General features: G+C 40.0%; 2 long non-coding RNA genes and 1 pseudogene across 4 annotated transcripts, besides 2 other annotated features; 2 read left to right on the plus strand and 1 right to left on the minus strand.

The window, feature by feature from the left end:
* On the minus strand, positions 7445-7880 carry LOC124901821 (small integral membrane protein 14-like; annotated as a pseudogene).
* Positions 22878-22927: a silencer, noted in NCBI's record as "silent region_18075". NCBI's record gives its function as "represses an Ori minimal core promoter by ATAC-STARR-seq in GM12878 lymphoblastoid cells {active_cell/tissue: GM12878}" and the evidence as "EXISTENCE:reporter gene assay evidence [ECO:0000049][PMID:35858748]".
* Positions 22948-23047: a silencer, noted in NCBI's record as "silent region_18076". NCBI's record gives its function as "represses an Ori minimal core promoter by ATAC-STARR-seq in GM12878 lymphoblastoid cells {active_cell/tissue: GM12878}" and the evidence as "EXISTENCE:reporter gene assay evidence [ECO:0000049][PMID:35858748]".
* LOC107986781 (uncharacterized) lies at positions 22953-96734 on the plus strand. 3 transcript variants are annotated; one of them, XR_001745159.1, is made up of 3 exons: positions 22953-23153; positions 25945-25999; positions 96615-96734. It is a non-coding gene; the product is annotated as an uncharacterized LOC107986781 (long non-coding RNA). The 3 variants fall into 3 exon arrangements; XR_001745160.2 differs by lacking the exon at positions 96615-96734 and adding an exon at positions 83919-84021; XR_001745158.1 differs by lacking the exon at positions 96615-96734 and adding an exon at positions 49622-49742.
* A 23264-nt stretch (positions 96735-119998) lies between these two features.
* Positions 119999-125203, plus strand: LOC107986782 (uncharacterized). The gene is made up of 3 exons (XR_001745161.3): positions 119999-120238; positions 122732-122861; positions 123725-125203. It is a non-coding gene; the product is annotated as an uncharacterized LOC107986782 (long non-coding RNA).
* Positions 125204-144179: the final 18976 nt, after the last annotated feature.

A 144179-nucleotide genomic window follows, 5' to 3' on the forward strand; every position in this document is an offset into this window, starting at 1 on the left:
AGGGATCATGGAAACTGAGTGGAATCATGACCTTCCTATTGTACCTTGGGAGCACCTACCAGATATCCCAAAACATTGACTGCAGAGAGCATTTCATCCCAGGTAACTACAAGTATATCCTTGGCTTCCAGGATCCCATCCCCTAATACTTCTGGATATTCCAAACCATCAGTCCCAGCCAGACCAGATAACCAATTCAAGGTAACCCTCATGTCCTCGAGGTTCTGTTGATTGTCACAATCCCAGTGTCCATTTTCATATTGGTCATAATGTTAATTGCTATCAAAAGAAGATAATTCTTGCTAGGTCAGAAAATGAGTTTATGAAAAAGATGTTGAGCTGGTCATAGAATTCTTGTAAGGCTGGAGAAACTAGAAAAGGTATCTGAAGCCATAGCATGCTGCATGACTGATGATGAAACTGCTGCCACTGTTGCTGCTGCCACCCCAGTGATGTCTCTTCCATGCCAGGGACATGACTTCGCAATTATTGCCACCTCTGAAAGCAGAGAGCTTTGCTGCTGTTCTCACCATCAAATGAGATTCCACTTTCAGCCCTCTTCCTCAAGTTGCCCACTTCTGCATCAAAGTTTCAACACCATTGGATTGGCTGTGTCCTCGCTACAAGGAAGACTGGAAATTGGACTTTTCTGGATTCTACCTTGAGGTCAGGGTCACAAGCCTGAAGATTTTCTAAACATAACAATAAAATCCTGGGAATAATAAATGCCCGCTACAACAGGCCTGAGGTCTACAGCAAATGCAGGGCCAGCTTCCTCCAGCAATCAGGTGGGCCACTCTGAAGAAGTCAAGTCAATGAAAAGATGGATTTTAGCCTAATAGTGTGTGAGCCCTGCAATCAGCTAGGGCTGTGTGGATCACTCACCAGATGCCCCCAGGTGTTCAGGGGGGTGTTCCCAAGCTGGGACACTAGTTAGTTCTTCTTTCAGAGGCTGTGCCGCTCCTCTTTCTCCAGACCCACCTCTTCTTTTAGTCCTAAAGGAGATGACCAGGCTATGTTATATGACCCACTTAGCAGATATTTTGAGTTGCTTCCAAAATGGAACCTATGCTCAAGGCTGAAAATTAGTCTCCTTGTGTCAGTTTCTGCTGGCTGATCCTAAGGAAGACTTCCCTAGTGTTTAGAAAAATATTACTTTCACTGATGTGACCATAATGAATTGAGCTTCCATATGTTTCATCCTTTGAAAGAGGTCACGTCCAAAAAGCAAAGGTAAGAGCCAAAATTTAGTTGAAAGCCTTGAATTTCACATTAAGCTTGAATTTCTTGGCAACAGTGAAGATCATCAAACTCCTGGGTCCATGTGAGCATTTATTAAATCCTGTTTCCTCTGTCCACTTTCCAACATTGATAGACTAAGCCCTCATTTCTCCCAAGACCCTCTAAAAATGCCTTGAATCTTGGCTGTTCCTGATGGTGCTGTCTGTTTTACTGGTATTGTGTATAATTCCTCTTGGGAACCCAGTGGTTCTTAGACATTATCCTGCATCAGAGTCACCTGAGGGGCTGTGAAAACAGAGATTGTGGGACCCACCCCCAGAATTTCTGATTCAGCAGGTCTGAGGTAGGGCTGGACCATTTGCATTTGTAAAAGGTTCTCAGCTGTGGCTGTTCTGCTGGTCCTGAGACAGCACTTTGAGATCCACTGTTCTACAGGTTCTAAGTGAGGACACTGGAAGGGCAACATAGTCCCTATTTGTGAACCATGGGCCTGGGCAATGATTACCTTCCCAGGAGGCAGAGAACAAGCATAGACATTCACAACAGGAGCTTTAATTTCCTTTTCCTCTCAGGCCAGTGTCTTAGAACAGAAAGCAAAACGTTCCAAGAGGAAATCAGCCTGCAGATGTCCATTCAGTCTCAATCAGCGTAAGTATTAGACTGTCTCTGAAACAACTAGTATCAAGTTCAGTGGGATATGACAGCAAAAACTCCAATAAACAGTGGCTTAAAGCAGACAGAAGTTTACTTCTCTCATATGAAGTCCAGAGGTAGACAGTCCAGAACAGGTGTTGTGGCTTTGTGGTCTCTCTGAGGACTCAAGCTTCTATCTTTTTGCTCCTCTATCTTTAACAGGTGAGTTCTAGTCTCGAGGGCACCCTAAGCTCCAGGGCCCCTGGAGCTCTGGATGTCACTGGACTTAGAAGCAAATGGGAGAAGGCAAAAGAACTCTTCCCCTTCTTCAGTCATCTTCTTTTAAGAGGCCTATGTCTGCTTACATCTCATTATCCTGTGTGTAGTCACATGGCCACACCTCACTGCAAGGCAGGCAATGCAGTGCAACCTTAATAACATTGGAAGGGAAGAAGGGATATTGACTGGCAAAAAGTAGTTTGTGTCATAAAAATCTTTGGGCAGTCCTTAGTGGTGAGTTGGGTTCATTCAACACCTGTGGAAAACCAGAGTCATATGGCTCTATGTCCTATTTTACTATATTGGGAACAAACTCAGGAATACAGTCTCCAGCCTGGACCATAAAGCCCCCTGATCAGAAGTGGGGAGCTGTGTCTTCCCACACATTGAAACTAGTCTAGTTTCAAGGGGTGAGAGCATGTCTGCACCATTTCTGGTAGGCTCTCCCTCATGGATGCAGTTCCTGAGTGGATTCTGTGCCCTGGTGCTTTCTACATTAAGTAGTCTCTTTTTAATTTGGGGGATCCTCAGAGTAGTGATGGGGGTGTTGGGAGGGATGAAGGTCTTGTAATTTCTGACTGTCAGTTGCCCTAAAATGAACTAATGTAGATGCTCTGAGCCTCCCAATGTTGTTATACTGTGCCCTTGTGGGTAGCCTGTTGCAGTAGTTATTCTGGTGTGAACCTGGAAATTCCCTCTGCCACTGTCCTGGATGCAAAGTTGTAAATTCTGTGGGTGAAACCCAGTCATGAGGAGCTCTTCCATATGCTCTTTCTAGGCCAGAGAGGCAGTCTTTAGCAGATGGCAGACCTTTACAAAGACATCATATGTATCCATTCCAATTCATACAGGCTTTCAGCTGAATGGGGACTTTGCAGTGATATCTCAGCTTCAGTCAGCAAATCTTCCACCAACGCAGTGGGCAGGGCCTTTGTTCTGACCCTCAGGGCCCTCTCAGGACCACCCCTCTCAGTCACCCTCTTCTCCCTTCCCCTTTCAGAAGGCCCCCACCTGCAGTGTATTGTATTCTAGGTTCCTCTCCCTCACCCCAGGTCCCTCCTCCCCTCTGCCCCTGATGTAAACTCAGACATGGCTTGGGGTGAGTTCTCCTTGAGCTGATACTCTTGATGCCCTTATCTTTTGGGTGTCCCCAATACTTGAGAATCATCTGTAGTGTTCTCCTTAACCCTATTGAGACACTTTTTCCATGGACAAAAGCATCCATTCCTATGACATTAAGCCTCACTTCCATTAATAAACCCAACTATTCACCACCAGGAGCAGCTTTGGCTTGGGCAGTAAGTACCATGGAGAGAGCCAAGTGAACCTTGGGTCCAGCACCACAGACAGTTCCAAGACTGTACCTACTTGGCAGTCTGTGTGGCCTATTTTTATCTGATATGAACAAAGACAGATTTAGGTTTTATGAAGTTGGAAACTCATATAATTTGGGGAGTCCTCTTTAATACAAACTGAAAAATTTTTAATTAAAATTAGGTATAAAAATAAGGGTTTTTTTGAATGAGAAAAGTTGACAACTATGATAAACATTATGAAATCCAGAAAAACAACATCATCTTTGTATTAATTACTCTCTGATGCTTTTTGCCTACTTGTTTTGGTTGCTTACTCTTTGATAATCTCTTTATTAGCTGATAACATTTATATCATTTTCTGTTCATAAAATTTGAATATAATTTAGTCACATAGTTAATCAAAATGTGTGTTTTATTATTGAACATTTGGACTCAGCACCAATGAAAACAGAATCCTCCAATTACAGTGTTACACATATGATGATTGGCAGATTTTTTTCACAGACTGGCACCTGGCTCCATACACATCCAACTTTGTTTCTGCAGCACTGTGCACACTGCCAGGCACTGTATGACATTTTAATATGATGATATGATATGATCTCTGGCCCTCTCTCTGCCTTTGTACATAATGCTGAGTGAACAACAAGAGTATTCCTGGAAGGACAGTATAATATCACTGTATAATGAAGCAATGACACACACTCATGTGAAACCCACTGAACCAAACTGAGTGTCTCTCTAACTTAACCTCCCCTTCGTTGGATCCCCAAAGTGTTCCTGGCAGTTGAGTGCTACCCAACATGTAAGAAGGTGTGGTAGAGGAGATGTTAGGGTGGAGAGATGCTGTAGGCTTATCCAATTTGGGGCAAATAATTTACTTTTCCAAATTTTCCAAAAACATAAGATCTTGTGAACACACTTCTGAGATCCAAGTGAGAGAGAGGGGCTTGGAAAGTGCTGTATATGACCCACATTTATCTGTCATCACAGGAAGATATTTTTCAGTTTTACAAGACTGAAGCCCGTAATGCAGAGAACCAGAGATTTCTGAGGTCCCTGCTTTCAAATGATATCATGTGCTCTCTGGAGCATTCAGGTCACTCTTTAGATGGATGGCTGTTACCCCTCCATTCAAGAATCTCTTACTGGAAACTAACTATGTGGTAGAGGCATGGAGGGCACAGTTTGGCATCAAGAATGAACCAGAAACATTTTGTCTTCATAGTCAGGTGGTGAAGACTAGAATAAATAAACCAGGCATGGTGTGTGATAAGGTATAATTAAGGTATTAAGGGATCTGTGGGTTAATAAATATTTGTAATTGCTGCTTCAGCCTCCGTTGCCCTCGGCTCCCTCCAATAATTCCCTGATTTTGTTTTATGGAAACTGCCCACCTCATGATCAAACACAAGGTTTGGGTGCCTACACTCCTAGCCTCTGGGGTGGGTCCAGATAAACAAGCCAGGCCACATGGCCCTTATCACTCATTCCTCTGGCTGTAGTGACTGGCCCAGGGACAGACACACAGGCCATGTGAGGAGTCTATTTCTAGGGTTTCTGGGAAAGAGGGATTCCTCTTTTTTGTGAGGAAGCTTATTGGAGAGACACCCGCTTGTCCCCTGGAAAGCATGACACGAGAATGTGAGGCTTGCAGGTGCCACAGTCATTTGCAATTATGAGGGAAACAACTGGAGCTGTTCAGAGAACGTGGTAGGGATCCTCAAGATGAATCAGACAACAAGGGAGGCAGAGGGGAATAACAAAAGGAAATGGAGTCCTTGGCATTATCATCAGAACCACTTGATCAGGCCTCACCTGACTGATCTACTTATGGACTTTCCTAGGGACTGATGGGTAGGAGGGTTATTTGAATGGGCAAGATATAGAAAAGGCATCCTTTTATCATGAATTTTTAAAATAAATGCACTAAAGTACAGAGACCAATACAACAAATTCTGTGTCCACCCCAGAGCTAACAATATGCTATTATGCTTGATTCAGATATTTTAATTTTTTTAATGAAGGAACACATGACAGATGGAATTTGGTCTGCATTGTGGTATTTCTCAGTTTGATTTCCCTCCCTCTCCCCTTCCAGAGGCAGCCACTAACGAGAACTTAGTATGTATCCATACCATTTATGTTTTTGTACTTATAGTAAATATCCATCAACATTATTTAGCATGTGTGACTGTGTGCTTTTAAGTTCCATCAATGGCATCACACTAGATCTATCATTCTGCCTTTGTTTTCTAAGTAATTCTATGTGCTACTTATTTATTCATACTTGTACATTTAGATCTAGATGATTCCCTTTTAATTGTATAATATTACATCATAGAAACTTGCCAGGCATAGTCATTGTCCTCCCTGTGGAAACGTATGTACTTTACATTTTGAAGTTATTTCAAACAATGTCTTACGAAGATCTCATTATTTACATGTGCAGGAGTTTCTCTAGACTTAGAATTGAAAGAGCTGGATCCAAGGGTGTGAAATTTTCAACAATTCTCAGAGAAGAAGGAAGGAGAGGCAGATAGCATTTCATTTTTACTACTAAGGGATGCCTCACTGTGTTTCTATTAATGCTTATCTTTTTGCCTTAAATTCTATTTTGTTTGATAGTAATATAGTTGCAACAATTTTCTGGTTAATGTACACATGATGTTATCTGTTTCTACCCATTCACTTGCAATTTTTTCCCTCTTTATGTTTTTTAACTGTACAATGACATACAGAAGTTTATTCAGTTTATACAAGTAATTTCTCAGATTTATAAAGTAAAAAGCTAGACTGCCAGAGGAAAAATTCCTTACATTGATATCAAAATATCTTCTAGTCCCCATAAATCATCTGCAATCACTTGATAGAAAAAATATCCACAACCATATAGGTCATGCAGACTTTTAAAATGCTATTTGTATTCAGTTTGTTTCAAACTGAGCAAAACAGTGCAACTTTTACTTTTGTATACATTTCAAAATTATATTAATGTTCCTTCTCATTTCAACTCATCCCATTACCAATAAAACGGGAGTGAGATAAAAGGGGAGAAGATCCTTGACTGCTTCTCATTTTCCTTGAAATAAACTAATAATTCATTACAATTTTAATAAGTCATTATAAGGATAATAAAAGCCTCAAAGACTTTTTAAAATAAAATTATATAGTAAATAAGTAAATAAGCATTCAAATGTTAGTAACCCAACAGGCCCTAATACAGCTTTCAGATAGTTTCATATTAACAGGCAAATATTAGCACAGAAAAGAAGTTTCCCAAGAGGGACTCATTTTAAACATAAATCACAGCTTAAATTACTACTATACAGATTATACTGGGCAAAGACAGAAAGAATGAATGCTTTCCTCCGTTCATGAACTGTGTAAGGCTACGTTACAAAGTCAGATAATGGACTGTGAATCACCTACCATACCGATTAACCATGTTTATTTAAAGTTTTCTTAATATTAGACAATTTAATGGGGGTAGGAAAAAAGTAAACAACCATTTCGCTTCTTCTCTTCTTCTACTTTAGCCACATAAGCCAGTTGTAATGGATGATACAGGTTTCAGCTGCAATTTGTAAAATATTCCAAGAACTGCCATAGTCCCAAGAACTAGAGAAAACTGCCACCCACAAATAACCTACCAAAGTAAATATAAATACAGTATGATTCTAATTTTCTTTCATACAATCCCAGACAACCCCAAATAACTTTATAAAAAAGGAATTTACAAAGCTATCAAAACTATTTAAAATATTTAAAGGCAGAGTGGTCAAATTTCCTTCAATCAGACCAGAAATCATCACAAAAATTATGATCACAGTTACAAGCAGAATGAAAGGAATGTTTAAATTTAGGACAACCAACCCCATGTGACTTTTAAAAATGCAATAATTTACTCAAATATACTGTAACTAGAAATGGCAAGAATACAGGAAGCAAAAATAAGCTTGCGAGTGAAATTTCTAGAAGCTCATGGAAACCATCCCATCCCATATTGCAAATGCAAAAGGAAAAACAGTTCTCATAGAATTAAGAGTACTCTGGTCATTGTTGTTCATTTGGTCCTGCAAGGTGTTAACCACCTTCACTTCCCATGTCACAAAATTAGCCACAAGAGGAGCAGGTGGATCTTGTTCATTATGAGGACTGGTTGGCTTTTCAGGTACGTCGGATCCTCTTCAATCAGGAGGTCTCAGTAGGAACAAGACCACTGCAGTCACCAGCCAGGCCATCAAGATCATAGTAGCGCTGATGCCATTATCATCACAGGGTCCTGGTCATTCTTGCAAGCATCTGTCTCTGTGCAGCAGAGTTGGGGCTGCCACAACAGACTGGTCAGCCTTCTCATCGCATATTCATGAGAACATATTCATAGGGATCAAGCTCACTTTCTGCCATGATTATCCAGCTTGATTTTACTTGACTGTTTAAATACTTCTGGAGGCTGGGAAGTCCAGGATCAGGGAACTGGCAGATCTGGTGTCTGAAGAGGACTTGCTGTCTGGTTCATAGATGGTGCCTTCTCACCGTGTCCTCATAGAGTGGAAGGGGCTGTCTTTTTTATATTTTAGATATATCTTCTCTATGTAACATATTGATGAAAAATTTATTTTAATCCCAACTGATAGCCTGTGTTTAGATGGGCATAATTAGTCTATGGTTATTCACTGCGACTGAGGACATTTTGAGCTTATTTCATGACCTTACAGTCTATACGCCATGCCTTTGTTTCACCCCCTACCTGCTCATCTGCTCTCTCTTTTTTTTTTTTTTTGCCTTCCATTGCATTATCTTATTTCCCTTCCCTTTCTTTTACTGATATGGCAAATATACATTCTATTCTAATTGTGTTGTTTACATTTACAATTTTAACAAAATACCTAATTTTATGTTTTTCCATAAAACTTGAAAGTTGATCATCCTTCTTTCCTTCTCCAAAACAAGATACATACTTAAGCATGTGTAACTTTCTCCAAGATTTACATTTGCAGAATCTGTTATTGTTGTCTACTCTTTTAGACATACCTTATTTAAAATCCTAAATATAGTTCCTACAATTGTTTGTAGTTTGAGCTTATTGAGCTCTATCAATATACTTCTTTGCTTAAAATATTTGATTTCCAATCTTTCCTTCTTGTTGAAGTTAATCTTTTGAAGTAGTTCTGTGTAGGGGAGAGCACTCAGTCTTTATAAGATTGAGTTCAGAAAGTGGCTGTGTATTTTAGTTGGGCAGTTATTTTCTTTCAACACTTTTATACTGTGATTGCTACTGACATTTATTGTTTTTGAAGATAAAAATAGCCTGACACTTTTTTTCATTCTTTGGTTGCCTTTAAGCTTGGTCTTTATTATTGATGTACAGTTTCATTCTTACCCTGTTTGGCACATGTTATACTTTTGCCAGTCTGTTAATTCAAGTCTTTAGTTCTGGAAAATTCTTTACCAGAATATATTTGAACGATGCCAGTTGACAACAGAAATCCAGAGTGTGGATGTAGGAGGAAAGCCAGGGGAGTGTAGTGACAGGGAAGCCAAGAAAGGGTTTCTAGGAGAGGACAGTCATCTGGATCAAATGCTGCTAATGGTCTATGAAGAGTGGAATAGAAACCAGCAACTGGCTGAGAGGAAGGTGGCTGGGTCATCTCTTGCCCCAGGCTTGAGAGGGGAAGGCTTGAGGGCCTCCATCCTTGGCTTTGACTGGGCACCCCCAGGACTGTCTACAGCCCCATCCCTGTTTGGAACCTGACACTCAGCTTGGAGGAGAGGTCTGCATGCCCTGTAGCCTGTGTGAGACCCAGGCTGCACTGAGCCTCTTGGCAACACCAGGCCTGAGTTTGGGTCTGGCCCACAGGACAATGTTATAAAAAACAGAGTAGCTTTCCCCAGGAGGATCCGGGATTCATTCTGGCTCCCCAGGGCTTCTAGACCTAGAAGTCATCTGAAGTGGTGAGTCGGGGAGCTGGTTGGTCCTTTTGCAGTCCTCATTTATCTTTGCAGTTAGGGGCAGGCTTCACACCTTCAGGAACCAAGGGGCTACTCTCACCAAAGCCCAGACCTCATCCCAGCCTGCCCCATGGCTCCAGAGCTGGCTGAGAACCAGGCAGCGGAAATGACTGGGTGGGGAAGAGCTGGCAGCTGGCTCAGAGCTGGATAGCTTAGTTGGGAGTCTTCTGTTGCCCCTAGAATCCACTGGGACTGGCCCCAGGGTTGGTAGAAGCCATGGAGAGTTCTCCCATGAAAGCCCAATCCTCATCCTCATCCTCACTTCCTGGGAAAGGAGTAGGCAGGTTCCAGGCCTCACACTTAGGCCCTGGAAATGATGTAGTGGCAATGGAAAGGCCCCTCCCTGGGAAAGGGACCTGGCAGTTTGCAGTCCTTATTTGCTCCCAAGAAAGAATTTTGCTGGAAAGGAGTCCTCCCACCAGAGTGAAAGGGATACAGAGGAAAGGATTAGGTTGCGAAGGGCATGATTTATATCTTTGGGGGGAAATTTAAGGAAACACTGCTCTCTGTCGCCCACTCAAGCAATCAAAATATCAGACCCAGCCCTGGTCCTCAGAATGTCCCCATCTTCAGCTTTGACTGGCCCCCCAATGACTGGCTAGAGCCCCATCCCTGATTGGAACCACACACTCAGCTCTGAGGAGAGGTTTGCCTGCCCTGTGGCCTATGGGAGACCCAGGCTGCACTGAGCTTCTCAGCAACACCAGGCCTGAGATTGGGCCCAGCCCATGGGGCAGTGTGAAAGGAAAAGAAATCTCAGGATCAAATCAGTAGGCCAAAGAGAAAAGTGAAGTTGGGAACTGGGGGCAAACCTGTCTCTCATTTTATTGCTAAATGAGATAGCTACAAAGATTAAAAAAAAAAATCCTCCCTCCCTCCCTCGCTCACAATTTGCCCACTGGGAAATTCCTTCTGGGACCCAGTGTCTCAACCCTGAAACAGTTCTGTTGAATTTCACCCCGACAAAGTACACTGATAGCTTCTCTTCATAGGTACGGGACAAAGAACAGGACTCAAAGCCATCCCTCGGCTCCCCTGAGACAAATGCATATCTGATTGCTTCCTCTGCCCTATGTTTATTTTATCTTAGGTAAAAGTGCAGATCCACTGAGCTAGATGAATTCATAAGTGACTGTTCCTCTACCCCTTCTGGCATAGAGAAAAGCTGATCAAACTCAAAAGAATGCGACTGTTTGCCTCTTATGAACTCACACCTTTTAAAAATGTCTTCCTCTTCCCCCAGTAGCTACCCTTTCCCCTCTAAGTATTGAAGTCCTCAAAATCATCTTTGGAGAAAGGCACAGACCTGTCTCTCGGGCATGAATCCTTAACCTTGACAAAATAAACTTCTAAATTGAGACCTGTTGCAGGCACCTTTTGGTTTACAGTAGCAAACCTGGAAGCACAGAAAGGCAGATCCCAAGCAGAGGAACACTTACAGCGGGCCGTGACCCAACCACAGTCACTTAGCCTGAGTGGCGGGTGAGGCAGCAGACAACAGAATATGTCTGGAACTCAGAGCCACTCCTCCCCCAGCCAAGCTGCCCCTCAACAAGTTCCCCATCTTGGCTTCTTAGGGCAAAATTCAGCGTCTGGGTGTGCACTGCCCTCTTCTGGTCATTTGGTTGGTAACACGAGCAGCCAAGAGCTCCCCTTTGGAAATAGCAGGAGCTCTTTCCAGTTCCGATTTTTCTGCCAACCAGGCTTGTTTCCACACAATGACTCATAAGTGAGATAATGAAGGGCAAGAACAAGTTAAAATATTTACTATAATTTACATTTGGAGGAAAAACTTTAGTCTTACATTGCCTGTAGAAAGAATGTGTCCTACAGAGGATTTTGCAGTGGTTTAACCCTTTATATTTTTTTGATAAAGCACACATTTACTTTTTTTTTTCTGATCATACAGAAAACTTATTTATTGAGACCACATAAATATAAGAAGCATGGCTTTGGTGTCATTTAGAAAGTGAACATGTGTCTAAGAATTTTCACACTAGATTGTAAACACTAACATAACTGATCTATCCATCTTTGGATTTTCATTGAGATATTTACTAAGTCCATCATCCGATGCTTTTGAGGACATGAAAGTTAAAGAGATAAGAATCTTGATCTCAAGAAGCTTTATTATTTTTAAGAATGTTAATAAAGACTCTAAAAAGAAGGCAAACAGGGAAATGCATCCTCCCCAAAGCTGCTAGTGCCAGGACTAGGCGCCTTCCCCAGTCCAGCGGCTGCAGGTTGGGTTGCTAAGAGCTTACCCTGCCCTCTTCTGCAGACAATTGCTGGCAGATTTCTGAGGGGTAAGACTACCCCCTTCACCTTTCTCATCCAGGGTGGCCGGTAGCCAGTGACTGAGGGATGTAGGGGTAACCGCCCAGCCGCCTTGCCTCTGGTTGGGACCACCTCTGTGGTTGACATCAGTGGCTCCTGCTGGATCAGCATGAGGCTGATTCTGCTGAGGTCTGGCTCCTTCCTCCACCCATCCCCGCTTCCTCACTGCCCTTCAGTGTCTCCCCATGCACTCCTTCTGTAAGATCCCTGCTCAAGGATCTCTACTTCAGGCTCTACTGCTACAGAATCTAGACAAAAACATGTGCCATCAACAAGGCCCAGAAAAGATAAGGTCCAGTTTCAGGATTAGGGAAAACTTGCCTTGAAGGTCAGGTTAGATCTAGGCATGGAAGAACTGTTCATCTAGCCTACTGACACTTATTGACTGAGTGCCTTCAATGAGCTGGGCACTCTTCCAGGCCTTGGGGCATAGCAGCAGATATGACAATCTTGTTATCGCTGGCACAATAATTCTAGCAGAGAGGGAAAGAAACAGGAAACAAATAATGGAGAATAAGATGAATTCAGTTAAGTTCTTTTTTTTTTTTTTTGGAGACGGGGTCTTACTCTGTCTCCCAGGCTGAAGTGCAGGGACTGGACCACAGCTCACTGCAGCCTTGACCTCCTGGGCTCAATTGATCCTCCCACCACCTCCTGGGTAGCTGGGATACAGGTGTGCACCACACCACACCTGGCTAATTTTTTTGTTTTTTTTTTTTTTTTTTTTTTAGAAATGGGGTTTCTCCATATTGCCTAGCCTGGTCTTGAACTCCTGGGCTCAAGCGATCCACCCACCTCAGCCTACCAAAGTGCTGGGATCACAGATGTGGCCACCGTACCTAGACAACTTATGTTCAATAGTGAAAATAAAATATGGCAACCAGATACTGTCACCAGATCCATTTTCCTACAATTCTCCAAAAATTTACCCTTGAGAAATTAGGTGATTCATTTATCTAGTTATAACAATTGGAACCTTTCTCCTGTCATAATTCTTCATCTCTGATGGTACTGGCTCAGTCAACGTCAACTTCCATTGAGTTCCTGCTGAGGATACTCACTTTAAATCATGGCATTGACACCAAACTTATTCTATAGTCTGTATTTGGGGTCTGGCACAGTGGCTCACACCTGTAATCTCAGCACTTTGGGAGGCCCCAGCAGGAGGAGCCCTTGAGCTCAGGAGTTTGAGACCAACTTGGGCAACATAGTGAGACTTCGTCTTTACTAAAAATAAAAAAAAAAATTAGACAGGGGTGGTGGTGCATGCCTGTGGTCCCAGCTACTTGGGAGGCTGAGGTGGGAGGATCACTTGAACCTGGGAGACGGAGGCTGCAGTGAGCTGAGATCGCACCACTGCACTCCAGCCTAAGTGACAGAGTAAGAGTCTGTCTCAAAAACAAAACAAAATGAAACAAAGCAAAGCAAAATAAAACAAAAAACAAAACCCAAAATAAACCAAAGTCTGTAGTTGGGATCTTGAAACATTCTCTGGGCTTTCCATGTAACATTACAAGCACTGAAGCATGTTGTTTGGGTTCTGGACTCACCGCAGAGAGGCAGCCTTCTAAAGCAGCGGTTCCCAATCTTTTTGGCATCAGGGACTGGTTTCATGGAAGACAATTTTTCCAGGGACTGGGTGGCAGGAGGATGGTTTTGGGATGAAACTGTTCCACCTCAGATCATCAGGCATTAGATTCTTGTAAGGAGAATGCACCTAGATCCCTCCCTGTGCAGTTTACAATAGGCTTGAGCTCCTGTGAGAATCAAATGCAACTGCTGATCTGACAAGAAGCGGAGCTCAGGCGGTAATGCTTGCTCATCTGCCACTCCCTCCTGCTGCGCAGCCCAGGTCCTCTGGTCTAAAGGAAGGCAGCCAATACCTGTGACTACCCAAGAGATGCCCCTGGGACAAAGGAACTGTGCCTTTGAGAGAGCCCAGGGTTGACGCATCCTGCATAGCTGCTCTCTTGATTCCATTCTCCATGCCAATGTCCTGCAGCCACACTGTCCTTTGATCCCATAAGCCTTCCTAAGGCCTACAGCCTCAGGAGAGAAAATGTCCTTTTTTTTTTGACCTATAAGCCTGGTGGCAGGCATGTATTTTATTCATCTTCCTATGCCTCATGGGCACAGCAAAATCCCATTACACAGGAGTTAACCAGTGAAGTTGGTGGAAATAAGTGAACTTCAGGGTCCTCCATAATGCCCACTTGCCCTTTTCCTTCTTAGGATCCCAATAGCCAGGCCAGAATCCTGTCTCTATTAAACAAGCCTCTAGCTTTCCAGCCAGTGTGCCTTGGCTCAGCCTGTTCTCCCGCTCAGAGGCTGCCTGGTAGAACAGAAAGGAACCCCAAAGTGTGTAACTTAGGGCAAATGGCTTCTCCATAGAAATCTTGCATACAGTGTCCAGCTCCTGTCAGTATACAGTAGGTGTTCAAGATACTTCATTCTCTAGCTTTCCACATTACAACAGACCAAATGTTTGCGGCCCCCTCCCCACCCAAATTCGTATGTTGAAACTTAACCGCCGTTGGATGGTATTAGGAGGTGGGGCCTTTGGGAGGCAATTAGATCATGAGGGTGGAGACCTCATTAATAGAATCAGTGCCATTATAAGAGAGATCCGAAAGAGCTCCCTTCCTCCTTCTTGCCATGTGAGGACACAGAGAGAAGACGGCCATGGATGAGCCAGGAAGTGGGTCCCCACCAGACACCTTGATCTTGGACCTCTGCAGGCACCTTGATCTTGGGCTTCTCAGTTTCCAGAACTATAAGTGAAATTCTGTTGCTTATAAGCCACCTGTTCTCTGGTATTCTTTAAAGCACCCTGAATGATATCCATCTTCCACCCAGTAGACTTTTTTATTTTACTTTTAAGTTCTAGGATACATGTGCACAACCTGCAGGTTTGTTACATATGTATACATGTGCCGTGTTGGTGTGCTGCACCCATTAACTCGTCATTTATGTTAGGTATATCTCCTAATGCTATCCCTCCCCCACTCCCCCAACCCCACCACAGGCCCCGGTGTGTGATGTTCCCCACCCTGTGTCCAGGTGTTCTCATTGTTCAATTCCCCCCTATGAGTGAGAACATGCGGTGTTTGGTTTTCTGTCCTTGCGATAGTTTGCTCAGAATGATGGTTTCCAGCTTCATCCGTGTCCCTACAAAGGACATGAACTCATCCTTTTTTATAGCTGCATAGTATTCCATGGTGTATATGTGCCACATTTTCTTAATCCAGTCTGTCATTGATGGCCACCCAGTCCACTTTTGAAAAGTCTTCCTCTGTTCCCATAACCTAGCAGCCCACCTTGCAAATCTCACCTCCTCCAAAAAGGCTCCTATGATGACTCTGATGCAGACTCACCTTAGATTCGAAGTTATTTTTCTCTAATTTGTGTGGGATAGGATCTTCCTAATGTAAGACTTAACAACTCCACAAAATTGAACATTCCTTTTTTTAACACTTGGGTTGTCATTAGGGATTTTCCAAATATTCTGATCCTTTTCTTTCAGGGAACAGAGTTGGGTGACTTTGGCCCAAGGTCGCTGAAGTTGGGTGTGACCATGTGGCATACAGTGGTCAATGAACAGCAGGAAGCTGAGCCACTTTGTTGTTAAAACACTAAAAACCTGTATATTTGGCATGCTCTTGTTCCCTCTGCTGGAGCAAAGAACAATGTGCACATGTAATTTGAGCCAGAAATAACCCTTTTCAGCACAATGTAGCTCAATATGACTGTTGCACCCAGTTTACTCTCCTGAGATGAAATCTATAGTATCTATGTGTCTGTGTATGTGTCTGTATGAGTATGCATATATATTACTTATTTTTTTAAAGGGATTATAATGATCTGGCTGCAAACAAAGGAGAAAGAGGGGGCATTAAATTGTAATGCTTTATATCCAGTAAGTAAATGCTCTTATTGGACAACACTAGGAGACATAAGGAAGTAGATGCTTGTACCTACATATCTCATCACCTCAACGCAGCAGTTGCAAGTGCAGACTCTTGCCGATGTGCCAGTGACTCAAAGACCACTGTTGTCACTGACATGATTACCCAGAAATACCAACACATCTTAGGAAAGTTTTTGACAAGAGAGAGTTTAATCCTTCCTCGATTGGCAAAGCAGTTACATTCCTGGGAAAATGCAGTGGATTTGAAACTATGCCCCAAATACTTTGTGTTAGGGGACCCTAAGTAGTACAAACAGGAGTTGTATTCTCTTTTTTTTTTTTTTTTTTTTTTTTTTTTGCTGGAGTCTGGCTCTGTTGCCCAGGCTGGAGTGCAGTGGTGTAATCTCAGCTCACTGCAACCTCTGCCTCCCGGGTTCAAGCGATTCTCCTGCTTCAGCCTCCCGAGTAGCTGGGATTACAGGTGCCCGCCACCATGCCTGGCTAATTTTTGTATTTTTAGTAGAGACGGGGTTTCACCAGGCTGGTCTCAAACTCCTGATCTTAGGTGATCCACCTGCCTCGGCCTCCCGTAGTGCTGGGATTATAGGCTTGAACCACCGTGCTTGGCCCAGGAGTTGTATTCTTGATCTAGGTTTAAATGTAAACCTACACTTGGCCTAGGTTTTAAGTAAAACCCTACGTGTTTTTGCCTATGTAAAGGTCTGTTAGGACATTGGAAAGTTGTGCAGGATATGGGACAGTTCTTTCTAGTGTGACCTGCCCTGAATACTGCAGGACATCCACTATCCCTGACCCTGCCGGATAATGCAAGTAACACCCCAGCTCCAACTGTCATGATGATGAAAAATGCCCCCAGTATTGCCAAAGTGGCCCTTAGAAGCTGGTTTTTCCCTTCTTGAAGAGCACCGAAGCCTTTTTGAAGAAGGATGCCACCTATGTGTCATCTGGATGCCTAATAATAGCACCCGGCACTGAGTTGGGTTGGAGGTAGCTTCCTGACTCTGTTGAACCAAGTCTTTAAAGCCGATTCTGTTAAGCCAGGTTTGTCTCGCCAGCACATGATGAAGGGTTGTTGCTATGGACTGAGCCTCCAGGATTCTATCTGTGATGGTGTGACTGGGGCCCGTGACAGAGGACAGCACAGTGGCTACGCCAAGGGCTGGATAACACAGAGATGCCCTCTGGGCCAGCACCCCCAAGTGCCATGTATATTTCCAGAGCATCTCTAAGTTTCCCCCATTTGGCTGTGAGACCTCATCCACAAGGCCTTCTCCTACCTCCTGTGATGATCTCTGGGGTCGCCACCGCATCAGTGCCTTCACAGCATTCCTTGGATATGGCAGTGCATGGCTGGGCTGGCTCAGCTGAGAACAGCTGTCCACGCGGAACAGGAACCCATTGGAGGCAGCACGTATTCTCGGCTGCTCTGGTGAGAGTGGTGTTTCCAGATTCTGGTGGGCCTCCCTCTCCAACACAGCATACCTGGCTGACCTCCAGCTTGGCCCTGGAGGGGTTTCCCTCCTCCCTTTTTCTCCACAGCTTCATTTGAGAGTGGGATTCAGGAGGACTCTCCTCCACCAGCAGCTCACTTCCTGTTTGCATTGTTCGGAAAGCCAGGCAAGATCTGGGGATAAGTAACCCCTGTCCCCCACATTTACAGCTCTGAGGATTTTCTAAAAGGCTGATCAACAATCTGATTCCTGGGGACTCTGCTCTACTCTCTAATTTCAGAAAGCATGTTGCACTGTGGCCCTCAGCTGGGCATCCTGCCCTTAGAGTCCTGTCTCTTGGCATATCCTAGGTCTCAGCTAGGTGGCGGCTTTCCTCTGCTTCTGAAGGTAAACAATAGTAGCAGAGGGTAGAAGCCAGCTGTTCCTTGCCCCCAGGCCTCATTTCTAGGGTTGGCACTCCATGATGGCAAGAGACATTATCTCTGGCAGACAGCAGAGGGTGGCAGGGGACTGAAGATCTCATTTTGCCCATTTATGCGATTCCTCTCCGGCCCCAGTCTTATTTCCTGTCTTGTTCCCACCTTCTGCCTCTGTTCATGTATAGGCTTTAGCACACGGCAGACATTTAGCACACGGCAGACATTTGACATTCTGCAACTCTGCAAGATGTTCAGTTTCCTGATTATTGAATACCTAGACCTTCTTAATAAGCCTGAGCCTCATTTCCATTCTCATTTCCAGTAGGCCAGCTTGAACCAAACCATATTGCTATCATAAAGAAGCTTACTAGAAAAATAAAGAAATGGGAGAGGCTATAGTGTGTAGGGATTTATACTGCATAATAACACTTCAAAGAAATTAAGGAAGTGATTACTGTAAAAGTCAGAATCATTGTTAATTTGGGCGGCAGAGACTGGACTGTGGGTGGCCTGGAAAAGTTCTATTTCTTGATTTGCATGCTGGGCTCCAAGGGTATTTAGCTTATAATAATTCATCAAGCTATGCATTTTTGCATACTGTGTATATATGTATTTATTTTCCAGTAAAAAGTTAAACAATCCAATCAAAAGGCAGAGATTGTCAGGCTGGATTAAAAATCATGACCCAATTTTAGATTCTAAGAAACTAGTAGGTTGAATGTAAAATAATGGAAAAAAAGACGTAGCGGGTAAACAACAACCACAAGAAAGTAGAAGTGGCTATAGATATGCACCTAATACTGAAACGTCAAAACACACGAAGCAAAATGGACAGAAAGGCAAGAGAAAGATAATTCAACAATCGTTGGATACTTCAGTACCTCACTCTCAATAATAGATGGAACAACCGGACAGAAGATTGCTGAGGAAATAGAAGACTTTAATAATACTCTAAACCAACTAGACCTAGCAACATCTATAGAACATGTCACCTAACAACGGAATATATACTCCTCTCAAGTGCACATAAAACATTGTCCAGGAAAGATCATATGCTAGGGCATAAAATAAACATCAATACATTAAATAGGGTAGAATAATAAAAAGTGTGCTCTTCAGTCACAACGAATAAAATTAGAAATCAATAGCACAAAAAATCAGGAAACTCACAAATATGATATAATATTCCTAAATAATAAATGAGTCAAGGAGGAAATAAAAAAACTATTCAGAAAGTGGCTGGGCGCGGTGGCTCACACCTGTAATCCCTGCACTTTGGGACTCTGAGGCGGGTGGATCACCTGAGGTCAGAAGTTCGAGACCAGCCTGACCAATATGGTGAAACCCTGACTCTAGTAAAAATACAAAAATTAGCTGGGCATGGTGGCCTGTGCCTGTAGTCCCAGCTACTTTGGAGGCTGAGACAGTAGAATTGCTTGAACCCGGGAGGTGGAGGGTGCAGTGAGCCGAGATCACACCATTGTAATCCAGCCTGAGTGACAGGGCAAGATTCTGTCAAAAACAAAAACAAAAACAAAAACAAACAGAAAAAAGAATTCAGAAACTACTTTGTGGTAAATGAAAATAAAGATCAATATATCAAAAATTTATAGGATGCAGCTAAAGCAAAACTTATAGGAGAATTTATCATTGTAAATGTCTATATTCAGAAAGAAGAAAAATTAAAAAACTTGTATGTAAATGTTTCAAGCAGCATTCTTCATAATAGCCCAAAGTGGGAACAACCCAAATGCCATCAACTGACAGATGAACAAATGTGCTATATGGTACAATAGATTGTTAATTGGCCAGAAAAGGGAATGAAGTACTGATACCTTCAAAAGCATGGATGGATCTTGGAAATGCTATGCTAAGTGAAAGATGCCAGTCACAAAAGAATATACATTATATGATTCCATTCATGTGAAATTCCAGAACAGAGAAGTCTACAGAGACAGAAGGTGGAATAGTAATTACTTAGGGCTGAGGGAGGACGGGGAGGTGGATACAGGGATAATTGCTAAGGGTATGAGGTTGCATTTTGAGTTGATAAAATGCTCCTAAATTGACTGGGGTGATAAGTGCAAATATCTGTGAATATACTGAAACCATTGAAGTGTACACTTTAAGTGGGTGACTTGGTTGGTATCTGAATTACATATCAATAAAGTTGTTTTTTAAAAAGTTAAAAAGTGTTTAGAAACATTGCTGTAAGTACCTTTGAATACACATGAGTCAGACATATTTGGGAGGATCTGTAAATTCAGATTTAACCAATATAATAATATTAAACATTAAAAGTTTAGTTTTACTCATCTTTATCCAATGTAAACTGTATTTTATACTAATACTATAATAGAATAAGCTCCACTTTTTATATTTAACGTCTTCAGCATTTTCTAATATTTCAATTCAGTTTTTGTAATTAGCTATTTTAAAAGTCTGTCTACAATTTCAAGGAGTGAATTTGCTGAAGTTTATGTAGTAATTCTCCCTATCCCCTGTAAGAAATTGTCAAACCATTTTCCAAAGTGGTTGTACCATTTTGCATATCCACCTGAAATATAACAGAGTTCCAGCTGCTCTACATCCTCATCAGCGCTCTATGTTGTTAGCTTTTAAAAAGCTATTCTGGCCAGGCACGGTGGCTCATGCCTGTAATCCCAGCACTTTGGGAGGCCAAGGCAGGTTCGAGACCAGCCTAGCCAAACATGGTGAAACGCCGTCTCTACTAAAAATACAAAAAATTAGCTGGGTGTGGTGGCAGGCGCCTGTAATCCCAGCTACTCGTGAGGCTGAGGCAAAAGAATCCCTTGAACCACAGAGGCAGAGGTTACAGAGGCAAAAAAGTCACTTGAACCCCAGAGGCTGAGGTTGCAGTGAGCCAAAGTCACGCCATTGCACTCCAGTCTGGGCAACAAGAGTGAAACTCCGTCTCAAAAAAAAAAAAAAAAAAAAAAAGCTATTCAGCTATTCTAATAGGCGTGCAGCAAGATCTAATTATAGTTTTGATCTGCACTTCTCTAATTATGCTGATGAATATCTTTTTATGTGTTTATTTGCTACTCATATCTTTTTGGCTAAATATCTGTTCATGTCTTTTTCCAGTTTTTCTAAAAGTTGGCTAATTTGATTTCTTATTGAATTGTGAGAGTTTTTAAAATCCATATTATTTATACAAGACCTTCATCAGATATGTGATTTACAAATATCTTCCCCCAGTTTGTTGCTTGTCTTCATTGTCTTAACTGTATTTTTAGAAGAAAAGACTTTTAAAATTTTTGTCTAATTTATTAACTTTTAATTAATTAATTTTGCTAATTTTGTTTTCAGGGACTATTTTTGTGTGGCAGGAAATAGGGAGATATTGAAGAATTTTGAGCAGGGGATCAACATATTAAAAGAGACATTAGGATAAAAATTGGTTTGATTGTAGACAACAATTTAAATTGAAGTAGAAATAAATCTAGGGTAAGAGAAATTAGCTGTTACAATAAATTAGGCATGAAATAAATGAGGAATTTAGGTAAGTATGGTAACAACCAGAATTATACCTTATTAAAATTTCATCTATCTGCTTAACTAGAATCTGCTAATGATTGAATAGATTTTCTTATAGCCAGGGTTACTTCGGATGACTCCAAAGGGAAATCCAGAGACTTCCCTGATCAGCAACATGAGGAGGCCCCCAACCTCCTTAATCCTATTTGGCCAGTTCCTCCAATGCCCTTTTTAAGAAAATGTGTATCATGGTTTTCCATGCAGTCAGGAAACATAAACTTTCTAGGATGCAATTTAGTCATAATGCTTATATCTATTAGTTATTGCTATATCACAAACCACTTCAAAAGTTAGGGTCTTAAAACAACCATCAGCCGGGCGCCGTGGCTTGCTCCTGTAATCCTGGGCCGAGGCAAGCAGATCACTTGAGGTCAGGAGTTCGAGACCAGCTTGGCCAACGTGGTGAAACCACATCTCTACTAAAAGTATAAAAATTAGCCAGGCATGGTGGTGGGTGCCTGTAATGCCAGCTACTCGAGATGCTGAGGCAGGAGAATCACTGGAACCCAGGAGCGGAGGTTGCAGTGAGCTGAGATCGTGCCACAGCACTCCAGCCTCGGCGACAGAGCAAGGCTCTGTCTCAAAAAAAACAAAAACAACCAACCAACCAACCAACCAAACAAAAAACAAAACCGTTGTTTACTTAGCTCATGATTCTGAAGATTTGACCATTTGGGGTGGGAACAGCTGGGTTCTTCTGGTTCCTTCTGGGTCCTCTACTTGGCTACAGATGGCTTTGTTGATCTTGGCTGAGCTCTCTCAAATGTCCTGGTGCCTTGGCTAGCTTATTGAAGCCCAGGCTTAGCATTAACAAGTGCCTTCCATGGTATTTAATTGGACAAAGTAAGTCAAAGGCAGCCCAGATTCAAGGAGTGCATACAAGGAGGGGAATAATCGTAGGCATTTTTGCAAACAATCTGCTTCGGTGCTTATCTTCAGACCTGAGATATGGTCATGTTTGTGACATTCCTTGGAAAGAAAAGCATCCTAGAGACCTTTCTAGGAGTTACTGGTGAAGGAAGTATTTAGAAGATAAACTTTCATTAAATTCATTGTAGCAGGATCTGGGAATTAGGATCTCAAGGGGAAATCCCAACTCTTGTTGTTTGCTTCCCGTAAGAATAAGAAACAGCAGCATTATCAAGTGCTGTACTTTACTACAAATATTAACCGGCAACAATTGACCCTCTCTGGGACTTTCCATTTAGTTATTTACTGGAAGCTGTTCTGTAATTTTCAGCAGTGCTGTTATCTATGAGATTACTTTTCTTTTAGCTGTGCTGGGTTTTCAGACGCATTAATATAGCTTAATATCTCTTCCTGTTGCTTCTCTAATTAAAAGCTTGTTGGATTTCCAAATAAGAAATAACATACACAAGCACTGGTAATTCAGGCTGCTAATAATTGGGAGAAAAACTTCAGCAAGGAACAGCATCAACCAGGCATGAGGGATCTTATGATCCGGCAAAGAAAGAGGCCTAGGAGTCTGGGGAGGATTGCAGGGCAGTGATCTGGCTCTGAGCAGCTGGCCTCCCTGAGAGGGGCTGCTGCCGATGAAGGACCGCCAACAGACAGCCTGAGTATAGTGCATGTGCCCTGTCCCAAGATGGATGTTTGAATCCTGGATCCAAGAGAAGAGCTCATGTCTGTTTTTCCAATCACTGCTTGTATCCTTTCCTGCTTCCCCAAGTCCCTCATTCCTCTCCTCCCGGCGGCTTTTGCCCTCTTTGGTCCAGGCCGCAGGAAACCGTTCCTCTAGTTCTAACAATCGGCCACTAGATGGCACTAGATGTTCGGATTAAAGTGCCTTCCTGAGCTCCACGGGCCCAGGGCGAGGGCAGGCAGGGTCTGAAGACAGCTTCTCTCGGCCACCGTCATTCTCTCTCCCACTTCGCTCTTCACTTCTCATCCCTTCCTCATCCCATTTAAACATTAGATTCCTTCCAGCAGCGGTGTTTGCGTGATTTCAAAGGTAGGGAAACCGTGTGTTTCGTATGGTGGGGTGCCGGTGGAAGAAAGGGAGTTTGTGGGTTCCACAAGAACCTTAGGTGCCCGCTAAGGACACAGATCGAACTCCAGGCAAGAAAGGCACAGCGACTGCTTCCCTCTCTCGCGCCATGAGCACTGGCCTCTCTTAAGCAACCCCGCTGAGCTGTTGAATAGACCCCTCACACTGTTACTTCAAAAACTGAATTCTTGGTTGGGCGCGGTGGCTCATGCCACCCAGCACTTTGGGAGGCCGAAGCGGGTGGATCACTTGAGGTCAAGAGATCAAGATCAGCCTGGCCAACATGGCGAAACCCCGTCTCTACTAAAAATACAAAAGAAATTAGCTTGGCCTGGTAACAGGCACCTGTAATCCCAGCTACTCAGGAGGCTGAGGCAGGAGAATCGGTTGAATCTGGGAAGCAGAGGTTGCAGTGTGCCAAGATCGCGCTACTGCACTCCAGCCTGGGCGGCAGAGTGAGACTCCATTTCAAACATAAATAAAATAGGCCTGGCGCGGTGGATCACGCCTGTAATCACAGCACTTTGGGAGGCCGAGGCGGGCGGATCACGAGGTCAGGAGATCGAGAACATCCTGGCTAATACGGTGAAACCCCGTCTCTACTAAAAATACAAAAAATTACCTGGGCGTGGTGGCGGGCTCCTGTAGTCTCAGCTACTCGGGAGGGTGAGGCAGGAGAATGGTGTGAACCCGGGAGGCGGAGCTTGCAGTGAGCCGAGATGGCGCCACTGCACTCCAGCCTGGGCGACAGAGTGAGACTCCGTCTCAAATAAAATAAAAAATAAAAAAAAATAATAAAATCACATCAAATAAAACACAAAAATTGAACTCTTCCTTCTCTCCACCCTCTCTCATCCCAATCCATTCTTCTTTTTATAGTTCCATCCTCACTGATGTGAATTTTTTGTTTGTTTGTTTGTTTTCTGAGACAAAGTCTCTCTCCATCACCCAGGCTGGAGTGCAGTGGTGCGGTCTTGGCTCATTGCAAGCTTCGCCTCCCGTGTTCAAGCAATTCTCCTGCCTCAGCCTCCCGAGTAGCTGGGACAGGGCCCGCCACTACACCCAGCTAATTTTTGTGTTTTTAGTAGAGACGGGGTTTCATTATGTTGGCCAGGCTGGTCTCGAACTTCTGACCTCAGGCAATCCACCCACCTCGGCCTCCCAAATTGATGGGATTACAGGCGTGAGCCACCGGGCGGTCTCATGTCACCTTTTAACCTAATCATTTCTGGAAGCTAAAAGTCATCCTGTTTTCTTACATAAGTCTAGCGCCTTTTCCAATCTGCTACCATAATGCTCCCTAACTTCATGTCTGCCCCCACCCCTCCCTTTCCGTTTGTACTGAATAATGGCGCCGGTTTTGGGATCATCTATTTAATTACACAAGCCCTGGTATTCACACTGGGGATACAGCAGTGACTTCCAAGCTGAAACTTTAAGGATGAGTTGAAGTTAGCCAGGCAAATAGGGGTAACAGCATTCTTGATAGAGCAGATTTCAGCTGGGAGTGACTCTGCCTGGAAGGAGCCATTTGACAATATCCATAGACATTTTTGGTTGTTACGCTCTGGGGAAGGAGTGGGGTTTTCTCCTGACATCTAGTGGGGAAATCCAAGGATGCTCTAAACATCCGGCGATGCCCAGGACAGTCCCCCCACAACAAATATTAACTTCCAAATATTAGTAGTGCTAAGCTTGAGAAACCCTGTAATAGAGAAAGCTGCAGAGAGAACATGGCTTTTTTGAGAAACTGAAAGTTTTCTTAGAATGGGAATGAAGGTTGGGAGATGTGACTAGGGACCGTGGTGTGCAGAGCTGCACCTGGGAGTTTGTACTCTCTCCCCAGGCCAATGGAAGTAACTGGAGATATTGGAGCCACTGGAGACTCTATTCCAAGGGCCATTGAAAACCATTGATAGGAGGTATGGACCCTCACAAATATGTGAATGAATAGGCTCCATTTCTGTCATGGGTTTGAACCAGGCCTTCTTGTCCAGACCTCTGTAAATCAATATTGATATGCTATCAGCCTTCTGAAATAAACCATAAGTGTAATATTCACTTACTTCATAAACAAGCAAATACAGTAATTGAACTTGTGTGACAAAGCACTGTTCTATGCTTTTCAAAATGATTTTTACTTTTCATCATCCTGATGTGTCCAGAATCGGTTCCTTCCAGTGGGTTCTCGGTCTCGCTGACTTCAAGAATAACGTTGCGGACCCTCGCGCTGAGCATTACAGTTCTTAAAAATGGTGTGTCCAGACTTTGTTCCTTCAGATGTTTAGATGTGTCTGGAGTTTGTTTCTTCTGGCGGGTTCGTGGTCTCGCTGCCTTCAGGAGTAAAGCTGCAGACCTTCCCAGTGAGCCTTACAGCTCATAAAAGTGGCGCAGATCCAAAAAGCGAGCTGCAGCAACAATTATTGCAAGGAACAAAAAAACAAAGCTTCCACGCTGTGGAAGGGCATCCGAGCAGGTTGCAGCCGCTGGCTTGGGTGGCCTGCGTTTATTCCCTTACTTGGCCCCACCCACATCCTGCTGACTGGGCCATTTTACAGAGAGCTGATTGGTCCATTTTACAGGGAGCTGATTGGTCCGTTTTGACAGAGTGCTGATTGGTGCATTTACAATCCTTTAGCTAGACAGAAAAGTTCTCCAAGTCCCCACCCTACCCAAAAGCCCAGCCAGGTTCACCTCTTGCCACAGTCCTCTGTAATAAATATCTTTTTTGTTTTTTAAATCCTTATTTTTTCAGGTAAGGACACAGAAGCCCAGGGAATATAAGTAACCTCCCAAAAATCGCACAGCAGGTAAGTAATAAGGTCGAGAGTTTAATCCAGAGCTGCAAGATGGCAGAGTCCAAGTTCACAGCCATAAGCTATACTGTTATTATGCTGTTTTGCCATTATTTCCAAAGAGTAACAAAAGGAAATGATCACCCATCTTTTATATATTTCAAGGCTACTATTCATGTCTTTTATATATGTCGAGGCTACTATTTCAGTAGCCTTGAAAATAGAACATAGATTTAATGTACTTTCTTAGAAAACTTTGTTCTATGTGTATGCATTTTTTGAATAGTATAATCCAATAATAGTTGGAAAGAACTTGAAAAAAATACACTCCACATACTTATGGTCATAAAAAATAAGTATTGAATTAAAAAGTTAGGAGTAAAATAATCGAACCCAAGAAAAGCAGAAAAAATAAAAGCAGAAATGTATATGTTAGAAACTAGAAACATTTATAGAAACTAAATAAATGCATGAGTTTGTTTGAAAAATCAGAGAAATATATAAACTATTAGGTCATCTAATCGTTTTTTAAAAGGAATACCTAAAACCATGTATTAGAAATGACAATGTAGAACTAATTGCAAAACCAGAGGAAAGTAAATGAACCAGCATAACATGATTTTTGCTTAATATTTACAAATATACCTATATGAAATTGGTTGACATTATAGGAAAATATGAAGTAACAAAATGTATCTTTTTTTTTTGAAATGGAGTCTTGCTCTGTCTCTCAGGCTGGAGTGCAGTGGCGCCATCTCGGCTCACTGTAACGTCCGCCTCCCGGGTTCACGCCATTCTCCTACCTCAACCTGTATCTGGGACTACAGGCGCCCGCCACCACGCCCGGCTAATTTTTTGTATTTTTAGTAGAGACCTGGTTTCACCGTGTTAGCCAGGATGGTCTCGATCTCCTGACCTCGTGATCTGCCCGCCTCGGCCTCCCAAAGTGCTGAGATTACAGACGTGAGCACCGCGCTTGGCCTTTTTTTTTTTTTTTTTTTGAGACAGAGTCTTGATCTGTCGCCCAGGCTGGAGTGCAGTGGTGTGATCTCGGCTCACTGCAGGCTCCGCCTCCCGGGTTCAAGCAATTCTCCTGTCTCAGCCTCCCGAGTAGCTAGCACTAACAGGCACTGGCCACCACGCCCAGCTAATCTTTGTCTTTTTAGTAGAGACGGGTTTCGCCTTGTTGGTCAGGCTGGTCTCGAACTTCTGACCTCAGGTGATCCACCCGCCTCAGTCTCCGAAAATGCTGGGATTACAGGCGTGAGCCACCGCACCCGGCCCAAAATGTATCTTAAAAGAGTTAAAACATATATAGGCCAAAGACAGTAGAAGAAATAGAGAAATTTGCCAAAGAGTTACTGCTAGCCTCCACAAAATGCACCAGGCCCAGATGATTTCATGAAACTATATGACCATAACTTTGCTGAACATGGAACTTTAATGCACTTTAAATATCTGCAGAATAGAATGGAAAAAAAGAAAAATCCTTCACATTCATCTGATGATGTGAAAAACATGCTAATATCAAGCCTGTCAAAGAGGAAATAGAAAATGATAGATAAATCTTTATTTTGAATATTGATGTAAAAATTGTGAAAAGAATTCAGTAGCAGATCGATGCAAATAATATTCCATGAATTGTGTTTATTCTGATAATGTTAGAATTGTTCAGTATTAGGAAATGTGATGGTTAATTGTGTGTATCAACTTGGCTGGGCTCAGTTTCTAGATAGTTGGTTAAACATTATTCTGTGTATTTCTATGAGAATGTTTTTGGATGAGATTAACATTTATTTTATTTTATTTTTTTCTTTAAAAATTTTTTATTTTTAATTGTGAGTATGCAGTAGGAGTACATATTTCTGGGGTACATAAGATATTTTGATACAGGCATGCAATGTGTAATAATTACATTAGGGTAAATGGGGTATCTATCCCCTCATGCATTTATCCTTTGCAATACAAAAAGTCCAATTATACTCTTAGTTATCTTAAAATGTATCATTAAATTATTATTGACTATAGTCACTCTATTGTGCTATCAAATACTAGGTCTTATTCATTCTTTCTACTTTTTTGCACCCACTAACCATCCCCACATTCCCCTCCCCCTCCTGCCCACCCCTCAGTCCAATTAGCCTTCCCAGCCTCTGGTAACCTTCCTTCTACTCTCTAGCTCCATGAGTTTCATTGTTTTATTTTTTAGCTCTCACAAATAATTGAGAACATGTGAAATTTGTCTTTCTGTGCCTGGCTTATTTCACTTAACATAATGATCTCCATTTCCATCCATATTGTTGCAAATGACAGGCTCTTATTCTTTTTCTATGGCTGAATAGTCCACAATTGTGTATATGTACCACATTTTCTTTATCTGTTTGTGTGCTGGTGGAACTTGGGTTGCTTCCAAATCTTGGCTATTGTGAATAGTGCTGCTGTAAACATAAGAGTGCAGATATCTCTTTGATATACTGATTTCCTTTTTTGGGGGTATATACCAAGTAGTGGATCATATGGTAGCTCTAGTTTTAGTTTTTTGAGGAATCTCCAAACTGCTCTCCATAGTGGTGGTCTTAATTTACATTCCCACCAACAGCGTACGAGGTTTTCTCCACATCCTCGCCAGCATTTGTATTGCCTGTCTTTGGATAAAAGCCATTTTAACTGAAGTGAGATGATACGTCATTGTAGTTTTCATTTGCATTTCTCTGATGATCAGTGATGTTGAACACGTTTTTATATGCCTGTTGCCCATTTGTATGTCTTCTCTGAGAAATGTCTACTCAAATATTTTGCCCATCTTTTAATTGGCTTATTAGATTTTTTTCCTATAGAGTTGTCTGAGCTCCTTTTATATTTTGGTTATTAATCTCTTGTCAGATGGGTAGTTTGCAAATATTTTAGCCCATTCTGTGTGTTGTCTATTCTCTTTATTGATTGTTTTCTTTGCTGTGCAGAGGGATTTTTTTTTTAACTTGATGAGTTCCCATTTGTCCATTTTTTTCTTTGGTAGCCTATGCTTGTCTGGTATTACTCAAGAAATCTTTGTCTACTCCAATGTCCTGGAAAGTTTCCCTCATGTTTTGTTGTAGTAGTTTCATAGTTTCAGGTTTTAGATTTAAGTCTTTAATCAACTTTGATTTGATTTTTGTATGTGGTGAGAGTTAGGGGTCTAGTCTGATTCTTCTGCATATGGATAGCCAGTTTTCCTAGCACCATTTATTGAAGAGACTGTCTTTACCCCAGTGTATGTTCTTTTTAAAAATGAGTTTGCCGTAGGTGTGTGGATTTGTTTCTGGGTTCTTTATTCTGTTCCATTGGTCTATGTGTCTGTTTTTATGCCAGTACCATGCTGTTTTGGTTACTAAAGCTCTGTAGTATAACTTGAAGTCAGGTACTGTGATTCCTTCAGTTTTGTTCTTTTTTCTCCAGACAGCTTTGGCTATTCTGGGTCTTTTGCAGTTCTATATAAAATTTTTAAGATTTTTTTTCTATTTCTGTGAAGAATATCATTGGTATTTTGATAGGGATTGCACTAAATTTGTAAATTGCTTTGGGTAGTATGGACATTATAACAATATTCATTCTTCCAATCCATGAACATAGAATATATTTCCATTATTTTCGTGTCCTCTTCAATTTCTTTCATCAGGATTTTATAGTTTTCATTACAGAGATCTTTCACTTCTTTGGTTAAGTTAATTTTTAGGTATTTAACTTTATTTGTAGCTTTTGTTAATGAGATTACTTTCCTCATCTCTTTTTCAGATTGTTTGCTGTTGGCATATAGAAATGCTACTGATTTTTGTATGTTGATATTGTATCCTGCAAGTTTGCTGAGCTTGTCTATCAGTTCTAATAGTTTCTTTGTGGAGTCTTTAGGTTTTTCCAAATGTAAGATTATATCATCCTCAAACAGGGATAATTTGATTACTTTCTTTTCAGTTTGGATTTCCTTTATTTCTTTCTCTTCTGTGATTGCTCTAGCTAGGACTTTCAGTACTGTGTTAAGTGACAGTGGTGAAAGTGGGCATCTTTGTCATGTTCTACACCTTAGAGGAAAGGCTTTCAGTTTTTCCCCATTCAGTATTATACTAGGTGTGGGTCTGTTGTGTATGGCTTGTATTATGGTGAAGTATGTTCTCTCTATACCCAGTTTTTTGAGAGTTTTTATTATGAAGGGATGTTGAATTTTATCAAATGCTTTTTCAGCTTCAATGGGGATAATCACATAGATTTTTTTCTCCATTTTGTTGACACGATATATCACATTGATTGATTTGTGTATGTGGAATTATCCTTGCATCCCTGGGATAAATCCCACTTGGTCATGATGAACGATTTTTTTAGTATTTTGTTGAATTTTGTTTGCAAGTATTTTGTTGAGGTTTTTTGCATCAATATTCATCAGGGATATTGGCCTGTAGTTTTGTGGATTTTTTTAAAAATGTGTATTTGTCTGATTTTGGTATCAGGGTAATACTGACTTTGTAGAATGAGTTTGGAAGTATTCACTCTATCTTTTGAAGTAGTTTGAATAGGATTGGTATCAGTTTTTCTTTAAATGTTTGGTAGAATTAAATAGTGAAGTTGTCAGGTCCCAGGCATTTATTTGCTGGGACACTTTTTATTATGGCTTCAGTCTCATTACTTTTTATTGGGCTGTTCAGGTTTTGGATTTCTTCATGGCTTAATTTTGGTAGGTTGTGTGTGTCTAAGAATTTCATCCACTTCTTCTAGATTTTCCAATCTATTGGCATATAGTTGCTCCTAGTAGCCACTAAAGATCCTTTGAGTTTCTGCAGTATTGATTGTAATGTCTCCTTTCATCTCTGATTTTATTTATTTGGATCTTTTTACTTTCTTTCTTAGTCTGCCTGAAGGTTTGTCAATTTTGTTTATCTTTTCAAAAAACCAACTTTTTGTTTCATTGATGTTTTGTAATTCAATTTCATTTACTTCTGCTCCGATCTTGAATATCTCTTCTAGTAATTTTGGGTTTGGTTTGGTCTTGCTTTTCTAGTTCTTTAAGATGAATCATTAAGTTATTTATTTGAAGTTTTTCTTCCTTTTTGATGTAGGCACTCATAGCTATAAACTTCCCTCTTAGTACTGCTTTCATTTTATCCCATAGGTTTTCTTATGTTGTGTTTCCATTATCATTTGTTTCAAGACATTTTTCAGTCTCCTTAATTTCTTCATTGACCCACTGATCATTCAGGAGCATATTGCTTAATTTCCATGTGTTTGTATAGTTTCCAAAATTTCTCTAGTTATTGATTCTAGTTTTATTCTATTGTGGTCAGAGAAGATGCTAGATATTATTTCAGTTATTTTGAATGTTTTAAGACTTGTTTTATGACCTAACGTGGTCTATCCTTAAGAATGATCCATGTGCTGTGGAGAAGAATGTGTATTCTGCAGCCATTGGATGAAATGTTCTGTAAATATCTATTAAGTCCATTTGGTCTATAGTGCAGATTAAGTCTGATGTCTCTTTATTGACTTTCTGTCTGGGAGATCCATCCAATGAGGAAAGTGGGTGTTTAAGTCTCCAGCTATTATTGTATTGGGGTCTATCTCTGTCTTTAGCTCTAATAGTAGTTGCTCTATATATCTGGGTGCCCCAGTATTGGGTGCACATATTTTTACAGTTATTGTATCCTTTTGCTGAGTTGACTTCTTTATCATTATACAATGACCTTCTTTGTCTCTTCGTACAGTTTTTACTTGAAATCTATTTTGTCTGATGTAAGTATAGCTACTCCTACTCTTTTTTGGTTTCCATTGGCATGGAATATCTATTTCCATATCTTTATTTTCAGTCTATGTTTGTTTATAGGTGAAGGGTATTTCTCATAGGCAGCAGGCAATTGGGTCTTATTTTTTTTATTTTTTAATTTTCACTCAGCCACTCTGTGTCTTTTGATAGGAGAGTTTAGTCTATTTACATTCGGTGTTATTATTGATAAGTGAAGACTTACTGCTGCCATTTTGTTATTTGTTTTCTGGTTGTCGTGTGGTCTTCTCTTCCTTCTTTTCTTCCGTCCCATCTTACTTTTAGTGAAGGTGATTATTTCTGGTGGTATGATTTAATTTTTACTTTTTATTTTTTGTGTATCTGCTGTATGCTTTTTGATTTGAGATTATGATGAGGCTTGCAAATACTATATTATAATCCATTAATTTAAAGTGATGACAACTTAACACTGATTGCAGAAACAAATGAACAAAAAGGAGACATACTCTACAAAACTCCCCCACTTTTAATCTTTTTATTGCTTCTATTTATATCTTATTGTACTGTCTATATCTTTAAAGGTTGTTGTAGTTATTATTTTTGATTGGTTCATCTTTTAGTCTTTCTAACAGTAGTTTACACAGATTAATTACAGTGTTATAATATTCAGTGTTTTAGTGTTTTTCTGTGTCTTTGCTGTTACCAGGGAGTTTTGTACCTTCAGATGATTTCTTATTGCTCATTAATGCCCCTACCTTCCTTCCTTCCTTCCTTCCTTCCTTCTTTCCTTCCTTTTCTTTCTTTCTTTTCTTTTCTTCTCTTTTCTCTTTCTTTCTCTTTCTTTCTTTCTTTCTTTCTCTCTCTCTCCCTTTCTTCCTTCCTTTCTTTCTTTCTTTCTTTCTTTCTTTCTTTCTTTCTTTCGTTCTTTCGTTCTTTCGTTCTTTTGTTCTTTCGTTCTTTCTTTCTTTCTCTTTCTTTCTTTCCCTTCCTTCCTTCCTTCCTCCCTCCCTACCTCCCTCCCTCCCTTTCTTTCTTTCCCTCCCTCCCTCCCTTCCTTCTTTTGGCTTTCTTTCTCCCTTTAGCATTTCTTTTAGGACACGTCTGGTGTTGATAAAATCCTTCAGCTTTTTTTTGTCTAAGAAAGTCTTTATTTCTCCTTCATGTTTGAAGGATATTTTCACTGGATATAGTATTCCAGAATAAAAGTTTTTTCTTTCAGCACTTTAAATATGGCATGCCACACTCTCCTGGCCTGTAAGATTACACTGAAAAGTCTGCTGCCAGATGCATTAGAGCTCCATTGTATGGTATTTATTTCTTTTCTCTTGATGCTTTTAGGATACTTTCTTTATCCTTGATCTTTGGGAGTTAGATTATTAAATGCCTTGAGGTAGTTTTCTTTGGGTTAAATCTGCTTGGTGTTCTATAACCTTTTTGTACTTGAACACTGATCTTTTCCTAGGTTGAGAAGTTTTCTGTTACTATCCCTTTGAATAAACTTTCCATCCCTGTCTCTTTCTCAACCTCTTCTTTAAGGCCAATAACTCTTGGATTTGCCCTTTTGAGGCTATTTTCTAGATCTTGTGGGCATGCCTCATTCTTTTTTATTTTTTCTTTAGTCTCCTCTGACCGTGTATTTTCAAATGGCCTGTCTTCAAGATCACAGATTGTTTCTTCTCAATCAATTCTGCAATTAAGAGACTCTGATGCATTCTTCAGTATGTCAGTTGCATTTTTCAACTCCCGAATTTCTGTTCAATTCTAATTATTTTAATCTATTTGTTAAATTTATTGATAGAATTATGAGTTCCCTTTCTGTGCTATCTTGAATTTTATTTAGTTTCTTCAAAACAACTATTTTGAATTCTCTGTCTGAAAGGTTACATATGTCTGTTTCTCCAGGACTGGTCCTTGGTCCCCTATTTAATTCATTTGGTGAAGTCATGGTCTTGATGCTTGTGGATGTTTGTTGCTGTCTTGGCATTGAAGAGTTAGGTATTTATTATAGTCTTCACAGTCTGTGCTTGTTTGTACCCATCCTTCTTGGGAAGGTTTTCCATGTATCTGAAGGGACTTGGGAGTTGTAGCTAAGTTGTATGTGCATTAGGGGGCACTCCAAACCCAGTAATGCTGTGGTTCTTGCAGACTCATAGAGGTACTCATAGCAGCCTTGGTGGTCTTGGATACAACCTGGAAGAATTATCTGGATTACCAGGCAGAGATTCTTGTTCTCTTCCCTTACTTTCTCCCAAACAAACAGAATATCTCTTTCTGAGAGAGCTGAGCTAGGAGTGGGGTGACACAAGCACTCCTTTGGACACAAGTTCCAGGCACCACCACTGGGACTGCACTAGGTCAGACCTGAGGCCAGCACAGTGCTGCATCTCACCCAAGGCCCACTGTAACCACTAATTGGCTAACATCTATGCTCACTCAAGGTCCTAGGGCTGTACATTCAGCAGGTGGCAAAGCCAGCCAGGCTTGTGTCTTTCCCTTCAGGGTGGTAAGTTCCTTCAGTTTCTGGGCAGGTCCAGAGATGCCATTTGGGAGCCAAGGCCTGGAATCAGGGACCACAAGAGCCTGCTTGGTGTTCTACCCCACTGTGGCCAAGCTGGTACCTAAGGTACAAGACTAAGTCATTTTTTACTTTTCCCTCTGTTTTATTCAAGCAGAAGGAGTCTCTCACCATAGCCACCACAGCTGGGAATGTGCTGGGTCTCACTTGAAGCCAGCATATCTCAGAACTTCACATAAGGCCCTTGACATAGTACCTGGATATTGCTGCTGGTTCTTCAATGCCCAAGGGCTCTTTAGTCAGCAGATGATGAATCATCCAGGACTGAGCCCTTCCCTTCAAGGCAACGGATTCCCTTCTGGCCTTGGGTGTATCTAGAAATGTTGTCTGGGTGCTAGGGCCTGGAATGGGGGCCTCATGATTTCCTAGTGCCCTATGCTACTGTGGCTGAGCTGGTATCCAAGATGCAAGATGAAGTTCCCTTCACTCTTCCATCTCCTCTCCTCAAGCAGAAGGAAGGAGTCACTTTTGTTACTGTGAGCTGTGCTGCCTGGGGTTGGGGGAGGGGTGGTGTAAGCACTCCCTTAGCCACCCTAGCTGGTGTCTCAGTAGGTCATGTGCCCCCCATATTCACTAGCTCTGGGCTCAGCACAGCACTAGGATTTGCCTAGGAATTGCAGTCCTTATGGCCTAAATTGCCTTTCAAGTTTATTTGACACCCCAGAGCACTTTAGTTCACAGTGGAGAGGCTTGCGAAAACTCAGGTTCTGACCACTAGGAGTGGTGATTCCCCTCTGGGAAAGGCTGGTCTACATGCTTCCTCCATGGGCGGGCATCAGCTGAGTTTAGCCCAGTTTTGCTTTCTGCCGTGGCAGGGCAGCACTGAGTTCAATGCAGGCTCCCACAATCACTGTGCTCTCCCTTCCCCTACTGCACAGATTATCCGCACCACACAGCCACTGATGGGGGATGTGGGGAGGGTGGCACTGGGGAGTCAAGACTGTCTTTCCTACCCTCCATAGTGCCTCTTTCAGTGATATGAAGTTAAAACCAGGTGATGTGATTGCTCACCTGATTTTTGGATCTAATGAAGGGGCTTTTTTGTATAGATCGTTGTTAAATTGGTGTTCATGTGGGGTGGCGGGGAGAATGGTGGAGGCTTCTATTCAGCCATCTCGCTCTACCCTCTCTCTGAGATTAATGTTTAAATTGGTGGACTTTGAGGAAAGCAGATTACTTTTTACAATGTGGGTGAGTCTCATCCAATCAGATGAAGGTCTGAATAGAACACAAAGACCAACCCTTGCCCACGTAAGACAAAGAGGAGCTGGTACCATTCCTCCTGAAACTATTCCAAACAATTGAAAAAGAGGGACTCCTCCCTAACTCGTTTTATGAGGCCAGCATCATCCTGATACCAAAACCTGGCAGAGACATACAAAAAAAGAGCACTTCAGGCCAATATCCCTGATGAACATTTATGCAAAAATCCTCAGTAAAATACTGGCAAACTGAATCCAGCAGTACATCAAAAAGCTTATGAACCATGATCAAGTCAGCTTCATCCCTGGGATGCAAGGCTGGTTCAACATACACAAATCAATAAACATAATCCATCACATAAACAGAACCAATGACAAAAAACACATGATTATCTCAATAGATGCAGAAAAGGCCTTTGATAAAATTCAATATCCCTCCGTATTAAAAACTCTGAATAAACTAGGTATTGATGGAACATACCTCAAAATAACAAGAGCTGTTTGTGACAAACCCACAGCCAATATCATACTGAATGGGCAAAAGCTGGAAGCATTCCCTTTGAAAACTGGCACAAGACAAGGATGCCCTCTCTCACCATATTCCCTTTGAAGCATTCCCTTTGAAAACTGGCACAAGACAAGGATGCCCTCTCTCATCCTATTCAACATAGTATTGGAAGTTCTGGCCAGGGCAATCAGACAAAAGAAAGAAATAAATGGTATTCAAATAGGAAGAAAGGAAGTCAAATTCTCCCTGTTTGCAGACGACATGATTGTATATTTAGAAAACCCCATCGTCTCAGCCCAAAATCTCCTTAAGCTGATAAGCAACTTCAGGGAAGTCTCAGGATACAAAATCAATGTGCAAAAATCACAAGCATTCCTATATACCAATAATAGACAAGCGGAGAGCCAAATCATGAATGAACTCACATTCACAATGCCTACAAAGAGAATAAAATACCCAGGAACACAGCTAACAAGGGATGTAAATGACCTCTTCAAGGAGAACTATAAAATAATATAAATAAGAGAGAATACAAACAAATGGAAAAACATTCCATGCTTATGGATAGGAAAAATCAATATCGTGAAAATGACCATACTGCCCAAAGTAATTTATAGATTCAATGGTATTCCCATCAAGCTACCATTGACATTCTTCACAGAATTAGGAAAAACTACTTTAAAAGTCATATGGAACCAAAAAAGAGCCCGTATAGCCAAGTCAATCTTAAGCCAAAAGAACAAAGCTGGAGGCATCATGCTACCTGACTTCAAACTATACTACAAGGCTACAGTAACCAAAACAGCATGATACTGGTACCAAAACAGATATATAGACCAATGGAACAGAATAGAGACCTCAAAAATAAGACCACATGTCTACAATTATCTGATCTTGGACAAATCTGACCAAAACAAGCAATGGGAAAAGGATTCCTTATTTAATAAATGGTGTTGGAAAACTGGCTAACCATATGCAGAAAACTGAAACTGGACCCCTTCCTTACACCTTATACAAAAATTAACTCAAAATGGATTAAAGACTTAAAGGTAAAACCCCAAACCACAAAAACCCTAGAAGAAAATCTAGGCAATACCATTCAGGACATAGGCATAGGCAAAGATTTTATTACGAAATCACCAAAAACAATTGCAACAAAAGCTAAAATTCACAAATGGGATATAATTAAACTAAAGAGATTCTGCATAGAAAAATAAACTATCATCAGAGTTAACAGGCAGCCTACAAAATGGGAGAAAATTTTTGCAATTTACCCAACAAACAAAGTTCTAATATGCAGAATTTACAAGGAACTTAAACAAATTTACAAGAAAAAAACAACCCCAACAAAAAGTGAGCGTAGGACATAAACAGACATTTCTCAAAAGAAGACATTTTTGCAGCCAACAAACATATGCAAAAAAGCTCAACATTACTGATCATTAGAGAAATGCAAATCAAAAACACAATGAGATACCATCTCACACCAGTCAGAATGGCTATTATTAAAAAGTCAAGAAACAACAGATGCTGGCAAGGCTTTGGAGAAATAGGTGGGAGTGTAAATTAGTTCAACCATTGTGGAAGACAGTGTGGTGATTCCTCAAAAATCTAGAACCAGAAATACCATTTGACTCAGCAATCCCATTACTGGATATATACCCAAAGGAATATAAATCACTCTATTATAAAGATACATGTACACGTATGTTTATTGCAGCACTATTCACAATAGCAAAGATATGGAACCAACCCAAACGCCCATCAATGATAGACTGGATAAAGAAAATGTGGTACATATATGCCATGGAATACTATGCAGCCATAAAAAGGAATGAGATCATGTCCTTTGCAGGGAAATGGATGAAGCTGGAAGCCATCATCCTCAGCAAACTAACACAGGAACAGAAAACCAAACACCACATGTTCTCACTCATAAGTGGAAGCTGAACAATGAGAATGCATGGCCACAGGGAGGGGAACAACACACACTGAAGCCTGTTGGTGGGGAGCAAGGGGAGGGAGAGCATGAGGACAAATAGCCAATGCATGAGGGGCTTAATGTCTAGGTGATAGGTTGATAGGTGCAGCAAACTACCATGCACATAGTATCCTGGAACTTAAAGTGAAATTAAAAAAAATTATTTGCCATATGAAATCACTGCCAAGCTCACCTCTTTATAAATTATTTTTCTCAAGGATCTTGGTTTAAGTTCTCACTACCTTTTTAGCTCTCGAGTATTTTTAAATACCTATTTTAAAAATGGATTCTAAACATTTCTAGTTGTCTTTAGTAGGGAGAGTTAGTCTGAAACCAGCTATTCTGTCATTACCAGAAGCATAAATCTCTGATTACTAATCTTTGAAGTATATACAAATTTCTGACACCAATTGCTTATAAGAGGCTTGTGTAGAACAATCAGGGCTCTCTATCAAACTAGGTAAAATTTTCTGACCCAGGGTTTGGTGTATAAGTTCATCTAACTTAATTTATTTTCTATAAACTGGATAAACATTTGTGGAATTTTCCTTTTTACCCACTGCTACAAAGAAAGTGCTTATGATTCCTGTGTCTATTTTTCTAATTGTTTTTTTTTTAACCTTACAAAGACTTCCAGGAAGATGAATGGAGAAATTCTAACTTTATAATGCTATATTTAAATCAGAAGTCTGACCTCATTTATATTTTAAATGGATCTCTCTGGCTACTGTGTGATATATTAATTCAAATAGCAAATGACTGGAATGAACCTAAGTGTACATGAATACAAGATGGTTAAATAAATTATGATAAATTCATTTAATAAAACATAGCAATTAAAAATAATTAGGTAGCTTTCTATGTAATGACATGGAACTATTCCAAATATTACTGAGTGAAAAAAGCAAAGTGTAGAACAATGTGTGTGGTATTACTGCTACCATTTGTGTGAAAAAAGATTTTGTATACATATTTTTATAAGTGGATAGACTGTCTCTGGAATAAAATGCAAAGCTAGTAAAAGCTGCCAGTTTTTAGAAAAGCTGTTTCTAGGGAATGAAACAAGGTTATTGGGGACAGGTCCAAGATGAATATTAACTTTTTAATGCATATTCTTTTGTATTTTTTGGATGTTGTATTGTGGGCATGTTTTACCTATTCAAAATGTAAATAAAATTTTTACTTAAATAAAATGTATATTTTACTGCCCTCCAGTGATACAGTTTTCATTTGGGGATAGGTCTAGCCCATCTATTTTTTCATTTCTTTATTAAAATACATATTTGATATAATTAGAGAATTTTATGTCTTTTTTGATATAACATATTTCATTTTGTTTTATTACTTTCAAAATTATAATTTAAAAGTTTTGCATGATGTTTAGTTCAGGTATAACAACTTACTTACCTTTCCCCAATATTGGTCATTTACATATTTACATATTTCCTTATATATAATATGGTAATGAGCATCTTTGTTAAAATGTATGCATTTGGTTCCTATGAATTACTCTAATGCTTAATGGTTATTTGATAAGATTTGATGTAAATAAAGCAAGCACTATGAGGAGTTGATAAAAGGTCAGAAATGATTATAGATGATCCCTTGAGATACTCATAATAAGCATGGCAATTTTCATTCATTCTAACATTTGTCAATATGGGTAAACCAAACAGAGTTGTTGCTCTTTAAATGTAGGTACAGTAAAAATTGAACTCACAGGAAATAGTACACTTAAAGAATCATTAATTATTACCTAATTGCTTGCACCACTGTGGCAGGGACAGAAAAGTACTCTGCGATGATGAAGTTGTCAATTACAGTTGATAATTAAGGGGCCAGGTGCATATTTAACTTAACAAGATAAATATCTGCCCAGATGTTGTTTGTCTGCTGCTTCATTACCAGGTAGGTTAGAAGACTTTCATAAACTAGAAAGACTATTAAATACACAACCTTGCTACATCAAGAAACCTTTAGTAAATCTGTTACTATAGCCAATATTCATTTAAGAAGGCTTTTATCAGACTTCCTAGAGAGTTGAAGTAAGCATATCTATATAATACCATCTTTGCAGATTCTCAGTGAAATGGATTTTTCAAATATAAAACAGATAGAACATACAATAGTATTGGGAACTAGAGAGGTTGCCTCCTCATGTTAGGAACATAAAGGAATTTTATGCAAGATTTAAAATGCCAGATTAAATGAAGACAACAAAGAATCAATCTGTGTCTGGACCATTCCAAGGAACCCAAGATCCTTGGATGTAAGAGGTTAATATTCTGGCAAAGTTATAGTAAGGTATCCTAAACTGAAGGGCAGAGACTAGGAGAAAAGAACTGGCTGCATCAAAAAAGCAGCCAGATCATGTCATTGCTTGTATTCGTTTGCTAGGGCTGCCATAACAAAATGTCACAGACTAGGCGGCTTAAAAACAATGGACATTTATTTTCACACCATTCTGGAGGCTGTAAGCCCAAGATCAAGGTGCCAGCAGGGTTGGTTTCTCCTGTGGACTCTCTTTGGTTTGCATGTGATTGAGTCTCCCAACAACCATGTGTGGCCTTTTTTCTGTGTGTGCAAATCTCATGTGTGTCTTCCTCTTCTTGTAAGGACACTAGTCATATTGGATTAGAGTCCCACCCTTATGACCTCACTTACCCTTTACTAAGTTCCTATCTCCAAACGCAGTCGTATTTAGTTCTTAACATATGAATTCGGTGGGGAGAGGACACAATTCAGTCCGTAACACTCCTCTCCTTAAAACTCTCCAAAGTCTTTAAAATGGCCCGTAATCTTCAGTGCATTCAATGCTGCCTCTCTAACATTTTCTCCAGAACATTTCACCTTTGTATGCTTCACTCTATTCACATTGGCTTTCTTCCTGTGTTTCTGACAGAGAGGTTGACATAGGGAGAGTCAACCATTTGAAAACCAAAGAGAGATGCCACAGGAGAAATCGACCCTGCTGGCACCTTGATCTTGGGCTTCCAGCCTCCAGAATTGTGAAAAAAATAAATGTCCGTGGTTTAAACCACTCAGTCTGTGATAGTTCGTTATGGTAGCCCTAGCAAACTGATATAAGAAGTGACATTCCCCCCACATCAGGGCCTTTGCAATGGCTATTCTCTGTCCTTGGGACATTTTGCCTTTAGATAGCCACAGAGCTGGCTCCCCTCACTGCCCTAAGGTCCCTGTGCAACGAGATCTTTGCCAGTGAAATTTTTTTCTGATCATCGCATACAAAAGAGAATTCGCTGTCGCTTTCTTTGCCTTCTCATGCAGCTTTATTATCTTTTTTCAGAGCACTTAATTATTGATATAAATATAAATATATACAGCTCCCTCTCCCTCTCCCTCTCCCTCTCGGTCTTGCTCTCCGTCTCCCTCTTTCTACTGTCTCCCTCTCTTGCGGAGCCTGGACTGTACTGCCATGATCTCGGCTCGCTGCAACCTCCCTCCCTCGGGCTCTGGTGATTCTCCTGCCTCGGCCTGCCAAGTGCCTGGGATTCCAGGCACGCGCTGCCTCTCCTGACTGGTTTTTGTATTTTTGGTGGAGATGGGGTTTTGCCGTGTTGACCGGGCTGGTCTCCAGCTCCTGGCCTCGGGTGATCTGCCTGCCTCGGCCTCCCGAGGTGCTGGGATTGCAGACGGAGTCTCGCTCACTCAATGCTCAATGTTGCCCATTGAGTGCAGTGGTGTGATCTCGGCTTGCTACAACCTCCGCCTCCCAGCCGCCTGCCTTGTCCTCCCAAAGTGCTAAGATTACGGCCTCTGCCCGCCCACCACCCCGTCTAGGAAGTGAGCAGCGTCTCTGCCTAGCCGCCCATTGTCTGGGATGTGAGGAGCCCCTCTGCCCGGCCGCCCCGACTGGGAAGTGAGGAGCACCTCTGCCTGGCTGCCCCCGTCTGGGAAGTGAGGAGTGCCTCTGCCCAGCCACCCCCTCTGGGAAGTGAGGAGCGCCTCTGCCCGGCCGCCCCATCTGGGAAGTGAGGAGCGCCTCTGCCAGGCCACCCCGTCTGGGAAGTGTACCCAACAGCTCCGAAGAGACAGCGACCATCGAGAACGGGCCATTGATGATGATGGTGGTTTTGTCAAAAAGAAAAGGGGGAAATGTCAGGAAAAGAAAGAGAGATCAGATTGTTCCTGTGTCTGTGTAGAAAGAAGTAGACATAGGAGACTCCATTTTGTTCTGTACTAAGAAAAATTCTTCTGCCTTGGGGTGCTGTTAATCTATAACCTTACCCCCAACCCCCTGCTCTCTGAAACATGTGCTGTGTCAACTCAGGGTTAAATGGATTAAGGGCGGTGCACGATGTGCTTTGTTAAACAGATGCTTGAAGACAGCATGCTCCTTAAGAGTCATCACCACTCCCTAATCTCAAGTACCTGGGGACACAAACAGGGCGGAAGGCCGCAGGGACCTCTGCCTAGGAAAACTGGAGACCTTTGTTCTCGTGTTTATCTGCTGACCTTCTCTCCACTATTATCCTATGACCCTGCCACATCCCCCTCTCTGAGAAACACCCCAGAATGATCAATAAATACTAAAAAATAAATAAATAAATATAAATATATATATGGCATATATATATGTATGTATGCTGGCTGCTTTCATGGGCTTGCGTTGAGTGTCTGCAGCTTTTCCAGGTTCACGGTGCAAGCTGTCAGTGGATCTACCATTCTGGGGTCTGGAGGATGGTGGCCCTCTTCATATATATATGTATATATATGTGTGTGTGTGTGTGTATACATGCATATATATGTATGTGTGTGTATATATATACATGCATATATATGTGTATGTGTATATATATATATACACACATATATATACACACACATATATGTATATATATACACACACACATACATATGTTTGCTTATCATCTATGTGTTCCTAGTAGATTTAGACAGTACCTGGTATGAAGTTAGAGGCTTGGGCTTTGTCTGTTTCTGTTACTGTTACAGCAGCTGGAAATAGAACACATGTCTTACAAAAGAAGGACAATTTGATTGACAGCAGATGTTAGCAGCAACAACAGAGGACAGTAGACAATGGAATAGTTCCAATTTGTTGATAGAAAATAATTGCCAACCTAGAAAATCATGTTGCAGGACATTTTCAGGTATACCAAAATAGAAGTCATTTGCCTTCAAGAAATATTCACTAAAGAAATTTTGATTCAGGCAGAAGGAAAATGATCTGAATTGTCTTTGGTCTAAGATGTAAGAAGAAAGATTAAGAAAATTAATAAAAATAAGTGTATAAATCTAAACATATATTATTTAAACAATGTCTAATTTATGGAGTTAAAAAAGACAGAATCAAAATATATATAAGGGTATAAAATTCTAAGCCAGTGGAATAGCAAAAATGGATTAAGAAAATGATGAATAAAGGCTTACCAACTATAAAAAGAAAAAGAAGAGAGAGAAAACAAGCATTAAAAAGAGATAGAAATATAGATTTGATAATTAAGATTGTTAAAACCAGACAAAGTATACCAGAAGTCATAATAAAAGTAGACTCAATCCACCAGTTATAAGATGAACTTTGTCAGGTTGGGTAAAAATTTTTAAAAATCTGTTTATTTTATTCATAAGTAAAAGAAGAAGAACATTGAAAAGGTGATGGTGAAAGAATAGAAAAATATATACCCTGCAACACTAACCAAAAGAAAACTACGGTAGCACTATTACGTTTAGACAAATACAAAATATAATTTAAGTGAAATAAAATAATTCAGGACAAGGCGGGTGTATTAGTCCGTTTTCTTGCTGCTGTTAAAGACATACCCGAGACTGGGAAGAAAAAGAGGTTTAACTGGACTTACAGTTCCACATGGCTCAGGAAACCTCAGAATCATGGCAGGAGGTGAAAGGCACTTCTTACATGGTGGTGGCAAGAGAAAATGAGAAAGAAGTAAAAGCAGAACCCCCTGATAAGCCCATCAGATCTTGTGAGACTTACTATCACAATAATGGCACAGGAAAGACTGGCTGCCATGATTCAATTACCTCCTCCTGGGTCCCTCACACTACCTGTGGGAATTCTGGGAGATACAATTCAAGTTGAATTTTGAGTGGGGACACAGCCAAACCATATCAGAGGGTCACTACATAATATAAAAATTTTAATTCACCAGGAAGACATAATCATTATAAACTCTATATGCCTATAAAATAATGTAGAGAAATAAAAATATATAAATGTCAATACATATGCCAGATTGATAAGATTGTAAGGATAAATTGACAGTCATCATCATAATGGGAGATTTCAACATAGCACATTCAATTACAAATAAGCCAACAAAAATTATTAAAGCTGGAGAATATTTGAACAATATAGTCTAACAACTTCGAACTAGTGAAGCTTATAAAAATTCTGCACTGACAAGTAGAATATACTTTCTTCTCAAAGAATAAAACTTGTATACAAATCTATAATAATTTCAACAACATTTTGTTCTCTGACCTCAGATGGACTAGAAATAAAAAATTAAATCCCACACATTTGAAATTAAAAAGCACACTTTAAAAAATTAATATATCAAAGAAGAAAACTTAATAGAAATAAAGAATACTTAGAACTATGTACAATGAAAATATACATTAAAATTTGTATAATACATTAAACTTTGTGGGATGTAGCACATGGTACTTAAAAAGAGATTTATTTATTTATGTTTTTTCCAACTTTTAAGTTCTGGGGTACATGTGCAGGATGTACAGGTTTGTTACATAGATAAGCATGTGTCATGGTGGTTTGCTGCACAGATCATCCCATTACATAGGTGTTAAGCTCAGCATCCATTAACTATTCTTCCTGATGCTCTCCCTCCTCCTGCACCCACCCTCTGACAGCCTCCAGTGTGTGTTGTTCCCCCCATGTGTCCATGTGTTCTCATCATTTATCTCCTACTTATATGTGAGAACATGCAGTATTTGGTTTTCTGTTCTGCATTAGTTTGCTGAGTATAATGGCTTTCCAGCTCCATTCATGTTCCTGCAAAGGACATGATCTCATTCCTTTTTATGGCTGCATAGTATTCCAGGGTGTATATGTACCACATTTTCTTTATCTAGTCTATCATTAATGGGCATGTAGGTTGATTCCATGTCTTTGCTCTTGTGAATGGTACTGCAGTGAACATATGTGTGCATGTATCTTTATAATAGAATGATTTATATTCCTTTGGGTATATACCCAGTAGTGGGATTGCTGGATCAAATGGTATTTCTGCCTCTTAAGTCTTTGAGGAATCACCACACTGTCTTCCACAATGGTTGAACTAATTTGTACCCCCACCAACAGTGTAAAAGTGTTCCTTTTTCTCCACAACCTCACCAGCATCTGTTGTTTTTTGACTTTTCAATAATTGCCATTCTGACTGGTGTGAGATGGTATCTCATTGTGGTTTTGATTTGCATTTCTCTAATGATCAGTGATGTTGAATATTTTTTCACGTTTGTTGGCCACATGTATGTCTTCTTTTGAGAAGTATCAATTCATGTCCATTGCCCACTTTTTAGTGGGTTTTTTTTTTTTTATTGTAAATGTAAGTTCCTTGTAGATGCCGGATGTTACATCTTTGTCAAATGGATAGACGGCAAAAATTTTCTCCCATTCTGTAGGTTGCCTATTCATTCTGATGATAGTTTCTCTTGCTGCGCAGAATCTCTTTAGTTTAATTAGATCCCATGTCTCAAGTTTTGCTTTTGTTGCAATTGCTTTTGGTGTCTTTGTCATGAAATCTTTGCATGTGCCTATGTCCTGAATGGTATTGCCTAGATTTTCTTCTAGGGTTTTTATAGATTTGGGTTTTACATTTAAGTCTTTAATCCATCTCAAGTTGATTTTTGTATATGGTGCAAGGAAGGGGTCCAGGTTCAATTTTCTGCATATGGCTAATGAGTTCTCCCATCACCATTTATTAAATAGGGAATCCTTTTCCCATTGCTTGTTTTTGTCAGGTTTGTCAAAGATCAGATAGTTGTAAGTGTGCAGTCTTATTTCTGAGTTCTGTATTCTGTTCCATTGGTCTATGTGTGTGTTCTTGTACCAGTACCATGCTGGTTTGATTACTGTAGCATTTTAGTACAGTTTGAAGTCAGGTAGCATGATGCCTCCAGCTTTGTTCTTTCTGCTTAGGCTCATCTTGGATATTCAAGCTCTTTTTTTGTTTCATTTGAATTTTAAAATAGTTTTTGCTATTTCTCTGAAGAATGTCAATAGTAATTTAATGGGAATATCACTGAAATCTATAAATTGCTTTTGGTAGTATGGCCATTTTCATGATATTGATTCTTCCTATCCATGAGCATGGAATGTCTTTTCATTTGTTTTTATCATCTCTGATTTCTTTGAGCAGTGGTTTTCAGTTCTCCTTAAATAGCTCTTCACTTCCTTTGTTATCTGTACTCCTAGGTATTTTATCCTTTTTGTGGCAATTGCAAATGGGAGTTCATTCATGATTTGGCTCTCTGCTTGCCTGTTGTTGGTGTATAGGAATGCTAGCAATTTCTGCACATTGATTTTGTATTCTGACACTTTGCTGAAGTTGCTTATCAGCTTAAGAAGTTTTTGGGCCAGGCACGGTGGCTCATGCCTGTAATCCCAGCACTTTGGGAGGCTGAGGCGGGCAGATCATCTGAAGTTGGGAGTTCGAGATCAGCCTGACCAACATGGAGAAACCCCATCTCTACTTAAAATACAAAATTAGCCAGGCATGGTGGCGCATGCCTGTAATCCCAGCTACTCAGGAGGCTGAGGCAGGAGAATCGCTTGAACCCGGGAGGTGGAGGTTGTAGTGAGCTGAGATCACGCCACTGCACTCCAGCCTGGGCAACAAGAGCAAAACCCCGTCTCAAAAAAAAAAAAATGCTTTTGGGCTGAGACAATGGGTTTTCTAGATAAAGGATCATGTCATCTGCAAAGATAGTTTGACTTCCTCTCTTCCTATTTGAATACCCTTTAATTTTTAAAGAGATATGTATAACCTTCAGTGCTTAATATTTAAAAAGCTTTAAAAAGTTAGTAGCATAAAAGATCAAAATCAAAGGAAACAACACAGAAATAAAAGAAAATTTCAAAACAGAATACTCAGTCGAATAACTAGAATATTAACTATTAACATAAACAAGTTAATCTCTTAACAATTACTTTCAGATTGGCTTTTAAAAAATGAGCAAGAAACCCACTTATATGCTATATACAAAGGAAACATTTAAACCCACGTAAACTTAAAGAAATGCATCAAAATACATCGGGCGACCCCAATCCAAAATAAAAACCATACACTGTTAAAGAACCCAATCACAATTAAAGTATATAATCATGATCATAAATATTTGTGTAGAGAATAACATAGTATCATATATAATAAATATAATGTTAAAATATGAAGACAAATTGGCAGACACACAATTGTCTCTGGACAGTTTAACAAGCCTTTTTTTTTTTTGATTAGGAGTCTTGCTCTGTTGCCCAGGCTGGAGTGCAGTGGTGTGATCTTGGCTCACTGCAACCTCTGCCTCCCAGATTCAAGCGATTCTCCTGCCTCAGCCTCCTGAGTAGCTGGGATTACAGTGCCCTCCACTGCACCCAGTTAATTTTTCTATTTTAGTGGAGATGGGGTTTCACCATGTTGCCCAGGCTGGTCTCAAACTCCTGACCTCAGGTGATCCACCCACCTCGGCCTCCCAAAGTGCTGGAATTTGCAGGCGTAAGCTACTGTTCCTGGCCTTAACAAGCCCCTTTAAGCCTCTGATAGATTCATAAGCCCAGAATAAGAATATAGGATATCTATTCATTCAAGATTAATGTTTTATTCTTATCTATTCAAGATAATTTTTATGTACTTAATATCTATTCAATATAATTTTTATGTACTTAATAGGTACATAAAAATTTTCATACACAACCAGAAACTCACTTTCTACCAAAATCTTAATTGGCATGTAAAAAAGGGGATTCAAAAATTTCTTGACTAAATTAGATTTTTTTATGTACAAAGACAAAAGAATGACTGTCAATGAATTAAGTGTTTTATTAGTACTAGGAAAAGACCTATAACAATCTCGACCACTTTATTCAGGATTCTTTGGTTGCAAAAGACAGAAATGCAGCACAAATTAGCTCAAGTCAAGAAGAAGGATTTATGGACACTTTCCCAGATTGTGGAAAGATGAGGTGGAGCTGGCTGTAGGGATAAGAGGGCTCTTACCTAAACCTATATCTAAAGCCATAAGACTTCCCCTCATTATTTTTCATTTCCACTCTCCTATCATTCCTTCCACATAGAGTTTCTCTATGGTGGGGGACTTGGCTGTCTTGGGAGCTCCTAGCTAAATTGAGATTTCAGTACCAAGTAGCTAGCAAACTTGCTCTCACAGGAAGTGAAAGGGAGCTGGACATGGGTGTTTAGAGTGTGCCTTTCCCAGGATACTTCTTTTACCTGGTGCACGGCCTTATGCCTCTGCCTGTGAGCAGAGGGTCCCTCACATGGGAAACTTGTTTATACTGGCAGATGCCCTTGTGGTTCTTGTCTGACCCTTGCCCAGTGTGTGCTTGCCTGAACATTGCTGTAGGCTAGGAACCTGCCCTTGTGTCCCATTCCCCACCTCCCACCCCTCCCACATCCCAGAAAATCCAGACCTGGGGCAGCCCCTGGTTCTTCAGATAGAAGGCAATCAATTCAATACACCATCATAATAGGAAACAAGTTCAACGATTTCTACTTACAGATCCTGGGCAGAGAGGCTGCAATGAATTGGGAGGGCAGCCCACCATCCTTGGGTCATGGAAAGCAGGAATAAACAGTCAGGTGGAGAGGGAGAGAGAGAGCGAGTGAGAGACAGAGAGAGATTGAGAGGGCATGCGCATGCACTTGGCAACTTGCGGGATATATAAGGGGATAGAGTGTGGCATACTTTAAGTTCATGAGCAGATGCCTGAATGGTCAGTTCAAAAGAAGCAGTGGGAAAAATGGAATGCCCAGTCTGCTGGACAGGAGAGGTGCCTCTAAGTTCTTATCTCTGGTCACTAGCTTGAAGCTTTTGGGTGTGGTATAGAACTCAAAAACTGTGTCATGTGTGACTGAGCCCTGCTACTGGTATGAGAAACTTAAATCTGTATTCCAAATGGATGCTGAGGTAACACAAAATTATAAGGATTCACTAGAGTGGCCTGTGACCCGTCCAGATGCATGCACTATCTATGATTGTAGTGGAGACAGTCACTATGGGTTCATTACCCTGCAGCTGCTTTCTGACACAAGGAATATGGCGTTTTCCAGCCTCTTTTGCAGTTAGTTTGGAGTCCTGTTGTCAGTGAGCTCCGTGGATGAGAAACGAGTCACTTCTGGTTGGAGGGACTTCAGAGCAGGCATGAGTTGTCATGCTCTCTCCTCCCTTACATGGTGACCCTGCAAGTCCTGTGTCGAGAAGCAAAGCTACAGGGATGCTTGAGTCATGACTTGTGAAGGGGTTGGTCTGGAATGCTGATGGACTTGCTGAGGACTTCATGTAGTGAGGAATGAATTTGGGACATTGTTTAGCATAACCGATGCTTGTCTAAATAAACTGATACTACAGTGACAAGGATATGTTCCCCAACAGCTTGAGAAAATCCTGAAGATGGATTCTGTTGGAACCATGTTGGCTTATCTGTCATCTCTGGACTAATCAATGGGGACAGCAGGATAAGGTAGTATGACTGGCTCAATCTGGATTATGTGTGCACTCCTATGGCTAGAGGATAGGTCTGTTATGGGAAGAGAGGATGGGATTGCACAGACGAGGCTACTGCTGGGAGTCGTGAAGTTGTCCCAATTTGTGGCTACTTTATTAAACCAAACAAGACAATGCTAGTAATCATAAAAACAGAAGTTATTGAAAATAAATAAAACCAATAAATAAGCTCAAAAATTCTTTTGTTGAAAGAGAAAATAAAATAGATAAGCCTCCAGCTTTGTCAAGAAAAGACAAACACAAACACAGATTTAGAAATGAGAAATCAGGAAAAGGATATTGGCCATATCAAATTTGAGCGGCAGCTTTATGCTAATTGTATTGAAAAACTTTGTAAAATATATGGGCCTTTTTCAGAATGTGGCGACATAATTTTGAAAGTCATTTATAATAATAAATGGAAGAAAATTACTAAGAATATTTTGAAAAAGAGATGGGGGATGACTTTCTTTACTCATTAAAACATAAAATCATAAGTAAATTATACTCACATAGGAATTACTAGGTTTTTCCTTACTGTAGAATATGTCAAATCTAATATATGATTTTTTTTACAATATATATCTTCTCTTTTAAGCACATCATTTGAATTTGGATTCTATTTTCCACCATACATATAATTTATAATTCACTAAACATATTTTTATTTTTAACTGATTTCAGGACTCACTGCTAATCTATTTTTCGATGTTTATAATCATTTTTAAAAGTTATTTTTTGATTTAATCTCAGTTTTCCACAACAGTTATCACCATTTGATATATTATGTGTATTTATTTGGTTTTTTGTTTAATGCTTTGTTTTCAAGATTCATCTACATTGTTGTGCAGAGTAATAGTTTATTCATTTTCATTAAATGTATACTATTCCATTAAGTAAAGATATTACAATTTATCCATTCTACATAAATGGATGTTTGGGTTATTTCCACTTTTTTGGTGGTTATTACAAATAATGCTTCTATGAACATCACTCTATATGTATATGGGCACACATAAGTATGCATTTCTGTAAGATATACACCTAGAAGTAGAATTGGCAGGTAATAGTTTACAGGTATGTTGAACTGTACTGAAGAATTCAGCTTGGCTTCCTGTGTGGTTGTATTTCATTTTAAAGCAAGCTAGCAGGTGTGTAGTGATATCTCCTTGTGGTTTTAATTTGCCCTGCTCTGATTCCTAATGAGGTTGAGCTCCTTTTCATTTGTTTATTGGCCATTCGAATTTCCTCCTTTGTGAAGTGCCTATTCAGATGTTTAGTCTTGGTCATCTGACTTTCTTACTGACTTAGGAGTCCTTTGCTTATTCTGGATATAATGTATAATACAAAAAAAGCTACTCTGGATATAATGTGTAATGCAAAAATCTACTACTCTGTAGCTCAATGATCTCTTTTGATGAATGTGTTTTTTTTTTCTTATTTTAATGATAAGTGCTTAAATCTTTTCTTTAAGGGTTAGTGATATTTATGTCTCTTTAAGAAGTCTTTTATCTAGGACCCCGAGCCAATCAGAAGGTGCTCCAAATATCCAAAACTAAAACAACTTGAGCAACAAAATAAATAATGATAGTATTGGTAGAACAATATATATATATGAACCAATACAAATAAATAATTGAATAAATAAAAGGGAGGAAAGGACAGTTCTTCCTTATAGAAGAATATTAATTTTAAAATGAAGAAGATATTAGAAAATAAAAAATCACTGTTAGGCAAACACTGCAATAATATTTGTTGTAAGCAGGGTCCCCTAGTGGATGCTAAAATCAGTAGAGGAAAAACAGGATATTTCCTTTGTCGAAGTATTTTCCCCAAATATTTATTAATTGCGAAGGGAAAAATAGTTAACTTTATAGTGGAGGAAGCTGGTAGACACCATCTTAGCCAGATGACCAGAGTTAAGATCACAGGTTGTAAGACATACCATTCACCTCCTGGTACAATGAACTGAAAACAGACTGACATCACTTCTATGTATCTTGTCCAAAATGCATTACCTTAATATAATCATGAGAAATCAATCAGGCAAACCTAAATTGAAAGACTGTGTATGAAACAACTGACTAGTATCTCCAAAAATGCCAAAGTCATGAAAGACAAGGAAAGATTGAGAAATTCTCATAAGTTGGATGACACTAAGGGGACTTAACTAAATGCCATGTCGGACCCTAGACTGGATCTCAGAATAGAGAAAAGACATTTGTGGAAAAACTGGTGAAATTTGAATAAGGTCTATAGTGTGGTTCATGGTATTGTACCAATATTAATTTCCATTTTGATAATTGCACTGCGGCTGTGGATAATGTGAAGATGAAGGAGGCCTGGGGAATGGGTTTAAGAAACTCTCTGCATTATTTTTCTTTCAGCTCTTCTGTAACTGTAAAACTGTTTAAAAATAAAACATTAAAATTTCTGTGTTCTTTATTTCTGAGGTCAGTTTGGTTGGATGAAAAAACTTTGGCTTTTATTTATTTTCTTAAGTATCATAAATTGTTACTCTGTTGTCTTCTATTATATCACATTACTGTCAAAAATAAAATGACAATATGATTTTCTTTCTCCTGTCAGTGACTTGGTCTTTTTGTCTGGATATGCAAAATATGCTTTAAAAAAATTGTTCAAAGTTTGATACAATTACTAGACTACGTCTTGATATTGGCCATTCTAGATAAATTTTCCCAACACTTTTAAACACGGAATTTTAAATTTTCCCAACTCCTTTAAACATGGAATTTCAAATTTTGAAATTTACTTTTTCAGTGAAGTTTTCTCCAACCTTGTATTAAAAAAATCCTAGCATTCAGAAAAATTGAAAGAATGTTAAAGTGGACATCTATATATGCTTCACCTATATTTGCTAATTGCTAACATTATACTACATTTGTTCTATATCTCTGTCTATACGTGTATGTATATTGTTTACTTGTTTATATTTGGCAAGAATTTTGAGTTTCTGATGTGAGGATACCTCATCCTTAAATATTTCACCATAGGTCTTCTAAAATGAGAACATTCACCTATTATTAGCACAACATAATTATTACACTAACATTGATAAAGTACTGTTATTTAAGTTATATTTACATTTTCTGAATTCTTTCAACAATGTTCTTAATAGCTTTTTCTTCAATCTAGGTTCCAATAAAAGATCACACATTGCATTTTGTTTTCACATTTCTTACCTCTTATTTTTATTTTATTTAAAAAATTTATATAGCTTTAGGGGCCCAGGGGATTTTTGGGTATGTGGATAAATTGTATAGTGCTGAAGTCTGGGCTTTTAGTGTACCCATCATCTAACTTGTGTACATTGTACTCAATTTTAAGTCTTTGATTTAGAGCAGTTCCTACAGCAATTATACAAGGTTGAACCATCGAAGGGACTCACAAGACCTCATAGGGCATACTCTTATAGAGCTTTAGGAAAGTAGAGGATACAGTACAGCAGGAGAAAGAAGGCACAAACATCAAAGAGGTCCAAGCTTCCAGGCACAACTCACAGGGTTCTTGGTCACATTGTGTGTGCTTCTTCAGGTCATAAATTACCAAGACCCACACAAGGAACCTGGTCTCATATGCCACAGTTTATCCCATGGGAGTCTTTTATAACCCTGAGATCATACAGCCAAAACCAGCCTACAGGAGTCTCAGGAGTCATCCGATGTCAGTTTGCCATTATTACAAATATTTGTTGTGATCACTCATCTGCCATATTTCCTCATTGTAAAGTACTTTTTCCCTATTTGTAATAAATTACAACTGAGCAATGATACCTAGAGTCTATGTGAATATCTTGTTTCCCAACACATTTTCACCCAAGAGATTTCACATTCATTGATGGTCCTCATGTGAATCAGTTATTATAAGGTGGATGCAAAATGGTGTTTTTAGAGTTCTGTTATTCTTTCTACATTTAATAGTTTGAATTATTTTGTAAAGAAGAGCCTTTTATTTTCCTTCTTTCTCCCCACTTCCCCCACCTTTTGAGGGTCCTATGGATTTATTGGAGTTATTAGTATTTTTAAAATTAAATAAAGTTAAACATATTATAAGTTATTAGTATTACCCTTTATGATGTTCAAATTCTCCCAATTTCTACCTATGGAAGCCCCTTTAAGCTAACTCCTGAGTCCTGCCAACATATCCGCATTCATTTTTTTTGTGTTTTTCTTACTTTATAGTACAACAAGCCATTCTGTTCTCCTTGCACCAGGCCTGAAAGGTTGTTTCTTCAAGGATCCCTGAGATTAGAATCCAAGATCTGGGTAAATAGGTGTGCTCATTGCCCCTGGGGTGTCATTACTTCTAGACCCGTTCAGTGGACAAATCTAGGAAATGTATCTTTTAAAATTAAGTACTGTAGTGAATGCTGTGGTGCTCCATCAAGATACTTTCTTCATGCCTCCTTTTTAAGTTATTAACTGTGAACCTGTATGTCTCTACCACTAAATTATAATAAGGTGCACAAAAGCATGAGTTACATCTTGTTTATGCTTATAATTGTTAATATCCTGGATAATTGCTGGGCACATAGAAGGATATCTGTTAAGTTGAAAAGACTCTTTTCTCCTGTTCAGTCTTCATCAGTGGGAGTTAGCTAATGTCTATATGGTGACCTTTGTTGCAAAGTGAATTTGCTGATGATGTGAAATGGAAGCAATTAGGGCACTTTAATTTTCTTATTTTTGCTAAAGTGGTCCACGTACAAAAAATATTTGAGGGCTATCGCTGATTTAATCATTTGCATTTGTGAAAAAAGAAATATGAATAAGGTCCATATAAAGAGGTTTAAATGAGTAAGACTAACAGTTCTTAATAGTCAGTGGTTATTATTCTGGGGCCATAAAATACATCCAATATTTTGTTTATACCAATATCCTCTATCTCAATTGGCACAATCAAATTTAAGTAAAGATTGAGCAAATTTTCAGTATATTTGATTCCTTAAGTAATCATAGTCTAGAAAGCCAGATATTAATAGCCACCATTTATAAGCATTTACCAATTAATTAATGCAATTGAGTTAGCAGATTTCACAGACTGATAGATAGATCATTTATTCATCCCAAGACATTTGCAAGGCAAATAGTAGTATCCCTGCTTTTACAGTGCAGCATGTATAAGCAAGATAGTTAAGTAAAATGCAGATGACCCCATAAGTTGTAGAAAGAGGATTTAAAGTCAGGTCTGTCTGAACCTAAGCCCTACTCTTTTCACTATGGAACATGGTGTATTTGAGAAACTCAGGTGTACAGAATATATAAAATGTCTGAAGGTCTCAATGACTCACAGGGACCAGTCTGTACTGGATGAGTTAAAGAGCTGTTTCCTGAAGCTGCATCCCTCTGTACGTGGCACAGCATCCCCCTATCACCCGGTGCTGTGAGTTTTAGGAAAGAGGACATTCCCTACTCAAGGTCTCCCTGCAGCTTGACCTTCCAGAAGCCCCATGCTTTGCCCCTTCTGCGGAAGGCCTGATATTTCCCTTCTCACTTTCTGACACTGGCAGGTTCTTTTTGTGGAAGGCACCTATGCTGGGGTGGAGCACACATGGGGCTCCACCTCAAGTAATGGTACTGATTGGGTGAGTGCTTGGGTCCTGACTGTTTCCGTAACATGAGCTCTGGGAGAAGGAAGTTGGGTTTGGATAATCCTGTCCTAGTTTTTGAGATCAGCATTTCACCTCAATATAGTAGTTCCCCTTATCTGTGGGGGGTAAATTCCAAGGCTCCCAGTGGATTCCTGAATCTGCGGATTGTACTGAACCCTATATATACTATGTTTCTTTCCTTGCACACATATCTATGATAACATTTAATTTATAAATTAAGCAAAGTAAGAGATTAACAAAATAATAAAATAGAACAATTTTAGCAATATACTGTAATAAAAGTTATGTGACTGTGGTCTCTCTTTCAAAATATCTTACTGTACTGTACTGTACCATAGGAAACTGAAATAGAGGAAAGCCAAACTGTGGATAAGGGGGGACTACTGTACTTCCATGTATTTAAAAAAGAAATCAACTTTATTGAAGATTAATTTACATACTTCCTTATATTTTGGCAGGTTTCCTTTCCCTCCTTTTTTCCTGATTATCATTATACTATATATTTATTGTAAAAATGCAAATAATTCAGAAATATAAGACAGAAAGTATAAAGTTTTAAAATTCTTTAAAAATCACTATTTGTTAGGTACTTACTATGTCCCATGTACTTGACATGTATATCCTCATTGATTTCTTGCAACAACTCTGTGAATGGAAATTATCATTCCTATTTTGTAGGATTTTTTAGGATTCTTCTAATCATTGCATTGGGTTGCACTGAACACTTGCTTAGCTGACCTGCGAGCTTTCTCACTTTGACTCTGTCCATTGGGGTCTTTTCTCCACATGATCTTTATTAGAACCTTTTTCCCCTCTTTGACTTCAGTTGTATCTCTTTTTTAAAGACATGTATGGTGAGGTACTCACTAGCTAATAAGCTTTATAAGAGCAAGAAGTAATATTGAGGCTGGGTGCAGTGGCTCATGCCTGTAATCCCAGCACTTTGGGAGACTGAGGTAGGCAGATCACTTGAGGTCAGGAGTTTGAGACCAGCCTGGCCAACATGGTGAAACCCCGTCTCTACTAAAAATACAAAAATTAGCAGGACGCGGTGGTGGGTGCCTGTAATCCCACCTACTCGGGAGGCTGAGGCAGGAGAATCACTTGAACCCGGGAGGTGAAGGTTGCAGTGAGCTGAGAGTTGAGATCACACCACTGTACTCCAGCCTGGACGACAGAGTGAGACTCTGTCTAAAAAAAAATAAAAAAAGTAATATTTACTTACATAGCTGCTGTGCCTACATAAGATTTTAATGAGCACAAAATGTGACATGGAGTTGTTAAGTGGTAAATCTTTATTGAATGAATGAATTAATGATTTTAGCTGGCAGCCTCTCTTTATGCATTCTCATTTGGTCTTATTAAAAAATATATAATTCGTTTGAAATGGACAATGTACACTGTTCCCCTGCTGAATTCAAGTCATGAGTTTCATACTAGTGATTGTTTACATAATAATTTACTAAAAATAGTAAGAGTTTAGGATTTTTTTATGTGCTCTTTGAAGAAGCCAAGTGTGTTTTTTTTTATGTATTAATGTTGATTTGTCCATCCTACTCTGTTTTTACCATTTCATGCGGGCACTTTCTCTCTTGCACAGTTTAAAGCTTTCTTGCTCTCTTCAGGAGTATATTGCCAAAAATTCCTTATCAGTTCTCGTTAGACACCCTCTGCCTTATGCTGGTAGTCATCATGTTGGCATTGTAAAATGTAGCTTAAAAGTCCAATCCAGTTGTTCACTTATTCCAACCTCTTCTTTCTTCCACAGTCAGAACCTTCATGGGGGAAAAAGAGTTGAAAACACCCCCTGAATCTCATTTGCTTTCCTCTTCAGGTCCCCTGGGGCTGTACTCCAGGTTTCCCTGGCTTTGCATTTGTTCTCTATGAAATTATGTAAGCAGGAACAGCCCCAGGTGCTTGGAATGCTTGGTGGCTTCCTTCATGTGTGGGTTTACACATGGTGACAGAAGAGGGCAGCTGCTGGGGCAGCAATTTTTGTCTCTCCAGGGTCTCCACATGGACACCTTGTTTCTCCTTTGGATCTTCATTGGCCCTGCAATGAGTCAAACTTGCTAAACCCTGTGCTTCCCTCTGCCCCAGCCACAATCTCAGATGGAGCCTGACTTCAAATCTCTCACTGGTTGGTGGTTTGACCTTGAAGTTGGTAGACCTTGTCTGATCACCTGGGAAATGTAAGTTACTTCAGAGAGAGAATCAGTGAATTGTGAGTTGTGGGATCACAAGTCTAAAAAAAAAAAGCAGCTACAGGAGTTAATTATGCTAGTGTTTCTCCACCCATTTTGTTGATGAAAGAGCTTCCACATCATTGCCTGTCAGTCTAAGCATTGAGGTAAAAGACTCTCCCTTTGAAAATAGTCATTATATGAAAGTCTGGGAACCAGTATCAATATTTATTAGGGGGCACACACCCATCCTGTCCTGTTGTATCACAGATTTATAGCACAACCGTTTATCCTGGACTCCCTAAGCTCTTTCAAGGATTGTGTTAAAATTAAACCTGTCAGCTGTTCCTTGGGAGGATAACAAACTTTTAGGCATTCCTGTAGCTGACTTGCCTGCAAATGTATGGAAGTAGTTTCTTTAAAAAAATCTCTACTTAGCAAAACATTTCTTCTTTCATTTCTTTTATTTCCTCTTCCCCTGTGGTTCCTGGTGATTGATATTTGAATGTAGAGTTCCTCTGGGAAAGCCTGACTTATTCTTCTGCAACTACATAGGTTGAAAGAGGAGGAGATGTATGTTGCCCATTGTGTGAAGGGAAAAACAGAAAGATTAGCAATCTCTAGAAGCTGTACCAGGAGGCATAATAAATGTACAACTGTGAAAGAAAGAAAAAATAAGCTTTCTTTTAAAAATATTAATTTTGGAGAAAGATTACGTCAATCAGGAACATTAACAGAAGCTCAACATCCAATGCGAGGAACAAAAACTGATTTGATGATCCATGTGAACTGAAATTAGTGTCAGGGTGGATTTAGAAAGAACTAGCACGAGCCGGGCATGGTGGCTCATGCCTGTAATCCCAGCACTTTGGGAAGCCGAGACAGGCAGATCACCTGAGGTCAGGAGTTTGAGACCAGCCTGGCCAACATGGTGAAACCCTGTCTCTACTAAAAATGCAAAAATTAGCCAGGTGTGTCAGGCACCTGTAATCCCAGCTACACAGGAGGCTGAGGCAGGAGAATTGCTTGAACCCGGGAGGTAGAGGTTGCAGTGAGCCGAGATCGTGCCACTGCACTTCAGCCTGGGCAACAGAGTGAGACTTTGTCTCAAAAAGAAAGAAAGAAAGAAAGAAAGAACTATTATCGTGACTTCTTCCTGAAGGGAAATGCAAGCATTAGTCAACAGCCAAGTGTGTTGAGCTGTATACAAGTCATAATTCTCACTTTGGAATCTCCTAGAATTTTCTGGGAATAAGCATATAAGGTGTTCTTTGTTGAATGAGCTATTGAGTGAGTGAATGAATGGAGTGAACAGAAGAAGGTTGATGATACATCTCTAACCTGTCAGACTGCCCCTGGAATATTGTGCTCAACCAAAGGACCACTTAGATGGTGAACAGTCTGGGCACTATGTTCTGTGGGAATTTTGAAGAAATAGGAGAACATTGGTTTTGAGAAGGGACATTTAAGGCTATGGAGGTACCTCATGGCTACATTCAGATATTTAAAGCCTTAATAGATTAAACAAAAACTGAGCGTAAACTCAGGGTTGGGCACCATGCATGATGCTGGGGCCACGTAGAGAAGAATATGAATATGTCTCTGCCTTCTGGACACTTTTCATGCTGATTCTACTCACTTCTAAGCAGCAAATTAGGAATAATGGTGGCAGGTATAAGAGAGAAAGATTTCAGTTTAATGAAAGAGGACCTGTCCTAAATTGGAAGGGGCTGCTTAGGAGTCTTTAGCGTAGGAGAACCATGAGACTTTAGCTGCTCATGAAAGTTATCACGATAAGGGAACTTAGAGGTCACATTGCAAGTATTCAGGAAAGACTGGATGATCCCTTGTTTGGGCTGTGCTTGGACGGAATTCTCAGTTCCCTTTCTCTTCTCACGAATATGTGTTTCTGAATCATAAGGTTTGAGAAAATAAAAGAGCACAGAATAGCCAAGTAATAAAGGATTCATAGTTTGAGTCAATTAAAGCATAAATAATAATTGTTAATTTTTCGAGAGCTTACCAAGTGCTTGAGATGTTGGGCAGTATCTATCCTATGCAGTGCTACTATTTTATCTCCTTTTCACACCTGAGAAAACTGAGCTAAAGTAACTCGCCCAAAGTGACACAGCAGATACACTGCCATGTGACCGGAGGCTCATGCTCTACCCTCCAAGCTGTGCTGCCTTGCTCACCCACACTTTGCTTCATTTCTTAACTGAAACCTGCACTTGAGTGCCTTTCAGGAATGACACCTGCAAGGATTCTTGGGACTGTATTTAATTTGCTTCAACGTGCATAAGCTCATGTGAATGCATACCAAATGCGATCAAACTGTGGGAATGTGAGTCACTGTGGAAAATTGTTTAGAGCAAGAATTTTTAACGAGAGGTCTATGTCTGCATTTATGTGTATGTGCATGCATGTGCATGGATGTGGGGACTTGCACACGTGACAGTCTACGAAGAGATTCTGTATCTTTAATTAGGTTCTCAAAGGAATGACTGATAGCCTCACAACAGTGTAAGAATACTGACTTACGGTCTTCTCTAGCTTTGTGCAGCAAAGAGGGTCTGCCCATATATAAACTTTCATTCAGAATGGGAATCAGCTAGTTTAAAATGAAACGAAACAAACCAGCAGTTGAGGTTATTAAACCGATTCATTCTGATTGTAAAAGAGACATCTAGATGTAACCTTTTGGGACTCACATTACTAGGTGTTTCAGATCCTGTGTGAGGAGGCATTTAATGGATGCTTCTTTTCCCTAAAGGAAGTTTGGAAATGCAGGAAGAGCACCGGCACTCACTTGGATGGGAGAAATGAGGATTACTCACTGGCTTTCCTTAAGCACCCCTCCCCTAGGCTTTTGCAATATTCAACATAGGAGTCTCTGAGTGATCATTTTCTTCCCACATCACTGCATTTTTCCTGCCTTCAGTCTTTGCCTAACATCATCAAGTATTGCATGCCAGCAGAAACAGGCAACAAAATAGAAACCGTGTAGATCAAAAGCAGTCAGATCTCCAAGTAGAAAAATTCATCTCCGTTTCTGAGCATCCAAAGATGCTTTCACCATTCTTGCTGAATGCTTTGATGCCAGATAACTGCAGGAGCATGAAACTCTCCTTGCATAATATCCACATACTCATTTGAGCTGTTGAGATGGTTCTTTGGCAGAAAAAACTTTTGCAGAGGCTACTGGGAGAAGAGAGCACTTAATTTTATTAACTAGTATTATATTATGCATTTAATGATTACATTTCCATATTTCTATTAACACTACATAAAATACCAACACCATTTTGCCTTTTTATTAACAGTCCATTCTCTTGCAAGAAACCAACCAGAAAAAAGAAATAAAATCAGGTTCTTTCAACCAATGAAAAAGATTACTTCCATTTGGAATCAGCCTTCTTTTTCCATGCTTAATTCTCACATCCACTCTGGAAGGATGTTCTCTTGCCTAAGTACTCATCACCACACTACATTAACTTACTGAAATCTCACTTATGTAACCTGCTTGGGATTCCCAGTATAGCTTTTGCAAATCGAGGTTTCTTAGTTGTTATCAGCAATAGTTCTTGATTTGTTAGCCATGAGGCTGTTGGTCAGTACAGACTAGTTTTGTTATTTATCTCAGGGTAGAATAATATAGCTGATATATGTACAGTTTATCACAGTTTATAAACTGTCTTCATATTTGGATCTCTTCTGATCTTATTAAACATATTTGCTCAGAAAATAGTAAAACATTGCATTAGGTGATAGTCTTGCAAAAATATGCAGAAAGTGACCAGATGAATCTATCCTCACCGGCGCAAGGTAGTTAAACAGCATATGTTTCTGAGTCCCTCCCTTAATTCATGCCTGGACACACCTTGTGAAAGACAGAGAGGCTGATGGAGTTCATTTCCATCATCAGCTCTTAAACACCATGAGAAACCCTTGTAGGGAGAGGTGAAGGAGTTTAGGCCCTGGTGAGAGGGGATGGACAGTTGCAATGGCTGCGGGGATGGGAGAGGCCAGGACCCACAGAGGGCAGGGCCTTTGGGGAGATTCTGTCCTGACGGTTGCCCTGCATAGACCTTTGTTTGCCCTTCCTCTACTGTAATCTGATGGGATTTTTCTTAACAATGGCATCTTCTGATTGCGTAGGCTTTATTCCAGAAATGCAAAGTGACAGAGGAAATAGCAAGTGCAGAAACCTTGTGATGGAATGGTGTTGACATGCTGGAGAATTTGCCAGGGGTCAGGGTGGCTTGGAAGAGAGTGAATGGGAAGGATGGTAGGAAAGGGAGGAAATGAGGGCATAGCAGTGATCAAGGGGGCAGATTTTGTAGAGGATCACTCATTCTTGGTGTGGCTCGGAAAACACTGGTGAGTTTCAAGCAGAAGAGTCACATGTATCGGACATATATTCTAGCAGAAACATTCTGGCTTCTGTGTGGAAAACGGACTGAAACAGAACAGGGGGAAGCAAAGCAATGTTAGAGACTACTGCTGTAGCTCTGGAATGTGAGAAAGGTGACTCACCATGGTGGTCCATGAGGTGGTGTAGTGTGGTTGGCCCAGGACATGCTTTCAGAGTGGAGCTGACAGGGTTTGCTAATAGATTGGGTAAAGAGTGTGAGGACAGGAGAGGAATCAAAGATGCTCAAAGATTTTTGTCAAGGACAACTGGAAACGTGGAGGTGCCATTGACTGAATTGAGGAGCAAAGGGAATGAGCAGCTTGTGGAGGAAAATTAAGAACTTGATTGTGGGCATAGTCAGTGTGAGATGCCAGATGTTCCGATGGGACATTGAGTTAGCAGTTGGCTGTAAGCGTCTGGAGTTTGGGGGAGAGGTCAGGGCAGTACACATATATTTGAGGGTGTTAACATGGATATGGTATTAAAAGCCAGGGGAGGCCGGTCACAGTGGCTCACGCCTGTAATCCCAGCACTTTGGGAGGCTGAGGCGGGTGGATCATGAGGTAAAGAGATTGAGACCATGCTGGCCAACATAGTGAAACCCCATCTCTACTAAAAATACAAAAATTAGCTGGGTGTGGTGGCAGGCGCCTGTAGTGTCAGCTACTCAGGAGGCTGAGGCAGAATCGCTTGAACCCAGGAGGCAGAGGTTGTAGTGAGGCAAGGTCATGCCATTGCACTCCAGCCTGGTGACAAAGCCAGATTCCATCTCAAAAAACAAAAACAAAAACAAAAGTCCCAGGGAGTGTACAAAAGCACCTACGCTCCTGTGTATTAATGGTGAAGAGTAGGGCTCCACTCCTATGGGAGATCTCTGGTGTTTCCCCCATTTAGGGTCAGAAAAAGGAGGAGGAACTATCAAAGGAGACTGAGAAGAAGTGGCTACTGATAAAAGAAATAACATGTAGTTCTATGGAAACAAAACAAGAAAGTATTTGTTTTCAACAACAAAGAAATGGAGGCAACAATAACTTTGACAAATGCCATTGAGAGGTTACTTAGGATGAGTGCAGAGGATAGACATTTGGATTCAAGAACATGATCATTGGCAACCTGATGAGGGCAATTTGGTAGAACTTAATAAAATTAGGTATGCCTATGCGGTGTGGCCAAGCAATTCTACCTCTGTGTATATAACCCAGAGAAACTCTTGCAGAGTCACATGAAGATATTTATTAGGATTTTTACCGTAACAAAGCTTATGGGAACAAGGACTTGGAAGAGGTCTAGCAACAGGAAATTGGGTGAAGTATGCTTTATGCATAGGGTAGAATAATATGCAGCAGTCAGAAATAATGGACTCAATTATAGACAACACTTTGGATAGATTTTTAAAATAATATTGAGTGAAAATAATGAAAAAGTTTTAAAAAGTAAGAAACATTTATAGCATGTTACTACTATTGTACACATTTTTAAATGATAAAGTCAAAAACACTAATATTCTGTAGAATGTGAGGAAGGTGAGTTGGAAGGATGGGGCTTGAATAGACCAGAGTGGGTGCATGTGGGGTAAGGATCATGGGGCTGGAGGGACTGAAGGAAATGTGGAAAACATCAAACCAAACCCGACAAAAGAGGTGCCTCTCCTGGACCAATGGTTCATTGCCATGAGTTTAAGGAGTATGTGAACTCAATTCTATCCACCTGAGGCTTTAACTCCCATCCTCACAAGAAAAAACAAGCTAGGCAGCCAAGGGGCAGAGTGAGAGGCGGGCAGTCTGTCCCAGACTCACTCCCTCCCCAGGCCTCCCCATCTCCATCACCTGCTTCCCAACCTCCTTCTCTTCAGGACCAACTTGATCTTTCCAAAAGCCCTTCTAAGGGATACAAAAGGCACTTAGATAGAAGGAGAAGTCCCAGCCTACGATCGTACAGTAGATAGTTGAAAATTTATTATCTATTTCAGAATAGCTAGAAGAGAAGAATTTGAATGTTTTCAACACACAGAAAAGATAAATGTGTGAGGTGATGGATATCCCAATTGCCCTGATTTGATCATTACACATTGTATACAGATATCAAAGTATCACATATACCCCCCCAGATATGTACAGCTATTCCACAATTAAATAAATAAATAAATAAAAAGTACTTCTGGTCAACCACCCCTGCAGGATGTGTCTCTTCACCTTTGACAATGTAGGGTTTCCTTAAATGACCTCCAGAGGGAGTTTCTCTCTCTAGGCCCCAGAACACACTCCGGATACTGTATTTGTACTGTCAGTCTTTGTCACAGTGTATGTGATTAATTTTTTTACACTTCGCCGCACTGTATGTGTTTACATGTCTATTGGCCTGTTTTAAGGCAGCCCCAGAGGTTTCAGATCCCATTTAGGAATTTTCTCAGGGATTCTTCTAACATTTCTCCACGAATTGGGAACTGCATATATCGTTTATCCTTCAGCCTTTTTATACAAGGCTCGGCTCATTTGTAGGCATAATTGAATTTCAGATTTATGGAGTGACTAATTCAAAATATATTCCTCAGATGGACAGATTAGTAACATTGTAGATAAGTGACATTATATCTTTCTTTTAAAAACCTTTATACTATTGTGTTATCTTTTGAGAAGTTATTTCTGAGGGGGAAGAGACAAATTTCCCATACAATGGAAGTCAAAGATAATTTACATAGAGACTCTGCCCTCAAGAAATAGAACCTAACTACCCACTGTTTAGCTGTGGGCTGTACAGAGTGGGTTGCGGAAAAGGATTTCTCTGTGATGGAGAGAGTTGATAAACACTACCCTATCCAGGTTGTCAAGGTTAATATCAGCAGTCACAAATTATGTTGATAGTATATCAATATAATGTGATGAAAATGATACTTTATCGCTATGATCTTCCTCCCCCAAACCCATAACCACGAGGAAAATATCAGACAAATTCTGATAGTGGAGCATCCTACAAAATACTTGACGACTACTTCTCAAAGCTGTCAAAGTCATCAAAAACAAGGAAAGCCTGAGAAATTGTTAAAACAAAGAGGGACCATAATAACTGAATGTAATGTCGTGTCCTGGAGGGGATCCTGGAACTGAAAAAGGATATGAAGTAAAAACTAGGGAAATATAAATAAACCATGCAATTGAGTTAATAATAGTTTATCAGTATCAGTTTATTAATTATAACAAATGTACCAATGGGGAAAATTGGGTGTGGGCTGTATGGGAACCCTGTACTATACTGTAAATTGTTCCATATATCTAAAACTGTTCTAAAAATAAAGTCTATTTAAAATGAAATGCAGATTTCCTTCTTAATGTGATTGCTGATATTCTAAGAGTGATGGCTTATGTGCTTTCTATTATTGTCAACATTGTTGGCCCAGGGAGCAAGCCACAGGCCACCTGCACCACCCCTATGTCAAAGTAGTAAGTTCACGTGTGATGACTATGATCACTCATCTATAACACTCACACAGCCTAAAAGAGAGTTAAGCAGTCAGTGCTTAGGAGAAAGGTCAAGAAGTTGACTAATAGTTTTTTTTGACAATCCTTTACAGTGGCTAAGAGTAAGAAAAGAGAGAGAAGTGAGCTTTAAGACTCTTGAAGTAATGGCCATTCATTATGTGGTGAAACTTTAGTATCTCCATTGCATTCAAATATATTTTATACATGTATCATATATACATATATAATTTGTATACATATGTTTATAATTAAATGTCCTGGGTCATGAGAAATAAAAGCACCTAATTTTAGTTAAAACAAAAACAAAGTATACATGGTAACATTCGGTCCTTGGAGGTTCCAGAGTTAGAACTGTTCGATAAGAAGAGCAAATGTGACTGTGGAGGGCAATGGTAGTAATTAATCAAAGGACTGTACCTGGAGCAGTAGCTGGGCCAAATCTCCAGCTTCACTCCTGCAAGCCCTGTGTTTACAGAGAGCTTGGCTGCAGTGGTTTTGGCCCCAGGCAAAAACTAAAAACCTGGTGGAAGAGCGTGGATGATGAGAAATTGGTTAATGCCCCTTAACCAACTGGGTAATGTTAATACTCATTAACATTAACAATGTACATTATTCAGGTGATGGATACCCTAAAAGTCCTGACTTGACCACTATGCATGTAACAAAATTGCACATGTACCCCATAAATTTGCACAAATAATAATAAAAAAACTAAAAACCTGCTCTCAACTGAAATAAAATTATTTGTGTAGGGAGGACATTGACTTCTACTGTGGGAATTGGACTTCTGTTTTGTCACGAGCAGAGAGAAGGTAGAGGCAGGGATGGCCTGGTCTAACCTACCCAACCCACTTAACAACCTTACATGGAGAAGAGTTGGCCACTGGATATAGGCTGTCCATGTGCACAGAGGTCCCATGCAGAGGACACGTCTGTTAGGAAAATATATCTTCCTGAGACCCAAAGTAATCCATCTCAGTCACCAATCCAGTCCTTTATTTATGAATGTGAAAAAACAAGCATCGTCAAGTTTTGTTGAGAAAAACTTGTAACATAAAAAAGAAGGACCAAGAGAAACAAATAGAACAAACTATAAGAGAAAGCATGCATGTAATTTAGGAAGCTTTAAAGAAAAAACTTTAAAAATTATGATTATAGTTCTTAAAGAGGATTATAATAAAAACCTAAGCAAAAACCAAACAATAAACAAACAGTAACAACAAATAACCAAAAATAAGCTGCTATGAGGAAGAATCAGGATACGAAAGAACTATTGAAAACTAGAGGCATGACTTGTTAAGTAAAACACTTCATAGATAGGTTTGAAAATAGAACTGAAACAATCTCTCAGAACATAGAACAATGGCATAAGATGAAAAACATGAGATAAAAGGAGACAGTGAATCAATCCATGAGATTCAACATTCATTTAATATCAGGTACAGAGACAAGAGAAAAAGTGGAATGCTAAGATTTTTCAGAGGAATAACAAGAAAATATTTCTCAAAATTCAGAAAGACATGAGCCTTCATGGTTCCCTTAGAACACAATCAGATGTGAGAAAATAAGATAGTGAAAGTTTAGAACACCAGAGATAAAATGCGATACAGACCCTAAAAGTTTCAAAGGAGAAAAAACAAAACAGTTCTTCAAAGGAACGAGAATCAAACTGGCACCAAATATCTCATTAGTAGTACTGATGCTCCAAGAAAATGGGAACTTTATTCAAAATACTGAGAGAAAATGACTTTAATCTTAGAATTTCATACCCAATCAAACTACCAATCAAAAATGAAAGCTGAAGTAAGGCATTCCTAGATAGATAAGGATTAGGAATAATTGCTTCTCATAGGCCTTTCATATAAATTTGCCTGAAGTAAAAATAAAGGAGCAAACAGACAAAAATAGAGAAAGGGACATACCTAGTGAAAGAAATCCAAGCAGGGGGGGAGTTGTGCAGAAGGCAGAGGGTCCAGGAAGGAGATCTCTTGGTAAATGATGCAAAAGACAGCATAAATGAGAGAAGAGAGAAACCCAAGAAAAAGGCTCATTATACACGAATAAAGAGAATGGCCATGAGAAACTCTAAGATGAATTAAAAGTTGCTGCAAATGTATAATCCAAACATTAAGCAAACAAAAATTGGCAGGATTATAAGCAAGCAATGGAGAGAAGAATAAAAGAAAGAAGGAAGGAAGGCAAAAAAAAAAAAAAAAAAAAAAAAAGGAAAAAAAGCAGAAAGGCAGAAACAAGGCAGAGACAAAGAAAGAATCCATTTAATCTTGCTCCACAAGTATTCTCTATTGAATGTCCAGAAGTTAGGACATTGAGTCTACAGAAAATGTGATGCAACTCTATGTTGGACAGCTATAAATAATATTTAAATTTAAATGCAACTTAAAAATTATCAACTTTTAGAGTCCACTTATGAACAAAGAATAGATGATTTGTTTGCAGATGCAGAAATCAATGTAAATGGTAATGAAATTAACAATGGTCAAGTACAAGTTACATACAGGGTAGAAGGTGAAAGGAGAGGGTGTTAGAAAGAATGAGAAGTGTACTAATATCTTCTTTGCATTTAGAAGGAAGTTAAGATACTGACTTAGGTTGATAGAACAAAAATAGTCATGATGTTGGATGGAGGCCAAGTTATTATCCCTTTTTCTTTCTTGAAGCCTCAGTGAAATGGTCATGTAGGAATAATCCCATAATAGCAAAGAGAAAAAAGGGCGATTAATAGCAAATAGTGCTTTCAGTGAATTTGTGTGTAATGAAAAAGTGGAAGCCCAATGATAGTTAAAATAGAGCAGGAAATCTGTAGCCTGGACTATCCAGAGGTGCCCATACCACCAGAGAGCATCACTCTGCTCTCTGGACCGAAACCCAGAGGGCCTTCAGGATTAGGAGCTGATGTTGGTGTGAGTGAGAAGGAAAGCTGGAAATGCTGGTGGGGAGAGGGATGCAGTTAGTTGAAAGCCTGTCTAGCAGTTTCTCAGTGGAGAAACTATTGGCATTTTATACTGTACCAGTTTTCATTAAATGGAACAGTCCTGTGTGTTACAATTTGAGATCCCTGGACCCTCCCATTAAATACTAGCACCAATGATTTTCTAGTTGACTAAAATGTGCCCCTTTTTCCAAATGAAAATTATTACTACCTCCATTTAAGAAGCACTGGATAGAATTTGTGTACTGCTCCTGCCCCCTCCACCTTACCTTTTCCTTTCCGCACAGAGGGCAAGCAGCCTTGGTTTTTACCCCCAAGCCTATTCTGGGCAGTGCATCAATTTCACCTAAAGAAATTGGATAAGGTTTCTGGAGAGAATTAGGGCTACGGGGTAGATGACAGTGACAGCCCCACCCATATGTACAAAACTAGTCAGCTTTTCTTTTTTTTTTTTAACTTTTATTTTAGGTTCAGGGGTATGTGTGCAGGTTTGTTATACAGGTAAATTATGTGTCTTGGAGGTTTGGTGTACAGATTATTTTCTTGCCTGGGTAATAAGCATAGTACTGAATAGACAGTTTTTCAATCCTCACCCTCCTCTTATCCTCCACCCTCAAGTAGGCCACAGTATCTGTTGTATTCTTGTTTGTGTCCATATGTGCTCAACGTTAGCTCCCACTTATAAGTGACAACATGCAGTATTTGGTTTTTTGTTCATATGTTAGTTTACTTAGGATACTGGCCTCTAGCTTCCTCCATGTTGCTGCAAAGGACACGGTTTTGTTATTTTTTATGACTGTAGTATTCCCTGGTGTATATGTACCATATTTTCTTTATCTAGTCTATCACTGATGAGCATTTAGGTTGATTCCATGTCTTTGCTGTTGTGAATAGTGCTGCAGTGAACACACATATATGGAATATAAATATGAATTATTTATATTCCATATATATATATACACACCACACACATATATAAATATATATATACACACACCCAATATTGGGATTGCTAGGTCAAATGGTACTTCCAAGTTCTTTGAGAAATCACTAGCTGTTTTACACAATGACTGAACTAATTTACACTTCCACCAGCAGTGTATAAGCATTCCATTTCTCCTCAACCTTCCCAAAATCTGTTATTTTTTGACCTTTTGGTAATAGCCATTTGACTTTTTAGTAATACCCATTGGTGTAAATGGTATCTCATTGTGGTTTAGATTTGCATTTCTCTACTGATTAGTGGTGTCAAGCATTTTTTTCATATGCTTGTTGGCCATGTGTATTTCTTATTTTGAAAAATATCTGCTCATGCCCTTTGCCTACTTTTTAATGGGGTTGTTTATTTTTTGCTTGTTAGTTTGTTTAAGTTCCTTATAAATTCTGGAAATTAGACCTTTTTCAGATGCATAGTTTGCAAATGTTTTCTTCCATTCCATAAGTTGTCTGTTTACTCTGTTGATAGTTTCTTTTGCTGTGCAGAAGCTTTTTCATTTAATTAGATCCCATTTGTCAATTTTGGGTTTTGTTCAATTGCTTTTGGCATCTTTGTCATGAAATGTTTGTCTGGCCCTATGTCCAGAATGGGTATTTCCTATGTTATCTTCAAGGGTTTTTTATAATTTTAGGTTTTACACTTAGTCTTTTATCCATCTTGAATTGATTTTTGTATATGGTATAATGAAGAGGCCCAGTTTCAATCTTCTGCCTATGGCTAGCCAGTTATCCCAGCACCATTTATTGAATAGGGAATTCTTTCCCCATTGCTTGTTTTTGTTGACTTCATCAAAGATCAGATAGTTGTAGGTGTGTGGTTTTATTTCTGGGCTCTCTATTCTTTTCCATTGGTCTGTGTGTCTGTTTTTGTACCAATACCAGGCTGTTTTGGTTACTGTAGCCTTGTAGTATAGTTTGAATTTGGGTAATGTGATGCCTCCAGCTTTGTTCTTTTTGCTTAGGATTGCCTTGGCTATTCAGGCTCTTTTTGGGTTCTATATGAATTTTAAAAGTTTTTTCCCTAATTCTGTGAAGAATGTCATTGGGAGTTTGATAAAAATAACACTGAATCTGTAAATTATTGTGGGCAGTATGGCCATTTAAACAATATTGATTCTTCCTATCCATGAACATGGAATGTTTTTCCACTTGTTTGCGTCATCTCTGATTTCTTTCAGCAGTGTTTCGTAATCCTTGTTGTAGAGATCTTTCACCTCTCTGGTTAGCTGTAACCCTAGGTATGTTATTCTTTTTGTGGCTATTGTGAATGAAATTGCAGTCTTAATTTGGCTCTCAGCCTGAAGTCTGAACATTGTTGAAATGCTACTGATTTTTGTACATTGATTTTGTATCCTGAAACTTTGCTAAAGTTGTTCTTCAGATCTAGGAGCTTTTGGGCTGAGACTGTGGGGTTTTCTAGGCATAGAATCATATTGTCTGCAAACAGAGAGTTTGACTTCCTCTCTTGCTATTTGAATGTCGGGGTGTCTTTTATTTCTTTCTCTTGCATGATTACTCTGGCGAGGACTTCCAGTACTATGTTGAATAGGAGTGGTGAAAGTGGGCATCCTTGTCTTGTTCTGGTTCTCAAGGGGAATGCTGCCAGCTTTTGCCCATTCAGTGTATGATGTTGGCTGTGTGTTTGTCAGAGGTGGCTCTGATTGTTTTGAGGTGTATTTCTTCAGTGCCTAGTTTGTTGAAGGTTTTTAACATGAAGGGACGTTGAATTTTATTGAAAACCTGTTCTGCATCTATTGAGATGATCACATGGTTTTTATTTTTAGTTCTGTTTATGTGCTGAATCACATTTAATGATTTGCATATGTTGAACCCACCTTGCATCTCAGGGATAAAGCCTACTTGATCATAGTGGATTTGCTTTTTGATGTGCTGCTGGATTTGATTTGCTAGTATTTTGTTGGAGATTTTTGCATCTATGTTCATCAAGGGTATTGTCCTGAAATTTTCTTTTTTTATTGTTGTTGTGTTGCTGCCAGGTTTTAGTATCAGTATGATGCTGGCCTTATAGGATGAGTTAGGAAGAAGCCCCTCCTCCTCAATTTTTTGAAGTAGTTTCAGTAGGAATGGTACCAGCATTTCTGTACCTCTGCTAGAACTTGGCTGTGAATCTGTTTTGGTTCTGGGTTTTTTCTGGTTGGAAGGGTTTTTATTACTAATTCAATTTCAGAACTCACTATTGATTGGTTCAGGGATTCAATTTCTTCCTGGTTCAATCTTGCAAGGTTGTATGTTTTCAGGAATTTATCCATTTCTTCTGGGCTTTCTTTTTTCCTTTTTTCTTTTTTTGAGATAGGGCCTCACTCTGTGGCCCAGGCTGGAGTGTAGTGGCATGATCATGGCTCACTGAAGCCTTGACCTCCTGGGCACAAGTGATTCTCCCACCTCAGCCTCAAGTAGGTGAGACTACAGGCATGCACTGCCATGCTTGGCTTTTTGTTGTTGTTGTTGTTGTTGAGATGGGGTTTCACCATGTTGTCCAAACTGGTCTCAAACTCCTCGGCTCAACTAATCCTCCCACTTTGGCCTCCCAAAGTGCTGGGTTTACAGCCATGAGTCACTGTGCCCTGCTTATTTCTTCTAAGTTTTCCAATTTGTGTGCATAGAGGTGTTTGTAATAGTCTCTTATTTTGTATTTCTGTGGGGTTAGTGGTAATGTCTCCTTTGTCATTTCTAATTGTGATTATTTGGATCTTCTCTCTTTTTTTCTTTATTAGTCTAGCTAGTAATCTATCAATCTTATTTATTCTTTCAAATAGTCAACTCCTGGAATCGTTGATCTTTTGCATGTTTTTCTGTGTCTCAATTTTATTTAGTTAAGCTCTGATATTGGTTATTTCTTGTCTTCTGCTAGCTTTGGAGTTGGTTTGCTCTTGTTTTATTAGTTTCTCCAGGTGTAATGTTAGGTTGTTAATTTGAGATCTTTCTAACTTTTTGATGTGGGTGTTTAGTGCTATAAACTTTCTTCTTAACACTGCTTTAGCTGTGTCCTAGAGATTCTGGTATGTTGTATCTTTGTTCTGGTTAGTTTCAAAGAATTTCTTGATTTCTACCTTAATTTCATTGTTGCCCAAAAGTTATTCAGGAGAAGGTTGTTTAATTTCCATGTAATTGTATTGTTTTGGGTGATCTTCTTAGTATTGATTTCTATTTTTATTGTGCTGTGGTTCAAGAGTGTAGTTGGTAAGATTTTGGCTTTTTGGAATTTGTGGGGAATTGTTTTATGGCTGATCGTGTGGGTCGATTTTAGAGTATGTGCCATGTGTAGATGAGAAGTATGTATATTCTGTTGTTTTTAGGTGGAGAGTTCTGTAGATGGCTGTTAGGTCCCTTTGGTCAAGTGTTTAGTTCAAGTGCTGAATATCCTTGTTATTTTTCTGCCTTGATGACCTATCTATAATGTCAGTCAGGTGTTGAAGTCTCCCACTGATAGTGTGTGGTTATCTAAGTGTCTTTATAGGTCTCCAAGAACTTGTTTTATAAATCCACATGCCCCTGTATTTGGCACATCTCTCTCTATATATATTAATATTTAGAATATTTAATTCTTCTTATAGAAGAGAACACTTTACCATCATGTAATACCCTTCTTTATCTTTTTTGCTAGTTGTTGGTTTAAATTCTGTTTTGTCTGAAATTAGAAATAGCAAGCCCTGATTTTTTTCTGTTTTCTGTTTGCTTTGTAGATTTTATTCTCTATCCCTTTACTTTGGGCCTATGGATGTCATTGCATGTGAGATGGGTCTCTTGAAGACAGCATACTGTTGAGTCTTGCTTTTTTATCCAACTTGCCACTTTGTGCCTTTTAATTGAGGGCATTTAGCCCATTTACATTCAAGATTAATAATGATATGTATGGATTTTTTTTTCTATTATTGGAAAAGACCTAGGCATAAGGTGATGGAAAGGGAGATGTCCATTTACAACAACAAAGAGTATACCACCAGTGACATTGAAAAATAAATCCAGTTTTACATCAGTTATCACTGGATACAAAGAAAACAGCAACATAAAAATGAAATCCATGATAGACCAAATAGAACAGTAATCCTAGAAGAAAACTGCTAAATAAGAGAATAGAAGAAGTTTTTTTTTTTAAATCCTCTACTTAATATGCTTTGAGAGGTTCAAGAAGGTTTTGTATCTATAAAATAAGAACATTGTGATATGAAAAAGGAACAATCATAGAATATAAAAGAGCTCTTGGAAATTAAGCATCTTTTCCTAAAATTAAAAATTTTAAATAATTGAAAGATAAACTTAAATATATATCCTATAACATGAAAATAAAGAATAAAGAGACAGAAAAGTTAAGCAGGGAGAATCATCCAAGGAAGTACAATATATTACTACTTTCATAACAAGCTTCAGAAATCGACGTTATCATGCATGTATCTTATTGATAGAAATAAATGAATGCAGATCCATGTCAAAAGAAGTTCTTCATGTACTTGTTTTAAATTTGAATGGGCTCTTCTCTGCTCTATGTAGAATATGGTCTTAGGATCACAGATTCATTCCTTTGATAATTTCAGAGCTTATGAAACATGTTAACCTTATTAAAATCATGTTAATCTTAACCATTATCAAGGCCAAAACAGAGTTGGGGTGCAGACCAGGAGATCTCATAGGAAGGATATCACAAGGAGTGATCATATCTGATTTTGATGCTGGGAAACTTGTGCCTGCCTCCACTATCCTACTCTGGGCATAGGCACTTAAACAGTTCTCTCCCCAAAAATAATCCAGTAATTTCCATCAAGTATTTGCCTGGATTGTTCCTCACTTCAGTCAAATTTCTGTTCAAATATTATCTCCAAAAGAGGCTTGCCCTGATCCTCTGAACAAAAAAGACCTCTCCTACACTATAACTCTCTATCTGTTTAGCCAGCTTGACATTTTGACATTTCTTCTTATAAATGCCTGGCAGTACGGTATGTATTTTCTATCTTCCCCACAGGAATGTATGCTTCATGAGGCTCAGGAGCTTTTTTGTTTGCCTTAGTATTCCCAGTGCTTGGCACATGGTAAATGGTCAATAAATGCTATTATTTGGTGGACTCTATGCAGGGATACCATAAGGGAAATTCTGTAGTGTTTTTATATTTTAGGGGGCTTCTCTTTCCATTTTCCACTCCTGTCCTTAGCTCCTTTCCTGCTGGGGTTGCTGTGAGAACCAAAATGGCTGACAAGGATAGCAAAAATGCAGACAGAAGGGCTGGGGTCAGAGGGGAGTGTTCCAATTGTGATGGTGGAACTGTGTTAGCCCTGAATGCTATTCTTATGGAAATTTTTACCCTTATCCCTGCAACACGTTCTAACCACATGACTGTCTCAATTGCCAGAGTTCAAGCTCTTGGGAGTGGAAGTCTTTGAAGCTAGGAGAAAAATTTATAGAATTTGGATCATATGTTATTTGTTCAGCTTCAGTTACAAATGACTTAGCAAAACAAAGTTTAAAGTTCCCAACTGAGCATTTAAAATAAAAATAGAATTTTGCAGAGAGCATAACACCTTTCATTGCAAGAAGGAATAAGCAAGCAGTGAGCCTTTTCTGGAAAATGGCATGACGGAACAATCCAAGGTGACTGGAAATTTTTGTGGGAAACTACAAAATTCTAGCTACTGATGACCTCCTTGCTTTTGCAATGCTGAGAGATGGTCATCAAAGTATATGCTTAGCTACAAATAATTCTTAAGTTCTGATATGTCTAAGGAGCTGAGTGGGAGGGAGTTGCTTCATAGTGGCTATTTTAACTCCATACATTGAAAGTTTATTTCCTTGTACTTTTGTAAGTTAAAGGAAAGCCTCATTTTTCCACCACCTTGCTCACTTTATAATTGTCCACAAATGAGCAATTGTAGGAGTCAGCACTAATGAAAATGATAAGAGTGAACTAAATTATATATTTGGGAGAGACCACAATTAGACCTATTAGCCATCTGATATGGAAGGTTATAAAGCCATAACAAGAGGTCTAAGATTCTATTCCTTCCATTTTCAACCCTGCTGCACCATTGCACATGCCATTCCTACTCCTGGGAATGCTATTTCTCCCAATCTGGTGAATTAATCTCATGTGATGTCTACTCAGTTGTCGTTCCCATCGTGCAGCCTTCCTTGACCATTTTTTCCCCCAAGTAGTGTTAGTTACTTTCCCCTCTAAGTTCCCACAGCACTTCTTTTTCATGCCTCTATTATAGACCCAATCACACACTATAAATAAGAGTTTGTTTGTACCCTTCACTCAATTATTAAGTCGTCCAGGGTAGGGACCAACACCCTTTTTATTCTTGTGGTATCTAGTGTTTAGCACAGTAGCTGGCCCAGAAAGTGAATAGATGAGTGATGTCAGTCATCCATAATATACATTGATCAACTATCACTCCAATTTTATATCCAAATTCTCACATGGCAGACTGTCAGTCTCAGCCTGAAGCTGCCCCTTTGCCCATGGATGAAGTCCTTGCAGGAGAGGTGTTCCTCTGCACGTCTCTGGAATGAAATTGCATGGGGCATCCCAGGTGGCAGAGGTTACCCTGATTCCTATTGGCATGATGGATCATTGCTGTTAGGTACATTGCTGTGTGCTTCCTTCCCATTTCGGTGAGTTCTTAGCAGACCCGAAGGGCTTACTATTCAACCTGCTCCAGATGCAAAGCTGTGGTTGACAGGAAGCTTGGGTCTACTTCTTGGTGTTCTCTGCCTATCTTTGATGACACACATATTCTGCTGAGATCAACCAACAGCAGCATGGAGCAGCTCGTCCTGCTCCTTTAAATAAATTTCCCTGTTGTTTTGAGTCTCTGCCTTTTCAAAAGAGTGACCAGATGTCTTTGAGTGCCTCAGGCAGGCTTGGCACCAGAAGACTCTGCCATTGATCCCAGTGTAACTCCATCAGGATGCTGGGCCAAGATGCTGGATCAGGCTCTCCTACCTGCCCTGAGTTTGGGGACTTTCCCAACACAGGCTGAGTTTTTGGACATTTGTATAGGGCTTAGTAAATCTGCACTTGCTAACTTATCAACAGGCCCTTAAATAAACAAACAAAACCTCTCTAAGATCATCTTTTCATGCAGTGGAGATAGAATTAGGTCAAGTTCATTATTTCAGAACCTGGCATCATGCTTTCCCCAAGTAGGTGGAGAACATATTCATGCTGAGCTGTTGAGCCTGGGAGCAAGGGGCTAAGGCACCCCTCCCCAGAGTGACAACAATTAATCATGTTCATTCTTGTTAAAATTAATGGATGTATCCTTGGAAGGCCCAACTGTCAACCAGCCAAGTCAGCATACTGGTACCTCAATTGCAAATGTGGCTTTCGATTCTTGGTTTCTTAATCTGAAAAATGTGAGAAATTAGTAGTTCACTGGAGGTATTCTTAAGAACACTGTTATTGCTCCTGGGTGCTGTGTTTTAGGATACTCAAGCCCCATGGATAGATGGTGGAGTTCAAATAGCACAACACAGAGCAACAGGAGCCCTGACTTCCAGGCTGCTGCTGCCAACATCTAGCAGTGTGGCTTTGTGACAGCTGCTTACTTTTCTGGACCTCACACTCATCTTGTAGAAGATGAAAGTTCTTTCCACCTCTAGTAACTCAAGCACAGAGAGATCACCAGAAGCCCCAGGGATTCTGATTTTCTGCCTGCACATGTAGGCTCTACCTCAACAAACAAGCTCCAGGTGGTCTGGCTCTGTTTTGTCCAGATCTGTCCACAAGGCCCCATGCTCCTGGGAGTACCATTTTCACAGACTAGAATCCAATGGTGTCCCTGAAATTTTGAGACAAAAACATATATCAAAGCCTGATTATTTCTCCCTTGAAAAGAGATGTCTATTTTAAACTTCATAGCTAAAATTAAATAGATAATGATGTATAAATCAAGAAGCAAAGGATCATTTTGTAAAAAGAAATCTGAATACTGCATACCCTATAGCAAATAATTTTCAGGGAAGCATAGCTACCTCAAATATAATAGCATATATATGTGCTTCTCCCCATAGTACCAGCAGTTTTCTTCTTTCTCAAGATCCTCCAGTGTTCAGAGCTATCTTTGCTTCCTTTCCCTCATCTTTTCTATCCAATCTGCTGTTGATCCTTATGTGTTGTTACTGTCTTCATTTCTGATATCAGCCTTTCTCTTTTCTTTCTTATTCTTTCTTCAAGCTTTCACTATTGTCATATGGAACAACTACAATATCTTTTGTTTTTTCTACTTTTAGTATCTTTCCTTTCCGAGCCATATCACATGCCACTGCCAGATAAATCTTCACGAAGCACAGCTCTGACTAAGCCCAAGCCCAGATCTTACATTGGCCCTCACTGCCTACCAGCAGTGGTTAATACTGTGGGCTGTTTAGACAGACTCTTTGGGGTTGGATCTTGGCTCTGCAGCTTGCTAACTGTGCTCTTGCATAAGTTGCACCACTTCTGCAAGCCTCTCTTTCTTCTTCTGTAAAGTATAATAATTATTATTTTTTTTTGAGACGGAGTCTCACTGTATTGCCTAGGCTAGAGTGCAGTGGTGCGATATCAGCTCACTGCAACATCTGCCTCCCGAGTTCAAGCAATTCTTCTGCCTCAGCCTCCCAGAGTAGCTGGGATTACAGGTGTCCATCACCATGCCCGGCTAATTTTTGTATTTTTAGTTCAGACAGGGTTTCACCATGTTGGCCAGGCTGGAATCAAACTCCTGACCTCAGGAGATCCACCCGCCTTGACCTCTCAAAGTGCTGGGATTACAGGCATGAGCCGTGGTGGGGAGCCTGGAATTAATTATTGATCCAACATTAGAGAGTGGTTATAGAGTTTAAATGAGGAAATATATGCTTTACATATAGTAATTGTCACAGGCTGCCAGCTGCTCTTTTTACCATTGGTACATGGTTCTTCAGAATCAGGCCTTAATATTTCTACCCAAACATGTGTGTCACTAACTCCCTTTATGTCACCTGTGGGGGTCTGGATTGTTCCCTTTTCCTTACAGTATACTCAGGTATTCCTACATCTGTACTTGAAGACATGTAGGACTTTACACCTGATTCCTTACTTACCCATGGTTAGATCAGTCTTTCAAAAAAATACATGGAAAATTTCATATATATGCCAAAAATACAGAGAAGAGTGAAATGAACGTTCATGTACCCATCACCCAGCTACTGCAATGAACCAGTACGTAGCCAATCTTGTTTTAACCTCACCCCTAAATGGATTATTTTGAACCAGATCCCAGATATTATGCCATTTCATCTACAAATACTTCAGTAAGTAATTCCAAAAGATAAGGACTCATTTAAAAAACAATCACAATACTATTACCACTTCTAAAAAGTAAAGTCATTTTTGAATATCAAGGATCTAGTCAATGTTTAAGTTTCCCCAATTGTCTCATAAATGTCTGTTAAATATTTTTTGTAGTTGGTGTATTCAAATCAGGATTCAAAGTCCGCATATTTTATTTGGTTGCTATGTCTCTTCAGTCTATTTTAATAAATACATTCCCGCTCCCTCTTTTCTTCCTTGTAATTTATTTCTTAAAGAAACTGGATCCTTTGTCCTGTAGATTTCCCCCACAGTCTGCTTTTTGCTGATTGCATACCATGGCATGGTTTAGTTTGTTCTTCTGTTTTTTGTGTTACTCAGAAATTGGTAGTTAGGTCTACAGGCTTGATCAGGCTCAGGCTTAAAATTTTTGAAGAGAATCATTCATAGGCAATGTCAAGAAATATTTTTTAATCATTGAGTCCTGGGCATGGTTCTCAGTGTACGGGGGGCATGAGTCACCTCGCCCACCACAGGTTGCATACTCCTCCTCAGGGTCTACTGCAGTGATATTTTCTTGAGAATAAGTTTTTGCCTGGCATCAGCGCTTTGTAGGTATGAGTCTTCCTTTCCTCTTAGTGATGGTTAAATTTAGGTGTCTACTTGACTGGATTAAGGGATACTCAGATAGCTGGTAAAACGTTATTTCTGGGTGTGCCTGTGTGGGTGTCTCCGGAAGAGATAAAGTTGGTGGACTAAGTAAGGAAGAACCACCCTTGGCCAATGTGGGTGGGCCCCATCCAGTTGGCTGGGGGCCTAGCTAGAACAAAAATGCAGAGGAAAGGTGAATTCTTTCTCTCTTTTTCTGGAGCTGGAATATCATTCTTTACCTGCCCTTGGACATCAGAACTCCAGGTTCTCCAGCTTCTGGATTCTGGGACTGGTTGTCCCCCAGGTTCTCAGGCCTTTAGCCTTGGCCTGAGAGTTACACCACCTACTTCCCTGAGTCTGAGGCCTTTGGACTTGCACTGAGGATGCTACCAGCTTCCCTGGTTCTCAAGCTTGCAGTCAGCCTACTGTGGGACTTCTCAGCGCACTTCCCCAACCCAGCATGAGCTAATCCCCCTAAGAAATACACTCTCATCTCCCTCTCTTTCACATATATATATATATATATATATATATATATATATATATATATATCTCCTCTTGCTTCTTCTCTTTGGAGATCAACTTTATAAACATCTTTTTCTCCATCACCCTGAACCTGCCTAGGGAGGTTTTAATAACAAACAACAGTAAGAACCACGCTAAATAACTAGGTACCTTTTTGATTGCTTAGCCTGTGCCAGGCACTGTACTAAGACTTTAGCGTGCATTATCTCGTATCATTTCACAAGAACTTTATGACAAAGGTATTTTACTATTCTCCTTCCAGAGATGAGAACACTGAAGCCAATAATTTAAGAACTTCACTCAAAGAACTTGTAAGTGATGCCCCGAATCACTGGGATTGATCTTTAGAGTTGGGTCCTTACCTATCACAGTGATCCAGCCCTATGGAAAACACCACTCCCTTTCCTCCATGAGAAACCTTGACTTTTCCTTGTGAACTGGGGTGCTGAGTTACTAGGTGTTAGCAGAGCTTTTCCATTAATGGGTGAAGGTGTTGAGAGTGTAAATTCAGTTTTGAAAAATGCCTTGAGAGCTGCAGCTTAAAAGAGATTGCAGTATAGTAGTCAAGAGAGGAGGCGGCTGGGCGCGGTGGCTCACTCCTGTAATCCCAGCGCTTTGGGAGGCCGAGGCGGGCAGATCACGAGGTCAGGAGATTGAGACCATCCTGGCTAACATGGTGAAACCCCGTCTCTACTAAAAATGCACAAAAAATTAGCCGGGCTTGGTGGCGGGCACCTGTAATCCCAGCTACTCGGGAGGCTGAGGGAGGAGAATGGCGTGAACCCAGGAGGCGGAGCTTGCAGTGAGCCGAGATCGCGCCACTGCACTCCAGCCTGGGCGACAGAGCGAGACTCCATCTCAAAAAAAAAAAAAAAAAAAAAAAAAAAAAAAAAAAAAAGAAAAAAGAGGAGGCTATGAGTGTGACCGTTTGGAGTAGAATCCTCACTGCAGCCTGCCAACTGTGTGACCTTGGACAAGTCACTTTGCCTCTCTGTGCCTTAGTTGCCTCATAATAAAATATGCATAATAAATGAAAGCGCTTAGAACTAATGCCTAGCACATACTAATCACTCAGTAAATGTTACCTGCTACTGCTGCTATATTCTTGCCATCACCATTCAAAGTATTTAAACAATTACGAGAAAGAAATAGCTTTAAAATAACATTTTCTATCTCATGCTGCAAAAGGCGCCCCCCCCAACTTCCTTTAACCATTTACTTCATTTCATTTCTTTTCCTCATAAGAAAAATGAAAAGTACAGAGGTTTCTCCCCACCTCCTCCCCCACCACACACATTTTAATTAAGGTGTCTTTTGAGAAAGAATACTTTAATCCAAAGTGATCACTTTGATACTCGAAGAGACACATTTGGAGGCTACTTGGCGAGGGGGAATTAAAGACAGAGAAGCTGAATAAATAGCAAGCAAAATGTTAATGTTTTGGCTTTGTGGTGTCTGCATCTGAGAGCACTCCACGCAGATTTTCTTGGCCGGCTCCAGCTGGAAGCCTTCGGTGTCTCCTTTTGTGTGCGCGGGAGCCTGGCTGCGGATTGCCGCGCTGCCCCTAGAGGTCAGTCTGATCCAGGGATTGTCTCGAATCCGCGCAGCTCTGGACCCGAAAGGAGAGGCTCAGGGAGAGGATAATGCGGTTGCCAAGTGCCAGGCTTGGCCTGGGTGAGAACCCGGGGCTGCGCGAGCACGGTGGCCTCGGTGCGTCCCCCGGCTGTCCCCGCCGCGCTGGGCGGCCCTGCCGCAAGTTCTCTCTACTTTCTCAACACGGGTTTGCCAAAGTCAGAAAAGGTTGGGATTTTTCTTCAACGTGATATGACTGGGGTTAGCTTGACTTTGTAATGGTAAAAAGAAAAGATGAATGTAAATGGCTTAGTGATATTTTCTATTAAACTATGATTTTTGCTTGTGCTGCATTCAACTGACTGCAACCAGGAGCCAGACGGCCTGAGACCTGTGAGGCCCTTTCCATCAAGAAACCAGATTTCATTTCACAAGAAACTGAGGCCCAGGGAAGAAAAACAACCAAAACACTGTTGAAGTCACTTGAAAACAAGTCTCAACTCAGGGTTATTTCCACTATACATAATCTCATTATTTAAAATATGATGAAGGATTATTGGTTTTAAAGGCCTTGAATTGACATAAGAAACAGTTAGGTATTTAGTTGGCAAACTGGCATAGCTGGTTGAATTCAGAGGCAGGTTGTGTTCAGATGGGGGAGGAGGGAAACCAAGAGTTACCCCTATTTGTGAGGTCCTAGGCAGATTACTTTACCTCTCTGTGCCTCAGTTTACTCATCTGTAAGATGGGATAAATCGCAAGGCTTTATTTCAGGAAAAAAAGCTAGAGAATAATTCAGTGAGCACTCTGTGAATGTTGGTGGCCGTTGTTTATTATTATGAGTAGAAACATTGCAAGGGAAGTCTTGAACACAGAGGGAGGGGTGGGAATGCACTTTCTCATCTTGAGGGGCTCAACATTACTCCTTCAGTTTTTTCCCTGCATGACTTTCAAAGTCATCTTCTTTAAATATCTTTCATGACCAACCCCCTCCATCCCCTCACCCCCCATACAAAAATTCAATGTCCTATTAAAGCAGAAGGAATGTCACTTGGGAACTAGGTAGTGGAATTGGGATTGAGGTGATAAGGACTAGCATGGCAAGTGTTGGAGGGGAAAAGTCTGCCCCAAGAGACATTTCCAGGGAAGAATTCTCAGGGTTTAGCAACGTCCTCAAGTTTAAATTCTAAAGGAACAGGACCTTCCCTGGGACTTTGGCTATGTTCTTTCTTGCCCTGTGGTCAGTTAGGTGTGTATTGTTCATACTCAGATTGTCCAATCTCAGCTTCCTAGAGAACAGAGATTCCATCCTACAGCTGGCTTCTTGTGCAGGGGTGCTTATGAAATGCTTCCCTTTGGTGCAGATTGCTGGACAAGGTGCTCACTGCAGTCTCCTCCTTACAAACCATCTTAGGTACCATTATTTTTGTCCAGACACCCTGTATAAGATAAACAGGGAGAAAGCTGATTCAATTGCTGACCACTGTCTTTGGGCTTTTCTGTCTTCTCTCCATTGATTTTGCTGTGTTTGTAGTATTTGAAGATCTTGCTACACATTTTCGTCTCATTGATATGTATTTTACCCTTTGGAGAGGGGCTGATGTCCAATCTTCCTTTAACCTGGCAGGTCTTGAGATATTTGAAGACAGCTACCAAGACTCCTCTAATTCTTCCTTTTTTTTGGTTGTCTTTAACCATTCCTCATGGGGCATGATTTTTAGAGTCATCATTATCTTGGTTACCACTGGTTTCTAGATCTTCTCCCCTTTGTAGATATCTCTCGTCACCTCCTAGATATTGTTACTCAGAAGTAAATCCAATGCTGTGGCTAGGATCAAATTTTCTCACAGCTCTAGTTTATCTTCTGCTTTCTTTGGAAGACTACACTGTCATTAATACCTTCCAGTACTATATTAGTGCCTCTGATGGCAGTATTTTGCTCTTGAATCATGGAGCTTATAGCCAAACAATCTCCAAAGTCTTTCTTACATCAGTGGCCACTGGGTCATATTACTCCCCATCTTGTCCTTGATTAGCTGGTTGTCTGAATCCAAAACCTGGGTCTTATACTTAATTCAACAATAGCAACTTGTACATTTTGTAGACTATTAGTCTTTTTGGCCAGACTATGAATTCCTTGAGTCCAGACATTCTGCCTCTCAACTCTCTATTTCTAGTGCCTACCACAGTGCCTGGCATTTTATAGGTGGTTTACAAACATGGAATAAAAGCATGGCCTATTGAAAGTCTCTGAATCCTAATTTTCTTATTCATAAATACTCACAATATTATCCATAATATATAAATGTTACATGTAAGTGTGTTAAAGTGTTCTTCTCTCCTCATCCCAAATTAGTAATGTTTTGATTAAGACAGAGCCATATAGGACCTAACTAGACACCACCATTCATAAAATCCAAGGAAAATAATGGCAGTAATCAACATTGACCTGACCGTCGTTCATCAATATATCACACATTTACTTTCTTTTCCTTATATCTAGATTAAATTTTGGGATCTTGACCATAAAGATTTCAGGAAATTTTGTTGAATGCTGTGTTAAAATCAAGAGGCATGATAGCCGTGGCATTCCTGAGATTCAAGTGTAATAGCCAAGCATAGGAAATGAGGTCAGTGCATCACAACTTGAGTTTTAGTGATTTTCTGCTTCTGCAGGCAAATTGCTTAATGTTTCAGTGTTACTACTGCCTAGTGGAGAAATGTGGATAAAAGTGTACCATATTATTGGGTTGTTATGTCAGTAGCACAAGATAATCCAGACGAAGCATACAGTATAATGCCTGATACATGGTATATGCTTAAAAACATGAACTACTCTTATTATTACTTTTATTTGGCCACCTATGGAACCACTCAGTTGGATTCATATCCAAGAAATTGTGCATTCATCCCCTCAAGCCTGTTTTGATGTTTTAAATTAGTTTAGCCAGTTTAGTGTCCTTTAGCCAACAACTGTGGTTGGCTCAATGTTTATCATATCAACCTTTTCTGTTTACTTGTTTGTTTTGTTTCTTTGCCTGGAAGAGACAAAGACCTGAGTGTGTTTCTTGTGAGCAGATGCATGTGTTTGTTTAAGCCAGTGGCACAGGGCTGGGAAGAGAATGAGGTGGAGTGGCCAACAGAGAACCTTGTAAATACAGGTCAGGCCAATGCAAAGAAAGTTTGTTGGCTAAATCATCTGTGTATCAGTGATTTGTGAAAACTGAATGCAGGGAGTTTTCTTCAGCTATCAACAAGGTAGTTTAAGCATCAGGCAAAATGTCCAGCATTTTGAATGCAGTTGTTTAAATTAATAAACTCTGAAATTCAATATCAACTGAGGTAGTGGTCACTTGCCTCTGCGTGGTTTGACCTTTAGAGTTTTATCATGCGGATGTTATGCTGCTTCAGTTGAGTGCGTGTATTGATATCCTCATCTGTCACAGGGGATAGTTCTAGGTAATTGTTATCATGCACTGGTCTATTCCATTCCATTACCAGATTTTTCTAAATTGGTTTCATGGTTTGGATATTCTTGTGAATTAGATATTATTATCCTGACTTTCCACAGAGATTGAGGACTTTGTCCGGGGTCACACAGCTGGTAAGTGACAAAGCACGCTCTCTTTGACTCCAACATTCTTGGTTTTAACCACTATATTATGTTAGCTTCTTTGTGACATGCTTTTGTCTTTTAGGCAATCTCAGTTGCTTTTTCAACTCATATCAGTGAGCTTTGGGAATTCTTTATGGAAGTAGAAGTAGCTTATATTTATTATTAAAAAGAACTAAAGGGTCATATAACATTTTGTTTTAATCTCTGGAGGAAGTAGATTTGTAAACAGCCATTAACTACTTTCTTTGAGTTTTGAAGTTGAACCCTCAGTTATTCAATTCATAATTGACTCATTAATAATTTAGTTAATTCAACAAATATTAATGAAGCACTTACTACGTGCCTGCCACTGTTTGAAGTACTCAGAAACTATGCCAGACTCAAAGCCTTTCTATAGAATTTGGATATTATTCTAATCTGAGTGCTCACTTTTCAGAAAAGCTTCAGTTCCAACTATCATTGTGATTTAAGTTCTCACTAGATTGGAATATTCTTTATTCCTTTAATACAGTTTATAGATATGTACACTTAGTCCTGAATCCTGGCCTCTCCTCACCTTTTATGACCACTTAGCCAAAGCCTATGTACTCATCCTTCAAGGGCCCGGGGCCTACCTTCTGCTTGAAGCCTTCCCAGACCACAGGGCACATATTCTTTCTCCTCTAACTCCAGCTTATGTTTACTGTCTGTAATATTCTTTTGTCCCATAAGAGCACGACTGTTGGATTCTAATATTTCAAGGGTTCTTAACCTGGGATGGGCCCCGAATCACCTATGGAGTTTTTTTTTGAAATTTATGTGCTTGATCTTCATCTTACCACATATTTTCAGATTTGATATCTCTAGGGCTAGAGCTCAAGTGTACATTATTTAAAACAACTCCCCAAGTGATTCTGAAGTTTACAAGCAGGTTCAGAAAACATAGCTTACATCATTGTAATGTATGGCCACTGCCCCTTTACATGGTCTACATCAGGGACCCCCAACCTTTTTGGCACCAATAATTAGTTTTGTGAAAGACAAAACTTTTCCACACACTGGAGCGGGGTTGGGGGGGATGGTTTTGGGATGATTCAAGCACATTACATTTACTGTGCACTTTACTTCTATTATTATTACATTGTAATATATAATGAAATAATTATACTACTCACCATAATGTAGAATCAGTGGGATGTTGAGCTTGTTTTCCTGCAACTAGAGGGTCCCATCTAGGGTTCGTGGGAAACAATGACAGATCATCAGGCATTAGATTTTCATAAGGAGCATGCAACCTAGATCCCTCCCATGTGCAGTCTGCAATAGGGTTCATGCTCCTATGAGAATCTAATGCTGTCACTGATCTGACAGGAGGCCGAGCTCAGGTGGTAATGTGAGTGATGGGTAGTGGCTGTAAATACAGATGAAACTTTCCTTGCTCGCCCGCCACTCACTTCCTGCTGTGCGGCCTGGTTCCTAACAGGCTACGGACTGGTACCGGGGTTGGAGACCCCTGGTCTATACCATTCTGTAAAGCAGGTTCTATCCCTTCAACTAGGCTTCAGCACCTAAAAACACTGGGATTAAAATTCTTTGAATTTTCCTAATTGCCTAGCACAATCCTGAGCACAAATACTCCAGAGTTAGTCACTGAAAGAATTAGTTAAAGGGATTGATCCTTTTTACTCTTTCCTCACAATGCACTCAGAAAATTTCAGGAATGAATTATGCCATCCAATACCTAAGTCTGGTACCCTGGAGGCAAACTCTGTGGCCTTCTCTGTGTGGTAGAGATAAAAGTGGTTCACTTAAGTTCTGGCTTTCTTTCTTCTAGAAGGATAGATTTGAAGTTGTTTTTGTGGCCACGTGACTTGCTTTGGTTAGAGCTGTGAGTAGTTGACATGATGAGGGTGTCTCCAGGCTGGAGAATGTAATTGCTGGTGCAATACCTCCCAGGCTCCCTTCTGCTGCCTTGACAATGAGCAAGGCCACTGATACGGAGGCTCCAGCACACTGGGTCCTTGAGTGAGGACACAGGAAGCAGATGCTCCCACTGACCTGTCTGGGACATATAGCCTGAGTAAGAAATAATGTTTGTGGTTACAGGCCCCAGAAATTTGGGGAATATTTGTTACCACATCTGAATCTGTTCTGACTGACACAGCATGGATTAAGTCCGTATTAAATTATTTGTCATATGCATTATGTAGGTTTTGCAACTTTAAAAAAGTTGAGCATGAAGAGTTGAACTATTTTTGAAAAGGAAGAGTGGAAACAAAATTCAAAACTGAGGCCTAGAGTAGAAAGTTAATAAATTTGAGACTTGTGTTTATATGGCCACTAAGGTGATGTTTTCGTCATATATGTACTGTTTTCTTATTAAATTCACCAGCCGGGTGTGGTGGCTCACATCCATAATCTCAGGACTTTGGGAGGCTGAGGCAGGAGGATCACTTGAGCCCAGGCATTCGAGTCCAACCTGGCTAACATGGTGAAACTCTGTCTCTACCAAAAATACAAAAAATTAGCCGGGCAAGGTGGTGCACACCTGTGGTACCAGCTATTCGGGAGGCTGAGGTGGGAGGATCACTTGAAGCCAGCAAGTTGAGGCTGTGGTGAGTCACGTTCATACCACTGTACTCCAGCGTGGGTGACAGAGCAAGACTCTGTCTCAAGAAAAATAAATTTGTTCAAAGGAATAACTATCATCTTCAGTTCTCTACTATGGAGAATTGAAGATTGAACAAAAGGTAGTCATCCAAGGAGATTTAGTATGTTGGCCACACCCTGAATTTGTCATTTGGGATAAATTCCATTGAGATGGTGGCTGGCAGGGGCACCTCCTCTCCAGGGTTTCAATGCTTGCAGTTGAACTGCTCTGCTGCACATGGCCACCCACAATTTATAACTGCTTGTGTGGCTTTAGCCTTCTCCAACAAGGAGTATCTTTCTCTAGGGCTTTGAGAGTTTGGTATGTGAAAAACTGTATCCTGTCTTAATTTGCATTTCTTTGGTGGTTGGTGAAGTTGATCACTATTACATGTACTTTTTGACTCATTTCTTCTTTTGTGAATTACTCTTCAGGTCTTTAACCAGGGAGATCTTTAAGAGGTGGATGCCTCCCTGAAGTCAGGACACAAGGACCCTTAGCCTCTCTGCTCACCTGGGGGCTTCCTGACCATCCTCAGCTGCTCCAGCCAGTGTCTTGGCACAAAGGTTGGCAGGAGGTCCCCCAGCGCAGTCACCACCCTGACCCCTGCCTCCCAGCCTGGACTCCTGATGCCTCCTTTTACTCCCTAAGTGCCAGGGTCTGATCCTGGTTCTTGAATGCCAAGGAAGGGCAGAGAGGGTGTGAGAATAGAGGACATTGTCAGAACCCAGAGAATTTCACTTTTAAGACTGTACCTCTCTTTTCCCTTCCTTCTTCTAGCCTCTCCCACCTCCCTTTCCTAGCTTCCCTGGTGTGGAGGGTTGGAGGATTGGGTGGGCTCCAGCAGGTGCCACAGCAGCAGTTGATACTCCAACTCCTTGCTTCCCCTGGGAGCTGCCAGCAGCTTGTTCTATGTCACATGCCACTCCTCAGGGGGCTCAGGCTCACTCACAACCCCTCCAACCTCACCAAAGGTCACATCCAAGGAAGCTGTGGTTCCCCCTCTTCCCCATCCCCACCTTGGCTACTCTCACCTTTTCTAAATTCCTTTCTGTTCTTTCACTACACTGATGTCTGCGTGATCTTTTATTCTCATCATCTTACCTGTCGCACCACCCAGGGCCTTATCACCTATGAGGCAGACTGAGACCCTTGACTCAGCCTATAAGCTCCTTGATCATCTGACTGATTTGTTGATCAGGAGTACCTGCTATACATGGAAGGATAGATTGAGGTCAGATTCTGAGGGGCCTTGAATGGCGGGCCAAGGAGTTTAGATGGAACTGCGTGGCCCGTAAGAAAATAGTGCAAGCGAGTGGGTTACGAGCAGAGTTGTACCATATTTTTTGGGAAGGGTAGGGAGAGACCCTAATAGAAGTGTCCAGTTAGGTGAGGACTTTGCTTCCTGTGGGAAGACAATGAAGATGGGGCTTTATCTTGGGGCCCACCAAGATGATGTCACTATGGGAGGCCCTTTTGAATACATAGTGAGTGCCATTGCTCATCAGCCCTCTTACCTTGGGGAGACTTAATAAACTTTCTTGTGGAAGAGGGACATAAGACGATGAGGTTGTTTTTTCCTTATGGGTGCTGGAATGTGGGGTGTGTTTTATCCTGTTACGACCCTCATTTTGGTAATCAGCACAAGGTCTGGGCCTCTGTGGCAAGAGCAGTGACAATGTTTTCACACCCCAAGGGGCACACAAAAGTCAGCCAACTCCCTGCTGCCGGGTCAGGAGTGAGGGTCAGAGCAGTGGAAGTCCAGGGACTCCCCAGAAATGGGGCTTAGGCACAAAGATCATTTAGACCACCCCCAGGTCCCTGGTCACCTTCTGCTTTCCCCACACATCAGGGGAGGTTCTGGCAAGAAGTAGCACATCCACACTGGGAAATTTGAAGAGGTTTTGTATAGGACCATTTACAAAGGTAGAGCAGGGATAGGAAAACTTCAAGGGGTGCTGTAGTTCCCAGGAGAAATTCTATCACTGTATCTGTTTTGCTTTTTCTCCCATCTGGAAAATGCACACACACACCTGAGTAACTCACTTTCTTCTTGAATTCCAAAAAACTTTTGTGATTGTATATACAATCTTCTCCTAGAGTGCTCAGAAGGGCTCTGTGTGGAGTTGTGTGGAGAGGGTCCCCTTACAGGAGCCAGGACTTTCAAGAGCCACATGCCACAGTGACCCCACAGCACTGGTGGGGAGCTAGGGGCATAAACACCACGACTTCATTCTTCTGTGCTCTGAGCTGTTGCTGATGCTCCCTATTGGCCAAACCAAATTGGCAACCAGAGGATAAGGGAGCCCGCTGAGGGAGTCCATCTTGTGACCTCCTAGGCCAGGGCAGAGGGCAGAGGGTAGAGTGTGGGTTGGAGGGAAAGTGGAAGATACACTCCTGTCCCCACTGTAGGGGAAGAAAAACTCTTCCTCTCCTGTCTTAGATGTAGTGATTGGGGACCTGTGAATTAAACTGACAAAAGACAGATTAGAAAGAGAGAAGAACAGATTTAATCATGTAAGTGTGGAGTTCACAAAAAATGCTACTCAAGGAGATGGTTAGAATTTGGGGCTTATGTAGCATCTGAAAGGAAAGGGAGGGGGAGAAAGGATTTTTATGGGAGGAAAAATGACTTTTGGAAAGATAAATGGGTACTTAAGAGGGTAGATGGGAGATGTAGTTTTGTGATAGTGGCTCATGTCTGATGAGGAGAGTCAATCTTCCCTGCTTGCAAGAAACTCCTGGGAGGGGGTTTATGCCAACTGAGTTCTTTTGGGAGGCTCCGCTTTTAGGCAGATTTCAGAAACTCAAATCCCTTCTGCTTAAAATCATTTTTATGCCCCAGTGATATATTCCGGACCACTTCACCACCAAAGGTAGCGTGACCTGTGGGGGGCTGTAGGGAGACCAAAGGTTCCCAATTTTAGAGCCACCAAGTTTGAGGGACCAGAGAATCAAGGCTACTGTGGGGCTGCACAGGCTTCTGGGAAGAGAGCTGGAGTGATGGGGCCTCATCCTCTCACAGAGAGCAACCAGCGTCACCAGGTAGCCCTGCTTCTGGGATATCCCGTCCTGATCAATCTTAGGCTGCTCTACGGCATGGCTATGGGGCATTGCACCATGTTATCCCTTAGTCTAGGGAATCTGACACTTGGCCTCTCACACGCTGGGAAGCCAGCATCCTATTTATCTCACAACTTCAGGAAATTATACTGCTTCTAGGTCAGGTTCTGGCTGGAGTAAAGAATGCCAGGCTACAGGGTCAAGAATGCTAGGCTACGGGGTCAAGTGACATCATTTTCCTCAGTGTTTAAGGAACACGCAGAGCCCTTCTGAGCACTCGTGGAGAAGATTCTATGTACAATCATGAAAGTTTTTTGGAATTCAAGAAGAAAGTGATTTATTCAGGTGTGTGCATGCGTTTTCCAGATGGGAGAAAGAGCAAAACAGATAAGGTGATAGAATTTCCATTGTTAGATTCTTCTTGTTTGTCTGTGAACTATGCATGAAGGAGCTATCCTGAGCCATGAATACTGAAAACACTTGAGTGCTTTTCCATGTGTGAAAACCTTACCCTTTGAAAAATCCAAGGCCCACCCTGGGCCACACATGTCGAATCTGAGCTCAGCTGTTAGGCAGCTCCTCACCTGCGCCAACAGCGAAAGCAAAAGTGGTTCGGCACAGACATTGTTTAAAATGGCTGCGTTAAAAATACCATCTCGGCTTCACAGATTTCTGGAGCTGTGAGGAGCATCCTCATTTATGTGCTCTGATGAAGGTGAGTCTGAGAGGAATGCACAAGCCAGTTAAAAGTGGTTCTCTAATTGGATTATGCAACAGCTTTTGAATCTCGATGCTTTAAATTTTTAAAGAGCCAGCAACCTCTCTCAGCCCAAAGTCCCTGTGGCTCTGAGCAAGGCTGCAGGGCATTGAAGGGGGGACAGGCTGATAGCTCAGTCAGGTGTAGCTTCAGGACTGTTATGGAAAGGGAAGATCTGTGTATGGGGAGGACTTTCCTAAGGGGTGAGGAGGAAAGAAACTGCTGCCATGTGGAAGGGAGGCATGGAGGGACTCCAGAAGACCTGATTTTGGGGTCCCTGTCCAGTTAAGGAAGTTGAACATAATTTTGGTTTAGGTTTGCTTCAGAAGTCATATAATCTTTGCCACTCACTGATGCTGACTGTGACCCTTGCATAGCCAACTCCCAGAGAACCTAAGTCAAAATCAAATACTTGGCCTTTCTTTTCAGAATGCTTCCGTTTGGTGGCTCCAGGCAAACATTTTGCAAAGAATCCTCTTACCTCCTGTTAACTGCAACCTTTGCTGCCTGCCAGCCTACCAGGCGGTTCCCTCAATTTGTTCAACACAAGGTCTGGTTGGCCAGGTCAGGTTCCATTCCAGTGGCCCCAGGACTGGAACTTGTCCAGGACTCACAGACCTTCCAATGAGAGGGATCAGAGCTGTTGACCCAGTGGCATTATTCTCCAGCTGGGCTTTGAGATAGAGTCAGAACTGTCAGTGTTTCTGCAGTGCCTCCATCCAGAGGTGGCAGGGCTTGGGGCTGAGGTATAGGAAAGAAGACAGGGTTAAGAAAAATGACCAATGTGGTGGTCCTATGCAAAGATAACCTCTACTATTTGCTTCTGAGGAGTGGAACAGTTGGCAAATCACCTAGAAGTTAGTGGAAAGGATTGTGAAGACAGGAGAAAGGAAAAATACTCAACATGTGTTGATTATGAATTTTAATTACTGAGTTATCTGTTCAGTCAACAGGCTGGGAAAGAAATGTGGGCAGGAAGAGCTCTGTGAATGTTACAGATGATACAATTCTGCTTTTAGGAAATGCACAATTAAACTGTGTCTACACAACCCAAAGTAAAAGCAGATGTATCCGTCACCAGACTATTTTGATTAATGGGGAAATTTGGAGCTTAAATTATCTGGTTCTGCCAGCTATGTTGATCAAATGAACTGGATCGTTGCCAGATCTCTATTTCTCTCAGTGGGGTATAGACACAACTTTGGGTGAGGCAGTTTCAGGGACAGGATTCATCATATGAGGCAGCAGAATCTAAGTGGGAGGGAAAGGCACTTCAAAGCAAGTGATAACAAAATCCTTACATTTGGATAACCCGTATCGAGAGGCCATGGACTTAGGTTTACCTCCAAATCAGATAATCGACTCAGCAGGCTACATGACCTCTGGTGTGGAACCACACTCTTCCTGCTCTTTCTGGGAGTTGGTTATCCAATTAAAGAAGCAGTCCTCATGCTGCTGGTTTGCATTGAGGGGACTGAGTGACTGGGAAGAAGTAGAAGAGTTGATAGAAGGGTATTTTTTGGTATCTACCCTCTGATACTCAGGGAGGAACTCTTTCTGATCACCCATTCAGAGAGGAGACCAGCGCCGTGAAGACAAGCCACCTCTGCCATCTTACTGACTTGTCCAAAATTATCTCTTGATACGACAGAATGTACCACCTGCCCTCCAAAGTTTTCACTGAGCCACTCTGTTTTTCTTTGCTTGTCTAAAACATGTTTGCTGTTTGTTTGTTTATAGATACAGTCATTTGCAAATTATGGAGTCAGTGTAGCTCTTGCATTCAGGGCTTTTTCTAGAGTACACATTTTAAATATCGCCACTCTCTGAGACGAGAAAATGATTTGGGTCATGGAGGATGCTGTTTCACCAAAAAATGTCTTTTGAAATAAGGCCCTGCTGGAATATGGATCCTTTACTGTTAACTGATGTGTTGAATGGTTTTGGATGTCTTTTATTGAAAAATAAGGGAGGCAAATTAAAAAAATAGGAATAATGACACTGGGAATCATTAAATGAAATGAGTGATTAAGAAGTGGCTACAACTCAAATGTCCCTCAATGGATGAATGGATTAATAAATTGTGGTATACACATAAAATGGAATATTATGGAGCTATAAAAAGGAATGAAGTACTGAAACAAGCTACAACATAGATGAACCTTGAAGACATGCTAAGTGAAAGAAGCCAGACACAAAAAGTTACATATTGTATAATTCCACTTACACAAAATATCCAGAATAGGTACATTCGTAAAGGCAGAAAGCAGATTGGTGGTTAAGTGCTGGAGAGAGGAGAAGAAATGGGAAGTGACTGCTTAATAGGTAATTGGGTTTTCTTTTGGGATGATGAAAATGTTTTGGAACTAGGTAGACGTGGTGGTTGCACAACTTTAAATGTGCTAAATGCCGCTGAATTGCACACTTTAAAGTGGGTTAATTTTATGTTTTGTAAATTTTGCCTAAAAAAAAGGGGTCAAGAAAGCAAACTTGTTTGAGTCGCGGTACTCCCATACTCATTCTCTTTTCCTTTTTATTTCTTCTTTTTTTTTTTTTGAGACAGAGTCTTGCTCTGTCACCCAGGCTGGAGTGCAGTGGCGCGATCTTGGCTCACTGCAACCTCCGCCTTCTGGTTTCAAGCGATTCTCCTGCCTCAGCCTCCGGAGTAGCTGGGATTACAGGCTCCCGCCACCACGCCTGGATAATTTTTGTATTTTTAGTAGAGACAGGGTTTCACCATGTTGGCCAGGCTTGTCTCAAACTCCTGACCTCGTGATCCGCCTGCCTCAGCCTCCCAATCATTTTCTTTTCCTAATGAAGAGGCACTGAGTTTACGACCATTTTGAAGAGGTTCCCTATAGCCAAACAATGTCAATGCCTTAAAGGACCTTGGAGACCATTTCCTCTCATCTTCTCATGTTGCAGATGAGACGTGATTAGGCAGAGGTCCCTTGATTCCAAAATCGGTGCTTAATCCAGGAAATTGCATTGTGTCCTGAGAGTAGGAGATGTAGCATTCTGAGACACCTATTCAAAGTGAGCAGAACATTTCCAATAACTTCTTTTTTGCTATGTTTTGGACCAATTGCTAACGATTGTAATAGCAGTAATAATAATAGCAAAAATAATAAAAAATAACACAAGTAGATGAGATGCGTCCTCTCACCTACTGCCATTCCTCAATGTGTAGATATTGTAAAACATCATAGATTTATATAATTTTGTCAATAAAAAATTGTAAAAATATAATACACTGATAATAATATCAGTTTATTGTGCTCTTATTAAGTACCAGATACTGAGTGAAAGAAGCACATTTTATGCAATACCTCATTTAATTTCCCCCCAACCTCATGAGGTCAATGAGAAAACTGATGTCCAAAAAGGTGAAATAAATTCCCTCCAGAGCTTAGAAGAGTTGGGGCTGGAACTGACCATTGGGAGGGGCTACAGTACTCTTAATTAAAGCATCCAATACATGGTTTCCAGATCTTTGGATTTCACAAACTAGCAAAATTTCCAGAAACCAATGTAAGGTGGCCACATTTTATTTTGCCAAGTATAAATACTGAGTAACAAGCAAATAATAAAAACGACAAACCTACTATTTCCTGTTATTGTTATGTTATCAAATAAAACATATTTTCACACCAAAAAGTAGAAGGACCTATTCTCAGAACAGAGAAGAGTCTTGTAAAGTAGATCTGTTTTATTTTATGAAAAATTCTTTAGTCATTTTGCTGCCCAGAAAGATGTCATAGTGGATGCTCAGGGTTGGTCTTTGCTGATGGCTGTCTGGGGACTCAGCACTGCAGGTCACCAAATCAGTGTTGGTGTGGGAAAGTTCATCTTATGCTCACTTGTGGGCTCCATTTCCACCACCATGACCACTTTGTACATGGAACCATTGAACAAGCATTGTGGTGGCTGGAGAAAGAAGCTGAGTGACATCCACCAGACAGGTCACCTTGTCCACCAGATTACTGAGATTCTCTTCCTCAGTTACTGAGATTCTCTTCCTCAGTGGATGTCCTATGGTAGAAATCAATGTGAGTCTCAAGTATCTTCATACATTGTGCCCATTCCTAGAAGTTACCTGCCTACCTTTCCTTCAGACCTCCTTGTCACCTTTTTTCTGATCTTGTTCTTTCCAAACACTTGACCTTCTAACCAACACTTTGGGCATTAATTGTGAATCAGTATAGATTTATACATGAGGTCATCTTTTCTTGCTCATAAAGTGGACAGCTAGATGTATTTCCCCCAATATGAATCACTGGGAGGATTTTTCTTCCCCACTGTCTTTCAGGGGTACACCTAAATAGGCTGTAATATAATCAGCTTTGACTTCTGTCTGGTGCCAGTAGACTGGAAAACTCACAAGTAGCCCAGCCCATGCTTTCTCTTCCCCCACTAACTAGTAATAGAGAGCTCTCCAACATGCCATGGTTGGGACTGGGAAAGAGGGAATGCAGCAGGAGGAGCAGGTGCTATGGGAGGCTGAGCCACCTGTCTATGCTGTTCACTTGTCCCTTCTAGGCTTGCTCAGGTCAAGTCTTATGCATACCAGTTCCATTTGACAATGAGATGCTGCTGTGCACATCCAATTTTATAATTTGGTCAATCAAACTACATCTAGTTCATGATAGGCAGCACTTGGTGTTCAATGGTCAGGTTTTTAGTCCTTACTAGGCTTAGTAGCAAATCAAATCTGGATCAGCCTTTTTAATGGACAATTTTAGTTGGCAGAAATTGGCACAGCCATACAGTGAATCCCAAGGGAAGCGTTCTGTGCTTCTCCTACTGTGGCTAGCCAGAGCCTCCATTCAGCATCTCTGCAACAAACGCTTCCAGTTCAGTTGGATATGACTGGTGGCTAGGCAGTTTGAATGGTGGTCTATCTCTGCTGCAGAGCCTTTTTAGATCAAAACTGGCAGCCTCACAGTTGACCCAGAACTTGGGTCAGAGCAGCACACTTATGTTCCTAGAATCCAAAGAGGGCCCCCAAACCTTACTCCTCTTTGTGGAAAGTGAGTCAAGGTAAAATATTTGTCTCATACTTTTGAAGCGATGACACGCTGCCATTCTCCCAGACCACTGACATCTGGAACTCTCACTACTATCTGTCTTCCAGATCCAACTAGCACAATGTCAATGATGAAATGGACCAGTGTCATATTCTGCGGGATATCAAGGCAATCAAGATCATCTTGGACTGTATTGTGACAGAGGGCCAGGGAGTGAACAGAGCCCTTATAATGTAGGTAGTTTTCCCTTGCACGTGAAGGCAACCTGTCTCTACTTATCTTTTCTGATCCCTTTCCTGGCTTCTAGGGTAATTCCATGTGATGATTAAGCACTACCATCTGCTTTCTACCACCCTGAGATCCCATTATTTCCATCAAAATCCAGAAACTCAATGCCAACTTCCACCACCGCCTCCTGCATAACATCACTGCCTCAGGGGCTTTCAAGGGTGCTGGTGCTCCCCTTACCAATACATTTCTAAGTTCCTTGGTAAAGCATCATCCAAGTCTTCTTAGGGGAATAGTTAGGGGATAATGATAATTTGAGTCTTCATGATGATAGCATGTCATAAATTACCACTGTGTGTTTTTCTCTGGCAAGGAGTTTGCTTGTGCTTTCATGAGATATGTGGGCAACTCAATCCCCAAATCCGTTTTTGAGAGTCTGTTTTCTAGAACTACTCTATATTAGTCAAGGTCTTGGCAAGAAGTAGACGGCACACTTTAAAAACGGGATAAAATTGAAGAGTTTAATGAGGGAAGCTACTGTCACCTTTAGTCCTGAATGGGCAAGAGGATCATGTTACCAGAACCTGGAAAGAGCTGTGCTGTGGGAGAAGGATGCCTGGCAGGAATGTGGCCTTATGTAGAGAAATACAGCTGCTTCTAAAACCATGTTCTGGCAGAAGAGAATAAGGTGGCTTTCTCTTTTCCCACACTTCACTCAAGGTGCTGATATATCCCTTTGGTTAAACCCAACTGAAAGTCAGAAAGCAAGAGCTCCTAGTGTTCATCCTGAGAAGTGAGGCTTCTGGGACATACACAGAAGAGTGGAGAAGAGTGGAGAGGGGACTTGGAGAAGACTCAGTACTTGGGCTAAGGATTTTTTTCTGCATCTGGAGTCACTGGGAAATCGTGGCAACTTTTTTTTTAGTAGAGATATATTTTTGGGCTATGTTTTAGGATAACAGTGGTATGTGAATTGAAATTTGGGTAATTTAGAGAAGGGTGATCTGCCATGAGACCAGTGGGAATGGAGAGGCTGCGGAAGATGCTGGAAGGAAAGTATTCAATGGATACATGCATGCAGTAGCCCCCCTTTATCCTTGCAAGATATGTCCTAAGACCCCCAGTGGATGCCTGAAACCGTGCATAGTACCAAACCCTATATATACCATGTTTCTTTCCTATATATGTTGTGTTAGTTTGTTCTTGCATTGCTATAAAGGAATATCTATGACTGGGCAGTTTATAAAGAAAAGAGGTTTATTTGGCTCATGGTTCTGCAGGCCATACAGGAAGCATAGCTCCGACATCTGCTTCTGGGAAGGCCTCAGGAAGCTTACACTCTTGGAAGGTGAAGAGAGAGCAGGCAAGTCACATGCAGAAGCAAGAGAGGGGGAGGTGCTTTAAACACTTTAAACAGCCAGATCGCAGGAGAACAAAGTCACTATTGTGAGGACAGCACCAAGCCATGAGGGATCTGCCCCCAGGATTGAGACACCTCCCACTAGGCCCTCCCTCCAGCACTGAGGATTACATTTCAACAGATTTAGGGAGACAAATATCCAAAGTATATCATATACACACCTATGATAAAGTTTAATTTATACATTAGGCACAGTAAGAGATTAACAACAATAACAATTATTATTGGTAAAGTATTATTAAGTAAAATAAGGGTTACTTGAATACAAGCACTGCAATACTGCCATAGTTTATCTGGTCACTGAAAGGGCTACTAGGGACTCACGGGCGGGTAATGTCTACAGTGTGGATATGCTGGACAAAGGGAAGATTCATGTCCTAGAGGGGACAAAGTGAGGTGGCATGAGATTTCCTTACACTGCTTAGAATGGCAGACAACTTCAAACTTGAGAATTATTTATTTCTGGAATTTTCTGTTTGATATTCTCAGACTACAGGTAACTAAAACAGTGGAAGGTAAAACTGCAGATAAGGGGGAATTATCTTACGTGCCTTTTATGTCAGTGAGGTGGTAGAGAGTCGCTGTTTGAAGACCAGAGCTTCTGTCTGAGGCTGTGTTAGTGAGCCCGACCAGGAGGCTGTGGGGACGGCACGCTATAGCAGATTGCCTCGGAGTTGTGCTTTTGAAGTTAGAAAGCCAAATCAATGTGAAGAGCATTTGGTCGTCCTCATTTCTATGCACACGTAGATTGCATATTAATATCAAAGGAAGTCAGTTGTGTATGTAAAGGAGAAAGAATTTTCTTTGGAGTCTTTAATTGTCAAGCGCCATTAAGATTTTCTTCTTCTTGCCCACCAAAATGACAGAATCCACTTTAAAATCTTTGAAAGCAAATGATGAAATTTGATGCCAGGGTGGTAGCAACAACAGAAATAGCTAATATTTATTGAGTACTTTCCAGGCAGTGTGCTTTGCATTACTGCCTTATTCATCGCTACTACCAACCTTATGCAATGGTATTCTTTATGTTACAGATGAGGAAACAGAAGCTTAGGCAAGTTAAACCCAGTCTTATACAGAAGAAAAGACAAGTTGGTTTTCTAAGACAGTACTGGCCAGCTCTTATAAAGCCCATACTCCTAACCTTCATTTTCTATTGTATCTCAATGGTAAATGATCTCTGTATAAAATTTACCTGATGATTGCCTATTGTCTTTCAGTTACACACACGCGCGCGTGTGTGTGTGTGATTGTTTTCAATGAATTTTGAAACTGCCTGTATCCAATGCAGCCATTAAATTTAGGAAATTCAGGTTTTTAAGCACATTTATAATTAATCATTGAATAAGAAATTGATCAGGCTCTGGCTCAGTGCAGTGGCTCACACCTGTAATCCCAGCACTTTAGGAGGCCAAGGCGAGGGGATTGCTTGAGCTCAGGAGTTCAAGGCCAGCCTGGGCAAAATACAAAAATTGGTGGTGCATGCCTGTAGTTCCAGCTACTTGGGAGGCTGAGGTGGGAGGATGGCTTAAGTCTGTGAGGTTGAGGCTGCAGTGAGCGAAGATCATACCACTGCCCTCCAGCCTGGACAACAAAGTGAAACCCTGTCTCAAATAAATAAATAAATAAATAAATAAATAAATAAATAAATAAAAGAAACCACCAAAAATACAGAAATTGACCAGGCTTTGGGTCAGTTATTTGGGTCATAGATAAAAGTGTACAAAATAACCATGGCTTATATTAAGGGTGAGAATAACTGGCTTAGAATATTGCCAGACATATAGTAAATGTTCTATTAAGGTTACCTATTATTAGTAATACTCACTCCCCATACTAAAAGTGTAAACTTCAGTAATATTTCCTTCAGAATCCACATTTCATAGAGATTTTAAATTTTATCTGAACAATTACATTTTCTCTCTGACCATTTGTGCCCAAAAGGTGATCACTGTCATGAATTTGGTGGGCATATGTATCTGATGATGTTTCCATAACATTAGTATTAATTTGTGTATACATACACAGTTTTATTGAAAACTTACCTAATCCTATCACATTACACATATTTGCCTCAAAGCACTGTCATTTTCCACAACATCGTGGAAAGTCTGTCTGTGAAGCACATATAACTAGTTAGAATCTAGTTTACCCGATGCATGCTGCTATCTGGGGATGAACTTAATTCTGTCAATGTCTTATTATAACCTTCCTGTGAAAATTCTAGTGCCTCTTTCTATTCACACAGAAGAAAGTTTCCATATGATAGATGCATAAAAGATAGTTGTTCGTTTGTAAAATTCATGAATGTCCAATATTACTGTTAGTTGTCTGCATTTGTTTTCCCAATTTTTGAAAAAAAATCAGATACAGTAAACTACCTGAAACTGCTAGAATCAGGAATATCCCTGAAGTCTGTCTAGTAATAGTAGTAGTCATTCCATCATAGCTCCCATGAAATTCTCATCTTTTATAGGTAATAATATATTCATATCTCAGATTTCTGAAGTACTGTAAAATTAATTACTGCTTATGTAAAACCCTACAAACCGCAATATTCATGCCTAAAGACCCCTATAAGCCACTAGTTCCTTCAGCTAATCTACAGATGAGTTCACTGAGTCTGAAGAGGAGGATCAATAACCTGCCTCTTTTGGTTCATCTGGTACCAAAGCAGATGTGAAAAGAAAAACGTTCAGTGGGTTCTGGTGGACAGGAGAGATCCGTAGCACAGGAGTCAGGAGTCCAAGATCTGAGTCCCAATTCTTTTATTCCCTGCATCCTTAGCACTTAATAGATATTCCATCATGGTGAAAATCAAAAACATATAGTTAAGATTTCCCAAGCACAGTAAGTGAAATGTTTGCCTATTGCCTCTCAATTACACACACACACATGCATGTGTGTGTGTGTGTGTGTGTGTGTGTGTGTATGTGGGGGTGTATTTGTGTGTGTTCAGTGAATTTTGAAACAATGGGCCAGGAACTGTTTTAAGTGCTTTACTTGTATTATCTCATCGTATCCTCCCAACAATTTTAGGAGGGAGATACTAAAAGATTTTGTGGGAGATACAGCACAATAAACTAAGGGGGAAAATTACTCTCATATTGAAAACTATATTAACACTTGCTTTAGTATTTTGACATAAAGTGGCTCTTTGGAAGCAGAATTTTGTCAGGACCAGTCAATTACCTGCTTATACTTTCAGATTCATTTATTCATTCAAAAACACTTCCTGACTGGCTAATATTTGTCAAGTTCTGTTCTCAGTCATGGGGTACACCCATGGATAAGGATGGCCTCCTCTTTTGAGATGCTTTTCAGTAGAGAGAGAACTGAATTCAACCACGTCCCATCACACTCCCAGTCTTGGTACAAAGCAGGCAAAGGAACCTGGATGAATTCAACCTGGATTCAGGAAAAGATAGAATAACTTAACATTTTTCTAGCCTGAAGGTTGAATTGTTAGTTTGATTGTCGTTGATGTCATGGCACTTGGATTGTGCTGCTTTGTCCTCATTTATTTAACCATGGAATTTTGCTTCCCTGATCTCTAACTCTAATCAAATTCTTGCCTTCCTGACCCACTCAGAGGTCCAGAAAAATATCTCCATCATTTAAAACTTTTCTTTAAATGAGATTATTTTTAATAGGAGCAAATTATCTCTGAGAAAGAAATAATATCATCATTTACCAATGTCTATTATACCACTTCCCTATTCTCTGAAAAGTGCACACAATTTTTTAAACAGTCACTTGGTAGCAGTAAATGCTATTTAGTCAGCCTTGTAGACCAAGGACGATTGGGGCTAGCACTATGGAAATATTTCTCATGTTTTCCCCTTTTATGAAGAGAGAGAAAGAAATTATTTCTTATGTATCAGTGAGAGTCTCTCCTGTACTCTAGATTAATATGTTTTAGTACTCAGCCAGCATCAAAGTGCTGTGATGCATCATATTGATCATCAAATATCAGTCCCCAGGAAGAGTTTCACTAGAAACACTTGTTAGGTGTGTTGTGTGCATTATATAACATTTATGCAAACCACAGCTTCCATACAGTACCAAACTTATCCAGGGAGAAGAAATCACATTTCAGCAGAGAACAGGTTTTCCATCTGATTTGTGCCCAGAACATGTAAAAAACATAGCAGGTTGCATGCTGCATTGACTAAGGAACATACATATGCATTTAAATCACTTGTGTTTTACTTTTTTATAATGCATTGGTGAATTGTATTCCTTTTGCATTTGTAATTAGAAGGCGGAACAGATGTGACGGTTTCGTTTAAAGTGATATGTCCATTAAAATAACCTATACTACAAGTAATTGTTTTCTTTAACAAGGGAGTCTGTCGGTTGTCATGCTGTTTTTGAGCCGTTTAAATAGACTGTGAAGAAAAACATGTTTGTCTTCAGGAAATGTTGATTGATTACGGAAGAAAGAAATTTTTGTGATAGGAATGTTTGCATATTTGTTGTTTTTGTTGTTCTTGCTCTTTTTGTTTTGGAGGTGGAACATCATCAGAGAAGCACTCCTACATTCATTCTTCCAGCCTCACTTTTTCTTCTCAAATTGAGACTAATAATTCAAACCTATCTGTATTTCAAAGAAGGCCAAGATTTCCCTTTTTCATTTTAATGAGCTATACTACAGTTAAGCTGAATATTAAATTATTACCCACTTGGTGATCAAATATACTGTCAATGTTACCACTGGCTCTTTGTTTGAACCCAAATGAAGTGTGGATTTTTATTTTGATCAATGACAGCTTTCTGAGATCTGCAGTTATGCTTGATTGGGACAGGCTGTGACAGCCAATGCAGTAGCCGGCAGACAATTCTTTAATATATGAATCTGACTGACCCAATTATCCATCCCCCACCCCCAAAGCAAAAAGCATCTCCAGAAACCTTTTACCATTTTCTTCTTGCAATGTCAATGCACTCAACATAGACAAAATTTAACTAAAATTATCCTTTGTAGAACAGATGCATACTAATCCCTTCACTGCTATAATTAAACACCTCTGTCTCTGAGTCACCAATGCTTGTAGACACATCAAAGTTGCCATTTTTTAAAGGAAAATTTAACACCATGGTCTGTACATACACAGTTGGAAAGATAGCATGGTTTCATACAAATTCTGTTTAATTGTGCCAAAATGTGCCAAAATGACATTTCTTGTTGATATAAAAATATTCCGAAAGGCTTTATGTGGGGAGAAATGTTGGGATGAGGTATGTTATTGTGGTTATGATGTTGAATTCAATAAAGTATTGAATTCAGTATTTTTTTACTGAAAAAGGTTGCAGTAAGCACCCAAGGTACCAGTGTTATGCACTACAAGGCAGGTGCAGGGAAAATCCTTTCAATGTCCTTTAACTGAATCCCTGTGATAGTCATGACGTATGGTTCTATAATTGGGCACTAGCAAATGTATTTTGGGGTTTGCTTCTTTATATGAAGCTTGATCCTTTGAATTTACTGAAATATAGAATGCCTAGCTTTCTGTTTTTTCTCTACAGATTTATCTTCATTTATGTTTTTCTTATTTTACTAGTCATGGCTCTGACTTTCTATTTCTATAATAAAATTGTTGAATATACACTATCTGTTGAGAGTAGTTCTTCAAATCTTATTTAGAAGGAGATATACAGACACACTCAGGTCAATGACTATGAATTGATTTGGTCAAACAAATGAAACTTTTAATTTTTCCTGGCTATTGATTTTCCATTTGCAAAAGAGAAAAAATGAATTATCTTTAACTGCATTATAAGGTCTGTGTTTCCTATAAATCTATATTTTATACATGCTTTAAAGTTTTATTTAAAATGTCAAATAATTATTGTCAAATGATTGATAGATATTGATATTAAAGGTATTCCAATAAGAATAATAAATTGTACTCATTAAATTGATATTCTATTAGTTAACTATTTCTGGGTATCATATAAGCAGACACACAGGAAGTACAGACATATCTCAGAGACATTGTAGGTTCAGTTTCAGGAAATGTCACAATAAAGTGAATCACACACATTTTTTGGTTTCCCAATTCATATAAAAGTTCTGTTTAAACCATAGTCTATTGAATGTGCAATAGTATATTCCCCCCAAAAAAACAATGCACATACCTCAATTTAAAATACTTTATTGCTAAACAATGCTAATGATTATCTGAATGTTTAGCGAGATGTAATATTTTTGCTGGTGGAGGGTCTTGCCTCAATGTTGATGGCTGCTCTAATTGGGTAGTAGTTGCTATAAGCTGGGGTGTCTGTGGCAATTTTTAAATATAAGATAACAATGAAGTTTGCTGCATCCATTGGCTCTTCTTTTCACTACAGTTTTCTCTGTAGCATGTGATGCTGTTTGATAGCATTTTACCTGCAGTAGATCTTCTTTCAAAATTGGTGTCAATCCTCTGAAACCCTGCTGCTGCTTTATCAACTCAGTTTATGGAATATTTTAAATCCTTTGTTGTCATTTCAACATCTTTGATGTTGTTTTACCATGAAATTGCAGCAATTCAGTCACATCTTCAGGCTTTACTTCCTCTAGCTCTCTTGTTATTTCCACCACATCTGCAGTTACTTTCTCCACTGAAGTCTTGAACCCCTCAAAGTCATCCATGAGGTTTGCAAGCAACTTCTTCAGTACTCCTGTTAATGTAGATATTACGACCTCCTCCCTTGAATCATAAATGTTATTAATGGCATCTAGAACTGTGAACCCTTTCCAGAAGGCTTTCGATTTACTTTGTCCAGATCCATCAGAGGAATTTCTATCTGTGGTAGTTATGGTCTTACAAAACGTATTTCCTAATAAGACTTCAAAATTGAAATGACTTCTTGAGCCATGAGCTGAAGAATGGATGTTGTGTTAGCAGGCATGAAAACGACATCAATATCCTTGTACATCTCCATGAGAGCTCTTGGATGACTAGGTGCACTGTCAATGAGCAGTAATATTTTGAAAGGAATCTCTTTTCTGAGCTTAAAATATTCAGTAAACCATGCTGCAAACAGATGAGCTATCATTCGGGCTTTGTTGTTCCATTTATAGAGCACAGGCAGAGTAGATTTAGAAATGGCCTTAGGATTTTTAGAATCATAATTCAGCAGTGGTTCAACATAATCACAATTCCTGAAGCCAGACATTGGCTTGTCCTCTCTAGCTATGAAAGTCCTAGATGGCATTTTCTTCTAGTAGAAGGCTGTTTCATCTACAGACAAAATCTGTGGTTTAGTGTAGCCACCCTCAACAATGACCTTAGCTGGATCTTCTGGATAACTTGCTACAGTTTCTATATCAGCACTTGCTACTTCACCTTGCACTTTTATGTTGTAGAGAGAGCTTCTTTTCTTAAACTCATAAACCAACCTCTGCTAGGTTCAAACTTTTCTTCAGCAGCTTCCTTACCTCTCTCAGTCTTCATGGAATTGAAGAGAGTTAGGGCCTTTCTCTGGATTAGTCTTTGGTTTAGAGAATAATTGTGGCTAGTATGGTCTTCTATCTAGACCACTAAAACTTTTCTCATATTACCAATAAGGCTGTTTTGCTTTCTTATCATTTGTGTTTTCACTGAAGTAGCAATTTTAATTCCCTTCAAGAATTCTTCCTTGGTTTGGCCTATCTTGACTTTGACATGCCTTTCTCACTAAGCTTAATCATTTCTAGCTTTTGATTTAAAGTGAGAGATGGGCAACTCTTCCTTTCACTTGAACACTTAGAGGCCTTTGTAGAGCTATTAACTGACTCAATTTTAATAGTGTTTTGTCTCACAGAATAGGGAGGCCTGAGGAGAGGGAGAGATGAGGGAATGATTGGTCAGTGGAGCAATCAAAACACACAACATTTATTGATTCAGTTTGCAGTTTTATATGGGTGTGGTTCATGGCACCCCAAAACAATTAAATAGCAACATCAAACATCACTGATCACAGGTCACAATAACAGATATAATAATAATAAAATTTTAAATAGTGCAAGAATTACCAAAATGTGACTTAGAGACACAAAGTGAGCACATGCTGTTGGAAAAATGGCACCGATAGTCTTGCTTCACAGAGGGTTGCCAGAAATCTTTAATCTGTTTTTTAAAAAACCCAATATCTGCAAAACACAATAAAACAAGCTATGCCTATATGTTAGGGGGCCTCTTTGTGGAATGACTTTCAGTATGATAGAAATTTGTCTATTTTAGATTTAATTCTATCTGAAACTTTGACTATTAAGGATTGCAGGGTTTTGATTTAATTGTTTATTTAGACCACTTTCACGTTAAAGTTTAACATTCATTAGAAAGTAAAATAGATGTTATCACTATGATTTTCAATATAAAAAGTTCAACTCTCTTGGATTTGTAAGTTAATTTTAAATTAATTGATATTTAGTGTAAATCTTTCTATAATAACCAAGTATGCACAGAAAGCTCACTACCCTATAAAGCTTACAACTGTTCATAAATCCACTTATATAAGAGATAATCATTATCTCTTCTAAGCTTAAGGGTTTCAGCAATCTAAAGTATTTAAAGGCAAGTCCCCTCATCAATGAGGAAACTATCTTTTGGGGACCTTCTCAGTCTATCTTTTCTATGAACATTGCCTTCTCTGCAGTTACAACTCTGAGCTCCTGGCAATCAGGTTTGTAGCTTGGGACAGATTCTGCCCCTCTGCCCACAGCAGGTCAGATGGGCACTGGGCAGTTAATACATATGGTTATAACTGAGGGTAGCTAAGCACACAAGCCATAGGGCAGCCTTGTGCAGAGAGAAGCAGAGAGGAGACTGTGTAATGCACCAGAAAGAGTAGTTTTATAAGCATTGATAGGATAAAAATATAAAAAGCCAATGTTTAATAATGCAACTTACACTTAATTTTTTGATTTAAATTCTGCCTCTTGGGAGAAAGAGGTGAGATCGGCTCAACTTCTAGCACCAACACTCTCTGAAACTTTTTTTGAATATTTTTTTCTTTAAATTTTGTAAAAACGTATTTCCTACCCCTAAAGGAAATTTTGAGGTGAGCAATAGCTAGTAAACACTAAGTTCTTTGATTTTTGATACTTTTATTTGTATTTACTGTAACTAAGAAGAAATTGAGATTCCTGTTTTCCCTTCTGGTAATGCAAGTGTAAAGGGATCTAATTTACTACATAAACAGGGGATATCCTTTTATCTGTTCTATTCAAAATTTTAATCATTTTAATGGGTACACTTGGAGGGGATCTTCTTCAAGGTTCTGGAACTACTACAGTGGCCAAGTAGATATTTTCTGACAAGTAAAATTACCTTTCAAAGAGTGCACTACTTTTCTTTTGACTCTTGTCACTAAATACTCCCCAAGTTCTTTGTACAAATTAATTTTTCTGTTTTTCTTTTATTTCTCTTGGCAATTTAACTCCCTCTCACGGCTCCAATGATGATCTAAAATCCATACCTCCACCCTTAATTCTAAGCCTGGGGATGCCCCAAGCAAATATAAGTATACTTTAACAAAAGCTGATGCCAGCATATTATATATTTCTAAACAAAGATTGTAATTATATTAATCTGTTCTCACACTGCTGTAAAGAGCTGCCTAAGACTGGGGAATCAATAAACAAAAGAGGTTTAATTGACTTACAGTTCCTCATGGTTTCGGAGGCCTCAGGAAACTTACGATCATGGTGGAAGGCAAAGGGGAAGCAAGGCACATCTTTCATGGTGGCAAGAGAGAGAACACAGAGAAAACTGTCACTTTTAAACCATCAGATCTCGTGAGAACTCCCTCAGTATCACCAGAACAGCATGGGGTAAAACCACCCCCATGATCCAATCACCTCCCACCAGGTCCCTCCCTTGACACGTCGGGATTACAATTCAAGATGAGATTTGGACACAGGGCCAAACCATCTCATACACACACACACACACACACACACACACACACACATATATACACACATATATATACATATATATTCTTTAATTCTGATCTACATATCTACTGTTGTGTATCTCCAATCACATTTAAAATGGTTAGTCCTCAGTATCTCTAAAACTATATTGATCATTTTCCTTCCTACACCTGGTTTTCTCTTCTCTTCCTGTTTCTAGAATTAATTCCATCGTCCCATCCTCCCAGACAACAAAATCGGAACCTCCCAGTTGTCTCTCAGTTCTTCTTCTTTTCCCTGCCTCCCATAGCAAAGTCATCTGTCAGGTCCCAGTGATTTCACCTCTTCTCTCTCTGTCTTTTCTGAATCTTTGTCTTTATCCCCTACTCTGTTGTACTGGGTTATGAGGCATCTTTTTTCAACTCAAATTGCTTCCTTCTTCCAACTGGTCACCCTGTGACTTTCAGATTAATCTTTTTCCAGCACAGTTCAGATTTTGTTATACTGTCACCAAAATATTTCAATGGCTTTCCATTGCATTCAGCATCAAATCCAAACTTGTTGTCTTGGCCTTAAGCTGTACTTTTGGCCTTTTCTCCCACTCAGCCTAGTTAAAGCATTAACTCTGGTGGTTTTTTGCAGCCCTGTACTTGACATACTCTTCTCACTGTGAAAAGCACCCAACTTCCCAGCTTTATGTGGCCATCTTCTATTCCAAAGGCCATTACAGAAGGCACTTTCTAGATGAAGCTTTCCCTGTCCTTCCAGCTGGAATGATGTTTCCAGTTCTCCAACTCAAGGTGGAACTCTTTTTTCTTTTATCTTTATATTAGTTTGCTAGGGCTTCTGCGACAAAGTAGCAAAGACTTGGTGGATTAAGAGCAGATATTTATTTTCTCACAATTCCAGAGGCTTAGGAGTCTAAGATCAAGGTGTTGTCAGCATCAGTTTCTTCTGAGGCTCCTCTACTTGGCTTGTAGATGGCCACCTTCTCCCTGTGTCTTCCCAAGGGTTTCCCTCTGTGTATGTCTATGGCCACATTTTCTCTTCTTATAAAGATACCTGCTTATGGGGCCCACATTAATGACTTCACATTAACCCAGTGAATTCTTTAAAGACAGTATATCACATTCTGAGGTACTGGCGTAAGGACTTTAACATGTGATCTTGGGGGTGGGGCACAATTCATCCCATAACACCTATCTCTGCAGCATGTCTCACTTTAGACATTGTGCTCTGGTTTTTCATGTACATAATATAAGTTTCCCACCTTTTTCTCAGTATGAGAGGGAAGGATCTATATTTTCTCCATGACATCTGTCTGTATAAACCCCATAAATACTCAATACTGTGTCTTGCATATGGGAAATACTCAATGAATGTTTTCTTTTATTTACACATAAACTTTTTACATATTTCAGAGGAATATATGAGCATTTTTTACATGCATAGAATATGTCATGCTCAAGTCAGGGTATGTGGGGTATCCATCACCTTGAGTATTTATCATTTCTAAGTGTTGGTAACATTTCAGGTTCTCTCTTCCAGCTATTTTGAAATATACAATATATTGTTGCTAATTGTAGTTACTCTAGTGTACAATGGAACATTAGAACTTACTTCTATCTAACTTTAAGTTTGTACCCATTAAACAACTTCTATTTCCCACCCCCACTTTCACACCCTTTCCTGCTCTTGGTGTTTATTATTTTATTCTCTATCTTCCAATCATCAAGTTTTTTTTAATACCTACATATGAGTGAGAACATGCAGTGTTTGTCTTTCTGTGCCTGGATTATTTCACTTAACATAATGAACTTTGGTTCCATCCATTTGTCTGGAAATGACATGATTTCATTCTTTTATGGCCAAATAGTATTCCATTGTGTATATATATATCACACTTTCTTTATTCATTCATCCATTGACAGACATAGCTTGCTTCCATATCTTTGTTATTATGAATAGTGCTGCAGTAAACTTGAGTGTGTAGGTATCCCTTTGATATGCTTTCTTTTCTTTTGAATAGATACCCAGTAGTGCAACTAATGGATTGTATGGTAGATCGATTTTTAGTTTTTTGAGAAATCTCCATACTGTTTTTCATAGTGGTTATACTAATTTACATTCCCACCAACAGTGTATACGTGTTCTCTTTTCTCTGCATCCTTGTCAGTCTGTTACTTTTTTGTCTTTTTAATAATAGCCAATATAACTGGGATAAGATTATAATTCATTGTGTCTTTGGTTTGCACTTTGTAGATGATTAACGATGAGCAGCTTTTCATATACCTGTTGGCCATTTGTATGTCTTGTTTTCAGAATAGTCTATTCATGTCCTTGTAATCCCTTTTAAATGCCATCACTTGTTTTTGTTTTGTTGAGTTCCCCATATATTCTGGATATTAGTTCCTTGTCGTGTGACTGTTTTGCAAACCTTCTCTCCCATTCAATAGTTTGTCTCCTCACTCTGCTGATTGTTCCCTTTGCTGTACAGAAGCTTTTCAGTTTAATATAGTACAATTTGTCTATATTTGTTTTCGTTGCCTATACTTTTGAGGTTTTTGAGGTCTTAGCCATAAAATCTTCACTTAGATCAATGTCCTGGTGTTTTTTCTGTTTTTTTTTTTTTCTAGTAGCTTTATAGTTTTGAATCTTACCTTTGGGTCTTTAATTCATCTTGGTTGATTTTTGTATATGATGAGAGATAGGGGTCTGGTTTTATTCTTCTGCATATGGATATTCAATTTTGCCAGCACCATTTATTGAAGAAGGTATCCTTTCCTTACTATATGTTCTTGACATCTTTGTCAAAAATCAGTTGGCTTTAAATATGTGGATTTATTTCTGTGTTCTCTATTTTGTTCCATTGGTCTATGTGCTTATTTTTATACTAATACCATGATGTTTTGGTTATGATAGCCTTGTAATATAATTTGAAGTCAGGTAGTGTGATGGCTCCAGCTTTGTTCTTTTTGCTCAGCATTGCTGTGGCTACCCTGGTTCTTCTATTTACATATGAATTTTAGGATGTTTTTCCTATTTCTGTAAAAAGTTGCGTTGGTGTTTTGATAGGGATTGCATTGAATCTGTATATTGCTGTGGGCAGTGGGGTCCTTTTCATGATATTAATTCTTCCATTCCATGATCATGGAATGTCTTTCCATTTGTTTGTGTCCTCTTAAATTTCTTTCATCAGTGTTTTGTAGTTTTCTTTGTAGAGCTCTTTCCCCTCCTTGATTAAACTTATTACTATGTATTTTTTCTAACTATTGTAAATGGGATTGCTTTTTACATTTCTTTTTTGGCTATTTCATTATTGGTGTATAGAAATGCTACTAATTTTTTATGTTAATTTTATATCCTATAACTTTACCAAATGTGCCTATCAACTCTAAGAGTTTTTTTGAGGAAGTCTTTTGGCTTTTTAAGTTATAAGATCATGTCATCTGCAAAAAGAGATGATTTGATTTATTTTTTTCCAATTTGGGTGAATTTTATTTCTTTCTCTTGCCTGATTGCTCTGTCTAGGACCAATGCTATGTTGAATTGGAGTGGTAAAAGTGGACATCTTTGTCTTGTTCTAGTTCTTGGAGAAAAGGCTTTCAATTTCTCTCATTGAGTATGATGTTAGCTGTGGGTTTGTCATATATTCTCTTCATTGTTTTGAGGTTTGTTCCTTCTATGCCTAGTTGGTTGAGAGTTTTTATTATGAAGGGATGTTGCGTGTTATCACAAGCTTTTTCTGCATCTATTGAGCTGATTATATAGCTTTTGTTCTTCATTCTGTTGACACGATGTACCATGTTTATCGATTTGTGTATGTGAAACCATAATTGTATCCCTGGTATAAATCTCAGTTGACTATGGTATGTGATCTTTTTGCAGTGCTGTTGAATTCAGTTTGCTAGTATTTTGTTGAGATTTTGGTGTTTATGTTCATCAGGGATATTGATCCGTGTTTTCTTTTTTTGTCATGTCCTTGTCTGATTTTGGTCTCAGGGTGATGCTGACCTCATAGAATGAGTTTGGGAGAATTCCTTCCTTTCAATTTTTTTTTTTGAATAGTTTCAGGAGGATTGGTATTAGCTTTTCAAACATTTGGTTGAATTCAACTATGAATCCATCAAGTCTTGGGCTTTTCTTTGTTGGGAGACTTTTTATTACTGATTGAGTCTTGCTCATTATTGGTCTGTTCTGGTTTTCTATTTTTTCCTGACTCCGTCATAGTAGGTTGTGTATTTCCTGGGGTTTATATATTTCCTCTAGGTTTTCCAGTTTGTCAGCCTATATTTGTTTATAATAGTCTTTAATGATCTTTTATATTTCTGTGGTATCAGTTGTAATGTCTCCTTTTGTATGTTTATTTGGGTCTTTTCTGGATTAGTCTAACTAGCAGTTTATCAATTTTGTTTAACTCTTCCAATAACCAAAATTTTTGTTTCATTGATCATCTGCTCTGATCTTTATTATTATTTTTTTCTTCTGCTAATTTTGGTTTTGGTTTGTTCTTGCTTTTCTATTTCCTTGAGGTGCATTGTTGAATTGTTACTTTGTAATCCTTTTACTTTTTAGATGTAGGCATTTATTGCTATAAACTTCCCTCTTAGCATGGCATTTTCTGTATCCCACAGGTTTTGGTTTGTTGTGTTTCCATTTTTATTTGTTTCAATAAACTTTAAAATTTCCATCTTAATGTCTTCATTTACTCAATTGCTGTTCAGTAGCTTATTATTTAATTTCCATGTATGTGTATATTTTTGTCTTTACAGGCAAAGTGCATTTCTTGTAGGCAACATATAATTAAATTATGTTTTTCTTTTACCCATTCAGCCAGTCTAAGTGGATAATTTAATCTATTTACATTCAAAGTGATTATTGATATGTAAGGTTTTGTTCTTCTCATATTTTTAATTGTTTACTGGTTGTTTTGTATATTCTTTGTTTCTTTCTTTTACTTTTATTGTTATTGTGGTTTGGTGGTTTGTATACCATATGAGTTCTTTCTTTTCCTCATTTGTGTCAACATTTGGCTTACCAGTGAGTTTTATATTTTTGTGTATTTTTTTTTTTTTTTTTTGAGACGAAGTCTCGCTCTGTTGCCCAGACTGGAGTACAGTGGCACGATACTGGCTCACTGCAACCTCCGCCTCCAGGGTTTCAGCGATTCTCCCTCCTCAGGCTCCTGAGTAGCTGGGATTACAGGTGTGCATCACCACACCCAGCTAATTTTTTGTATTTTTAGTAGAGATGGGGTTTCACCATGTTGGCCAGGCTGGTCTCATACTCCTGATCTCAAGTGATCTGCCCACCTTGGCCTCCCAAAGTGCTGGAACTACAGGCATGAGTCACATGACTGGCCTGTGTATTTTCATGATATGATAAGTGTCAACTGTTTGCATCCAGATATGGGACTTCCTTGAACTTTTCTTGTGGGGCTGGTCTAGTGATGATGCATTCTCTTAGCTTCTGCTTCTCTGCAAAGAAATTTATTTCTTCTCCATTTATGAAGGATAATTTTGCTAGATGTGGTATCCTTGGCTGGTAGTTATTTTTTTCCTTTCAGCACTTTGAGTATATCATCTCATTCTCTCCTGACCTGTAAGGTTTCTGCTGAGAAATGCACTGTTAGTTTGATGGGGGTTCCTCTATAGGTGACTTAATGCTTATCTTTTGCTATATTTAGAATTCTGTTTTTGTGTTTGACTTCAGACAGTTTGACTAAAATGTGCCATGGAGAAGATCTTTTTGCATTGTATCCATTTGGGAATCTCAGCGCCTCCTGTATCTGGAAGTCTAAATCTCTTCTGGATTTGGAATGCTTTCATCTATCATTTCATTAAATAGATTTTCTAATCCTTTCATTCTCTCTTTACCTTCCAGGACCTGAGTGATTAAAAAATTTGGTCACTTTGTGGTGTCTCATATGTCATGGAGGCATTGCTTATTCTTTTTTATTCATTTTCTTTATTTTTTCAAAATATCTGTCTTGAAGTTCTGAGATTCTTTCTTCTTGATCTAGTCAATTGTTGAAGATCTCAAATGTGTTTTGTATTTCATTCAATAAATTCTTCAGTTCTAGAATTTCTGTTTGGTTGTTTTTTATGGCATCTGTCTCTTTGGTAGATTTTTCATTCATAATTTGAACAGTTATTTCTGATTTCTTTGCATTGTTTTTCAGAATTTTTATTTATCTCACTGAGCTTCTTAAGAATCAATAATTTGAATTCATTTTCCAGGACTTTGTGAATTGGCTGTTGCTGGAGAATTATTTTTTTCCTTTGGAGGTGTCATATTTCCTTGCTTTTTCATGTTTCCTGTGTCCTTACATTGATATCTGTACATCTGGTATGATAGTCACTTCTTCCAATTTTTGGAATTTTCTTACATAAGGGAGAACTACTTCCTGAAGATGTATCTATGGTGTTGGTTGGTGATATGGTTTGGCTGTATCCCCACCCAAATCTCAACTTGAATTATATCTCCCAGAATTCCCATGTGTTGTGGGAAGGACCCAGGAGGAGGTAAATGAATCCTGGGGGCTGGTCTTTCCCATGCTATTCTTGTGATTGTGAATAAGTCTCATGAGATTTGATGGGTTTATCAGGGGTTTCTGCTGTTGCTTCTTCCTTATTTTTCTCTTGCCACCGCCATGTAAGAAGTGCCTTTCACCTCCTGACATGATTCTGCATCCTCCCCAGCCATGTGGAACTGTAAGTCCAATCCAACCTCTTTTTGTTCCCAGTTTCAGGATGTCTTTATCAGCAGCATGGAAATGAACTAAAACAGTAAATTGGTACCAGTAGATTGGGACATTGCTGAAAGATATCCAAAAATGTGGAAGCAACTTTGGAACGGGGTAACAGGCAGAGGTTGGAACAGTTAGGAGGGCTCAGAAGAAGACAAGAAAATGTGGGAAAGTTTGGAACTTACTAGAGACTTGTTGAATGGCTTTGCCCATAATGCTGATAGTGACATGGACATTAAGGTTCGGGCTGAGGTGGTCTCAGATGGAGATGAGAAACTTGTTGGAAATTGGAGTAAAGGTGACTCTTGTTACGCTTTAGCAAAGAGACTGGCGACATTTTGCCCAGCCCTAGAGATTTATGGAACTTTGAACATGAGAGAGATGATTTAGGGTATCTGGCAGCTGGCAGAAGAAACTTCTAAGCAGCAAAGCATTCAAGAGGTGACTTGGGTACTGTTAAAGGCATTTAGTTTTATAAGAGAAGCAGAGCATAAAAGTTCAGAAACTTTGCAGCCTGACATGTGGTAGAAAAGAAAAATCCATTTTCTGGGGAGAAATCAAGGCAGCTGCAGAAATTTGTATAAATAGAAAGGAATCTAATGTTAATCCCCAAGACCACGGGGGATATGTCTGCAGGCCATGTCAGAGACCATGACAGCCCCTCCCATCAGAGGCCCAGAGGCCCAGTAGGAAAAAGTGGTTTTTGTGGGCCAGGCCCAGGATCCCTGTGCTGTGTGCAGCCTAGAGACTTGGTGCCCTGTGTCCCAGTTGCTCCAGCCATGGCTGAAAGGGGCCAATGTACAGCTTGGGATGTGGCTTCAGAGGGTGGAAGCCCCAGCCCTTGGCAGCTTCCACATAGTATTGAGCCTGCCGGTGCACAGAAGTCAAGAATTGAGGTTTGGGAACCTCTGCCTAGATTTCAGAAGATGTATGGAAACACCTGGATGTCCAGGCAAAAGTTTGCTGCAGGGGCGGGGCCCTCATGGAGAACCTCTGCTAAAGCAGTGCGGAAGGGTAATGTGGGGTCAGAGCCCCCACACAGAGTCCCTACTGGGGCACTGCCTAGTGGAGCTATGAGAAGAGGGCCCCCATCTTCCAGACCCCAGAATGGTAGATCCACTGACAGCTTGCACTGTGATCCTGGAAAAGCTGCAGACACTCAATGCCAGTCCATGAAAGCAGCCAGAAAGAAGGCTGTACCCTGCAAAGCCACAGGGGCAGAGCTGCCCAACACCATGGGAACCCACCTCTTGCATCAGCGTGATGTGGATTTGAGACCTGGAGTCAAAGGAGAACATTTTGGAGCTTTAAAGTTTGACTACCCCGCTGGGTTTTGGACTTGCATGGGCCCTGTAACCCCTTTGTTTTAGCCAGTTTCTCCCATTTGGAATGGCTGTATTTACCCAATACCTGTACCCCCATTGTATCTAGGAAGTATCTAGTTTGCTTTTGATTTTACAGGCTCATAGGCAGAAGGGTCTTGCTGTGTCTCAGATGAGACTATAGACTGTGGACTTTTGAATTAATGCTGAAATTAGTTAAGACTTTGGGGGACTGTTGGGAAGGCATTATTAGTTTTGAAATGTGAGGACATGAGATTTGGAGGGACCGGGGGAGGAATTATATGGTTTGGCCACGTCCCCACCCAAGTCTCAACTTGAATTGTATCCCCCAGAATTCCCACTTGTTGTGGGAAGGACCCAGGAGGAGGTAATTGAATCATGGGGGCTGGTTTTTTCTGTGCTATTCTCATGATAGTGAATAAGTCTCATGAGATCTGATGGGTTTTTCAGGGGTTTCTGCTTTTGCTTCCTCATTTTTCTCTTATCGCCACCATGTAAGAAGTGCCTTTTGCCTCCTGCCATGATTCTGCAGCCTCCTCAGCCATGTGGAACTGTAAGCCCAATTAAACCTCTTTTTGTTCCCAGTTTCAGGTATGGCTTTATCAGCAGCATGAAAACAAACTAATACAGTTGGGTAGGACACTTTTGCTCTTATTCTGGTTTTGTGCAGCAGTGTAGTCTCTGTATGATTTCTTCAGCTATGAACAGCACTGGTGGTGTCTGTGATTTCTTTGATGGCTTAAAATGCTGTTATTAGTGAAAGCTGTGGTGAAGTTTTTCTGGGGACTGAGATGCCAGGTAGGTCAGTCTTCTGGCCCCATTGGTGGCAGCAGTGGGCTGAGCATGTCTGTCCTTGGGACCCAGGAAAGCATATGCCCATATGTTACTGGATCTAGGAAGATTACTTCTTTGACCTACAGGTGGCTTACTCAGATGCCGATAGTTCCAGCAGTGGGTCTATTCTTGGGCCCCTGGACAGCAGGTGTGGCATGGGTGATGTCAGTGGTAGTGGTGGGGCAGCCCTCTGAGTCCTGAGTAATGCATGCTGCTGTTGGCCATGGCTGTAATGGGCTGGGTACATAAGTCACCAGGCCCACAGATGGCAAGTACAGGTAGGTGCCAGCTATGGTGATAGCACCCGGGTGCTAGGCCCAATCTCAGGAATCTTCAGGTACCAACAGAGGTAGACTGGGCGGGGCAGAGTGTGCTAGCCTGATTGTGCTACGCCCAACACTCAGGAGTGTTGAGTTACCAACAGAGGTAGACTCCGTGGCCAGACTCTGTGCTTTGGCATGGAGTGAGGGCAAAGCCTGGCTGGGTGCGTTTATCCTCAGGCCTCCTGATGGAGAGTGCAGGTGCCAGCCTTGGGTGGCAGGGACAGGGCCATGGCTGGCATCTGCGCTCACAGTCAGGCAGAATGCTTGGGTTGTGGGGCAACAGCAGCTGTGCCACTGCCCCTGCCACTGGGAAGGGTGGTACTGCCTTCAGTGGCCAGCAGCCTAGGCTGGTGGGTTGGGAACCTCCCAGCTCCTCTCTGTGTTATTAGCTTCAGGCCCCGTGAGTGTTGAGAGGATCTCCCATGGCTAGAACTGCAGGCTAGAACTGTTGGGGATGTGAACTGCTGAGGGTCTCTCACTTTTCCCTTTCCCAGACTGGGGAGTCTTTCTCAGCTCCCAGCTTACCCCATCTGAGCAGGCTGCCTGGTTCCTTCTCCTTCCTTGCTTTAGGTATTTCCTGTCACTTTTCTGTGGAATTCCAGTGTTCTTTCTTGCATGATCTATTTGAAAGGTGATTACTCACTATTTCAGTTCTTCTTCATTGAGGAGGTGAGTATGAAATGCCTCTAGTCAGCCATCTTCCACAATACATTTTTAAGATGATAAGAAAATAGATTAGAACTTTTTAAAAAGTAGACCTGGTATGTGAAAAATACTACATTCAAACAGATTTAGATTGGAGCCAGCTATTTGGATAATTCTTGCAAATACATACCTACTGAGAAATAGGAATGTTAGCCAGGATTTTATATACTGTTAGCATTGATTGCACTAGCTAGCTAACTGCTGAATATTCTTTTTTTTATTTTTCCATAGGTTATTGGAGTACAGGTGGTATTTGGTTACGTGAGTAAGTTATTTAGTGGTGATTTGTGAAATTTTGGTGCACCCATTACCCAAGCAGTATACCCTGCACCCTATTTGTAGTCTTTTATTATCCCTCATCCCCGCACTCTTCCCGCCAAGTCCCAAAGTCCATTGTATCATTCTTATGACTTTGCGTTCTCATAGCTTAGCTCCCACATGTCAGTAAGAACATACAATGCTTGGTTTTCCATTCCTGAGTTACTTCACTTAGAATGATAGTCTCCAATCTCATCCAGCTTTTGGGTTCTTGATCATGAAATCCTTACCTAAGCGAATGTCTAGAAGAGTTTTTCCGATGTTATCTTCTAGAATTTTTATTCAAGCCTTAGATTTAAGTCCTTACCTAAGCCAATGTCTAGAAGAGTTTTTCCGATGTTATCTTGTAGAATTTTTCTTCAAGCCTTAGACTTAAGTCCTTACTCCATCTTGAGTTGATTTTTGTGTAACGTGAGAGATAAGGATCCAGTTTCATTCTCCTACATGTGGTTAGCCAATTATCCCAGCACCATTTGTTGAAAGGGTGTCCTTTCCCCACTTTTTATAGCAGTACTATGCTGTTTTGGTGACTATGGCCTTATAGTATAGTTTGAAATCAGGTAGTGTGATGCCTTCAGATTTGTTCTTTTTGCTTAGTCTTGCTATAAGGTAGAAGGAGTACCATAAAGTAGTCTATTCCATTAGTATGCCTATTCCACTGCTTATGTGCCAGGCACTGTTTCAAACACTTTACAATTATTAACTCATTTTGTAATCACAACAACTTTATGAGGTGGAAACTATTATTATCCCAAGTTGGGACATGAAAAAACTGAGGTAGAGACAGCTGAAGTAAAGTCACACCAAATGCTAGTAAGTGATAGAGCATAGGTTCAGAATTTGAACCTGTATAATCCGTAATCTGACTTCAGTCTCTAAGACCCTATACTGTTTCTACTGCTTGCTAATCCAGTCCTCTGATGATATATTGTTAGATTCTTTAAGTATTATAAAATATGGTTCAAATATTTCTGACAAAATAGAGGAACATTAACTCCTTAGGGTGTAATAAAGTTTTAGATCCTGTTTAGAACTTTAGAAAGATGAGCGTAACATCAATTTTTGTTAAATTCATTGGCAAATTCTGCCTAGGCAAATTAAGAAGTTCAAGGTGCAGAGTGGATTGTTCGGTCAGAAGTATTTAGCTCGTAGTTCACAAAGATTATTTCCAAATGACATACTCAAAATGTTACATGTTCAGGTATGGACTATAAAAGACTCAGTATTGTCTCATGGCCAATCTGTTTTGTATAAGAACTTGACTCTGGCATGTAATTACAAATTGATACATTTTCATAGTGGATGGGTGATTCATTATGATTATTGAAATGTTTGGAAAATAGAGATAAATGATTACAAATGACATAGATAATTAAAGATGGGTTAGTGGAGTAACCTTTTAAAAATCAATGCATATGGATCTTTTGATATATTGATCCACTTTTGCCTCTAGGAAATTTGAATAAAAAATACTGTAGAATTAAGAAATATAAATTAGTGTGTATATTTCTTCTGATTTTTGCATGATGCCTATATTAGTTAGCATAATTAGCCAACTGTAAGTACCTTAAGTGGGGAGGGGGTTTGGGGGTGGAGGGGGAGACTTTTAGGCTCCTGTCACTAAGAAGTTTCAGACCACTTGTGCTGACATCAAGTTTCTGACCCTGTATCTCTCTTTGTCTGTCTTTCTCCCTACGTTACAAAACGTGTTCCTGTCGTGTTGGTTTTATCAGGACAGATCTCATATATCGCAGCAACAAAGATGGCCCCCAGGAGTTCCATGGACCCTTATTTCTCATCATTTAGAAGGAGAAAGCACCTCTTTCCTCAGTTCCTCTCTTCAGGACTCCCAGTACCCCTGCTTCTGGTGACAGCCCATGGCAGGTGGGGAGGACGTGCAGATGGAAAGAATGAGAAGGGCAGGTGAGGCAAACGAGCAGATGCCCCCTGCAACTGCTGAACGATTTGCAAACAAAATCTATTTAAACTTCTTCTTGGGATAATTCACTATCTTTTTTTTTTTAATTCAAATTGCTCCAAAGTAGAAAGGATAGTCCTTTTCAAAGATAGGAACTCCATAAGAGAGTAAAAGTTAATACAATATAATAAAATGAAATAAAAGATGGGAAATCCAGGAAGTGTTTTGTAAGTAACGTAGATGCTGATATATACTAAAAATATTAAGTGTTGGCTATATCATGGCCTTCCAAGGTGAGTTTTTAAAAAGTGGTAGTAGTAGCCAGGTACATTAAAATACTTAAAAGCTTTGGAGTAAAATAAATAATCTAGATGTGTTTTCTGGCTCTCAAACTTGCTCCTGCTACTTGCTTATTGGAATTTTTTTGATTTCTTTCTTGTCATTACTTAAGCAAGGGTCTTCATCTTTCTGAGTTTTGCTTTCTTCACTTGTCAAATGGGGATAATTAGACCTTTCTTGGATGGTTGATGCAAGGGTTAAAAGAGGTGACGCACATAAAACACGTGCCAGTATAGTAGATCCGTCAGTTTTCTAGAGTGATATATATGCTGAACATAGGTTCGATTCCCCTTTTCCTTTATTAGCCATTTTTTTTTATCACTTGACAGTATTTAATGCAAATGGAAACAAAAGTAGTTTATCCAAGTAGTACAGAATATGAATAGAATTAATGATAAATTATGCTCACTGTGTTTCTGGTAATGAAAAAGACAAGCATATAAAAAAATTAATTACACCTTGTTATATGTCAGAAATCCAGTAGGAAGGAAAGACAGGACTGGACACCCACTGCGTCACAATCGCGGTGCGGCAGGCATTTTGAGAAGAGAGAATATTGGGCGTCACATTATCACTATCGTACTGTCAGTCATTGGTGACTGGGCCATATGAGGCCCTGGATAGTGCACAGCTGCTCAGCACAGCACCAAACCAAAGGACATGGCAGGATCTCATGTTTGGCCTAATTTTAAAAATTCAAAATAATATTTTCCTTCAATAGTGAAGAAAGGGGCTAAATTATCAAATTTGTACCTTTAGATTTTGTGTTTACATTTTAAAGATAACACACTTCCATGTACTCTTATTTCTCAAAAATAGGTTACTGGTAGACTGAAAATATTTTGGATACATCTGAAAAATATTTCCTTTTCCTTGCAAAATGGCAAACCTCTCTTTTAAGCCTATGGAAAGGACATTTAAATGAAAGAATTCAATAAGTGTTTAGTTTTATGGAGCTCTTACTACTTTGGGCCCACAATTAAATCACAGGTAAGGGGTTTTCATCAGAAGAAATCTCTAAGTATGATGAAAAACAACAACAAAACTGAATTAATTTACACAGCCTAACAACATATGATCATAATTTCCCTCGGATGCGGTTTATTGTTGGTAAAATTTAGAAAAACCCACATGTATCATTTTAAAGTACATCTGAAGTATATTTTCATGAAATGTACATGGTTGTGTAGTTAAATGTTTATGGGAACTTTTCATTTTTTTGCCATTCGGCCTGCTTTCAAAATATTCAAATATATTTGGCTTTTGTAACTTTGCTAATTAAACCTTCTAAAACAGATGGAATTATAGAAATTACAGGGTTTAAAATATCATCTTAATTGGTTTACGATCTATGTGACACGTAGTGCCATTCATACTGTATAAAATAGATACGAATGGCTCAAAAGAGATGGCATACCAATTAATTTCTTTTTAACTCTTTCAATTAAGTTTAGTTTTCTTCATTATTTTCTTCCTTTTTCATTAGCCTGGCTCGCAGGGAGTCTGATCAACCCTGACTGTGAAGATACAGGTTGTAAGCTGAGATCATATTGGAGAGTTTCTTTTGTGACTAAGGGATAGAGAATCTGAATTTACCTTCATTCCAAAGAAAATAAATAATCTTAAAACAAGCTTTAAGCATGCATATGGCTGTCCCCTCAAGTGATGTGTAGATTAATCTTTCTCCTTCTAATGATGATTGCCTTATGTGTGCAGGCAGCCATATTTCTCTGATTTCCTGGAATAGTCTTGATTTAAATGTCTACCTTACTGTCCCACTAAGAACACCTAGATTTGTCAGACCGCACGTTCTGATTTCTGAGTTGGGATGGGACGCTATAATCTCTCTACGTAGAATGTTGGGAGGTTGAAATAGGCTGCTTCATGTGTGTCTATGTGCCTTAAGATCAAGAATCTGGTTGAATACAACTCACCCAGACCTCTAAAGATTCCAATTTCGAGGCCACGATGAAGGCCTGTTATATAATAAACCTGCTTTACCCAGCAAAATAACATGCAGTTTTAAAAAATACCATCATACTATTTGTTGGCTACTCTTGGCTATCAAAATTAAACTCGACTGTTTCTTTCAAATATCTCAATTTGTCATTTGGATGTGATTTTAAACATACTATTCCCCTCTGTTGCCATTGTAACAGGTTTGGGCCCTCATGGGTGACAGAAAAGTACCAGAGTTCTGGTTCCTCTTTGAACACACATGTTCTCTGGGTTTCGCCTTGCAGCCCAAGAAGAGAGGAGGCTTGGAATCACCACACTTCCCACAGCAAGGTAAATCCGTGCATCAGATAACACTCAGAGCTTGGGAAATCGCCCACAGCAGGGACAGATTACCTCTTACAGTCACTATGGAGAACAATTCAAATCCTAGCTTTAATGATCCCAGATAGAGCTCTTCTCCTCCCCACCAATGTGACATTTTGCAAACATTTTATATATCAAGGAAATATTTCATTGAAACGCGCTTCTGAGAATGCCTACCAAGCCGGCTCTAGGCATCTTCCAACATTGCAGGGGTCAATTAAAAGAACCAATCAACTGTTTTTTAAAACTTTAAAATATTTTTTAAAATAGGGTTGGGGGAAAGAAAGTGGACAAAAAGTAATGTTAAATAGCATGGAGCATGACTAATGGCGCTAGCATGTTAAAATCATTGGGAAAATGTCCTTGGAAGACAAATGAATTTTCAGCAGAATAATTAACTTAATTAACAAATTTGCATGCATATTCATCAGGCTATTGAAGTCTTTCCAGCCCAGCTTGATGAGCGCTGGTGTAATAATTGTCTCATTTACATTCTGCAATCTACTACAATTTAGGACATGCAAAAAAACCCGACCTCTTCCCTTTGACTTTCTTTAGGAGCCATATACTCCTAAAAACACGGCCTTCACCCTCTCTGTGGCCTTTGGTCCAGGCCTTTTGAGAGAACCCCCAGAGACAGTTGACTGTGGTTTCCCATCCCCCAGTCTTTCCCTTCTTTCTTCTTTTTATTTTTTTCCTTTTGGCCCAAGTTCTCTGTTTCTGCCTCTGCTTGCTCTCCTGGGTAAATCTTGGCACCAGTTCTGACTTCAAATCTCTTGGGTCGCCAGACTGCATCATGTAAAAATTGCCATTTCCCTCTATCTCTGCAGGGCAATCTTTAAAGGCAGTAAGGTGTGACGCTCCAGACTGGCAGCTTGGCAAGACAGAGCCCATGGATACCAGCACACGGGAATCTGGACGGCTCACTCTGACAGCAGTCAGCACTGGGAACAAAAGGAATGGAGGGAAAAAAGCGCAAATGTATTTTTACATATTGTAGGCATATGGCCACAAGACCAGCAGAAATATATTTAATTACCAATTGCACGCATTGAGGAGAAAAACACTGGAAATGGGGGAAAAACTGTATACACAGCAATATTATTCTAATTTAACTTTTCACCTCAGTTTTTTTTTTCTTTCTTTAATTGAAAATGGAAGGGAATGTGGGTTGGAATCGCAAAGGGTTATCTTCTGGAATTCTATCAAAGGTGATGTGGGATTTTGACATGCCTTCTTTAACAGCATAACATTATAGAAAGAAATAGGAAAGTTTTCTTTTAGTTATTTTAATTATGAAATAATTTGACCAAGGCGTTTTGGGGGAGTGGGGCAGACCGGATTTGAAATATAACAGTTAGACAATCTTACTGTCATGTTAAAACTGTACTTTTGATGTTACACATTAGGCCTCAACAATTAATAACCTAATCTTGAAAAATTATATTCTTGTTCTTTTCTATGAAAGCAGAATACTTCAACCCCATTTATTGTCAGGTATTGTCCTAGCCAGTGGAGGTACAGAGGTGAATCAGATGTCATCCCTGCACTGAAGAAGCATAGCCTAGGCTGGGAGACAAATACACATATATATAATTATAATGTTATACCATTAAATTATTAAATATGTGAAAATTATCATTAGCTAAAATCACAATTATAATACACATAATACCATCTATATAAGGCAATGATGTAGCTATATGAATCCAGGGGCCATAGAGGATTGACTCTTAGTTCAGTCTGGGTGTCAGTCACACTGGAGGACCAGGGAGGAGACCTCTTCCAGGAAAAGCTGATGAAAAGGATCAGTGAGAAAAAGCCCGGGAAGAAGGCAGTTGCATTTTGCAGAATGAAGGAGTTTGGGCCAGTGTGAGCCAGCTCCCTTCCTAGGGTGCCGGCTCAGGGAGTCAGGTAATGGGGCCAGGGAAACGTGTGCCCACTGACTTGGGAAAGAGAGAGGGGCCCATACCTCCTTCTTGGCAGGAAAGAAAATCACAGCCCCGAAAAAGTAACTTGCCAGGAGCCCCCTTCTTTGTAGCATTCCTATCACTGACTTCCTGTTAGCCTGGGTCTCCTGTTCTCACCCTGCTCTTTGAAATCCTTGGTGGCCAGTGCCGGCTATGTAGGTGACCTGTGCTCCCTGGTCCCATGGAGGTTCTGCCCAGCTGACCAGCCTTGCAGTCTGTTTCTGCAGCCCAGATAATGGTTCAGAGGCATGTTAATGTGTGCTTTGCTTTATGTAGCAAATATCATCTTGAAAAGTTTTTTTGTACATTTACTTTTTTTTTGTAAAGCGACCTACATAATAAAAGCACTAGGGGAGCTGGTTATTTAAAGGAACCCTGTAGTGAATCTTTTCATAATGTAGAAGCCATTCCTTAATTAATCTTTGTTTTTCATCAGACATACCTGTGCCTCTGTGGCTTTTCTTTTTTTTTTTTTCTAAGAGGAAGCGGCCTAGGCTATAGTGCCAAGTGCGTGAGACTGAGGGCCAGGGCTTCCAGAGCGCATGCTGAGCTGTTGCTGGCTGCCACTGGGTTGAGGATGTGAGCATAACCTTGGGGTCAGTTCTATCTTCTGACAAAGGCACAATCAAATGGGCTTAGGTTCAAATCCGGGTTTTACCATCCATCGACTTCATTTGGCAATTCACTTGTTTCCTTGAATGTTAGTTCTTTACCCATGTACTGGGTGGTTACATACGTCAAATCAAAAAGTTTCTCCGAGGGCCTGGCATCATAGCTATGACTAAGGGTTTGCTTGCCCCCACTCCAATTCTACTCTGCTCCACTCTGCAACAGCCCCTTGGAGCAAGAGCCACAGCTGGACTTGTTGGGAGGAAATACTTGTTAACTTGGGACCTCCCTGCAACTGTTTCCTCAGAGGAGAGGAAATGCCCACTCTACTCCCCAGGAGGAAGGTGGATAAAAGACAATATTTTAGACTATTCTTTACCCCTGGTTACCCATGGTAAAAAGTGATTGATCTTAATAGTAAAGTTTCAGATACAGCCATCTTGGGCAGGTCTGTACATTCAAGTATGGTAGTATGGGCTGCCCTCCCCCACCGCCACACCCTCAGACAGGCCCATATGTTTTAAATTGATCCAAATCTGCTCTTTTTTTCCATATCTGAGCCCACCCCTGTGGCTCTTCAGGAGCTTTTGGTCTGAGCAAGGGTCCCACAGCCTCCCCTGATCCTGTTTCATCAGTTATAAACCTGTTGGAACATTGTGTCTGCTCAGCTTGCTAGAACTTTTTACCTCCCTATCCTCTAGCTGCTGGGGAGGGCAGACACCTGCTTGGCACCACACATGCTTTCCGGTCATCTGGTCACCTGTGGGCCTGCAGCTAGGGTGGTGGTTGTGGCTGGAGCTTAGAGCCACATCCAGTGAGGGTCACAGAGCTCCTCAGAGAAGTGCTGGGAGTGAGACTCCAACCCGCCCCAGCACTGAGGTGGGGTTGAGGGATGTGGCTGAATGACCAAGGGGATGGCCATAGACTCTATCCAGGAAGAGAAATCCCAAGGGCAGGCAGGTTAACCTGTCCCCACAAACTCATGTCCAGGCCCTGGGGTTCCCAACCCTGACTGATGAGAACCGACAGCTATACCCTTTTGGTTGGCATTTCTGAGAATTGCGTGGACAATTCTCTTCTCTTTTCTTACTGAAGGAAGGACAGATATAGAGGTGGTTCTAACTCTGGTGCTGGTATATTTGTGACTATCACTGGGATCATATTACCAGAGTAAGTTTGACCAATTTGGAGAATTGGCCTTGGAGAGGTCAACACTTAAGAGAAAGGCCAAGGCCATGGCCTGGCTCAAATGGATCCCATTTCTTGCACATGAGTTACACTGACTCAGTTATTGGAGAGCCCTCTTGTGCTTGGGTAGGAATTTGAAATGTTGAAGTAGTCATGGGTTAGGGACCTGCTGCTAATGACCCTCCTGTAACCCAAACTTAAGATACTTCTGGAAAATAGACTACATCAGAAGACTTCTAAGGTCCCTCATTCACTCATTCATCTATTCTTTTATCTGGGATTTATCAGGGACCTACCATGTACCAGGTTCTATACCACCTGTTGGAGAAACAATGGTGAATGAGTCCCTGCACTTCCAAGGCTTGCAGTCCAGTAGTAGAGAGGCAAGTGAAGACAATTAACTCGGTATGAGAAGCACAAAAGATAGATAGGGGAGCACAGACCAGGGACAGCACACCCAGTTTAGAGGGACTGGGAAACATTTCTGGAGAAAATGATCAGTAATGTTAGGTGTTTTTGTCCAGGAAAGGCTGAGGGGGGTGACAACACCCTTCCAAGAAGGCTTGCACTGTGAACAACACTGAAGTGACTTGCCCAGGGGCACTCTATAAGTAGCAGAGCCTGGATTGTTCAAAAGTGAAACCCTACGTTCTTAGTCACGTTGCTCCACTGTCAATATTGAAATGATTATTCAAGAGGCCCAACTATTGATTATAAACAATAGTGCATTGCAGATCTGGCTGCTTTCTTGGCCATGTGGGGCTTTGAGCTCTAGCCCCTAAATCAGCAGAGAAAACACAATCCAGCCACAGATGGTGGCTCACACCTGTAATCCTAGCACTTTGGGAGGCTAAGGCGGGTGGATCACCTGAGGTCAGGAGTTCGACACCAGCCTGGCCAACATGGTGAAACCCGTCTCTACTAAAAATACAAAAAAATTAGCTGAGCGTTGTGGCAGGCACCTGTAAGTCTCAGCTACTTGGGAGGCTGAGGCAGGAGAATCGCTTGAACCCAAGAGACAGAAGTTGAAGTGAGCAGAGATTGCACCACTGCACTCTAGTCTGGGTGACAGAGTGAGACTCTGAAAAAAAAAAGAAGGAAGAAAGGAAGGAAGGGAGAAAGGAAAGAGAGAAAAGAAAGAAAGAAAAAGAAAGAGGGAAGAAAGAAAAAGAAAGGAAAGAAAAAGAAAGAAAAGAAAAAGAAAGAAAAAAGAAAGAAAAAGAAAGAAAGAAAAAGAAAGGAAGAAAGAAAGGAAGAAGAGAAGAAAGGAAGAAAGAAAGGAAAGAAAGAAAGAAAGAAAGAAAGAAAGAAAGAAAGAAAGAAAGAAAAAGAAAGAAAGAAAGAGAAAGAAAGAAAAAGAAAACACAATCCAAACTATTGAGTAGTCAGGGGAGTTAGGCAGGAACAATACCGATGTTGTCTGGACCCTGAATAACATATTCCAAACAACTTTCTCATTGCCTAAGTAAGTCGAAAGTACTGTTTTGCAATTTGGTTGCAGTGTGCAAGTTTGGTTGATTTCATGTGTCTTAAAGAATTATGCTCTGTAGACACCATGTGATTACTTTTTAAAGTGAAGTGAAGTAAGAGTGATACTTAATATCACAGTATTAGGGCAATGCCTTTATAAATTAGATGCCTACTTTAAAATTTATAAAATTGTGGCACCAAATATATGTACAGTCAACCTGCTGTATCTGGAGGTTCCACGTCTGTGGATTCAACTAATCATGGATTGAAAACATTTTTACAAGATGGCTGGTCATGTCTGTCCTGAACATGTATGAAATTTTTTATTGTTATTCCCTAAACAATATAGTATAGCAACTATTTACATAACATTTACACTGTATTAGGCATTACAAATAATTTAGAGATGATTTAAAGTATACAGGAGGTTGTGCATAGGTTGTATGCAAATACCATGCCATTATACATGAGAGACTTAAGCATCTGTGGAGTTTGATATTAGCAGTAGGTCCTGGAATCAATCCTCCAGTGATACTAAGGGATAACTGTATATTCATATTCTGTCTCCTGGAAAGATATAAAATGTCTCACAACAAAAGTAATTTTTTTTAAAAATTAAGATTCAAGGAAGTAACACTAGGAAGTTCAATTTGAATGGAATATACATAAAATTTATTTCTGGGTTCCCTGGGAGCCAAAGCAAAAAGGGAAACATGAAAAAAATGCATAATTTTTTTTTATCAAAAAGGAGAAAGCAGATTCACTCCCCCTGGAAAAAAAAGTGTTTGCAAAGACAAAAATTCTAAAAATAGTAATTTAACATAGACTTAACCTTTGGAAGAAAGAAGAAACAATTCAAGGTGTTTGTAATGTAATGGATTATCATATAATCAAGAACTATGATGAAATAGAGAACACTCTTTCCTTTAAACCTAGAACAGAGAAAGAATTCCTATCAGAGAACTATTAATGGAAAGTCAGAACCACTAGGCTCTGATGTGCAGATCTAGGTTCAAAATGCAGCGCTTATTTATCTATTTAGTTATGTGTTTATGAGGCAACTATTTGTTGATTACCTAGTCTGTGCCATTCATGTTTCTAGGGCTGTGATGGAGTGATGAAAAAGAAAAAGTCCCTGCTCATAATTCACATAATGACTCCAGCACATTAATATAAAATTTTACAGTTTTAATTGTCACATGATGTGTGATGGATGAATTATGAGTTAATCAACTTACATGATACTTTATGGTTTGCAAAATGTTTTCACACATCATTACAACCCAAATCTCCTTGCAGAAGCATGGGGACATTCTAGACATAGCTCAACATTCAAATTTGGACTAATGCTCCTGGTTAAGGAGTCTTGATATATCATGAAAGTATTGGTTGTGCTTATATTTTTCCATTAAAAAGGATATGCTTAAGAGCCCATTTCAGTAATTAGGAAGAAAGTTAGCTAGCAAATGCCACAAGAGACTTTAACATACCTTGATGTGCTTAAGAGTTGAACATTGCACTCAGTGACACTTAGTTTAATGAATATCACAATTTTCTTCACATCCCATGAAGCATTGCAGGACTTTTGGCAAAATGTGAGGTCCTTCTGCTAGGCACAGCTAGGAAATACTAATAACTGTTAAATGAGAACCTCTTGTTCCTATCTTAAGGCAATGACATCATTCATATGGTTCACTCAGCCTCTCAGGCCTTTTATTCTCCTCCTTCAGCATGCCTATTGCATACAATAGGTAAAGAATTCTCCTTCTTTTCCAGTTAATTAACCCACCTGCTAATAATACTCTTCTGTCCTTGATTGATTCAGAGCAACCTCCAGCTGTCAGCCTCCTATCTAGTCAGAAGCTTTTGATGATGAAAATGGAGTCCATAAGAAAGAAATGGGCTACAAATATTAAGTGCAGGCAGGCAAGGTGCAAGTAGGGTGATATCTTATCCCAGTTTGCCCAGAATTTTATGCTTTTAGTGCTGAAGATCCCAAGTCCTGGGAACCCACTAAATAGGACTAGGAATTGTTCCCCTAAGTGCAGGGAATCATCTCTATAGTCAAACAGCAACAAATGAGTAAACATGAGGGGGCAGGTAACAGCAGATGTTTTAGTTTGGATTCCTCCAATAGCAGGCTCTAAGTCTAGGATTCCATGCAAGTGGTTTACTGGGAGATGATCCTAGGAAACAGTGGTAGGGGAGAAGAGAAATGAGATAGGAAAGCAATTGCCACTGTGGGCATCTGGAACCTATTCCTACTGAGAAACACTGAGAGTAGTGCAATACATGTGCCTTTGAGCCATGCTGCCTGAGGGGAATTGGAGTTGGGGTAACTACCAGTTGTTAGTTGAAGTCTGTTCTTAGTGGTGGAGGCGGAGTTTGCTAATTGTGCCTGCTGAGCCTATGGGCAGAGTGGACCTCAATTTTCCGAGAAAGTTCTCCAACCAAAAGATGCAGATGCTGCAGGTAGAAGCTGTGCTATATTGCACACTGAAATGGTAAGGTAGGACAGTGATGATGCTGTTACAATGGGTCTACATTGTTTTCCAGGTCAACTCATTCTACAGCACTGACTGGCTAACTCTTCCCTGTGTGGACACAGCTTCTTTGGTAATATAAGAAAAAAACATGTGTGCTAGATATGGGGGAGAGTAAGGATTTGAGTGGATATTTGAAAGGCAGATGAGTTTGATGCCTTGGAATCATGCCTAATATATGTTCTTTTCATTCGTGATTATCATATAGCCAAACTATAGATATGTGGGATTAGTAGTCTCCAATAAGGCCACTTCCAAGTAGTCTTCCAAGTAGCCTTCAATCATACCACTTCAGGCATTAATTCTATTAGTCTGAATGATTTGGGCAGATGAGACTTTTGAACACCACTTGGTCTTACCATGGCTTATGAGGCCTCATTATCATAAAAAGTAGACTTGTTCTTTCACTTATATCTTTCTCTGAGCCATTATAAACCATTTTATTATTTCTGTCTTTGAGCTGAACAAAGTTGTCTCTCAGGTCTCCTATAGAAATATCTAGAACATGACCTCCTTCTGAAGTTTGTAATGTATTCAGAGTGGAATGCGATGGTAAGCTGTGCACCTGGGTATACAAGCAAGGTACTTGGAGTTGATGGGTGAGCTACATTCAGCCTCATTCAGCCCTGAAGACCAAGATTGTTCATCTTCCAGCTGACCTGACAAGCACCTCTGCCAAATAGAGATTATTGAATCTGGATAGACGCTGAAGAGTCAATCAGATTGTTGTTCAAGGAGTTTAGCAAAGACAATTGGTGAACAGAAGCCATATGTAATTAAAAGCCTCACTGTAGGGAGAGACCAGTGTGAGAATTGCTTGGTTGTGGTGGAGAGATCTTAGGCACAAATGCAGAGCAGTTGTGTGGAGCTGTGGTCATGACAGACGGTCTTTGGAATGAGAAGCAATGTTTCCCTGCCATGGAGAGGAAAAGGAAACCAGGTGGCTCAACCTGGCTTGTGTCTTAAAAGTCAACCCAGCATCTATGAGTCTGCCTCTGAAGCTATTGGGACACTCTTCTGTATTCTTCAGTTCCCACGTGCAGCCTTATGAGAAATAGTTAATTGTCTCCACCAACCCGAAATAACCCAACTAACGTATCTTTTAAGTATTTGAAATCACCACTCACCTGTCTCTGACTTAGGCTAAACAATTTTAATTCCATTATTTTTTATTTTTACCATTTAAACATTAGTTTAATTTTAATTTTTTTTTTTCGGAGATGGGGTCTTACTCTGTCGCCCAGGGCTGGAGTGCAGTTGCACATGGCTCACTGCAGCCTCAACCTCCTGTGTTTAAGCGATCCTCCCTACCTCTAGCCTCCTGAGAAGCTGGGACCACAGGCATGTGCCAGCATGCCCTGCTAATTTTTACTTTTTTATTTTTGTAGAGATGCAGCCTCCTTATGTTGCCCAGGGCTGGTCTCAAACTCCTGGGCTCAAGTGATTCTCCTGCCTCGGCCTCCCAAAGTGCTGGGATTATAGGCATGAGCCACTGCACCTGGCCTTATTTTGAATTTGAAGACTTATACATTCAATTCAGCCTCTTCAAGTCCTCCTACCTAGGAGGCACTGGGGAGTAGACTAGCATGAGATATGAGACTTAGGGTCAGAAATACATAGATTCCAAGCTTGGCCCAGCAGTCCACTTTAAATGTGCATATGGGCAAGCTACTTAACTTCTCTGAAGCTTAAATGAGAATTATATTTATAATTAACAATATTATTATTACCCCCACAAAAAATAAGATACGTGAAAATCTTTTTCTCTACCCTTCCTTGCCCTCAGATATATTCTATGAAAGACTGAGATTTGTTATCTTATAAAATAGAATCTAATAAAGAAAATAAAAGAGTAGGAATTAAAAACATGATAAATGGAGAATAATAAGTGAAGAAAGCCAATATTATTTGAGCTACAAACTTAATAGTGAGCTTCTTGGAAATGAACAAAAGCAAAATGCAATAGTCACATCCTACTCTAATAAAATGAAATATAAAATTTTATAAAGTAAGAAATATGATTTTTAGTTTACCTGTAATGTGAATTGTTACATTGGTTCTGTTTTAAGAGACATTGAAACAGACAGCAGAAATTTTATAGTAGACAGAGAAAGGACCTCTGTATCCTATTTCTTTTATTAACTGCAAATTAAAAGCTATGCATGTAGAGTTGTGTTGGAGGTTTCTTGAAGGTATTTTCATAGACAGATGAGAGAAGATATAGCCAAGGTAGCCAAGACATGTTTTTTCTTTTCTTTTCTTTTCTTTTTTCTTTTTTCTTTTTGGGCGACAGGTTCTCACTCTGTTGCCCAGGCTGGAGTGCAGTGGCGCGATCATAGCTCACTGCAGCCTCAACATCCTGAGCTCAAGCCATCTTCCCATGCAAGCCCCCCAGTAGCTGGGACTACAGGCATGTGCCAGCACACCTGGCTAATTTTTTATTTTTAGTTTTTGTAGAGACGAGGTCTCACTACGTTGCCCAAGCTAGTCGTGAACTCCTGGACTCAAGGGATCCTCCCACCTCAGTCTCCCAAAGTGTTGGAATTACAGGCATGAGCCACTTCCTGGCCAAGGCATGTGTTTTCTAATAAAAGTGAATAAATGTAGCAACACAGCATGAAGGATCTAGAGTAATTGTTTATGTCCTTTCTCTGTTTTCAAATATGAATTGCCTTGGTTTATTTTCATATTGCACTAGCTTCCTAACTGGTCTCCTTGCTGCAATCTTGCATGCCGTGAGTCTTTTCTCTATGAGGCAGCCAGGACAATATTTCTATTTTGTTGTGTCACTTGCTGGTTTTAAGCTATTTCTACGGTCCACTCCTAAATTCTTGAAGTTTTTCAGATATGCCATGTAGTTCCCCCTTTGCACATTCTCCTTTTCCTGGAATACCATCGCTATTGTCAACTAGATTGCCAGGTTAATATAATCCTTTGGAAGTCAGATCAGACATCGCTACTTCTAGAAAAACTTAACCACCCCAACCTTGTCTGAATTTGTTTCCTCTCCTCTGTGTTCTTAAGCATTCTACTACACAGTATTGTTATTTTGTATTTACCTGTCTATAAGTCAGAGGCACCATTGTCAGATCTTCATCAAGCCTTCTGTGTTGGCAGAGTCCTGTTATATAGGAGGGGCTTAATACATATTTCTTAAGTGAGCGAATGACTTAGTAGGAGCTGGCTTTCAAACCAATAGTCAATGTCATGTTAATAACCAATGAACATTTTCCCAAAGTATGTTTCAGAAAACACTGCTTCTGAGAAATATTATAGGTGTCCTGGACAGAACACTTCCATAGTTAAGGAAGTAGAAAATGCTGCATGTTCTATCTCTCCAAAAAGTCGCTATTTTCATTAGAATATTAAAGGCTCTGGCATGTTTTTCAATTAATAAACTTATTTACTATATATTTTTCTTACTTTTGTGTGTGTGTGATTGTGTAGTACCTGTTGGAACTAATTACTTACGACAAAAACAGCTTGAAAAACCTTGCTCTGCAGGCTTTACTTAAAATTCGGAAATCAGATCAAGCACTGTAGCTCAAGTGCCTGTAATCCCAGCACTTTAGGGGGCCAAGGTGAGAGGATCACTTGAGGCCAGGAGCTTGAGACCAGCTTGGGCAACATAGCAAGGCTCCATCTCTACAAAACATAAATTAGCCAAGTGTGGTAGCACACACCTGTACTCCCAGCCACTCTGGAGGCTGAGGTGGGAGGATTTCCTGAGCTCAGGGGTTCGAGGCTGCAATGAACCATGACTGTACCACTGCACTCCAGTCTGGGTGACGGAGCCAGACCCTGCTTCTGAAAAACAAACGAACAAAAACATAAAAGATCTATAAGTTAGAGAGATTATATTTCTGAATGAGACTATTCAATACTGTAGTCGGCTATATGACGATATTGATTGAACACAATGATATTCAAAATCTCAGCTTGGAACTTAAGTATTTCTTAGGTTTGGTTGGAAGAAAAATGGATGAAAGCAACCAAGAAAAAGCAATAAAGAAGAGCAATTTGAGGAAACAGCAATGTCAATTATTTAAATATTAAAGCCAAAATTCTTGAAACTATACTATATATGCAAGAATAACTCAAGAGATATTAATGGCATTGTTATGCCTAAAGACATAAGGTAAAATAAAGGTAGAATCTCACATAAATGTAAGAATGGGGGCTGCTACTGCAGAAATTGGGTAATAATTTTTTAAAATTAAATTCTATGTCTCATTTCATGCTGTATACAATTTCCATGTAGATTAAAATTTTAAACGTTAAAGAAGCAAAACATAGGAGAATTAAGAGCAATGTAGATACTTCACTTTTACACTAATAGACTTTGTTTTTTAGAGCAATTTTAGGTTTACAAAAAAATTGCACAGAAAGTACAGATAATTCCCATATACCCTCTTTTCCTCCCACAGTTTTCTCTATTATTAACATCTTGCATTAGTATGATAAGTTTGTTATTGACGAACCAATCTTGATGCATTATTATTAACTAAAGTCTATAGTTCACGTTTTGTGTTCACTCTTTGGGGTATATGGTTACATGGGTTTTGACAAATGCGTAATGTAACTACCTTTACAGCATCCTACAGAGCAGTTTCAGTGCCCTAAAAATCCTTTGTGTTTCACCTATTCATCCCTCCATTCCACCCCTTCGAGCCTCTGGCAACCACTTACCTTTGAACTGCCCCTATAGTTTTGGCTTTCCTGGAATGCCATATAGTTGGAATTTTATAGTGTGTAGCTTTTTCAGATTGCCTTTCTTCACTTAGCAATACCTATTTAATATTCATCCATGTTTTCTCATGGCTCGATAGCTTATTTCTTTTGCTGGATAATCCATTGTATGGATGTGCCACAGTTTTTTTTTTAACCCATTTACCTAGTAAAGAACTAGATACTTAAGAAGTATGTAATATTCATTAAAGCAAAATAAAAGAAAAATATTTACTGAGAGTCTAACCATGGGCCAGACCCTCTTCTATAATAGAATCTTGAGATACGTCAATGAGCAAAACATATCAATCTTTGCTCTTGGGAAGATTACAAAATGGAAGGAAGAGGTGGACGCACAGAAAATACCAAAGAGAAACAACAAATACATAAATTAGGAAGCATATAAGAAGGTGGTGATTACTATGGCAAAGTAAAAAGCAGCCCCAGGCCAAGGGCATTGGGAGTGCTGGGGCAGGTGAGGTAAGGCTGCAGGTGGCGACTCTGAGTGGAATGGCCAGAGCCCCAGGAGAAGATGAAATCTTAAGCCCAGATTTGGTGGACTTTTCTAAGGTCAGAAGCAACATATGGCTTACAAATGTGAAATTTAGAAACTTATTACTAATAAATAAAGGCAAATTCACACAATGTTATGATATTTCACTTACTAAATTGGCATACACTTTAAAAAATAAGATTGGCAATGTTATATGGAGATTTCACACCGTAGGAGTAAGTATTAAACTTGTATAATTGTTCTTGAAGGCAATGGGATGATAGGCAATAAAGAATCTTAACAGTGTTTAAATACAGTCATTCCACATTTATGAATGCGTGGTAAAAAAGTAATCGGAAATGTTAACAAAATTTATGTAAGAATTATTTAGTAATTTTAAAATTTGGAAATAGAACACCTTTTCTATAATGGGGACAAATTAGAAATTATTATGGTATGTTCAATTAAGGTAATGCTGCCCAATCTTTAAAAATGATGAATTCAGCTGGGCGCAGTGGCTCACGCCTGTAATCCCAGCACTTTGGGAGGCTGAGGCGGGTGGATCATGAGGTCAGGAAATCGAGACCATCCTGGCTAACTCAGTGAAACCCCTTCTCTACTAAAAATACAAAAAATTAGCCGGGCAAGGTGGCAGGCGCCTGTAGTCCCAGCTACTTGGGAGGCTGAGGCAGGAGAATGGCCTGAACCCGGGAGGCGGAGCTTGCAGTGAGCCGAGATCTCACCACTGCACTCCAGCCGGGGTGACAGAGCCACACTCCATCTCAAAAAAAAAAAAAAAAAAAAAAAAGAAATCATTTTTTGAAGGCTATTAAATGATTTGAGAAAGTGCTTATGCATAGAAAATGTTCCAAAAGAAATACACCAAATGTTAATAGTAGTTGTAAACCTTGGGTGGTGGGATAATGGCTGCTTAAAAATAACTTCTTAAATGATATTTATGTATGATACATTACAAAATTCATGCATAATATATATTATAAAATAGATTATTTAAAATGGAAATTATAGAAAAGTAAGAAGGCAATAAAATTAGTTTTGGCTTATTTCTATTATTTCTGTTCATTATTTTACTTTCTTTTTCCAGATCAGCCATCATTTATCTTTCTCCCGATGCCTGCCTTTGTACCTTCCTGGGCCCTTCTCTCCCTGCTTCTTTCTCCTTCTTCACCTTCTATTCTGATTTGCATGAGGAAAGGGGGATCACACTTTTATTCACTGCCAGATTGTACTCCACAAAGACATCTATAATCCCACCCTTTGTATATACATAGTAATCTAACTTTTCTATTTTTACCATTTGGATGGGTGAAGAGGAATGTCTTGCTTTGAATTGAATTTCTGTGATTTCCAGTGGGATTGATAATCTTTTCATGTATTTATTAGACATTTGGGTTTCCCTTTTTGTGAATTCAGCCTGCAGAGCCTTTGCCTATTTTCTAGTTAGGTTATTTGTCTGTCTGTCTATCTATCTCTCTGTCTGTCTGTCTGTCTGTCTGTCTATCTATCTATCATCATCTATCTATCCATTTACCCTTGCTGGTTTGGAGGGATTCCTTGCTGTTCCAGGTGGTAATCTCTTGTAAGTTTCAGGCCTCTTACAAATATCTTCTTTCAATATATCCCCTTCCCATTTAAATTTGATCCATTAGTTTGACTAATTGGCCCACCAATATGTGCAGGCAGAACATCATTTAGATCTTTGATTAGATCTTTGTTTTGAATTTCTGTATCTGTCACTTTTTTCTCTCGCCATTTCCATCTTTGTCTTTTCCCTCTTTATTCTATAATGAATTCTCAAGTTTGTCCTCCACATTACTTACTCAGTCTGCCAGTGCCAATTCTGCTATTTCTGCCTTAAATGAGGGCTTAATTCTGCTTTTTTGAATTTTTTTTCCTTACAGCATTTCTTACTTCACAAAAACCCTACTTTCTTCTCATCTTATTCCTTTTAGATCTATTTTCTCACTGACATTTTTCTACTTCATCTCATCATCTATTGACATACAAGCAACTTACACTATTTTTTTCTTTGGTTTCTCTGAGTAAAAATTTCTAGAGGTATCTTCTTTTTTAAAAAAAAAAAAAATTTCCTGAGTCTTCCAGAAGGTGTTTCCTCTCCCTTAATCTTCCTGACTTTTGGGAAGCCCTATCCCCAGGTGGGATGCGGGTGGGAGGGGCCCCGCCCCTCTGCTCTGACCGCTTCTGTAGCGGCTGAATTTCTGCCGGAGTCGCAGATGGCGGGTAGGTTGGTGAGCCCAGCGCCTCACACATTTCCTGTCGACTTCTGCTCTCTCAGACAGAAATGGGATCCACTCCTACGTCCACTGCCGGCTCACTAGTACATGGAACAGATGGACTACATGGAAAACTCTAGCCCTGGTTTTTACTGCTTCTATTTCTATCTCCTCCCAGACCCATAGTGCTTTATTTATGGAGACTACTATGCTGGTAGCCCACAGCCTAAGTCTTGCTCAGGTGTTTTCTGAAGAGTTGCAGTCTCTGGATGTAGATAGGTTTGAGGTGGGGGTGAGTGAAATGAAAAATTACCATCTGGTTGTCCTAAAAAACATGGCTTAGTGAAGGACTAGCTGGCTAGTTTTCTGGTTGGTACAGTTCATGTGTTTTTCAGCTAAATATCACATATAGTGGAGGTGAAACAAAGAGTTCTTCTCTCTTCTTTCAGGTGTAATTTGTGTTTTGTTTTTTCCTTTAGAAACAAAGCACAATGGGTCCCTCATTGCAGCATGGCGCTTATGAGTCTGGTACTAGGGGCATTAAAGCCAGATTCTCCTAGATTTTGACAACAAGCTTGTTGTGCTAGTTTTCACAGGTGTTTTCATCTTTGTGTCTCTTCAGAGGTTTTCTAATGAGGCATTGAAGTGGCCAGCAATCACTTGAAGCTGACCCATTTATTTAACAAGCCACAGTTTCATTCCTTGCTGTGAAGTAGTGATCACTGCACAGAAAGTTCTTCAAGGAATACCTACAGACCAGGCCAGGGCACTTCACAAAGGAAAAAGGGCTTCAGTCTGCTCTGAATATCTGGGCAAGAAATTCTTCACGAAAAAAAATTGCCTGAGAGATTCCGAAGTCCAGCATTAGCAATGCCTGCCTTCATCATCTAAAAAGTTCCAATATGGCTTTTCCTAAAGGTTTGAACTTTGGACAAATTACACCTTGATGAATCTTTTCTACTAGATGAAAATACAAAAATGAAGAGAACAGTCTGGTTGTATGGATATACAGTGAGAGTAGGGAGCAAAGAATAATACAGATGAGATAAATAATATGGGTTAAGTGCTATCTGGTTTCGTATGTTGTCCTGTGATGGATTTATTTGGCGTCATTACAATATTTAAATGGGACTTTCTTCTGCCGAGGCCCACAAACCAAAGTAAAAAAACAATAGGGGGCAAGGAGACCTTATTTCAACATGAGGACTATGCCAGCTGTACGTAATGTTGCCAGAGAAAATAGAGCATGCCCAGTTAAATTTGAATTTCAGACAGACCATAAATAATTTTTTAGTATAAACGTGTTGCAAATGTATAAGATGTGCAAAAGGAGATGTCTGAAGATTTTTGGTGACACCTTGAAGATATAAAAGAGGGGAGGCTGAGGAGGCCAGGTGATATACTTTTGGAGATATTTGTTAGAGTTCGGTATCATTCCCACTGCCTCTTCCGTGGGAGAGAGGAGGATATGCTTCCTTCCACTAAGGCCTCCTGAGAAAGGCCCAAAGGGACTTGGCACTTGCAGCCTGGTGACAGAGGGAGCCGGTGTGTTACCTGCCCGGAAGAGTTAGGTCAAAAAACTGGCTAGAGCCACCTGCCCAGCAGCAGAGCCAGGAGAGGCTGCACGAAAGCACGCTGCACCTCCACCAAAGGCATTCAGGGGGGTATATTTCTCATGGATCAGACATAGCCCCACGGAAGGCAGGTGGCTTGCAAACAAACTCCGCTCGGGAGGACTTCCCTACAGCGAGGAATGGCTTTGGCAGAAAGAGACCCATCGGTTGCAGGAGCTGAGGCGATTGCTTAAACTGCCACCTGGAGGAGGATTGAGAGAGGTAGAGGCTGATGTTCCCAGAGAAGAACTTTCTGTGGATTTTGTCCAAGTGCCCCAGGGTAAGACCCATAGAAAGGCCAGGAAGCACCTGTGCAGATTGCTCACTTGCCCACTCATTCATATTCATTCATTCCTGTATGCTGGGTGCAAATATTTGTACCTAATGCTAGGCAGACACTGTTCCTGGTGTTTGGGATACACCAGAGAACCCAAAAGAAGCAGACAAATGCTTGCTTTTCAGAAGCAAAGGGCTGGCAGACTGAATTAAACTTGATAAATACATTCATTATAGTGTATGTTGGAAAGTAGCAATTGTTATGCTCTATTTTCAGAGGAGAGTCAGGAGGCCTGGCAGTGCCACAGGAGGCAAGGCGCAGATATTAGAGAGGTAAGTGTTGATTGGAGAGCTCTAGGCTTCTGGTGAAGAGGCTGCATTATCTTATGGGATATGTCAAGAGGGCATGCATCCAATTCACTTAAAATCACCAGGAATAAATTAATGCATATTACCAATGGTCATGTCATTCTTAAAACAACTTTTTCAAGATGTTTAAGAATGGCCAAAAGAGAGCACGGTAAAAGTAAATAGCAAAATTCCCTGGTCAGGAATGTCATTTATGACAGAGAAAGCTAACTGAGAATCTTGAGGTTGGAGGGGAAGCTGCTAGGGAGAAATGTCAGCCTATCCCTCTTCTGTTCCTCTATCTACCTGATTCTTGGTTATGATGGTGTTAGCACGGATATGAATGGAGACTTTTCTATTAGGAACAGAGAGGCAACAGAGGGAGTAGAGAATGACCCCACAAAGGGAGAGCACCCCAGTACAAAAGGCCATTTCTAAAGGCAGGATTTGAGTGAAGGTTTAGAGGAGAAATAAAGAAGGGAATATATTTAAAGCTATTTAAATAGTTTTTCAATTACTCCAGTGTGTCAAGATAATGCTCCTCTGAATATGATTCTATGCTAAGGCTGATTTCAAAGCTAGGCACCAAGCCAACATCATGAGTTCAGGTTGCCAAAGGTTATATTCATAGCAGGATGATTTGTGGAAAGTAAGAGTTGAAGATCATGAGGGGAATGTGTAAAAATGTGGTATATTCCATCGACAATAATGGAACAGGTTTACATAGGGAAACATGGATAGATTTCAAAATATGAGGTAGCATGAAAAATAGAAAAATGCTTAATGGCATAACACCATGAATACAATCTAAAAACACACACAAAACAACTCCCTGTTTTTCATGGCACATGACAACTAAATAGACACATTGAATGTAAATTCGGAGGCTAAATAATAAATCCACTAGAGTGATTGTCAAGGGTAGGACAGGAGTTAAGAGCGGGAATGGAGAAAGAAGAGCCACTGACATTGTCCTATTTCTGGGCATGTGGGAAGTGTCAGATCATCTCTGACAACACAGGGCCATTGACTGCTGCTCCAAGGCTCAAGTACTTTGTAAGATTTAGGCTGCCCTTTCTCTACATGAATGAATTTGGTGACTAGTGTGCCCTTATGTAATCCTGTGTGTCAGTGCAAGAACAGCGAGATCTCTGGGTTGCCAGTGAAAGCAGCACAGTGAGTCTAGAAATGTGGTGATAATAAGGAAAAAGGGGTGTGCGGAATTCTGATATTTAATTGTGGCTCTTTTACGGGCATCCTTTTTCCTGGTGATTGAGTAGAGGCTGCAGGGAGGATCAGATGGGCTCTGGGAGGCATTGTTAAAACTTAGAGGCCAGCAGCTGATGAAAGCTTCAGGTTTCTCCTGGTCTTCTTGCAAAGATAAGTTTGCAGCTTCCCAATAATGGGCCACAGCTGGGACCCTGTGCTAGTCTGCAGGCACCATGGCAAGCCCAGACTACCACTTGGTACAGGTCTGGAGAACAACTTTTTTTCTGAGGCAGACAGACCTCTCCTGCAGGTGAGCCTTGATTCTTGATCCCTGTCTTACCTCTTTGTCCTCTGTACCATTCACTAATGAGTGGTGAGGATGAGCCAAGGGAGAAAGCTTCTTCCTACCCTTTTAGACTCTAACTGGGAAGTGTTATGCTAATTTCGTAACGAGCCAGCATGCTTCCAGCTTTTTTGTCAGCTCAAACTTGAACTTAATCCTACCAGCTTCTAACACTGCATGTGAAATCTGGGTAATAGTGGAAACTGCTGCGCTACACTGGAAGATCGAACTGCTTGCATTCAAATACTGTGTGGCTTGTATAATAGAAATTATTATATCATAGATTATGTTTTAAATTGGTTTGAATTCTCAAACAGTAAGGAAATCACAGTTTGGTTATTAATGTAGGGAATTCATTCTGTTTTCCAAATGCAATGTATTTTCTTTGTTTTCTAGCTTCATTGAGGTATAAATGACAATTGTATATGTTTAAGGTGATGTTTTGACATACATATACAATGTGAATTGATGACCACAATCAAGCTAATTAACGTATTCATCACCTCATATAGTTACTCTGTGTGTGTTGAGAATAAGATCTACTCTCTTAGCAAATTTCAAATATGTGATATATTATTAACTATCATCCCTATGCTGTATATTAGGTCTCTAGAATTTATTCATCTTATAACTGAAAGTTTGTACCCTTTGGCCAACATCTCTCCATTTCCCCTACCCCTCAACTTCAGAAAGTCACCTTTTTTACTCAGTTTCTATGAGTTTGAGTTTTTTTAGATTCTACACATGTGTGAAATTAAATAATTCATACTTATAATAATTCAGATTTAAAGCTGTTGGAACTTGACATTATTTTGAGCCTCGAGAGTGAGACAGGAATAATACAGGATGGTTGCTGGAGAACAGAAAATTCCAGGCGGCAGTTTCACACGACTAGCAAAAGGAAACTGTTGAAATAGCTACAGAAACTAGGGGCTGATAAGACCCTGAAAACCAGGGTGTGGGCCGAGCTGGCTAAAACCGACTGGACCCGACACGGCACTGGATTTAGCCTGAGTTTCTCCTAGGATCTCATTATATGCTCATTAACATACTCAATCACACACCCACGAGCACCGTGACAGTTCTGGGAACTCTCGTATTTGTTATAAAAACGAGTGGCACCACAGTTTCCAGAAATCTCCATCTTTTTCTAGGAATCTTCATAAATATTCCGCTCCTTGATTAAAGAAACCCACAAAGGTGGAAACCCCAGACTCCATCACAAGACTCTTGAGTAAGTCTGCCTATGCGCCCCTTTCCTGAGTGTATACTTTTCCCTTTGCAATAACTCTTCGTACTATTTTCTGACTCATCCTTGAATGCTTTTTCTGGATGGTGTCAAGAGCTTGGACACCTGCTGAGTTGAGGTCCCATCAGCACTTGGGGACCTCCTCCAGCCCACCAGTATCAAGAGGAATGTGGATATGTGGCCTGAGTCACATGATAGGTTGCTGCAACTTCTGCTTCTCCATTTATAGATTAAATCTCTTCCTCATTCCTGTCCTATAAATGATTAGGAAAGGCCAAATGGCACCAGAGAGAAACCCCCTAGAGACCATTACTCCTCCTTATGGGAGTCTTATGGAATGCTAAAGCAATATTCTTTGGAATGTAGCAAGCTGTACAGATTATTGTAACATACATACTTATCGTGAATAGAAGATGTTGTCTGTTTAAGTGAAACCTTCACTTCCTCACTTAGGAATGCTGACCCATTCTTTGAAGTCTGTATTTTCTGCATGGTCATTCCCAAGCTTTGAAATGGAGTAAATGCTATACTCAACCATATTTTCTGAATCTCATTATTTAAGATTGACATTTGAGATCAGGTAGTATTTGTCTTTCTGTGCCTGGCTTAGCATAATATCCTCCAGGTTCATCCATGACCTTGCAAATGGCAGGATTTCCTTCTTTTTAAAGGCTGAATAATACCCTATTGTATATAAATATATTTTATGGCTGGGTGTGGTTGCTCACGCTTGTAATTCCAGAACTTTGGGAGCCCAAGGTGGGCAGATCACTTGAGCCCAGGAGTTCAAAATAAGCCCTGGAAACATTGTGAGATCCCGTTTCTACAAAAAAAAAAAAAAAAAAAAAAAAATTAGCTGGGCATGGTGGCACACACTTGTGGTCCCAGCATCTCAGGGGGCTGAGGCGGGAGGATCGCTTGAGCCTGGGAGGTTAAGGTTCCAGTGAACCATGGTTGTGCCACTGCACTCCAGCCTGGGAGACAGAGCAAG

Source organism: Homo sapiens, chromosome 7, assembly GCF_000001405.40.
Source record: "Homo sapiens chromosome 7, GRCh38.p14 Primary Assembly".
Classification (NCBI taxonomy): Eukaryota; Metazoa; Chordata; class Mammalia; order Primates; family Hominidae; genus Homo; species Homo sapiens.